Raw genomic sequence first — 117436 nt, 5'->3', positions numbered from 1 at the left:
TGGTCTGGCGGTGTCCGAAAACTGACCACATTGCCAACTGGCTTGTGGCGGCCAAGCTGTCATCGTGTCGTTGCTTTTGGATCCTTCGATGTCAGTCCTTCCTGTCATTGTTAAGCAGAATTCACCAAATGTACTTCTCCCTTGAATGGGCAACTTGGGTGAGGTTTTATCCCATCGTTGGAGACATTAGTTTTACCCCAGTGCACTGTATTTGGTCCTTGAAGTCTATGGAATAACGCATGGTGTGCCAGAGGGATACTGTAAATTTTGTGCCCTGTACTCTTTACGATAATTTGTATTGTATTGTATGTGGCGATGTCGCCACAGTATTGCTGACTGTACGCGGCTATATACTTACTCTATCTCCATATCTCCTGATGGCACCAGTCAAATAGATACTCTTCTTTTTTTTAGACTTCACACTATGGAATGGCAAAAAACGTCTTTGAGCTCAACCAGAAAGGAAAAAAAAAGAGATTTTAAGCATCGTTCGTCTCAGAGAGAAAAACATTTAAGCAAAAGTCATTTCTGAATCCTTCCAACTACCTGATGTCCCCTTGCTTTTCAACTTGTGTTTGTTAGTCTATCCTGACTGTTAGCAAAAATAGAATAGGTTATGATTTTATTTTTTAAGGTGGATATTCCAAAGTAATTTCAGCAATGCTCCCGAAGCCCAAGCTAACAAGCTAGCGCAAGGCCTCAGGTGTGTATCCGAGAGGGAAAAAAATGCCAATTAGCGAGGTTTAAACACAAGTAGTTTTTTCTTTTGTTTGTTTGCTTCAACAACTGAAATCGAAATGATTTTCATCATTTAACCCGAATTAAATATGCACGTCAACATTGCCGATTGTAAAATTTTGTGTCTATGATGTCAGTATCCAATTTTGTCCATTAATAACTGGCCGGCATTCTGATCACAAAGAAGGGAAAGTTCACAGAGTGTGTGGGAGAGGTCGGGTGTGTTTGTTTCTGTGCGCAAGAGAGAATGTGCAGAGATTTGCATGTCATTTTTTGGGGGATTTTTGCCGCTGGTTTCCTGCAATAAACTTAAGACATTATTTATTGCCGCAGAGCGGCGTGCCTCGCATTCTCGTTTGGTACACGTCGTCATGTGGGAGTAATGCAGCTCCACTGAAAAGCAATTATAACCACCCAGACTATTTTCAAATAGTATATAACCGCACAGCCCACACAATTATTCCACGTTTAATTTCTGAGAAACGATACTCAACTTTTTTTTTTTTCATCTCGCAGGTTGAAGGCTGTTATTTTAGTGGGTTAAGAGTTTTATGACGCCTTCTTAGAAGAAAGTCAATGAGAATAAATCAGAAGCATCTATTCCGCAGAAAACACACGTTCCTCTGTCATCTGTCATTCATTCCAGATCTCCTCTCTGGAAATCGTTTTCATCACTCCTTTCAGAACATTCGTTTTATATTACATTACGTTTATGTTTAAGCTTTGTCTACAATTGTCCTGGACAAATCTCGAGCTTACTTCAATAGGGTGAGGCCTCCTCCATCATCTACACTAACTCAATACCTCACATACGAAAAAGATTAGGCTAAGATAACTGTTAGCTTCGCAGGTAACGATGGTACCGTACAGTGCATTTGCAAATTGTTCTCCTTGTCATTTTGACTGCTTCTTCCAGTTTCCAGTTCTCCAAAAAGAGCAATCTCTGGGGATGCGATACCGAAGACATACAAAAGATGTGGCCTATTAAGTGCAGCAGTCGCCTCAAGATGGACTCCACACAAGTGATTCCCACTTATTGGGTTTTCACATGGGGAATTCTGTCCTTCCATCACCGGCTGAGGATACGTTGAAGGCAGAGAATCTGAAAGACACAGTGTCCAACATTCACCACGGTATAGAAGAGCAGAGATGACAATCACACAGTATACCACCATCCTGGTGTGAAAATAAAGGTTGGAATTGGTGAATAAGTGTCCAAAGTATGAAGCAGCAAGATTAATGCGATTGTTGGTATCGTCTCAGATTCGCCCATCTGTAGAAATCAAGAAGGTTTCACAATTCTTCAACTGTTCATTGCCAAGGTGGATTTGGGAGGATAGAGTACCGTTAAGAATAATGTCTTCAGTATCTTTTCTTCTTCAGATTGAAAGGAAGACCCAAACAGTTGCTTAATAGTTGTTCATTATGTCAACAATTGACTGGACTTGATGTTCACCAGCCCTTGGCAAAACGGATTGTCAGGACCACGGGTGAGCTGGAACTTATCCAGATGAGTCTGGAGAAAAAACAGTTTACACTTTGGACTGGTCAACAGTCGATTGCAGCCTTCATGTTGTCCTTGAGAGACAACAGAACTCACATTGATCCTTCATTGTTTCTTTGCTCAGAGAGGCGCGGCATTAGTTGTCTGAACAAGTGTTGACAATGACAAAACTATGCATCCTTACGACTTTTGGCCAGCGTTAACGCCAACACCTTGATTGGAAATCACATGAAGACAACGTATTGCTTTCCTAAAAGTTTACAACTTGTCCTCGAAGAGAACAGACAAGAACACTGTGCAGATGTAGCAATTTCAAGCCAGGTCATATTTTTGTATTTCGTCCCTTCTCGGGAATACCAATGACTCTGTTGATGGATCAAGGCAGACTGCCACACAATGTCAGTTTTATGTAGCTCGGTTGAAAGAAGTTCTCCTCAGCATTGCAGTCGAGGTAGGATTGTTTGCGTCAGCATGGACGGAGAAGATCTGGAAGTGGAAACTTCTACAATAATACACCGAAACCAGGATTGAAATACCGTAGAATCAAACAAGAAAATAACATATCATGTTCCTCAACCACAAAATTCAGTGGATTTTCTGCATGAGGAATTTGTAAAATCTAACAATTGTGTTGCTTCCTGACTGAACTTAAAAGCCATTTAACGACTTGGCCCGGGCATCTTTTTGCAAATGAATCACGCCGTCGGCGAGGAGACGCAAGACAAGTTTACGGGGTTTTGTTTTGACGCGAGCTGACAGATTTAATAGTGGTCACAGTGCAGTTTGAGACGCAGATTAACACGAGACTATGAGTCACTAATAAACGCACAACATTGTGCGTGTCGTTATAAATTATAATGATCGAGGAAAAAGAAAAAAAAAACGAGTCAGACGTGATTCCAGGCTGTGCACTTTCTATTGTTTTATTGCTCTCAACCTTGTGAGAATCATTTTGTGCCTAGAATGCTTTTATCAACTTTATTTGCAAATGCATCTTAAATCAGAACCACTTGGAACTTTGAAGATAAAAGAAAGCCGTTGCTTTATTTATTGCATTGTATTTTTGAAATGATGATGCGTGCCCGCCTCAGAGTTTAGTGAAGTTCGGGGTTTGGACTCTGGCCTTCCTGCTGTGGAGGTTGCAAGTTCTTTACGGCCTTGTGTGCATTTTCTCCTCCCACATTCCAAAAAGATGACTGTTATGTTTATTCAAATCTACATTATCCATAGATATGAATGTGGATATGAGTGATTATTTGTTTATTTGTACCCTGTGACTCCTTTGAGTCCTTTCACCCCAAGTTAGGTGCGATGGGCCGTTACACATCCACAACTCAAGCAACATATAAACTATGTATGGATGAATCCATTATTTTTTCTACCTTTGGTAAGAATAATTTTCTGCCCAGGGTTTTTTTTATATTTGTATTATTTGTCTTTATGAATAAATTTGTCTCACACTATAAGCAAGAAAGAAATGGACACATTTAAGTGGCTTATTGAGCCTGTGGCTTAATGATGCATTCATAAATGCTGAACAAGTACATGTTTCCTGAAAGACTACCAAATCCTGGTGCCCCATGGTGTGAGAGCCATTAAAGAGCTAGTAACAACCAGTAAAGCATTAAATCAGCTACTTGTCAAAAAAAAATGTGGAAAAATAAAGCAGAATTGCAGTGTTAGATTGCCATCCAGTGGTACATCTCCCAACGCACAGGACGACAGCGATGATGACGTCACAGTAGACGACTCATCGATTTGTTGTGGATTTGGAAGTACAGTACAGTACTGTATAGGCACATCCCTAGCGGAGTCTAGCGGAGTGTTTTTGCAACCATTAGTGAGCCACAGTACTTTACATTAGGCCAAATCAACAAAGACATAGTCCAAAAGTATAAATGTGTCGGTGAAAGGAATTTTGACACTAATAAGATTCATACGTGCTATGTCAGCACACTACACGCACACATGAATGGGAACTTTAGCATTGATGCAAAGTTACTAAAAAAGAAAAACAACAACTGAAGGTGTACTGGTAAGTCGAGCCTGCTCTTGCCTCATAGCACTACATGCAGTCATACTGCTTTGAAAATGCTTATGAACTATAGCACAAGTGAAATTTATTATTGTGGAAAATAGCGACCAAAAAAATTGGTTATCATTAGCGTTTTTTAATTTTTAGTTTTTTAGTATACGTTTCACTCTTAAGTACTCCCTGATATGGAGTACTGATAGAACAAGTACCTTAGATACATACAATTCAAATGAACACAGTAACATCCTTCCATCCAATCCATTTTCTGAGCCACTTATACTCACAAGGGTCACAGTTGTGCTAACATGTAATTGTAAATAAATTAAATAAACTATCAGCTGTTCTTTCATGCACTGGTAAAGCGTTGGCCTCACAGTTCTGAGGACCTGGGTTTGATCCCGTTCCGCCTGTGTGAAGTTTGCATGTTCTTCCCGTGCCTGCGTGGGTTTTCTCCGGGCACTCAGGTTTCCTCCCACATCCCAAAAACATGCAACATTAATTTGACACTAAATTGCCCCTTGGTGTGATTGTCTCCATGTGCCCTGCGATTGGCTGGCAACCAGTTCGGAGTGTACCCCGCCTCCTGCCCATTGACAGCAGGGATAGGCTCGAGCACTCCCCACGATCCACGTGAGGATAAGCGGCAAAGAAAATGGATGCATGGATGTTCTTTCGTTCTGACGCAGTTGATCTTTCCTTTTTGGTCCAAACCAGGGGTCATGAACCTTTTTGAGGCTGAGGACTACTCGAATTGATTGCACGAAGGGCTACATGACTTGTTTGCAGCAAACTTCAGTCATAGTTCATTATACATACAGAAAATATTTTCGTTTTAATTTTTCGTATGATGTGACATTATAGGTATTTTAAAAATGTAAATAACATAAGCAAGTCAGATTCAAAATCTAAAGCTGTGGTATTTTTAGAACATGCCTCATGGGCGCCTTAAATTGTCCTCGCGGGCTACCATGCGGCCGCGAGCACCGCGTTGATGACCCCTGGTCTCAACTATTGGTGGCTTGTACCAGCAAACTTCACAAATACCTGATACCTTGAAATAAGGCTGGGATTGGCTTGACCCCTGTAAGCACCCCTCCCTACTTACTTTATGGGACAACAGCAAAAAACAAAAATAATAATAATAATCATGATAATAATAGTAACACTTCGATGTTGCCGACACACACACATATACATAAATGCCCCGAGTAGATGTTGATACAAACGGAGGAGTTCAGTGAACTGTAAGACACTAATGGGATCTCTGACAATCCAATGAACTAATGAGGCTGATGGAAATGACAGCACTCCATCACCAGACACCCACCACACTCCCCTTCCCCAAATTGACCCCCCCGACCCTCCCAAGTTGATGCATTGCTCTCCCATCTGCTCCTGTTTGCCTCTATTTTTTGAGTCCTTATTGTGCACCTTCATTATTTTATGGATCACTTACAGCTCCTGTGTTTTGTTTCAACACTCATTAGCGCCAATAAGCTTTCATTTGGAAGTTGATGGGTTGCCATAGGAACTAATTGATTATTTGGATTATTTCTTTTGTGTATGGCCTCCATTTAGATTGTTGTCAGTTTTTAATGTTACCGTCTGATTGGCTGGTCAGCGCAAAACTTGTTCCAGCCAGCTTTGACAAGCAAAAGAACAGCAGACAGGGCAAACTAAGACATCCATGTAGTTTATTAACATTTTTCATATTTTTGTTCCATTAGATAAATATCTGGAGGAGCTCCAGATAATAAATATGAAAAACACATTATAGCCTTTTGACAGGTCATATTGGATGTTATTACATTTTGCATCTATCATGATGCTCTGTAAGCGTTTTTGCTCAATGGTCATATTTGATTATTTTTTTCATCGAACAAACAGATGATCAAGGTCATTTGTAGATGAGGTCAAAAAAAGGGGGTGGATTACAATGTTTGTATAAAAGATGATCCATTCTCCATTCTCATTTCAAAATAGTAATATTCACAATGGACTTCATTTTTAACTATTTAACCAATTATCAATCAAAGGAATCATTCTTCATGTCTCAATCTATGATTTAATCTTTTTTTTTTTTTTTTTACATGAATGATAACTTTAGCACAAGCTCCAACCTCTCACAATGTGATGTTTAGGGCAGGAGATTTTACCCAATATTATTTTCCTAGCATGAGTCAGCTGTGTGTGTTGCTTCCCAGTGTGAGGCTGACACCAGCTGGGCCATAAATCCTCGTGTGTGTGTGTGTGTGTGTGTGATGTGTGTGACTTGCTGCTTTTACCACCTGCCCGTTGTGATTACAACTTGCGCTCAGCGGGACGACACATTTGGCCTAAAGACGAGCCCGCTGTGAGGGCGTGCGTGCGCGAGGCGAAAACCTTCGGAGTCAAGTTAATTGAATTCTGATTAAATTTCACTCCTGTTCAGTTTAAAACAAAGAGTTCAAATTGGAAGCATTTGCATTCGTTCGTGTAGCTGCGCCTTGAACAATGCAAAGCACAGCGAGTGAGTTAACGGTTAACCTATGGTCATGGTTAATTTGCCAGTTAACGCTCGGGAGGTCACGAATGTGTGACGCTCAAGTGGCCAGCATGGCTGTGGCTCGTGGCGCAAACATCACGTACATTAATCGTAGTCGACTATCACCATCTTGACGGTCGTTGCTGATTTATGGCCGAGTCGTGAAAAAAAAGAAGTTCCCTTTCTGTGCCGAAATAAAAGCCTGGAATGTTGGACATAGGAAAATGCTAATCATTAAGCTATCTTGCTGCTCCCGTTACATTTTAATGAGTGTTCATAGTATATTATATGTATGCATAATATATATGTATATTACAGTGCATGAAACCAGGCAGAGCTCATTTCATTGTCTGCCACTTTGACTTTTCTATTCTTGCTTCCTCTCCCAAAAGCCTGCCCAAATGTTTTGACCTCTGACCCCGCCTCAGAACACGTTAGGGCTCTATTTAAACAATAGAGGGCAGTATTGTCAAGTGCAGCACAAAGCCACACGTGAACGCAATCTAGTGATAAAAAGTAGCAATTGTATTACGTACTCTTAATGCACTAATAACAAATTATTCTTATTCTTAGTCAATTATTATTATTATTATATTCAATTCATGTATGATAAAGAGGAGGGAGAGTAATAAGACTGACCGCTGCCATTTGGTAAGCGCCTATTTTGTATTTACCCTGATTGCGCAGTTTCCAGGGCTGCGAGGTGACCTAGTGGTGAGCATGTCTACCTCACAGTTCTGAGGGTTACAGAGTTCGAATCTTGGTTCAGACAGTCTTGCGGGGTGTTTGCATGTTGTCGTTGTGCTTGTGTGGGTTTCCTCTTTATACTCTGGCTTTCTCCCACATTCAAAATTTTCAAATACATTCATGTTAGTTTCATGTGGTGGTTGCTATGTTAATCGTCCAATTTTCAGCAAAAGAAATCATATATATATATATTTTTTTTAACTGTTTCTATGGGCTGACAGTAAACTATAATTGAAATGTTATTTTGAAAAATAACCCCTCTCTAGCCCCATCTGATGCCTCTAATTTAATTTTAATTATTATTTTATAACTGGACACGATGAGACAAGAATAGCCAGCCAGAGAATGTCGTGACAGAAGGCGTAACCGAGCGGTCAGTCTATTGCTCGTGAGCCTCATGGAGGAATACAGAAGCCTTGCGCAAAAAGAGACTGTTTTGATGTTTTGGGCTGATTATGTCAATCCAGTTGGCAACAAAAAATTATCAGAAGGAATTGTTGAGTTCTCTACTTCAAATCAGGGACATACGCAACGGCGGTGTGTGCTTGATACGCAGACGGCAGCGTGGCTGTGCTTGGAAATCCACCGCATACATTACGTCACCGTTCCTACCGAAGTTATCAGGTAAGTTTATCGCCTTTCATATTTTAATTGTCCATACATTCAAACAAATATTACTCAGTTTGGTCAAGCCTCGATTATGACATAAAATGCCCTGATATTGACTTGAAGCTTGGACGACACAAAGAGAGGAACAACTACAGTACTGTAGTTGTGTTGGCTGGTTGTGTAACATGTTTCACTCGTATGGGGGAATAGCTTCAGCAGGGATACCAAGACTTCCCTTTCCCCAGCCACTTCTTCCAGCTCTTTCGAAGGGATCCCGAGGCGTTCTCAAGCCAGCCGAGAGACTTAGTCTCTCCAGAGTGTCCTGGGTCGTCCTCATGGTTTCTTTCCGGGGGGGACATGCCCGGAACACCTCACCAGAGAGGCGTCCGGGAGGCATCCGGATCAGATGCCCCAGCCACCACATCTGGCTCCTCTCAATGCGGAGGAGTAGCGGCTCGACAGTGAGCCCCTCCTGGATTACCGAGCTTCTCACCCTATCTCTAAGGAAGAGCCCGGACACCCCGCGAAGGAAACTCATTTCGGCTGCTTGTATCCGGGATCTTGTTCCTTCGGTCACGACCCACAGCTCATGCCTATAGGTGAGGGTAGGAATGTGGATCTTGATTTTTTTCTTGATTATTTTTTGATCGTTTTCAACCATTTGGATACACTCTGGCACTATGCTGACCCTCACAGGTCAGCCTTGGTACTACATGAGACTTCTGCTTTGGGATGGAAACACCTGAATGTTGCCATGTCTCAGAAACCTATAAAATGAGTCCCGAATGAACGAATGAGCAAAATCCGGCATGAAGACCCACTGTTTGCCAAAATACTATTATGATGGAAATAAATAGCTGTCATTTTATTGTGCTATTATTAGCACTGTATGCCGTCGTGGAGGTTACAAATCTCAACTCGCGAATGATCTGATCTAAAAACGAAGATGCCAGTTCAGCCATACTTGATGCGTGCGACCGCCACATGTGAAATCCAATTAATCTCGAAACAGCAACTGAAAACGCATATTTATGAACATACTTAAAATTGTATCTGCTCTTTCTTCATGTCTCTTTGTTTCCTTCTGTAGAAAAAAAAAACAGACACTCAGTTGAGGAGTAGACATAGGTAACAGCGTAAAAACTTTACAGGAGATTGATTCCATCTGCCAAGGTTGTTTGTTTATTTGTTTGTTTGTGTGGTAAGAGGATGATGCTTGATTAAAAAAAATCCAAAATTTGTCCTATAATTTGATGAAGGGTGGGGCATGGGACTAAGAACACCATCTAAAATGTTCCTGCACTACTGCATCAACACATGACAAAACAAGCATTTGCAGGAGGTGGAAATTAATGCTGCACAATTTTGGTGCTGCTCCAAATTATGTTTTTTAAGCCATGGCGGAGGCCTGCATTTGACTGAGTACTGTTGTAGTCACTCTTGCCAAGTGCAAGAAGGTGTTGTTTTGATCACACTTTCTTAATTTAGTTGTGCCGTGATTTGTTGGTTTGCCATAATGGCCAAAAACAACCCAGCCGATTTATGCTGTGCTGAAATCTAGATCGAACAGTTGCTAGATAAATGATTGTGTTCTTTTTGCCACTGGTGTAATGAGGAAACTTTTCAGTTTATAGGGTTTTGCCTTTCTATTCCAAAGGTGAGAGATCATTGCTCATGTACTGGGAAGTACCCACATATTTGTGGACCAGATAATCCCCTGCCCAGTAATAATTCCAGTCTTGATGCGCCTCTTTTGTCAGCCTATATAAAGTTAGCTGCTCAACGTATAACTGGACAAAGTACATTTTGAGTCTCAGAAGCAGAGTGGACAATTGATTTGACCGTGATGAGGTGAGCGGTTCTCCTCTCTGAAGTTGGCATGTTCTCCTTCTTGCTTGCGTGGGTTTTCTTCAGGGACTCCAGCTTCCTCCCACACTCCAAACAAATGCTTCTTAGGTTAGATGGGATAGCGTAGCTCCATTTTACACTACCCACTGCACTGATGAGGATAAAGGTGAAAGAGAATGGAGAGATGGATGGTTTGAGAGTACAGTGGAACCTCAGCAGGGCCAACAAAAATGCAAATAGTTGAATTGCGTCTGTCTAGTCCTAACATAATGGCTCTATCTCCTTCAACCACAAAGTATAATCTGGTTGCCACAATTCCTATTCTTTAGTTAAAGGAATTTATTTTGTCTTCTTTGAGTCCCATTGGAGCAATTCCCCGACTCACAGAATGAAAATGCCAAGTCATCTTGGAGTAAAATCCCGTGTCATTCTCATTCTCTCAGAATAAAATAGCCTGCTACTAATTATACACACCACATGACTGAAGAGAAAAACAAAAACATGGGGTATTTTTATTTTTTTCAAGGAATTTATATATTCTTATAATGGAAGCTCCAAAATCAAAATAAGAAAATCGCCATTTTCTCACATTTTTAAAGGGGAAATCCAACGCTTTGCATGAACAGTATATCCAATAGCTCATGTAATATGTACCCCATTTTGACAATGTGATGTTAAATCCTCTCTCACTTAATAGTTTTTGAGAAGATTTTTATCAAGAATTATGGACGCCGAAGCTAGGCTAAAGGCCTCCCCGGACGTCGAAGGTTGGCTAAAGGCTTCCGCCACCGCCAAAGCTCGGCTAACGGCCTCCCCAGACGTCGAAGCTCGGCTCGCAGCCCACCGCCGGAGCTCGCAGCGGCAGAAGCCGTTAGCCGAGCTTCGGTGGCAGCAGAAGCCTTTAGCCGAGGTTCAGTGGTGGCGGAGGCCATTAGCATTGCTTCGGTGTCCGGGGCTAGTGTCCTCCGCCGCCTGGAAGCCTGGCTCGCGGCCCGCCGCCAGAGCTCGCTCATCAGACTCCGTGTCATTCCCGTCCGAAGAACCATCCGCAGCTGCCGGCCCGGAGCTCCCGGGGGCCTTTGTTTATTCCGTTCTGTCATGTAGGCCTCCAAGTAGTCAGACTCCATGTCATTCCGCCTGAAGAACCATCCGAATATTCAACATTAATTACAGCCAGAGGTTCAAATCTGTATGGAAGTATTCCTTCGTCTTAACCGATACTGCTATTTCTTCATCAGATGAGGATAAATACGAGAAATCGGCGCTGGCCATAAACGGTGTCCCATGTAATCGAGCCTTTGTTGCGGCACGGTGCACGTCACACCCCCGCACGTAGGTCATGTGACTCGTGAAAATGGCAGCGTCCCTGAAAATTCAGAATTGTCGATAAAAATCTTCTCAAAACACTATTAATTGAGAGAGGATTTCACATCACATTGTCCAAATAGGGTACATATTACATGACCTATTGGATTCACTGTTCACTGGATTTCCCTTTAAGTAGGAAAAAAAAGAACGCTTAGTCTATATATTGACTAATTAACAGGTTTCCAGCTCGTCATTGAATGCATCCTGGAGAGCCAGGAAGTTGAGAGAAACAGGAACTCTCTAATCGGCCTTGCTGGAAGACTCCAGTCTTTCTCCTTTCTGCACATGCCTTCCAGCTCTCAGCATGCTCAGCCCTCGCTGTGAATGTGCCGCTGTGGATTTATCTTTGGCTCCACGCCCGCCGGTGTCCGTGCTGCGCTCAAGCTCTTTATCAGGTGTCAGCTGCGGGTTCGGCGTCACCCGAGTGGTGTTTGTTTCCGTTCACACCTTGCTTTTTAAAGTGAGGCGGCACACAAATGGAAGCGTCCACAACACTTTCGAGTAAGCTCTGAGGGAGTGTGAAGAATAGTGTGTCATTACACCACGACTAACCAAATCATTCAGTTTTGCCCAATTTCTATCCCTCAGTTCGATCTCCACTTAGTACATACAGTGACAGATTATTGCAGTATTTTTGATGCACATCAATATTTCCATCAATATATTACCGTAATACTATTACAAATTTTACATTTTTAGAAGGCAGCAGCCGGCACAGTGGAGCAACTATAAAGCGTTGGCCTCACAGTTCTGAGGTGCTGGGTCCATTCCCGGCCCCGCCTGTGTGGAGTTTGCACGTACTCCCCGTGCCTGCGTGGGCACTGCCACTTCCTCCCACATCCCCAAATCATGCTACATTAATTTGAGACTCTAAATTGCTCCGAGTTTTGATTGTGAGTGCGAATGGTTGCTTGCCTCCATGTGCCCTGTGATTGGCTGGCAACCAGTTCAAGGTGCACCCTGCCTCCTGCCCGATGACAGCTGGGATTGGCTCCAGGACTCTCACAACCTCTTGAGGATAAGCGGCACAGAAAATGGTTGGATGGATAGAAGGCAGCACTTTATCTGGGATGAATTGCAGCCAACCTGTGACATTTTGAGGACATTATCGTCCCTTCTTTTACTTGGAACGTGTTAATATACTGTACATTTGTTCTCTGTTGGTAGTGGAGATAAGGATAAGTGGTGTAAAAAAAAGTCAGAGGATTTTCTAAAATCAGAAAACTACCTTCAAAATGTTTCTTTTTTTTTTAAGTCAAATATTACAAATGTTGGCTCCTGTCCAATAGTTTCCGGTCATTGGTCTGCAGCGTATATTCTCATTCTAAGGCTAAATGCTAGTGTATTTTAGTTAACAATGCACATATCTGAACTGTCTGCAGGGTTAGGAAAGTCCCACGGCTGGGCGTGGGAATAAAGGAACATAAAAGGATAAGTGAATGGACGGTTGAAATGCAATGTCGTCTCGTCCACGTTATTGCATTTAGCAGCTGATCAGTCAGCGGGAAAGGCAGCAGACGGTGTGGGAATGTCACAACAGCGCTCAGACACCACAGTCGTCTCACAGCTTCTGACTATGAATATGCTGAAGAGATATGAGAAGAGGTACAGACATCCCACAGCAGTCAGTCTGCGAAAGAGTCTTTGAACATGCTTGTTGCCCTGATTTGTGGGCACAAACGGGTGCTACAGTTCGAAAGCAGAGTTTATTTTAACACACAATATTTAATATGTCATTGTCAGTAATATTGCATTCTTGGATGAATAGAAAACAATCGAGGATGCAGATTATATATGGCTGGTGACTTACTTAGCAATGAGTGCACAGTCATTTGTATTTTATACCAAGGTGCTGTATATGATTGGACCACTTCTCAAATTCTCATTTTATGCATATCTTCCCTCCTTTGTTTAAAATAATCAAACACACACCAAAACCAAACAAAGTAAACATAAAATGCAGTTTTTAAAGGTTGATTGTATTTAATTAAGGAAAAAGCTATTTAGTCCAGGGCCTGAAGGAACCAAGCAGCCCCAAACCACTGCACTAACATATTTGACCATTGGTATGATTTTCTTTTTCTGAAATGCTTTGTTACATATAGATCCAGATATAATGAGACAAGTTGTGTCAGTCCATAGAATATTTTCCAAAAATCTAAAAATCTTTCAGATATTTTTTTTTTTTTTTTAAAGCAATGCAACCCTTTGGTTTGCAGTGGTTTTGGCCATTGAACACTGCAATGGATACCATTTTTTCCCAGTTTCGTTCTTATTGTTGAGTCACGAACTTCACGACCTTAACTGGAGCAAGGTAGGCTCACAGTTCTTTCGATGTTGTTCCTTTGTGACCTCCTGGATTAGTCATTGTTGTGCTCTGGGGGAATTTTTAGAGGCTGACGACCCCTGGGAAGGGTCCCCATTGTTCCATCTTTTCTCCATTTGAAGTAAATGGCTCTTACTGTGTTATGCTGGAATCCTAAAGCTTCAGAAATGGTTTTGTAACCCTTTCCAGGCAGATTAATGACAATGATTTTATGTCTTGTTTGTTCTTGAACGTCTTTGGATCGTGGTATTTTGTTGCAATATTGGTGACCTTTTGATCAACTTCATTTTGTCAACCGGGTTCTATTTCTTGATTGAACAGAAGGTAATCAGGCTTGGTTGTGGCCAGTGAAAATGAACAGAAAAAATTTTATTAGCCATAATGAATGAATGATTTGGAGTGCATTACTGTTTAACAGATGGCCAGCTTTGAATATTTTTTTTCCTTAACAAAGAAAAACATTTAAAAACTGCATTTTATACTTACTTGGGTTGTCCTTGTCTATTTACATTTGTTTGATGAACTTAAACATTCAAGTGGGAAACTGCTAAAATCTACGAATTTGAGACAGCAGTCAGTACTTTTTCATGGCACTGTATATGACTTACCAGTTTACTTAAAAAATAAAATAGTTGACTATTCAATACAACATCTCTGAACAATATACTTGTGCTAAACTTGGAGTAGGTGCTCTATAGTTACCATTGTGTCAATAATGGCAATTGTTCTGAGGCTGTTCTTTTAAGCTCACATTATTACGTGTTGGAAAGTCCCTTTCCAGTAAAGCAGAATCGCTAACACTGTACGGAGTATTGTCCAGTACCCCAAAGAGCATATTACAGTTTGTTGGAGAGAAATATATTGAACTTAATTTGCATCGAGATCCAGATTACATTTTGAACAACATATTTGAAGTAAACTGCACACATAGATCAGCTTCGTTCGGACTGGGAATCTTGATCTTGGGCTGGAATTTTGTCCCTCCCTTTGATGTTTCTCCAAGGGTAACTATTTTTACAGTAGAGTCACCACTTGTTGTCTGGAAAGTGCGAGCCTGTGTTGCTCTGTAGGCCCTCACTGTACACTCGCATATAAACACAGCTCGGCTCAGAATGCTGCCCTCTTATCAACAGGAACCTAAAGTTCCTCCAATGGAAATGTCTTTGTTCCCCCTCGACTGCCACACAATGAGCGCGACTCTCTGGAGTCGTCTGCAGGCAGAGCACCACAAGACTTCGCTCATTCCACACATAGCACAGTCAAGGCGCTGACCTTGGCGAGAAGCTATTAAGATTGTTTTCAACAGAACACAAACACATCTTCTTGGTGCACAACATCTATATATCAAAGCATGAAACATCTCTGGAATAAGATTGTTTGTAGTGATGGATCCATGATAATTTCTTATCGGAATGCTGGCAGGGAAAAAAGTATGAAGAGGGAAAGCAACAGCCCCTCATCCAGAGCATATCACATCATGTGTCAAAGAGAATAGAGGCAGTGTCACGGTGTGAGCATCTACGGCTACCATTGGAATGTGTTCCCTCGTAACCAGATGAGTAGTGAGGTGTATATCGTAGGAATTAATCTCTGCTCACATACAGCCCGATACTACAATGACTAACCCTAAACATATATTGATAGACAGTTAGAAGGCAAATAAGTTGCATGTTCTTTACTGGTCAAGTCAGTGGTCTGATCTCAACCCAATAGAGCACATTTCTTACTTATCGAAGACAAAAGTAAAGGAAGCCAGACCCACAAACAAGCAGCTAATGAAGGTGATTCCAGTGACTGCTCAGAACTTGGACATATCCATGGGCGGCAAGTTATTTTGAGTCATCCAAGTATTTTGAACCCCTGACCATGGAACCTGTTACATTCCAGTGGAAAGTCTTCTTTCAAGTCAATTGTATTGGTGTGTAAAGGCAAAATTCTGGAAACCAAATACCTTTGGACCTAACTTCATTATCATCCACGATGTCGACACACGAGACCCACATGCAAACATACAAGCATGGACTTCCCAATAATGACTGGCCTCATGGCAGCACTCATTCTGAGCTCCATGAAGGACAAAATGCTGTTACAGCTGCTTTTATCATGATGCCTTTAACTGCATTACATTCTCCCTCTCAAGTCCAGATCCAATTTCCCCTATCAGACGAGTCTGCTCTGTGACGAGGCCGGCTGCCTTAATGTCGTAAAAAGAAAGTGTTTTCTTCTCTCTGAATCTTCAGCCACTGGTCTCCAGCGGGTGGATGGGAACAGGAACTCAGTGAGACGGTTGAGTTTAGGAGGGGGTTGCCCTCCATCTAATCTTATCGACCTTTGTTTATTTTGTGGCTTTATGGGAAACGGTTTGGAAAGGTGTAACTGAACTGTAACACCAATGGTGAAAACAATTTTGGGGAAAAAAATTACATGATACCATCGGTGGGGTCATTTGAATAATTAATAGAGCATGACTGATTGTGATGATCGGCACCAAAAACACCAGTCCACGATATTTTGGTCTTACATTTTCATTCATAAACTAAACTTAAGGATCTTAATGGCATTAGTAATGTACATTAGGCAAGATGTGATGTGTCTTAGTGGAAGCTTATATGGATTGAATGTCAGTAGCTCTAGAAGTGTGCCTTGAGGACTCCCACTGTGCGAGGTACTGCTTGAAAGCAGAGTACAGTGCTGATGGAATTTGCAAAATTAAAAAAAAAAAAACAATGGATGCAATTGACTACAGTACGCTTATAATGAATAATTATGTGACTTGACTTTAAAACCCACATTACAACATCCCAATGAAACAGTTAAAGATAAAATTTACAAACTTGTCATACTCATAAATGAACATATGTATGCTGCCAATGACATTCACTGCTTTTTATCACACCCCCGTGCCGTAATAAAGACCTGATAAGGTCATAATGGGAGTAGTTATACGTTATATTCTAGATCCACTTCTGTATTCAAGTTTAACTGGCGTAGCAATAAAATACAGTGGGCCCAATCGGGTTTTTGCTAGCTTCTCTTTTTTTTTTAATATAGGAAGCAGGTAGACACTCCGCCAGGGCTGTGAGATGAAAAGCCATTTTTAATAATTATTTGAATAATAATTAATTAAATCAGCTGTCACATTTGGCCGTTTGCCAGGCAGAACATCTCACTGTCAACAGTGTCATTAGGCATCAGAACTGATCGGAATTGATGACCTGATTATAAGCATCCGGTGAGAACTTACATCAACTACAGTTGTACCACACAACTGTCATTTAGGGGTTCTGCAATAAATAATGAAAATATTAAATTGATACATGACAATATGAAAACAAATGGTTGAGAATCTGCTATTCTAGGTTAGAAAAAAAAAATGGCCAACCATTATACGTTGGTGTCTTTCCATTACCCTCTCATTTCATTTGTCGGAATGTGAATAGCGAGAGCACAGATGGCGTTGGTGGCCAATCACTTTTGGAAGGTCATTCCTGTCAAGTGTCAAATTTGGGCCAATTGATGAAAGGATGAAATGGGATTCTGATTGATTGATGCGTTCTCTCCTCCCCCACTCTGTGTCACCACCTTAAATATGGATTGGAGACATTGACAAAATGTTGTACTCACTACTTGATATTTATACATTTGCTGCGTTGGATTTTTGTGTTCTAATAAATTGGTAGAATGTTAAATTCAGTATGACAGCCAGTTAATTGTTGTTTAATTTGTAGATCCATGCAAAATATCTACTTTGTTATTAGTAGATTATCTATATACTATATAAGATTTTGATAAGCTTGATCATTACACCCTCCCAGGGCTGTTCATTTTTATTTTGGATTGCAGCTGCAAATGTGTCTTACAGTATATATTATATCTCGAATAGTATTTTAAGCCCCTTGATTACCAAATACAAAGTACCAAGTTTACGCGTTGAGGCTTACTGGCATTTATTAATTTTTTTTATAATTACTATGTGGCACACCGCTAAGCTATGAAATACAAATAAGTGCTGTCATTAACATAGTAAATGGAGTAATCACTAATTCTTAAACTGATGTGACAAAATTGATCTTAAATTGAGGGTAAAAGTGTTGCCGCAGGATATGACTTTCTCCCCCCCCCACACACACCCTTTTGAGCAATACAATCTCAGTAAGCCAGTAAAGCGCTTCTGAGCAATAGTGTGACTTATTTGGCGATTATGAGTTAAAGATATTGTAATCGCTCGCATCGCAGAGCATCTTTCTGTGACATGTCCCCACAAGTGCAGGAATGTGTGATGTTGCAAAATCATTCTTCTATTATTTCATAATTCACAATGAACGCAGTGAGTCAAAGCTTTCTTTAATGCGGGGGTGCGGTGAGCGTGCTTCAGCCAGACGTTGATGGAAAGGTATTTATTTATCGGCAGAAATAAAGCGGTAGACATATTTGGTGAAACATCGCTGCTGAGATGAAATGAAACTTAATTCATGATAAATTTAATGAATTTAATGAGAATAACATTTTCACTTTCAAAACAATTTCAGGAAATTGAAATTATACACACGGAGCGAGGAGCAAAGGTGGGGTGATGCCTACCGGCAACAATGCTTCCGTCAAGGGAGGACGGCATGCCGATGGAGTTTCTTGCCCTGTAGCCATAAAAATTGTGCCTGTTGCACAATTTACGTGTTGCTCTTCCAACGCTGCAAATACAAATGCATAAATGAGCCTAACTACTCATTAAATCTATCACGGTCGTCTTGACGCCATCGTGGTAGTCATAAAGGCACGCAGTAGTTGTGACACTCGCAAATTCATGCATTTGCTGTCTCGACACTGAGATGCATTTGTGTTATTTTTCATAGAAAAAGCATATCAAGCAATGGGAGAAACATCCTATATATTCCAAAAAAAAAAAAAATTTGGAAAACACATTATAAATCATGAAAGCTCATTTTGGACTCCTGACGGTAGAGACATTTTGGGATTAATCCCTTCATTTCTACCGCTTATCTGAGGTCGGGTTGCGGGGGGCATGACTGTTGTGCATAGGCATAAACAACTATCAGGACTCTTCCCCCCACCCGAAGGGGGAGGGAGATGACCCTCTCGTCCACAGGGGTGAACCCCCAATTTTCAGGCACTGGGCTGGGGGGTGGCAATAAGTATACTCACACCTGCTTGGGTCCTGTGACCATGTGACCAGAGTGGAAGAGGGTCCAAACCCTCTCCAGAGGACTCGTACCAGAGCCCAAGTGGTTTGTAGAGGCGAGTCTGACTATATCTCGTCAGAACTTCTCGACCTCCCGCACCAGCTTGGGTTACTTCCCCGCCAGAGAGGTTTACATTCCACGTCCCTCGAGCCAGCTTCTGGATCACCAAGGTCCCTGCCTTTGCCCACCGCCCAGCTCAAAACTGGACCAATCCCCTTGGGCTCCTCTCACAGGCAGTGAGCCCCTGGGAAGGGTGACCCACGTTACCCTTTTGGGCTGTGCCCGGCCAGGACCCATGGGTGCAGGCACTTGCCTTTGAGCCCCACCTCCAGGCCTGGCTTCAAAGGGGGGCCCTGGTGATCCACATCCTGCACAAGGGAAACCTAGATCCATTTTTTGTATTAGTCATAGGGGGTTATGGAGGCGTCCTTCTTCTGGTCCCTCATCTCAGACCTTTTGCTGTGGGTGACCCTAAGGGGCATGAAGCCCCAGACAACTTAGCTCTCAGAATCATTGGGACACACAAACCACTCCATTTTATGCTCTGTAATGCCAGTCAAGCTCGGGAGGTGCAAATTGACCTTGCAGATCACTGTACAGGGGATTGAGTTGCATGCACGCTGACATTTGAGTAAGCACAAACAGACATGCAGAGTACATAGCAACAAACGCTGTAAAGAGAAATGTGTGGGTGGCGGTGGTGGTGGGGGCGGGCGGGGGGGTTGCGCATGCGTGTATGTGTTTGAATTTCCAACTAAAATACATTATGTGATCTCCAGCCATGTTTTTTTTTCCCAGGCTAAATTCTCCCCACTCATTATTCAAGTGAACAACGCAAGGGCGCATGTGTTTGTGAAGATAGAAAATGGTTGCAAATTCACAATTTGTCTACATTGCTTTGCCCTTTGCCCTTTTTTTGCCGTCAGTGCGACAGCATCCGCACTCACAAAATGTGAGTATGAAATGACGCCTCTGGACAACATGTACAGTAAAGTACCACACGGCAACACACACAACAAACAGCAACAAGAATCCAAGTTATTAAACGTACACGCGCTGGACAGTTTATGAGGTACACTTGCACAATCTACATTTAGAGATCCAACACAAGAGTGATATCAAAAATCAGAGTATTTATTAAACAGAACTGTTTATTTTTGCATTTGAAGTTTGAATGGGGCAGCGCGGCGGATCAGCTGGTAAAGCTTTGGCCTCACAGTTCTGAGGACCCGCGTTTGATCCCGGCCCCGCCTGTGTGCAGTCTGCATGTTCTCCGCGTGCCTGCGTGGGTTTTCTTCGGGTACTCCGGTTTCCTCCCACATCCCAAAAACATGCAACATTAATTGGACACTCTAAATTGCCCCTAGGTGTGATTGTTATTGCGGCTGTTTGTCTCTATGTGCCTTGTAATTGGCTCGCAACCACTTCAGGGTGTACCCCGCGTCCTGCCTGTTGACAGCTGGGATAGGCTCCACCACTCTCCGCGACCCTTGTGAGGATGAGTGGTAAAGAAAATGGATGGATGGATAATGAACAGTATTGCTACTTACCAGGTGCGTGTACATGTAGAACCCAAATGGTGCTCAAACAGCTGCTCTTTTGACTGTATGAAAAAAAAGAGCTTTATTTTTTCATTCATTTTTTTCCCCTTCATTTATTAATATTCTAAAAATCAGCCTCTGTGAGAACTGTTGTATGAATAGTATCACAAATGTGTGGCAAACTATAGCCATGTTTTGCAAGTACTTTATAGCTATTGAATTAAGATATAATATAGACTCTTTTCACAGTGTGTGGTGACTCTCATTTAACATGCGTTTGAATATGATTGCTTGATTCAGAACACAGCCACACCCCCATTTTCAAGAGCGTGGATGTGCTTGTCTAATACCGTATCCTAATATGTGATCTCAGTTGTATATATGTTTACTTATCTCGAAAATATGGTATATTGTCAATTGAGTTGGACATGATATAGGTTAACTAATAGTGGGAAACAGGTGTCAAAATAACTTATCTTGGTCTAATTTTTCATGTATCACACAAACCTGCAATTTGAACAAGAGTGTGTAGACTTTTTGTATAAACTATAGGCTCCCTTCACTTCCTTTGTTAATAACTATTGACTGTGTTAACAGAAACAAATACATATACAACAGTTTTTTTTTCTTAATTTCATGAACAATTTTGGACATGGCAGTGCATCTTTGGGTTGGCTTGAGCCCCTGCCTCCAAAACTGCCTGTACACGTGCCTGCTCATCGCAAATTTCTTACATACACTGTACATGATGATGATGATGTCTGTGTGCATGTTTTCTGTGGTGAATAAAACAAACGTTTTGTTGTAGCGCTCCGTGTGTGCTCATTTTACAACTACAGTTTTACTAGCAAACGGACAGCGTGCAGTGAGTCCTTGGCTACCTCTCAAGCACGGTGTCAGTTTACTGACGCAGTCTGGGATCAGCGTGTAGTATTGATGTGCACAGGATGTACAGGAGTTGGGACTACTTTGTACCAGGAAATGACAGTAAATAAACATGCAATGGTTTTTGTTTAGATGTCAAGGGACTACACCTATTATTGTGAAGGTAATACTCCATCCACAATAATAAACAGTGTGAACAGCGTCAATAAAAACTGAAAGGATGTTGGAATCATTTTTTGTCATCTGCATACATACAGTAATATTTCCATAAACGTTATTCTCCTCGGCGAAAGTCGATCCGCCCTGCTCGGCTCCATAATATTACTCATGAAACATTCACGTCTTTCGTGCGACTAGGAACATCACGCCAGCCTTCCCATTGGCGGGGATGGGATGAGCCCAGAACAGGAGATGAAGTTCTATTGGTTTCCCAAAGAGCGCTGGAGAGGCTGCGGAGCAATTTCGGATCGATTGATTCAGCCCACACACACGTGGGCAAGGATGAATACAGAAGGGCAGTTCAACCGCTCTTCTTTTCATGGATGCACTATCAAATAAAAAGGCAAAAAAAAAAAAAAAAAAGAAAGAAAAGGCAGCATATTCCATTCGACTTGATATACACTAAGTGAGATTAAAACAATGTGTGAGGGCTTAAAGCAGGGGTGTCAAACTAATTTTTCTCATGGGCCACATTGTAGTTCTGGTTTCCCTCAGAGGGCCGTTATGACTGAAATAAAAATATTGAAACTTATCACATTTACATCATCACTTGATGAACTAGTTTTGGAATCGGAAATCAGGGGTAATGTTTTTTTTCCAACTATTATGATTGGTAACAGAATAACTTTACCATTTGGTTTACGCAATAATTTGAAATCTTGGTCCCGATTTTTACAAGAATCATGGAAATTGACGTAGATTTGGCTTCGCGGGCCACATAAAACCACGCAGCGGGCCGGATCTGGCCCCGGGCCCTGAGTTTGACACCCATATAAAGCACAGGTGTCAATTTCAATGCCCGGGGGCTAATAGAACCCGTGCACAGCATCACCTAATGAGTCCCACTCAAGTCTACTTCACGGGTCTTGCTAAATGGATTTATTATTTTCTTTTCATCAAAACTGGATCGAAATGAAACATTTTCTATTCTTTAAGATGAATAAATAAAAAAATAATAATACCCTGACCTCTGAAAGCTATACGTATTTTTAACATTGCTTAAAGAAACACATAGGTAAGTATTTAGCACCCGTTCTTGTGGTCCATAATATTGGTGGGCCGACAAGGACATATTCAATGGGCACATGTAAAAGGTTTGAACATGCCTTTATTTTTTTTGTTTTTAAGGTTAAACCTGAGATTTGTTTTCTGTTTAGAATTTTGTGTTCAATGTCAATAACTAATCGCAAAGCATCTACTCATCCATTTTCTTTGCCGTTAATCTTCACGAGGATCGCGGGATAATTGCAAAGCATTATTGCATAATTTACAATTATTCAGAGTTGTTTAGTTAGTTTTTGAAGACATATTTAAAGATTGCTATTGAAAATGAGGTCAAATGTAAAAGAGGCAAAAAGTTATTTTTCTGAAATTTGCTGTTGGTTTTCCATTTTAGGCTGTGCAGAAAATTGAGGGATGTAGGTATGGATGAAATATGCATACAGTGTTGGAACTTTGACACCAGCCCATAATGCAATTAGAACTCTTTATTTTAACGGTGTCCCATAACAAAGCATGATGGTCTTACATGACATGAAAAGTGAGTTCAACTTTGATTTGAGCCATTTTGGGACTGAATTGATAACTGAAACAAATACACTTGCAAGGTAACATTGCAAACATTGTTCCCTTCATTAAAGCCTTGAAACCAAACATCAAGAGAATGCGTTTTGTCCATATTTGACCAACTGCTACCCGCATTAATGACACTTAAGGAACAATGCGAATAGGTTATTTTCCGTTTTTCCTTTTTCAATTCGGTCACTAGCCAGAAATCTCAGTGAAAGCAGAGTGAGACAAAGCACTTGATGAAGGCCAGAAAAAAAAAAAAAAAAAAAAAAAAAAAAAACACTCCACGATACAACACGCAATGTTTCAAAGGGTTACCTTGTGAAGACAAAAAAACATAAAATGACGACAGCTGATTACACAATGTATTACTCAATACATTAAGGCACCTGAAACAAAAGGTTTATGACGGGCTTAGAAATGGTTCCTGCTGCACTCGTAAAACACTAAGGCTGCTATGTCGGGCCAAATCCTGAGCTTTAAAATAAATCAATATGTCCACTTTTTAATGGTGGGTTGGAATCACATTGGTGATTTGAGCAAGAAAAATATAACAAGATTGGTCGTTCCGAATTGACAAACTGCAATGAGTTGGCCTGATGTTCAACGTATCAATGTAGTAGCAAAGTACCACTGATTTGGTAAGTGTATTAAAAATCATAAAAAAAGGAAGGAAGGAAGAAAAAAAAAAAGTAAACAGTCGCAGGTTCCCTGCAACAAACCATTTTTAAACCCTTCAAAAAGACTTTCATGGGTGGTACCTCATTGTAAAGGTTCTTTACTGTGTGACTGTGGATACTGGACATTTTCATAAAACCTGCCGATTTTGACTGGCATAAATAAAAGGAATGGCATTGTACAAAAAAATAAAAAAATAATATTAATCATAATAATAATAAAAATGTGACTCGTCTTAAGTTACTTATTTCAAATATACACAGCGACTCCATCGTTTTTTTTTTGTATTTACACATATGTACAGAGTAATCACTTCTGTTTGGATCAAATACCTTGAATGGCGTTGCTGTGAAATGGAAATCTTTAAATGCGCACATTGACATTTGAGATTTGGAAACAAAGGAGATCAAACAGGGCAGCACGACTCGGACCCTCCAGCGGGCTCGTAGAAAGGCACTTGCTACCGACGCAAATACTGCAAAAGAAATCCTCAAACAGAGCTTTCAGCCAAGAAAAAAAAATCATGGACAGGACAAAGTCATTGAAGGCCACATAGTAGGCACTGGGGTTTCTGCCCCCCATTTTTACCCCCCCCCCCCCCACCCAAGCCGAGTGTTTTGGTAAGGCTGGCGCGTGACGGCCTCAGGCGGACTTGAGGGTGAAGCCGGGGGGTCTTCCCCGACCCGTCACGGACACCTGCTGACTTCTCAAAGTCATAACAGTCTATAGAACAAACTACTGTCAAATGATTCTTTGTTTCTTAAATGCTTTTTTTTTTTTGGTTTATTTTGTTTTATTTATATTTTTTAATTTTTTTTAACATTTTTTTTGCTTTTTAAACAAAAATTGCCGCGGGCATTTTGGTTGAAACAGAAGCCAGGAAAAAAAAAATGTTCACTGCACTGCCTGAAATCAAAAGACAACGTCAGGCGACGGTGACAAATATGACGATCACAAAGCAAATGATGGCTTATCGAAACAACAGCCTCGCGGCTTCTCGCTCACAACCTTGCGAGTCCATACTTGAAATGTCTCGTAGTCAATGGTCTTTGACGTCTTCCTGGCCCATCAGGACAGTGTTGACATTTTTCCAGCGGTTGTCTTTGGGGCTGTAGCCTGGCAACTGGTGCGGCGTTCTGAGGGGCAAACTAGAACTGTGCGTGGTGCAGATCAGCCCCCCGCCGGACGGGTCCGCAGTCGCAGAGTACTCATAAACTGGGTGCTTTCCCGCCTCCGCTCCACACATCTCTTCGTCCAGCTCTAGCTCGCCTTCCATCTCTTCCTCCTCCTCCTCCTCCGCCCCCTCACCACACATCCGATTGGAGGGCTCCATGAGCCTTTTGCGCTCCTGCTCGGCCTCCATGTTGCTCTCTTTCAGCAGCTGCTGTTGGTGCTGCTGCCGACCCACCACCAGCGGAAGTGGGTCCCACCGGTTGTTGACGTTGCTGTCATCCACCGGGAAGCGCACGTTCCTTTCGCGGTCTTTTCTCCGTTTGCGAGTCCACTGGACGCACACGACGATGCAGAAGAGGCCGAGCGAACCGAAGATGACGCAAAGGAGAGGCACCAGGTGGTCTGTTGAGACGTCACAGAGGGGGGGGGGGGGTGCTCAGTGAAGTTGCGTAACTGAGACATTATGAGAGTTTAATAAAGGCCTGTTGTTGTAATGATGTACACGGCACTCAAACTATAAATGGTTGCTCATAGATGACCAATACGGAACAGACTATGGAACTGTTTATGAGAGCCTTTAAAGGTCAAGTGTCATCCCTATAAACATCTAAAATACATATTGTAATGAAAAATACATAACATTATTTACTTTAATGTCTATATGATAAAATAAATACGAGCGGAGAGCGCGTCATCCATGCGCAAAGTTCCGGAAGTGTCATTCGACATCCAAGTGGTCGCCGTATTGGCTGCATCTCCTGTCCGTGACGTCACCCTGGACATTCGCTGTGCCCACTACTGTGGGAGACGAACACGCCCCTTCCGACACGGAAGCGCTCTTCGAAGAAGAGAACATTTCACAACTGAGTGAAGTTAAGTTGTTTTGAGCAATTTATAGATGATGTGCGGATCACGGCCAAACCCCCTCCCCGTCCGATCCACTTCGGCGGCGGAGATGAGCCGTTGCGGTGCCGAGGCGGCCCAGCCGACTCGGCCTTCTCTGCCGGGGTGTCTCATTTTCGGCGCCGAGGTGGCTTATCACAGCGCCGAACCGGGCTGCTTTATGGTGTCGTCGTCGCATGAAATGTTGTTCTTAGCCGCGGCCATCTGCGAGCCTGACGTGGCAGCCTTCGCCGTGACCGGCGGACGCGGTGCCTCATGGCTCATTTTCGGCACCGAGCCAAACTGCTTTACGACGTAGCTGAGTGCGCCATTGTTCATAGTCGCCGGTAGTGTTGTTCATAGTCGCCGCTGTCCGCGAGCCCGGGCGGCAGCCGTCCAACGCGCACAGACACATTTAGCACCCCTGTCATACTTACGCAAATCTTTTATGTTATGAGAGACGGATTAAGTGGATTACTATTATTTTTTTTAGTAGCTGTATACAGACCTAACTGTCATTTGGAACCTACAAAGCTCTCGTCCTTTGCACCCGTGCAATCCATTTTTCACGATGAACTGAGTCTCTTGGAAACGTATGAAGGGTAAATCCATCATCCCGAGTGTTCCAGCAATATCCAGCAATGCAACGAGCCGGCATTTTAGCTAACACGAAGGAACAGCCAGCGACCTTAAACTAATAGAAACAAACGAGTCCGCTAGAGGGCGCTCCTACCCCATATCCCACTTCCTGCTTCTTCTCGAAAACAAATCCCTCTAGAGGATTTTCATGGCGGGAGTTACAAAAAGCCATATATGTCAAAATCATGTTTTGTGGTGAAAAAACGGATGGCTCCATACTGGCTGCCAATTTTTTCATTGATTACATACGAAAAATCATCCAGTTCATGACACTTGACCTTTAAGTGGCATATCGAGTAAATTAAAATACCATTAAACTTGATAATTGGTTTCCATGGAGATCAGGCATTACCATTCCAGACTATCATTGCAAACTCAACGAAACCCCTTTGTGGAAAAGTGTCTGAACTCATTGATGTGGTTCAAAAGCTCATTAAGACCGGCTCGTTCAATACTGACCCCCTGAACGGGATGTGACCTGGGTTTCCACTTTGAGCTCGGTGACCGCCGACATGATGCTGCTGTTGTTGTGCGTCTTAGACAAGGTCCAAACGATGGTGTTGGCCGTCTCCTGTATCAGGCTGTTGTCTGCGAGATCTTCGGGATGGAAAGACTGGCAACCAAGGCAGAGAAGGATAGAGAAGTGGTGAGTCCCCCACTCCAAAAAAAGCCACTTAAAACATTTAACCCTTTGTCATTAGTTAAACGAAATGCTCAAGACAACTCAACTTACAATACAGTGCTAATTAAATCAATCCAATCATAATCATTTGGCAGTGCACTTTTTAAATATCTTAAACTCGGGAATTTGCTATGGAATCTAATGAAGGTAAGGAAAGGATTTGGCCTAGGAAACATGCTGCAAATTATATTTCTATGATACAGAACTGATTAACTTAATGAAAATTCGAGACAGTGGTACATCTCTTACAAAATTAATTTGTTCCAGATGTCGTTACGTCACGCAAGTTTTTCGTAAGTAGAAGCGCTTTTTACATGTAAATAGCCTAATCCGTGCCAAGCCCCTCCCCTAAAAAAACATAACGGAGTGACAGCCAAAAGGCATCGTGGGGAACGAAGGAGGAGGCAAACGTTTAACAACAGAGAAATCACATGTACGAATATACGCACACACAGCCCCTAATGGACCTTTCTGACTGGCGATCTTCAGCAGCAACAGTTGCCATCCCCCGCAATCTTCCAAAACGGCGACTGAACAGAACAGGTTTGAAGTGGATTCTCTATCGCATATTCCCAGTAACATTGCGGTATGTTTTTGCCAAGTGCGCCAGACTAGTCCAAGAGTGTTCGACAGAGAGGTCTCAACTATTTCACGCAAGGATACGTACACGGAATTAAGATTTTGGACCGAGTAGTACGCAATGTCAGTTAGTGAAACATTGGCAATTGATGCAAAAAAAGTTTGACGCCTCACAAACTTCATATTGAAATCCAACAGAATAAACTAGTAGAATCGTACTGCGCATGTAAAGCAGGGTAAGTACTTTTTACTTGGAAAGATCACGAGTAATATCATTGTACTCTTTATAAGTGAGTGTGTGTATTCATTTGACTTGGCTCGAAATTGAACACAGTCCTCTGTCTTAAAAGTCTGATGTGATACAAATAGGCATTTACGTATCACAAACCCGAGTTTTTGGCATAAAACATGACACACTTCATTCAGCAGGTCAGTGATACAAAGTGAAAGTTGTTCTCCTGCAATGTATAAAGCACTGATAATAATGAAATCAAACTCAGAGAAGCCATAGTCCATCGTAGACACTTCGTCAACTGTGTTTTAGGCTTTGGAAAAATGAATCAAGCGGGCCCCTTGTAACCTAGCAGGATATCTTTCATCAGAATTGCATGATTCCCAAGCGCAACTGAGGACCATTTTCTTCGTAACATTAACTTTTCCAAGCGCACGCTACTGGCAACCAGCATTGCTTGTGGGACAATACGGCGAGAGGGGCGTGTCAAGCCAGGGGTTTAGACATTGCGACTATCTGATTGGCAATTATTGTACGAGTAATTGAAATGTCGGAAAGGTCCATTTCACTGAAGTTTCTTGGGGCCAATGTTGAACAAAGATGAATAAACTTGAAAAAAAAAAAAAGTTGTACTTTACCAATGTGCACTCACATGTGACCAAGCACATGAAAGCACAAGCGTCTAAGGGAAACCAAAGGCATCATGGGTAATGATTGACGTCCCTCCTAGCCAATTGGGATGCCAGGAAGATGCTACGGCGACAGCCAATGGGAGAGCAGGTTTATCACGCCACTTTCAAACCAAGATACAGGATGTTTACATTCGGTGGGGTTTGGGCACTGTGAATCCAGTGCAGAGTTTTGCCTTTTATATCCCGAATTTTCCTATGTAACGTGATTACAATATTTTTCCCAAGAGGTGTCTGGTAACCTGAATTTTTCGCTACTAGAGATGTTCGTAAGTACCGATACCACTGTATACCCCCCCCCCCCAAAAAAAAAAAAAAAACTTATATGGAAGCGTTTTTTCAGCTTCATTGACTTACTATGGCCACTTCAACAGCGTCCTGCTTGGAATGAGAAAGGTCACACAGCAGGAGGAGCGTGTGGTCTTTTGCCAAAGTTCTGGTGTCGGGAAGATATCTCAGCTCAAAGCAGATGTTCTCCACTGTTGTTCCCTGAGAGGAAACAAATTATAGTAATTAGCAATTCTAATGAAGAGCCTTGACGCCACGGTGACCGACTGGTTTGAGAGTCTGCCTCAACCGGGGTTGCAATCCTGGCCCATGTTTTCCCAGTGCCTGTGTGTGGGTAATCTGCATGGTAGGGTGACTGAAGACGCTAAACCGCCCTTTGGTGTGGTTCTGAGTACGAATAGTTTTTTTGTTGACATGTGCCCTTGTGAGGATAAGCGTCTCAGAAAATGGATGGAGAAAGAAGAGCCTTTCCGGAAATGTACTAAAAGCAAATCTCAGAGCGTGAGAAGATGGGACTCACCAGTGGGACTTTGTTTTTGTTGAAAACCAGCGTGATGTGGCCACAGTTGTTGTCCAGGTGTCCACTGTTTGGCTGACACTTGGTGGTCGTTTGCGTGAGGGCTTGAGAGCAAACCCCCCACTGGTGACAAGGGGCCGAAAAGCACGTGAGGTATCTGTGTGCTTCACACTCGCGTCCAGCAGGGCACGGCTGAGCGGCATGCTCCTGGTCCGAGGATTGGAGGCGGCAGGGTCGGCGACCGCACTGAACCTGCGTTCGAATGCTCACGTCAATGTTTTGCTGAAGTATTCTGCATCTTATCATCAAACACTGTAGTACATCGTTAAAAATAAAAGTGAAATCTGATTTAAACCTACAGGAACTGAATTTAGAAGACAATATGGCAGCGCAACCCTCCTTGGTGGTCTTTGCTTAGAAGATGAAACCATTTGATGGAGGAAACCAACTGACTTGTGAACTGAGTATGTTATGTTACATAATGTATATGAAACAGATGAGCATAAATGCTACCTTTGTGCAGTCCACTTTTCCGTTGCCACAGTAGCAGCTGTTGCACTCCTCCTCCCAGCTGCTGCCGTGAGGAAACTTCAGCCCGGCGTAGTCGCATGACTTGCCGATACCTACGACTGGAAACACGCAAGACACGCTGAACATCCAGAATAATCCGCAATGACATGTCACCATAGATTCGATTATGTATCAGATGATAAAATTGGGGGCTAGTTAAGGGTGTAGCCCACTTTTCGCTCAATGTTAGTTGGGATAATCTCCGGCACACCCGCCACCCATGTGAGCATAACCGGGTTGGAAAATGGAAATGATAAAAGAAGAAATATTTACATTCTTGACACCGGCCTCCCGTTCTACCAAGCGGACAAATGCAGCGGAAACCATTGATCTCGTCCACACAGGTGGCGCCGTAGGCACAGGGTGAGGACTGGCACTCGTTGATGTCTGAGGGACAAAGAGGCGCACCAATGAGACAAAAGCATCTGGACACAACAGGGGTTTTTGCGTATGACGCAAAGCAAAATGACTTGTCGACACTTCTTGTTCAAAAGTAACAAACTGAAAATATAGAAGAATAGTCACAAGAGAAATGTGGTACGAGAACAACTAGTGCTGATATTAAATCTACTACTTTGGGATTTTTAGGTACACTTATCCTTACTACACCACTGTATGCTAATTTAGGTGGTTATGGTAAAGAGTGGAGAATTTTGTGACTTTGCATAAGACATTTGACAACCACTGGTCTAGAAATATCAATAGTGAAATAGATCTAAAGGCTCATCAAGATCCAAAACATCTTCTGAAGAAGGGAACGAAAATGTTCATCCTACGTACAATGAATATTTTATGTCTACACAACCCTGTGCAAATGCCAGATTTTGTATACACGCACTTATAAACAAGGGATGTGGCTGTGTTCAGAATTCAAACCAATATTAAATAGGAGGTGATACACCTGGCATCATTAAAGTGGTTTATTTTTACCATCTCTATAAGACTTTGTTGCTGTTGATTCGGACAGTATTCAGAGCACATTCATTGGCGGAAAAACTGTCAATGTTCAGCACATTTTGTTTATACTACAAAAACCTGGCTTGCGAACAGGGGTGTGTAGACTTTTTATATCCACTGCAGGCACAACAAATTAAAACCTAGTTTGATGAGATTTGGCAAAGTGATAAAAGTGTCTGAACATGTCAAATGTGCAGTCTGGATCAAATCCAGATGAAAATGATTTGACACTCGACACTACAAATGAGACAAGACTGGGCAGAAATGTGAGTCATGCGCATTTTTTTCGTCCATTATATAAAAGATAGTATGGATAATGGACAAAATGCAATGGGAACATCTTTCTCGGCGGAGGCAGAATCATGCCACAGTAAAAGTGTGTGAAATAACGTCTTATTCGCCGTTTTCGATTCGATTCACAGAGTCGGAATGAGAAAGCTCAAATTCAAGATGGACAGGAAAGGTGGACACTTTCTGGCTATAACAAAGGAGAGAAGAAGAAGAATTTCAGGGTCACTGGTTAATTTGTCTTATGCGGGCAATCGTGTGACTGCTTGAGTATAGAGGAGGGGTGACCTCTGACCCCTGGAGGGACAAAGAAAAAGCAGAGAGGGTGCCGTCCAGGGCTTGGATTTTGGTGTTGATGTGACCTACAATAGTTGTCTTCTCTTTTTTTTTTTTTTCCTTTTAAAACTCTGCTGCATAATTAGATAAACCTGATGTCGGTACTCACTGATTCTGCAGTCGGGCCCGGCAAACCCGGGGGCACACTCGCATCTGAACCAGTTGACTCCGTCCACACAGACGCCGCCATTGTAACTGAGAGAGGGCAGACATAAATGATCCTTAGATGAGGTAGTGTGTACAAGATCTACATCCTTTCCACTTGCAACAAAGCACATTGCGTGTGTGCGCGCGCAGTGTTGTGTGTGTGTGGGGGGGGGGGTCACAAAGCTCAATTCAACTCATCAATACAAGCTTCCACCTTTCAGATGCTAATAGGCGTGTCCAGTCCCTCCCCTCCTCTCCTCTCATCATGCCACTCTTCCATTCCTGCTCAAAGCCCAGCCCAGCATCCCCCCCTCCTCCTCCAGATCGCACAGAAAAGAAAAGGGACATATGCACCACCTCCTCTTCTGCTTCTCCACCCCCCACCCGCATTCACCACGGGGTGGTTGGTGTTACTCCACCTCTCCCTGTCCTATTGAATTCCCAAAGCGCACTGCTCTGTGAGACGGCCCTTTGAGGCTTGATTTAAGGACAACTTCCACTGATTTTAGGGAGTCCCCGCACCCCTTGCCGCCTGTGTGAAGTGCAGAGAAGAGGGAGGCTAAATGGAGGGGAGGATGGGTGGCGTAGCTTTGACGACACCGCAGGAGTGTGTGAGGCAGGAAACGATACGTACCATGGATGAGGGTTGCAGTCGTTTATATCTGTTGAAGAAGCACAAAAGACATTTAGTGGTAAGCTTGTGAGTGTTCTATGGCAGCACACAGGATTTATTTTTTTTTTTTATTGGCACAAAGTGTGCGTGTGTGTGTGTGTAGGGGGGGGGGTCCTACTTTGGCTGCAGGTGGGACCTTCCCAGCCTTCTTTACAGATGCAAGTAAATGTGTCCAATCCTCCCAGGCAGGTTCCACCGTTCAAGCAAGGACTGGACGTGCATGTGTTATTGTTGGCTGTCAAAATATTCAAAGACCAAAGATGGTTCATTAGAAAAAAAAAAAACGTGTGGATACATTTGTTAGACATTTGTGTCAGTAATTGTTTTTCAAAAAGAAAGTTCAACTCCATTAGGTACCAGTGTTAAATATTTATTTTTCTGTCACGAGACCACAGAACTAGAGTGAAAGGTGTTTTAATTAATGGCATACAATTAACTACATTTGGGTAAGCAGCATTAATTAAAAAAAAAAAAAAAAAAGCCATGTTGACAAAAAAAAAAAAAAATTTCAATGTTTACTGCTAATAGCCTTTCACTAACTGGCAATGTGTGCCCAACTTAAACAGAAGCTCAATCAACTTATTAGGCAGGGTTAATTAGCAAGACCGAAACGTACGCAGTTAACACTGGTGACCTTTAACGAAAACATACACTACCACTCAAAAGGTTGGACACTGTTTCCTCATTCAATAGCTCTGGAAAATGGGTCCAATCTTTATAATGTGTATTTTTAATTTGTTGCCAAGGCAAAGCCTTATTTTCCTAATCTCAGATGAAAAAAAATATATATTTCGGTGAAATCTGATGCAAGTTAAGGAGTCCCAAACTCATATTTGTTGCAGGGCCATATTCTAGTTACGGTTTCCATCAGAGGGCCGTTATGACTGACAAACCGTAAATATATTTAATCACCTCATCACATTTACACACAAAATTGATGGACGAGTTTTGGAATCGGTAATAAACAGTAATGTGTTTTTCAACTACTGTTTATCTGTGGTAACAAAAAAAATCTGGTAATAACATCATTTGAGACATAACGACTTGAATTTTTGGTACAGACTTCCACCAGAATCATGAGAGCTGACACAAGAGACCTGCCTTTGCGTGCCACATAAAATCATGTGGTGGGCCAGATCTGGCCCCATGGCCTTGAGTTTGACACAAGTGTGCTTGGTGGGGGGGAAAAAAAGCTTTCAAAGACTGTTTAGTATCAGGAATAATCAAGAAAATCCCAGGAGAGAAAGAGAAAAAAACCTAAATCATGTGGTGAAAAAAAATTAATAAAAATTGTGAATCTGATTTTGGTGAAAAACATTTTACATTCCAAAGGACTCACCTGTGTTACACGCTTTTCCTTCCCAACCAGGTGGGCAGGCACAGCGGAAGGTGTCCCCGTGATCGTAGCAGGTTCCTCCATTTTTGCAAGTGCTCGCATCACACTGGCTCTCACCTGTCCCCGGATCCCAAACACACACTCAGTGTATGTCGGACATCCACAACAGCAAATGGATACAAACTACCAAGAAGTGCGACGCGGTGGATTTGAGGCTGCTGACTGCAAAGTGAGAAAGACTCACTCATTACTCACGTAAATGGCAGGTCTTGCCCTTCCAGTTGTCGGCACACTCGCAGTAGAAGTCGTTCACGAGGTCGACGCAGTGGCCGGCGTTCTTACACGGGTCGTGTCGGCACTCGTTGACATCTGAGGGAGGCAACGAATAGGACTTTTACACCATTTGGACCTAAATAATCCACCAAAGGCCTGATTTGCATGTGCAAAAACAGGCGACAAGTTGATTGCGCACATAAACAGATCCATTCTGGGGTGATTATATGCAAACAGATTAATTTAGCATGCACAATGTGATTTATGAAACCCGAGACCAAGTCAGGTGTCAAAAACCTGCAATTTGGGATCCTACAACATGAGCCCCGAAGTGCTGGAGTGGCAGTGGATTTGTGAGAAGCAAAAAATGTCGGTGCGCGTGGGGAAACTCACTGAGGTCACAGAGTTGACCTTCCCACCCGTCAGGACAGATGCACTGAAACGTATTGACGCCATCAATGCAGGTCCCCCCATTTTTACAGGGGCTATTGAGGCAGTCATTGATGTCTGAAAGTGAAGAAGAGGCAGAGAAGGTTTGTTTGTGATCAGGATGAAACAAAAACGACAACTCAGTATGTAAAAACCAGGATCCTCCAAATGTTGTGGGAGGTTGGGTCAGGGGGCCAGTAAGAGCTTTTCATTTTGGTGCCGATCCAGGATTTTTATCTTCAACATTACCTAACATTGGACAGCTTTTTCCAACATTTTCCTTCGTTTTGAGGTGTCTGTTACTGACATTTAACAAAATTCAAGAGACTAGAATCTTGTACTTTGTGGTTGATCCAAATTGGTCCATATCATTGCTCATTTCTTAATTAAAAGCGCCCAAAAATGGATTTCCATCTTTATAAATCAACTCAGATCAAATCTGCATCATGGCTCTGCACTGTACTGCGTACTCGTCTAGTGTACGGCTAAAATTCTTTTCCTCTACGTACTCTCATGACAGTAGGTGCCGCTGAACCCCGGATCACAGACGCAGGTGAAGTTGCCGCTCAGCCCGGTCACACAGCGCCCTCGAGATCCGCAGACGAAGGAGGTGATGTGCTGCACTTCTGGCCGTTCCTTGGTCACTATGGCAATGGTGCAGCTGTCGAAAACTGCAAGCAAATAAAGAAATAAACGGCGCAGTCACTTCCTCAATTCGGATAAGGGAAGATAGTAAAATGGGGTTTGTGTCACACAGTGCCTGATTTTCACTGTGAGATTCTGGTCACCTTGGCAAGTGGTGGTTTGGCAGTCCTCCTTGCGTAGCTCGCAGGACTTTCCCTCAAAGCCCTCAGGACATTCACAGTAGAAGTCCTGGACCATCCTGTGGCACTTGGCTTCGTTCTTACATGGGTTTGGATTGCAAAAATCCGAAATGGACCAGAGCTGGTTCTTGAGGGAAATCAAAAGAGGGTGGAAGTCAAAATAAAGCCTACTGTAGGTTTGTGTGCATCAATCCTAAAAAAAAACAAAGAGTTGGAACTAGCCAAAATTATGACGCTTGCAGGACTGTTTGGCCCGTGAGCTGCTGGGCTTTGCTTGTGCCAGCCTCCCTTTATGAAGATAAACGTGCAAGAGTCGGCCCTTGGAAAGCTTCCCTAAGCTCATCAAGAAGATTCACGCATTTGTTTTAACGTCACTGGCACGCTAACTTAGCCCCGAGCAAAAGTTGAAAAAGGAAAAGATGAAGCGATTGGTAGCAGACACATTAAGGAATACTGTATATTGACACCGCCGGTGAACCAAGTCAGGATAAACTAGTAAAAGAACCACCCTGCTCATGACCGTAGCCACGTTTGGCCCCATTTTTTCTTTTAAACACACTTCAATGCAGGGGCTTGGAGGGAAAATCTCCAGGTTTTTGTAAACATCACTACTGTGCGTAAACGCCGGTCTGCACCCGCTGCCATTTAAGGTGCTGAGCAGGAGCGTTTGAGCGGGTCAGCAGAGCGGGTGAAGTCTGTGGTCACACGTAGTTTATTTTAACCCAAGTGTCATGCGCACATACCAATTTTCTTTACTATTTGGATGTGTGTGTGGTCAGAGCATGGAACACCAAATCATTACATTTCAGCGGTTTTCCTTGCATTGCCTTACATTGAGGGTGTCATTTTGGAGGGCATTATAGAATTCTTGATTTTTGTTTTCTTGAAATCATATCAGCTATCGGTATGACAATATCCTAATCACGACCATGCAAAAAATGTTTATTCAGCTATAAGCTTTATGCACCATGGTTTTTTTTTAATTGGCCATTTAGCACCACAAGCTAACTATTTTTCCGTTACTGAAGCAACCTATGTGATTTTTAACTTCATAGGCAAATTTATTACATACATGAATACAAAAACAAACAAAAAAAATGAATCTTAAAATCGTAATATTGTTTGCATTCTGTTAATGTTAGAATTTAAATCATGGTCAATATGACCTTCGCTATTCTTATTACAGCAGTAGTATTTTTATTAATATCATGATCATGTATCAAATAAGTAAGCACCTTGCTTATGAAGGCATATTTTTAACGAGCATGTAGACAGCACCATGGCAGACATGCGTGTTTTGTAGTAAGCGGGCAGCAACCCAGCGTAACCTCATTCAGCGAGGCTGGTGTACATAGTGGAGAAGCTAAATCAGGACTGGCTCCGGACCAGCAATGTCCTCCATTCAGGGCCCAAGAGAGGCAGAACAGAATCGGTTTCCTCACAGCTAACCTACATTGGCTTCACACACACGCACTAAATATAACAGATTACGGCGAAGCGACAGAGACATCATGTGATAGCCAGTACAACCGGGACAGGTGGCGTACTGAAGAGGACTCTTGTTTTGGACCCGGTCTATATCTATGTGCGGTGATTCGGGAAACTAATCTTGTCGACCCTTCTTTGTTTAAGCCTAAGATAAGCGCAGGTGGGTAGAGAAGCCAAATTTTCCACACAAGTAAGAGTACTGTTACTTGAGAATAATATGACCAGTAAAAAGTACTCATCCCTTATGAGTAAGAAAGTACTGTAAAGGAAATACCATTTGGTACATACATACGCCGCAGCTGTGTAAAATCCGCAAGTGCCCACATTGAAACGAGAAATATTTCCAAAGAAAGACAGTACACAGAGAGTTTAACGCTAACGCTACCGCTAGTGACTCACTAACAGGGCAGGTTTAAAAAAAAAAAAAAAAAAAAAAAAAAAAAAGGTAAAAATCACTGAGACAAGGCAGTTAACGATAGCGCAGCGTTAACAGGGCCGGACTGGTAAAAGTCACTTCCTCGGCACATATATTCCACCGGTCTCACTCCTTTTCCGCTAAGTGCCCCCCCGCGGCCATGAGAAAAAATGCACAAATTAGCCGCATCACCGCAGGGTTGAAAGCGTGTAAAAAAAAAAAAAAAAAAAAAAGCTGCGGCTTATCGGCCGGAAATTACTGTACTAAATGAAAAAAGTAAAACATGGCGAACGTAGCTAGCAGCATGTCGATCATTATAACAGCAAAAGTATCAATCCTTCTTTATAAAAACAGTACTTACTAAAAGTAAAAATATCAGTGCATTTGAAGTACTCCAACAAGTACAGTTTATTAAAAAAATATTACAGGACTAAATGTAATGGCGTAAATGTTACTACACGTGTCAGGATGTAAGTAAAAAGAAATAACCACAACTTATTGTACAAATATTGAATTAACTAAAATATGGCAGTGGTGCACTGCCGCAAACTACAAAAGTAAAATACTGTTAAATATCACAAAGTGTAATTCTATTAAGTTTGACTTCATAATGCAGCTAAATTTGTTGGTTCTTATTTGTGTATGTTCAATGTGGTGGATTTATAATGTATTAAACTCTAAGTGAGAGAAAAAATGAACATTTCACAGTAGCCTTTTTAAATGAATTTATAAAAAATTTGTCAATGACAGCCGGACGTCATGTCCCCGCCTAATTTGTACAACAAACAGGAGGATTGTTCAGGTTCAGACTCCAGAAATTTCAAGTGCGGTTGCAGAGTAAAAACAGCACAGCGCAGTATTTTACGCTTGTACGGCTGTGAGAATGTTCAAATACTTTTTGGCAAACATTGTAGATGATGGTGCAAGTTTGACCCGATTTGACTAATTAATTCAATGTCCATCATGTCCTACGGGAAGAGCAGTTTTGAACGCTAATAAAACTAATTTGAGACTGACCCAATTCCCAGCTCAGCTCTTGTCCAACTTCTTACTAAACTTGAGCTAAGTCAAAATTCTTGATAAAGTCTTGCCATCAATCTGAATTCAAATGTAAAGTGTACCTCACACAGTTCGCCCCCGAAGTTGACTGGGCACTGGCACACAAAGCTACCCAACACGGGGTGGCATTGGCCTCCATTCTGACAGGGTCTGCTGTCACACATATTCCTTTGCAGTTGACAGTGAAGACCCACAAAGCCCGGTCGGCACTGGCAGCGGTAACCGCGTGAGCCCTCCTAATAAAGACAAAAGGGGAAAAAAAAAAAAAGGGATTGGACCATCTAACCGAGTCAAGAAGCCATTAATTCAGATGAAGTTTTAGGAATAGAAAATGACAAACCTTGCAGGTTGCTCCATTCTGGCATTGACCGTGGCAGCTATTTATGTCTGACGAGCAAATCAAACAACAAACATTAGCATCGATTTTAAAGTTAAGACGCACATTTACAGACGAGGTCAAAGTTGCCAAAGAGGTAGACATTAGTAAAGCGTAGGATCCGTTCATGCACTGAATCCACGGTGGGCATGCAACTGGGTTTCGTGAGGGCACAGCTGGAGCGTTGATTTGGCAAGACAGGAAAGAAACAAGCTACCGCGTGTGAATGAATAAGACTAAACTACACTTATGTTGTGAGTCCAGAAGGTGAGTGAAGGAGTTTAAAAATATGTATATATATATATTTTTTTTTTTTTTTTTTTTTTTTGGGTAAGACCAGCAGCTCAAAGAGACCGCCAGTTGAGAGATTGGAGAAGCAAACATATACAGGAAGTGACTAAGACGTAGGAAAATACTAACTGATGTTACATTTTTGTCCGGACCATCCCCCAAAACAGTCGCAGTGATATCCACCAATCAAATTTTTGCACGATTTTGCGTTCACACACGGGTTTCTTGCGCACTCATTAGCATCTGTGAAAGCAGGAAGTAAAAGGACCCTACGTCCATAAATGGGGACACAGCAAGGTAAAGTACAAAGAAAATCAGTAGGAACCACAAAACCACTGCTTGGAATGATATTTTTTAATATTTTTAAATCCGTTGAATTAAAAAACAAAATCCTTGTCCGGAGATCAATTTCCACGGAGGATTGGGGTGGTGGTCCCCCATTGTAAGAAGGGTGGTTGCAGGGTATGTTCTAACTATAGGGGGAAATCACACTCCTCAGCGTCCCTGGTAAGGTCTATTGAGGGGTATTGGAGAGGAGGGTCCGTCAGGAAGTCAAATCTCAGATTCACGAGGAGCAATGTGGTTTTCGTCCTGGCCATGGAACAGTGGGCCCGCTCTACAGGCTGCTCGAGGGTGCATGGGAGTTCGGCCAACCAGTCTACATGTGTTTTGTGGACTTGGAGAAGGCCGTGTCCCTGTCCTGTCCTGTGCGGGGGGGTTCTTCAGGAGTATGGGGTACCGAACCCCCTGATATGAGCAATTTGGGCCCTGTACGACCATTGTTAGAGTTTGGTCTGCATTGCCGGCAATAAATTGGACTCGTTTCCGGTGAGAGTTGGACTCCGCCAAGGCTGCCCTTCGTCACCGATTTTATTCATAACTTATGGACCGAATTTCTAGGTGCAGCCGAGGCATAGAGAATGTCCAGTTTGGTGGCAACAGCATCGTATCTCTGCTCTTTGCAGATGATGTGGTTCTGTTCGCTTCATCAAGCCGTAATCTCCAACTCTTACTGGAGCGGATCACAGCAAAGTGTGAAGTGGCTGGGATTAGAATCACCACTTCCAAATCTAAGACCATGGTCCTCAGTCAGAAAAGGGTGGCCTGCCCTCTCTGCTTCGGGGATGAGATCCTGCCCCAAGTGAAGGACTTCAAGCGTCTTGGTGTCTTGTTCACGAGTGAGGGAAGAATGGAGCAGGAGACCGACAGACGGATTGGTGCAGTGTCGCAGACTTTGTATTGGTCCGTGGTGATAAAGAGGGAGCTAAGTCAAAGGCGAAGCTCTCAATTTACCAGTCGATCTACCCTCACCTATGGGCATGAGCTATGGGTCGTGACCGAAAGAACAAGATCCCGGATACAAGGGGCCGAAATGAGTTTCCTTCGCAAGGTGTCCGGGCTCTATATTAGAGATTGGGTGTGAAGCTCTGTCATCTGGGAGGGGCTCAGTGTCGAGCCGCTGCTCCTCCGCATTGAGAGGAGCCAGATGAGGTGGCTGGAGCATCTGATTCAGATGCCTCCCGGGTGAGGTGTTCCGGGCATGTCTCACCGGAAAGAGACCCCGGGGATGACCCAGGACACGTTGTCTCTTGGCTGGCTTGGGAGAGCCTCAGGAGCCCTCCGGAAGAGCTGGAAGAAGTGGCTGGGGAAAGGGAAGTCTGGGTATCCCTGCTGACTCTACTTCCCACTCGACCTGACCCGGAAAAGAGGTAGAAAACGGATGGATGGATGGTCGAAAATGGTCCCAGAGCTTCCATTCTTCTGAGGAAGACTTCCCTTAAGTCCAGAGTAGAGGAAAACCTTTGAAGTCATTATAGAGTTGTACTATTTGGAGTTCAACCAAAAACTTGGGGAGAAACAAGCTTCGAAAGTGACAACAATCAGCGATTAAGTCATCGGGTAACAATGATCCAGCAAGTATTCAGCAAGTCATGAGACTTCAACATATCTCCTGAAACTTCAGATCAGTAAGTATCTTCAGGATTAATTTTGTGATCCAAACAGGAAAAATGCGAAGATGACAGAACTGGAAATGAAACTTGTGATGTGGAAAAACACGTTCAATATCTCTATCCTGCCTGTGCCGAATAAGTGCGAAGGCGATAAAAATTCAACAGCACTAAACATGAGCTTCTCAGTTTACAAAGGAGTTCTGTTACTACAGAAGTGACATAACCTAAATTTTCACACTGGCATTTAATCTGCATGAGTCTTTAGAAAGAATAATCCATAAAAGTGTGTCATATAGATGAAAATGTACGTCAGATATAGGTCATTTAATATCGTGATAACTACGGTGTATATACTGTATTAACTATATTCGTCCTCAAAATTACATGCAATGAATTGCAGTTTTCTGTTAACTTTTCTCTGCTTATTTGTAATGTACACATTTTGTATTGACCACACAAAATATATATACAAAAATTACAGCATATTAGTCTTAGAATGAATTCTTAATTACTTCCTATTGAAAAATGTATTTTAAATCTGACTCGAGGTTGAACAGACAGAAATTTGCAGTAATTAATATTATTAACATTTGTCATCTTTAATTACTGCATTATTGAGCATCCATCGGTTAAGTATTAAAATGGAGTAACCCCAAGTTATCTTTTGTTGTTCTTTAAAAATATATATATATTTTTAGCCTTGTCGAGAATACAGAGATGGACAATATATTTTTGGATTAAATCCCGCTTCACAAAGTGTCCCCAAAACGCAAAAAACAAACAAAACGGTTGCTGGGGGAAAAAAAAAAAAAGGTTGAAATGGGATCCAAATAATGGACGCTCACCACCACCGCAGACATCTAAAGTGTTACAACAAAGCACTGCTGCCGCTGCTCAAATGTCTGAAGGCATGGTGAAGTGGGGGTGCGCAGTCCGCAGGGGGTACACACACACACACACACACACACACACACACACACACACACACACACACACACACCTGTCTTCTCTCTGAAACCCTACACTTAACACATATGCACACCCAGTCAACACCAGGTAAGACTGGAAGCTGATTGCTGCTTGTAAGCTGAGATCGAAGCTGGTAAAATGACACGGACTCTTGAGATCGTTTTTCCGGCCTTCACCTCGCCCCACCCCCTCAAAAAAAAAAAAAAAAAAAAAAAAAAAAACACATCGCCATCCGACTTTATTTACCAGTTGTAAATTTTCTGGCTTCGTGCCTGTCATCCGCTTTTGACAGGAGGCATACAGAAACAGCCGGATATGTAAACCCACTGTTGGCTCATAAAAATGTGAGGGGTAAAAAAAAAACAAACAAAAAAAAAAAACTGGGCAGCTGCCTTCTTACCAGAATATTGACAATGGAGTGGTGGTTGCATACTGAATTCCACCCCCCATCGGAAAATACAATTGTCCAGAACTGTGAGCAATTCTGTTGGCATCTCATTGGATTTTTCTTTAATTTCTTCAAACAGTACAAACAGGACGTGCCATACAAAAACAATTCTTAAGGAAATAAATTATCACGCAAAAGGGAAGACATTCTGATTCTTGGACTGATTTATGAAACTCACCAATCTGGCAGGTCTTTCCTGTCCATTCAGGTGGGCACAAGCACTCAAACCCATCATCCCGGTCGACGCAGGTTCCTCCCCAGGCGCATGGATTGGAAGCACAGTCTAAACCTAAGTACATACACAGAGGTTTTCATTTAACAATAGCCACTATTGTAGTTATAGTTTTCACTCGTGTAGAAGTTTCGGTTGTTGAATTCATCAAATCATGCTTGAACAAAAATAACAAAAATAGATCAAATCAGTTTGGTTGTGTTTCATGTGGTCTTTCTACAGTGTGGCTTTTTAGCTATTGCAGGTGGGTCTGGATCTTATCCCCTCTGGCAAACTGGGGTTCATTGTGCATCTGAACAATGAACAATTAAAATATAACAAAGCTCATAAAAAAAAGAAAAAACAAAGGAAAAATTGTCAACAGGTGAACAAAGAGGCAAATAGACGAGACAAGTGTGTAAGAACTCAGTTATTGGACAGGTCAGACCTTCCCAGCCTGGCAGACGCCGGCATTCAAAACCTGAGAGACCCCTCATGGCAAGTACCACCGTTTTCACAAGGACTTGAATCACACGAGTGCTTAGCTGATAGCAGCATCCAATAAATGAAATGTTACTCAAGGAAATATAAAATGCAGTTTTCAAATGGCAATTTGATTTATGAAGGCACAAAAACCCAAACCTTTTCTGTGAAAAGGTAACTACCCCCCCCCCCCCCCCACATCACAGTCATTCGGAAGAGGTGAGTCTTGAAAGGGTTACAAAGCCATTTCCAAGACTTTGGAGCTCCAGCAAACCAGAGCCATTATCCACAAATGGAGAAAACTGGGAACAGTGGCAAATCTACCCAGGAGTACACGACCTCTGCTGTCCTTTTCTTTTGACTTTTGGAGAAACATTCTGTGGACTGATAAGTCAAAAATTGAACTTTTTGGAAGGTGTGCGGCCCGTTACATATGGCATAAAAATGGCACAGCATTTGATCAAAAGAAAATTGTGGCAACAGTGAAGCATGGCGGTGACAGTGGGATGGTCTGGGGCTGCTTTTCTGCCGCAGGACCAGGACAAGGACAACTTGCTGTGATTGATGGAACAATGGATTCTGTTGTGTACCAGAAAATCCTGAAGGAGAACGTCTGGCCATCAATTTGTGCTCTTAAACTCAAGCGCTCTTGGCTCATGCAGCAGGACAGCAATCCGAAACACACCACAAAGTCCACCTCTGAATGCCTCAAAACAACCCCAAAAAAACAAACAGAATTAAGGTCTTGGAGTGGCTAAGTCAAAATCCAGATTTAAACTATACACATCTTGTGGCATGACCTTAAGTGGCCAGTCCATGCTGGTAAACCCCCAATATGGCGGAGTTGAAACACTTCTGAATAGAAGAGTGGGACAAAATTCCTCCACAGCAATGTGAAAGACTCATCACCATGTCCTGAACAGCTACCGGACTGACCCTGATGAGTGTTAAGTTAGTGTTAAGGACGGGAGGGTTGTTGTTGGTGTTTTGATGGATCTGGGATCTGTTTATTGGGGGCTGAGTAAGGGGTGTGGTCATTCTACTGCATCACAGGAGTCTGCTCCTGGAAGCAGCCTCCTCACCTGTGCCTTGTCTGTGTTCATCATGACATGCATAAAAGCCTCAGAAGTCTTGTTGTTCTTTGGCAGTTCTTGGTGTCTAGTTACCATGTTACAGCGTTACTTGTGCCACCTCCGCTTGTGCATGTTCCCACGGTACCTCATGTTCCCGTTTTGGCAGTGCTCGCCCAGGCATGGCCATATGCTCCGGTGAAGGCAGCGCTCCACCTACGTAGCCACCCACACCACTCCTTTCTGGCAGCCGCCACCATATACTCTAGTGGCCACCACCTCTCCCTCTGGTGCAGGTGCTCAACCAGTGGCCGCAACCTTGGTCCTGCTCCTACGCAGGCGCTCATCCAGCGGCCCCCATTTCCAGCTCCTGTCACAGCACTTGACCAGCGGCTGCCGCCTGTTCCTGTCGCCTGGCTCTTGCTTTACCTTTTGGGTCCGTCATCGCGGACATCCGCCTGAATGGCCTCATAAAGACTCTGATGCTTACCGTCCTGGCCAATCTCCTGAAATGAACTTCCCACCTCTCACCTGATGAGCAACTACACTGACGCTGATGGGTATCTTTGTCGCTGTGATGCCAAGGCAACCTCAAATAACATCCATGCGGAGGAAACTCATTTCGGCCGCTTGTATCCGGGATCTTGTTCTTTCGGTCACGACCCACAGCTCATGACCATAGGTGAGGGTAGGAACGTAGATCGACTGGTAAATTGAGAGCTTCGCCTTTCGACTTGGCTCCGAAATAACCCAAATAACATATATAAGTATATATATTTGACTCCCCAGGGTTATGCCACATTTTACATTTCAAATGCATGGATGAGTGCAGGACAAGAACGGAACAGGAAAAACAACAAAAGAAAAGAACTAATTTGTTGTTTTAATGAGCAAAACACCTTTTGGAGCGATTCAAGTGCGTAGGGAGGATGTACGTAACTAAAGACAGACATCTCCATGAACTTGAAGCAATATCAGCTTTCACCGCATCCTTAACTTCGCTAATTGGCTGCCAACATTCATCCGCGTGGTGCCAGGAGTTCCGGGGAAGCTTGTCGGAGTCTTCGCTTAGTATAGAGCACCAGCTGTCAGTTTGACGGGAAGTGTTTCCTCAGCCACTCTGCTGCTAAGCATCATGAGAGTGGGCTTACAATATTTAAATGATGGACTCAATGAGTTAGAAACTGGTATCTTTTTAAATTATTAATCAGCCACGGAATCCCGGTTATTTAAGAAAAGAGATATTGTAAGCGAAGCTCGTTTCTTTGTGCTTTTTCCACATACAAAACACTTCAACTCAACTCAATTGATCCTTGAGAACCAGTCTTAGCCTAAGGACAGGTCACACTAAAGGCTGCTAAATAAATGAAAAGGGATGAGTCTGCACTGGGGATCTTAGGACCCACTCTCATCCCCCAAAGTGCACTCAAGTGACCAAGAGGATGTGTGGGGATCAAGTGTCCTTGCTGGTGCTCAAATCACACGAGCAGTAAAACTATACAGCTGCTGTTTTCCAGTCAGAGAATAGGGAAACGCTGTTAAGACCGGATAAAGGTAATTTCTCATCCATATTGCACATGCAATTAAGGACATATGCTAGTGGATATACGCCATATACGACATACGCTTGCCATGGGAAATGGGACAATATATGAAGTTGGTCCCCTCTCATCAGCGATAATTTCTCTCACTATTTTGGAGAGACCCTCAACAAGTCTCAAAGGGGTAAGATGAGGTTGAGTTCCAGACAGGTTTTGGGTTTTTTTTTTTTTGCCTCAAACTAAACTCATCCCATAATACTTATGTGGACTTTGTTTTGAGCAATGGGACAAACCTATAACATTGAAGCATAGTGTTGTCCAAAATTTCCCTAAAATAAAGAATTACAAGTTAAGGAAGTGTGGCGCGAGATCAGGGGTGTCAAACCTAATTCTTGTCGCGGGAAAGGTTGTAGTTACGGTTTCCCTCATCGGGCCGTTATGATATTAAAATAAAATTGCTTAATTGCCTCATTATATATATATATACACACTTTTGAAATTTATGAACTAGTATTGCAATCAGAAATCAAGGGTAATGGGCTTTTCAACGATTGTTCATGTTTGGTAAATGCTTGCAATATCTCAATGTTATCATTTATGATCTCACAATTTGAAATTTTAGTACAAATTTTCACAAGAATTATGGAATTTGACACACTTGATCTGCCTTCGCGGGCCACATAAAATCATGAGGCGGTCCGGATGTGGCCCAAGGGCCTTGAGTTTGACACCTGTGCGCTTGATCAACAGACATGGTGATTATTTGAATGATTTAACATGACACAATAAGTTTATTACGTTTCAAGCTGATTTTTTGAATACTGTCCCAGACAAGTTTGTCTCAAAAGCCTCAAGCACCACAAAAAGAAAACTAATGGCAGTGAAGAATGATTGTACAAATACTCTGTTGATATATTGCTCCTTTAAACGAACAAACAGCTTGAGGGTACATGCGGGATCACAATTTTGCACGCGTGGGAGGGGATAAAAGTAAACTTTTGCATACCTTTATCGCACAACAGGCCACCCCAGTTCGTCTTGCAGTTGCACTGCCAGGGGATTTCGCAAGTGCCGTGGACGCATCCAGGGAACAATGAACATTCATCACACAAGGGACCCTTCCAGCCGTAGTTACAACTATGCACACACAAAAAAACAAAACAAAAAAAGACTGTCACAACATTCATCCACCAAAATCCTCACATTTTCTCAATTGAGTGAAGTGCCCACTTTGTAAATATTCTAAATTTACCAAAACCAGAAGACACCAGCAACCTCAGTTTCTCATCCAATTTTTTTTTTTTTTTAATTCAAAGAAGCAATGATATGCCAACTTTTTAATGTTTAAAGATGAAATCTTTCTTCCGACAAAAGCGAAAGAAGCTCAGCTTGCGCCCTGTCCCAATGTGGAAGTCAAGCATGACAAAATAAACTCCAGCTTAGTTGTGTTGAGAAATTCGAGCATGCCAGCACTTGTGAAAGTCAGATGAAAACACCTTTTCTTTAAGCTAGCCAAAGTTGAGCAGGGTGCAGACATATGATGTGGTGCCGTTCAGCAGTCTGGGCAACAGTGCGCCATTATCTAGCACGAGCATTTGCATGATGATGATATTCACTTCCCTTTTCGTTTATTATAAAAGGTTTTTCGGAAGTAAACTAGCAAGGGATGAATAATATATGCCCTCTTTTGGTTGCTACCAAGTGGGGTCATCAATTCACCTACCAATTACTTCAAGATGGTACAACTACGATGCAACTTTATTCACGAGTTTGAACAGCCACTGACAAATTGATATTTGAGACACAAAATGTGCATTGTGCCAGTTTTTATTTGTTCCATCATTTAAAAGGTTGTCAGCTATTGTGCTGATTGTCAACCAGGCAGACATTTTCATTCACACAATGGACAGCCGTTCTTCTGTAGCTCTCAAATTATAAGTGTTTATTTAATTTTGACCTTTGTGCAGTACTTTATGTACCCCAAGCTGAATCCCCAGCCCCCCATGAAAAATGTTTTAAAAACTAGTTCAGTGTAGCCGCGCCATTTGAAACAGAGACTGGGCCTGACTGTGAATAGCAAATCTCTCTAAATAATTGACACACTTACCTAAAAGTGATGATAATTGCCTGTAATAATGGTTTAAACCATAAATAGAACAAATTGTGATCTCAAAACAGTTAATTGGCCTTTTAAAAACCTACAAATGTTTTACTGTATCACATCTTAGGTTAACGCATCTCAAGGACCCCAACCCAACTAATCTTAGTGGTGGGTGACATTCCAGGGCAAGAGAGGTTAAGAATACATCCAGCAGGCTCTCGTCTGGACAGAGCTGGGGGAAGCGGGGTGGGCCGTCTGAAGGCCTACGATGACGACCGTGCGGCGTGTTCTGAGTGTCTGGGGGCGGCCGTGTGTTTACAGAGGCTGCGCACGCGCCTGCCGCTTCATGACAACACCCGGCTATTCCGAGGCTGTGGTGTCGTCGAGCCAGCTGTCTTGTCAATTGGTTCCTATTTTCAGCCAGCGCTCCTTCAGACGGCACCGCTGCCAACCCCAGAGACAAGGTCTTTGAGTGTCTCTTAGTTGGGGGCGGGGGGGGGGGGGGTGCTAAGAATACTTGCCATGCTTTGCACCACTCTATTTGATCACCTTCACGGGGTCCGACGGCATTGTTGTTATGGCTTTTTAAAGCCGTTTTAAACAGATACTACAAACACTGCGTACTTTCACACTGTGGCATTGCAGCCCAATACAAATACGGCGATACCTCGACTTACGAGTTCCCCGGATCATGCGTTTTTTCACGTTACAAGCAGTTGATTTTACGCTGTGAGACAAAATTTTACAAGCGAGCTTCTGTTGTGCCGCCACGAGGGAAGTGGTTAAAAAACGAGAGCGAATGAGAGTCAGTTGCCGATGCACTTTTAGCCTTTTCTTGAATGAGACAAACAGTGCCGTAAAAAGGATCTCAAATTCTTGTTTCTGCAGTTTTCAGCATAAACATCAGAAATATTACCTAAAGAAAGGCTTTTCTATGGTGATTTTATTCATTCAAGGAAAAAAATATATTAAAAGCTACCTGTGTGCGTGTGTGTGTGTTAAGGGGGGGGGCAATTGGTTAGGCTACCTTCAGGAGCAAGTCTGGTTTTAAGTCGGTGACTCCAAAGCCTTCATTAATTCATTTATTTATGATGATTATTTTAGGGCGGCACATTCGCTCAACTGGTAAAGCGTTGACCTCACAGTTCTGAGGACCCAGGTTCAATCCCGGCCACGCCTGTATGGAGTTTGCATGTTCTTTGTTTTCTCTGGGCACTCCGGTTTCCTCCCACATTCCAAAAACATGCAACATTAATTGGACACTCTAAATTGCCCCTAGGTGTGATTGTGAGTGTTTGTCTCTATGTGCCCTGCGATTGGCTGGCAACCAGTTCAGTGTGTACCCAGCCTCCTGCCCGTTGACAGCTGGGATAGGCTCCAGCACTCCCCGCGACCCTCGTGAGGATAAGCGGCAAAGAAAATGTATGGATGGATGATTTTAGTCATTCAGAAGTTGACTTGCTTGCCGATGTATTTTTGGAATGTTTTCCTGCAGTACAACCCAACTGGGTATCACGCTGAGGTCACAAACTGATGGCCCAACAATCCTTCAGAATTTTTTTTTTTTGCCTTAATACATTTTTTTTAAACACTGAATTTTGTTTTTGTTTACCTTTGTCTTAATATTCACATTTGCTTGATAATCTTAAAGCAAGCAGAGAAACAATGTTTGTTAAAAAGAATTGAATTTTGGAAGCTAGCAAATACCTTTTTCACAGCACTGTAGACGTGTGTGATGCACAATCTCGTGTGATGTATACATTAAATACTTTCTAGACAGCAACATTTTTTTTTTTTTTTTTTTCCATTGGAGCTGGGAATTTATTCAGGTGTTCCAGCTTTGAACCTTCCAGGGGTGGATAATTGCAAGATCGACTTAAGTCTGCCATTCTATACAGAACAGCTATACTAAATAAGCCATACAAAGGCCAGCTTTTACAGGGAGTGCTTATGGTTGTAGGTCTCAACAGGTTTCTGGGGATCAAGTCTTGGCCATTCTAGTGTCATTACTCATCTGCAAATAGGCGGTCGAATTCCAATGTCATGGCACTGGCACATGTCAAAGGTAGCCAGAGTGGGGTAATGCTGGCAAAACCATTTCACCACTTATCCTCAAGACGCAGCAAGCCCTTCCTAATATGTCAGAACAGGCCTAATGTGTACCGATCTAAAATCCTCAATACCACAGCCACACATGGCACACACACAAAAGCCTGTGGCAAAATGGGGCTGTGCAAAGCCCACAAAATTGATGAAATAAAGGGAATGAAAGGGCACCAGGAGATCATAAGGGATTTATTGCCTGCTTTCTGTGACCTGAGGCTTCATTAAATTCATGCCAGAGCAGGAAGAATCTTTACTGCAGCTCCTTCACTCATATCACTTTTCCCGTCTTCTGGGACCTGACATTTCAGGAGAAGAAGATGCCTCACCCCCCTCCCCTGCCTGATAACTGGAGTGAAGATAAAGTCAGGTCAGGACTCTTCCTCAATCATTTGATCTAAGAATAACGCAAAGCCTGTGTTGAGTTTGATGCACACGGTGCAGGGGCAGTAAGTTACATTTGTGCAGTTTTCGAGGAAACCAATCGGGCCGTTTTGCATTTTTTTGGCATTCATCTGTCTACCCCTTTCTCAAAAAGAAAAGCGCAGTGCAGAAGAAGAGGAGCTATGGCAATTCCCGGCACGTTTACAGTGCTCACACACTGGCAACACCCGTCTTGGCCCTGAGTGGTTAAAAAAATAAATAAACTGACGAGATGCTTGGTATTCTGCGTGGGCTTTGCACTGCCTAAAAATACGTCAGGCAAAGCATTGCCTGTGCTGAACTGAAATGCCTGCATGGGGTGGGGGTGGGGGGGATTAAAAAAAAAGGCAAGACTGAGGGTAACTGTTTAGAATTAGCACTTGAGGATTTTTTTGCAGTAGCTTTGGCGATAAAGGTGATGGTTTTGTTTTCATGTTTTACTGCAGCCCAACTTCATAAGCTGAGCAGTTGTGGATCATCCACAATTTCGGTAGGACTCCAAAAATTGGTTTCAGATACCCTAACCTGCTAATAATGATCGACAAAAGCTTGATGGATGTTGTGAGGGACGACATGACGACAGTGGGTGTCAGGGAAGAGGATGCACGAGATAGGTTTAGATGGAAAAAGATGACACGCCGTGGCGACCCCTAACGGGACAAGCCGAAAGGAAAAGAAGCAGATACATTGATGTAATATGAAAGATTTATAACCACAAAATGCTTGGACAATATTCCAATCTGAAGGTTATCGTTAGTATCAGGAAAGCCGCTCGTTTTACCTGCATTCCCCTGGAATGGTGCAACCGCCGTGTAGCGGATGACAACCTTGCTTGCAGATCGCTAAAAGGACAAAAAGGCAAAACCAACAAAAGTTAAAAGGGTGCTCATATGCATTAGAATGATATTATGAAAAGAGAAAGTAATAAACTACAGAGGGATTAATTCGCAAAGGTAGAAGCTTGTTAGTTGAAACAAGGGCTTCGTGATTAATGGTTCGCTGAGGAGAGTTGGCGGCTAAGGGGGCGCAACTTTGTACTGTGCGTGTACAACAATAACTCAGCTGGAAAACAAACCGAGCCATTTCCGTTCACAAACACGCCGTTCATTACAAGGGGACAATGCTAATAATGTCAAACGCATGTACAATTGCTTACTCGTTAATGTGTAATTCAATAATATAATCTGAGGTCAAACTAAGATTTTTCAAAAATCATTAGCATGTTTATAATAAATAACCAACGTTTCATCCATCAGTTAGAAAAACCAATTCAAGTTTCATAATGTTTAGCACAATTTCACATTGACCGTACGCCCATAACCTTTCGATCACCCCTCGTATATTCTTTGTTTTACACCGGACTGGACTGCCACAGTAAATCATCATCATGGTTTTCATAGTCGTTGACGAAGAGCTCCAGGTGCTATATATTGCTTAGTTTTAAGCAATATTTCACTGTACTGTATTGTAAAGGTACTCCAATGTTTGAAGACGTCTGTAAGCATTTGATTTGGTGTACGACGGGAATTCCGTTCCTCCAGCGGCGAAATTTGTTGGTAAGTCAATTCTCCAGTACGAAAAACACTCGTAGTAGTACTGTAGTCACGCTTACTGGTTGGTAGCTCACCTGTCTTACACTCTGGACCCTTCCAACCAGCCAGGCAAACCTGAGTGCCTGACCGGTCACAGTGATAGTGTCCAAAGTAGTCATCACGAGGAACGCAGAGTTTATTGCACTTGTGGCCGTAGTAGTTTTTGTTACAGCGGACCAAGGTACGGTAGATGAAGCGAGCCACAGGCCCATCATACTGGACGGTCTTCCAGGGGTCACCGGGTTCCGCCATTCCAGTTTGAGCACTGCGGTCGATTAGGTGCTCGTCCTCATCTGAAATGAGTTATTACAAAAATGGGAATTTGGTTTAAAAAAAAAAAATGCACTACGTCAAAATAATGTTTAACTAAAAAGGTTTTAGTCTGACCAAGTTTTGCTTAGCCAAGTGCAAAAATGAAAAAGGGGGCATTGTGTTTTCGCGAGTGTTTGTATGCAGACTCATTACCCTTGTGCAGGTATATTTTATTCCAGTGGAACTCACACAAATCTTCCATCTTTAATTGGGTTTCCCGTCCGAAAATGGAAGTGAAGTTATTTTAGCAGCGATATAATGTATAGAAGATACTAGCTACTAACCATGGGAAACTTCGTCTGACTGCGGGTTCCACGGTAGCTCACAGAGTCAATTAATCAGAGCGGCACTGTAACTGGTCAACAATCTCTCTGGAAGTGGAGGCTCTGTGATTTCCTTTCCTGCGTAGCTTTGACTTGCACGGCACTGCAGCCACTTCTGAAGCGAGCCAGCGCTAACACACACTTAACACACAAACGTGGACATGCACGCGCATTTTCCTCCACCGCGTCTGACACAATGTCAGACAGAATTAAGCAACAATAACAAATATAAACCCCGGCAGTTGCCAGATAGAGAACAATGGGCTCCGGGCCCAAGCGGGCTCAGCTACTTCGGTGTCTAAACACCGAGCCCAGCCGCCCAGTCCGCTCCACTTCCTGCTCGATAAACACAAGGAAAACAGCCGACTGCCTTTCCTGAGGACACAGGAGGCGCGGGGGGGTTGTTATGGAAGAGAGGCAAGCGGGAGGGAGGATGTGATGCTGGAAGAGAGGAATCTTACTGACATACTGGCGGGCTCTTACGTAGGACAAGACGGGAGGCGGATGCTGACTCAGGTCAGGATTCTACTCCGATGTCTCACAGATTGAGAATATGTCCACACATGCATGATACAAAACTACTTTCTAATCAAATTGAGATTGTTCCAAACCGTTAAGATTCCTTTAAAAATAAAAAAAATGACTACGATGCAAATCAACAGGTGGCACTATAACACAAACGCAAGAAAAAAAAGGGGGGTTATTCGGCAGGGTATCTTAGAGAAGTTTAAGTCAAATATATCAGACAAATGAATTCAAAACAGAGCATACAGCCTACATGCCTCCTGTTTGGTTTTCTGAGTTCACAAAAACAATTTCAAACCGCTCCGAACTCAGATTTTACCAGCAGTAAGTAGGATGCTCCGATGGTTAAGTTTGATTTCGGTTCAAATCACAAAAGTATGGGAAATGTGGATTTGTCTGTCCATTAAGTCATTGCAAAGAGTAGTTTTCAAAGAGGCTCCACGACGACTGAGACTACAGTATTCCACCACAAGAGGTTGTGATGTGTTGACTCCAGAAGGAAAAGACGTTTGTTGTAGACATCCCCGTTCTTCAACCCATGACATCGGGATTGAAGTCAGCTGATGTGTGTGATATAGGGCACGCGACTGCATAAGCTCAGAACCAACAGTCAGGGCTATCACTTGCCGTGACTAGAAAGAAGTCCCTTGGGTTGAGATTATATTTCTTTTTCAATTTGAGACAGAAACAATGAATATTCACAATATAATTTTGTACAGTTTGTGTACATTCACATACAGTTTGTTGTGATGCTTTTATTTTGCTTTGTTTTACTCTTGCTGTCTGGAGCCTGGCCAGGATTGGAAAACATTTTTTTTCCTCAATTGCATAACCTGTAAAAGTCAAAGATTAACTAAAGACGCTATATACTAATATATATATATATATATATATATATATATATGTTTTAGGATATTTTTAAGGGTATTTTGGCAAATAAAATGACTCAAATATGATCACCCCAGACCGGTAATTGGTGATAGCGGCTTTCACGCCGCACCTGTTTTACCCAGCGTTCATCGCGTGGATGGCGGCCCGGCTCAAGCTTGCCATATTTGTCGCTAGTTGCTAAGAAACCAAACAGGAAGAGGCCCGGTGCTTTTTCCTGTTTGGAGCCAAAGAAGGCTGCAGCTCTGCAATATGCGGTTGTCATTTTTACAACGAAAAGCCGTGGCCTTGGTTTTACTGAGGAGGAAGGGAGAAGAGATGATGAGTGGCAGCAGGAAAATGGAACCGATTCATCCAGTTAAGAAGGCACGGCAGGATCTTAAGGGTTTCAGGATCCTCTGTGAGGTACAACTAATTGGAGACCAAGAAGCTTCTCTATGCTTTATTTCAATCTGAAACCACCCCACCACCATCTCTCGAATTGGATTCATCATCTGAAATCACTGCGGGACGACACCCACACACGACATTTTTCAAACCAGCACAAAACCCGGCTGCGATGAGACCCCGCCCTCCACGCAGCCAAACGGCGACAAAGAGCATCCTGTTGGTGCGATGGCGCACCCACCGTGGATGGCATCATAGACGGCGCACAACATTTAAAAAAATGGATGCACACAACCATCTGGAGTGAGCAGGCGTAATATCAAACGATACTCGACGTATAATTGCCTACTTCAAACATCTTTTACATTCAAATGGTTGCGTTTTCATTGTCCAAATGGAATCACTGTTACAGGTCATGTTCCCCCCCACCCCACACACATACATATACCTGTGTGTTTGTAATGAGGCAGAAAAAAAATATTTGTTGGGTTCTCAGGATCTCTTTTTTGATCTCTGTTCCAAAATTTCAAAGAGAAATTTGGGTAATTTGGGTATTCTACACCAACAGCCTAGAATTTGATGCCGAACGGCTTCAAGAGCATGTGTCCTTAAATGTTTTTAAATGGAGGTAGTTTCACTAGAACCCTGGTGTCAAACGCATGGCCCAGGGGCCAGATCTGGCCCGCCTCATGATTTTATGTGGCCTGCGAAGGCAAATCAAATGTGTAACACATTTGTACCAAAATTTCAAATTGTGAGATCATGATAACATTGAGATACTGGAAGCATTTACCAAACATGAACAACAGTTGAAAAACCCATTACCCTTCATTTCTGATTCTAAAACTACTTCATAAATTTCATGTGTATACGTGACGAGGTGATTTAACAATTATGGTTTCACAAGTCATAACGGCACTCTACGGGAAAACGTAACTGGCCCTTGTACTGTGCATTTCCTTGTATGTCGAACTACTTCTGCTGTCTTTTTGCTGCTGCCTGTCTTAGGATATTTTTAATTTTAACAAAAATGTGTTGAATCTATAAACAGCCCCAGAATCACTGCCATTTCCGCACGCATTCGCTGGTGGCCTCCTCCAGCGAAACCGGAGACTACAAAGGGCAACGAGCTAATCAGAGCTATGATGTCAAATTCTATTTCTTCTCCATTGTCTGCATTCATGAGTGTGTTTGATGTCATGGACTAAACAGGATGCGCTGGCAAAATATGGCCGACAAGTGGACAAAAGAGGACGGCGCGGTATGGAAATGCATCCATACACATTTTCACGCATATTTGAGACTCTTAAAAAAAAAATGCCAAGGGGTCAAGGGGGTGCGCAACATTTACACTCCTCAGACGATTCCTCCCAGACCGGGCTACTGCTACGACGGGGAAAAGGGGGATCTACAGGAATCGAGTCAACGGACATTTCCGAATGAAAACAGGATACAGCTGGTCAAGCACTGACCGTCGACATAGCTGGTTGCATTGTATACAGGGTGTCTTGGGAGGCCAATATATTCAGCGTAACATATTTTCCACTGAAAAAAATGTGTCAAACAATAAGAATCCAAGAAAATAAAAACTTCAGGTTATCTTGGCAAAACACCTGTTTGACCTCTTTGTTGAAGACTTGCTCGCCAATCATGCGGGCAATTGGACCGAGATACGTCTTGGGTTCACTTACTGTTCTGGGTGGTGTTGTCCCAGTCCCAGGCCTCCACGATTAACGTGTACGTCCGCTGAAAAAAAGAAGACAAAAAATATATATAAAAGATGTCAATGAAGTCATTTGACACTGCTGTTTTGAAGGTCAAATAATTATAGTGCTGGGATGCCAAAATTTGCATTTTCTAATTGGGGAGCGACTGAATTTTCCAGAAATAGACTTCAATCTTTTGATCACAACCACAGACTTTAATTTCTCTCACATCCTGTTACAATCTTGAGATTACGTATGGTGGTCATATGACGGCATACAGTAGATCTCGTGTCTTCCTTTGTGTATAAAGAGGAAGCAACCCCTCCACCCCACGCCCAGGTTCCCAATAATTATAAAATATATTACCAGTGTTGATGGCCATTGGACTAAATGATAAGTGGGAATGATTTTTGTTGCTGTCAGTTTTTAGGTTAATTTATCACTATTTTTTTTTTTTTAAACCGAACAGGACAATATCTCTCGGAAAAAAGTTAACTTGTTACATGTTGATGTTTATATTTAGCAGAATAAGTGTTACATCACTGGCCTAATGGATGTAAAGAAATGTAGCTTTCAATAGATGATGGGCTGTTTGTTGCTCAAAATGGGATGGCAACCTAGAGACATGTGAGAAATGAAAAGATTATGAATGTGTGGGATCATTTCCGACTGAGTGGAAAGGCAAACGCTGGCGTTGACTCAAGGCAAGACATTGGCTACATTTTGAGTCAAGTACCATCTTGTAGAGAGAAAATCAAAGATTCTGACTTCTGAAGTTTGTCAAAATATATATTAGGTTCATACTTGTTTCATGTAAAGGTGTCTGAATTTTTAATATAGATGTGCTAGTCTGGTCTAAGATCTTAAACGCAGCCACGCAACCTATGTTGTCACATCCTAGCTGCTCAAGTGGGGTTCAACAAAAGGCTCCCAGTGCCCATTTTTTCAAAAATAATTGATTGCATATTGGCGGCACGGTGGAGCAGCTGGTAAAGCGTTGGCCTCACAGTTCTGAGGTCCTGGGTTCAATCCTGGACCCCCCTGTGTGGAGTTTGCATGTTCTCCCCGTGCCTGAGTGGGTTTTCTCGAGGCACTCTGGTTTCCTCCCACATCCCAAAAAACATGCAACATTAATTGGACACTCTAAATTGCCCCTAGGTCTGATTGTGAGTGCAGCTGTTTGTCTCCATGTGCCCTGCGATTGGATGGCAACCAGTTCAGGGTGTACCCTGCCTCCTGCCCGTTGACAGCTGGGATAGGCTCCAGTAATCCCGCGACCCTCATGAGGATAAGTGGCTAAGAAAATGGATGGATGGATGAATGCTTGTATATTTTATACTCTCAAAAAGACTAAGAAAAAAAATTTTAAAGTAAAATTAGTTTTACATTTTGTTTGAAATTGTCTCACCGAATATAGTTTTAGACAGGAACATACAGTTTGCATGCTCAATGTGAATTTAAGAAATTAAACAGACGTCAAAAAAGAAAAATAATTGGACATTCATTTTTTAAGTGAAATGGCTTCTTTCCCCCCGCCCCTTGTGTATTCATAATTGCTCTTTGACTCAGCAAAAATAGAATTCATCCCAACAGCCGATTATTCTCCGCCATCTAGACAAATGATCCATCGGTAGACTTGAACAGTTATTCCTACTTTGCCTTTCGTTATGCATCAGCACGTTTTGAAACGTGTTGCAATAAGAAAGACCCTAACCATATATGTCTCAAGGGTAAAGGAACCGTCACCAAATATGAAGTCCATTTCAAAGGTGACTTTGCCAATATTAGCTTTAGTATGAGAGGCGAATTCAGACTGGCTTTGTCCTTGGTTGTCAGACACTGAGGTACAGTAAATAAGCAGCTAATGGGATTATCTTGTTTCAGTTATGCTTTACTCTGAACACATCATGCAATGGATTAATAAACACTCGGCATATTTGTACCTTAATGTAATACGCAGTTAAATAGATGAAAAGGAGTACACGCGCAGTGAAGTCATTGTAAAGCTCAACTATTACTCTTCTACGCAGGTTTCCGAGGTTTGAACAAATGTCCTTAATAGGTTATAACAATATAATACGAGATACAATTTAAAAAGTTGTTAGAAACACAAAAACTTGTATAGTAAGGACTACATTTTTTTAAATTCATTTTACAAGTCATTAATAAAATATTTCACCAGCAAAAATGTCTGCTTCAAAGACTCCAAGCAGATCCTTTTCAGATTCAAATGCACAAACAAACTGTACCAAAAACAATTAACTTTAACTGAATGATTTTTGAGAATTGCAGCATAACAATGCCAACAGAGCCAACGGGAAAAAGGAAAAAGAAAAATCATCATCATGCACTTGAGGATTAAGGGTTAGTAGTTTGAGCATACAATGGGGGGGGGGGGGGGGGGGGCACCATTGACCTCGGTTGGCAAGCTTAGCGTGAGATGTCAGGAGGAAGTATATGGAAAAATCAAGAAATTGACAAACACATTTGACACCACTTATGCTCATTATGGTTGCGGGTGAGCTGGAGCCTATGCCAGCTGATTTTGGGTGAGAAGCAGGGTGCACCCAAGGCTGGAAGTCACAAAGCACGAATATGTACCGCTGACTGCATAACTTTCCTTTTTCAGTTGGCAGAGTGGTAAATATACCTGGTTCTTGTTTGTTAAAGGAGCAGCAATGTTACAACAGATTCCAGCATATTTCCATCTGTGTGAAACAGAGAAACCTCTGATGTGTGTGTGTGTTTTTTTTTTTTTTTTCCAAGTCCTTGGGTTGCGCCATATACTTTTAACTGGTCAACTTTTGGTCCAAATTTTAACAATGCCAGAATGAATTGAAGTGAAGCAAGGCCAAAATGTGTGGTGCACAAAAGCACCGTATATCATTTTCTGCTTTGGTCTGGACCAGGAAAACAAATCATATTATGCGAACACACCCTTAGATGTTGGTAAACTCTGGTCTGGTGTGGAAATCAACACTGAAAAACACTTCACTTGCACTGAGGCCGATTAAGTTGACAGCTAATTTTTCCCAATCCATATGAATAGGGCCATAACTTTCATACATTTGCAGAGGGTATTTTATCATACCCAGAAGAGTTGCTTATTGTGTTACTTTCAGTTCAATGTTTGACATTAGGCGGTTGCTAAGAGTCTAGGATGTTTGTAGTGACAGAGCAGAATCCAGAAAATTCTGCCTGCTGTCAATGATGCGCACTCGCACGGGCACACGCACACTCCATAGGAGTAATCAAGCTGGTGTGCTGCAGGGCACACAGCTAGGCAACTAGCTGACCTAAATAGCACTCATTACGTCACCATCAGAGACAGTTGTAGTAGCCACAATGTGACCTCTACTGTAATGTCTCTGGTGGGATATTAGACCCAAGAGGAGTTTGGCTGTGGGCCATATCAGCAGTTTGAGAACTTGGGCCTACTCAAATGAAGCGGGAAAGAGAAATTGCGGGTTAGGAGGCGGGCGAGCTGTCAAATGTTGTGTGTGTGTGTGTGTGTGTGTGTGTGTGTGTGTGTTGTTGATCTGGGGGACCAACAAGCTGGTAGGCTGGTGGCTGCAGGATTAAGTTGGCTTGTCTGGCAATGGCTGGTGGCGGGAGGAAGGGGAGGGGAGTGTTATTGTGGAGGCACTAGCGTGAACGGAAGATGAAGGTACAGAGGGCTTCATTTGAGGTGCCCCAGTTTTTGATGTTGTATCAGGTGGATTGAACGCTTGGTAGAACTGAAGACAAACAAGACTATGGTAAGGAGCAAATTTGGGGGTTTTGGCAAATAGTCTCTCCACCAACCCCAGTCCAGTATCAACCAGTCCTAGCACAGACGCACGACAGATGCAGCTTCAGTGACGGATTATTTGACATGAACGTGGATCATCCCACGACATGGAGCTCGGCTTCTGACCTTTCCACCCCCCAAACTCCCTCCCCCACTTCAACAGTAGTCTGAGCATGTGGGTGGGTGTGTGCATATGCCAATACACTGCAGAAGTGCTGTGACTGGCAAAGTGTGAACTAGCGACTCACTGAGCGGGAAACCCTTAAATCCTTGAAATGATTCAGAATCAATGACTGATATACAGGTGTGCAAGCGATACCCACGCACCTTCTGGAAGCCAGACTTCGTTACATGCCTGCTGCATGTTGTAAATGCCTAGATAAACAGTAGGCACAGTCTGTGTGTGTTGGGCTTGAGCAAAGCCACGGACTTGTCTGGTTTCCCACAGACCATCCCAGTCTGTGATTAGCTGGATTAAGTGACAGCTGCCCAAATGGTCGGAACAAGATAGATGAAGGGGAGGCGGCGTGGGGGAGAAGAGGCGCTACTGAACAAAGACCCTTGTCCATACACCGTAACTCACCCCCATCCCAATCAAAACCATTGTCCAAGATGAGAGACAGTCAGCTGGAGGACAATTAGCAATCAGCATTTGCACCAGCAAGATGGACCAGATTAGCAGGATGGGATCAAAAAGATAACAACTGCTTGTAGTTTAGGCACACATAGCGATCATCTGTCCAACGGAATACAAAATAAATGTAATATACCAATAGACCATTTTCCTCCTCTTTGAATCTTCAAGCAGCTGCGTAAAATACTTGGTCTGAGAGTATCAAGAAGCTGCCGTCAGTCAAAGCTCCCAAAACCCTCCCCTGCCCTACCCCTAATGGATTAGAGGATTTACAAGGAGAAATCCTAGTTTTCAAAGTGAAGAACAAAAAAAAAAAAAAGGCGTTTCTGTCTCGTGTACGAGGTGAATGCTTGTGCAAGGTTTTAACACTTGCAAATCTAGGCCCAAAAACTGACTAACCTGAAATGTTCTTAGGGGTGGGTGATTATGGCAAAAATACGTAATAACCAGAATCATGTTGACTGATATTGGAATTAGCAATTTATTCACTGATTCCAAAACTTGGTATTTGTTCAAATACCAAAATGCAACTTTAAATATAACTTGGATGAACAACCACAACATACATTAGTGCCAAGTAAAATATTAGAATAACAAATGGAAAAAAAATAAAAACATAGCTCAGCCTCTTAGGGGCAGTGTGGTGGATGGATGGCGGTGCATTATGAAGAATTTATCTTTTTAAAGTCAAGACACAATGTAACTGACAGATTTGGAAGAATCTACGCCTGAGAGTGTTGCTATATCACCTGTTGGTTATGCTTTATTATAGTGCCAATATTCATTATTTGAAGGTTAAATCCCTCCAGCACCTTCTAATGCTAATTTTATGCTAGTCCGTTAATTGGGTTTTCCATTGAGTATTACCATTAAGCCTGCAATGTTGTGTATGCTGATTCATAACCAGGCCTAGTTCTTGTTAGATATTACAAATGGTTCTATACCTCTGGAAAGTGATGTTAAAAATATTGATACAGGAAGCCAGAGGTGTAGATTTCCTCACCAGATGCGTAAAGGGGGTGGGTTGGTGGGTGGGAACCTTTACCGCTGCTGCTCTAAAGTCATTTTGTGCCCTAAATTTAAAAAAAAAAAAAAAAAAAAAAAAAAGGCCAGGAACTCAAGGCAGCAGTGGGAAGTGGAAGCTTGGGCGTGGGGGGGGGGGGGGGGGGGGGGCACTAAGCATGGGGATCTGCACGCTTCTTTTTCTAAAGAAGGGTCAGCGCTCTGCACGTGGGGCGATCTGCGTGTTTGCATTCGAAGAATACTAAGAATGCGAGATCCAGGCCTGGCGCGTAATCCCACACAAAATCCTAGTCGGCCAACAGTCCGCTATCAGTGGGAGCGTCTGCGACGAGGATCAGCGGAATGATTGACTCATTTCTGCCTCCCGGGGAAATTTTGCATCTCGGATTTTGCTTTCGGGATCACACTGTCAATGCATCCCTTACAACTTCCATAATCGGCGAAGACAAAAATAAGAGCCTGAAAAACGTGATTCAATTCAGCATGTCGCATTGCAAGCTGACGCCAACAGCCAATGCTCTTCCTTCTCCTCCACGTAAAGTGTCGCTAGCGTCTCCTGATTTATTGCCTTCTGATGGGACATGAGGTCATCACAATTCATCCCGTGGCCAGTAATCGCTGCATGTAATCTTCATTAATCTGTGATGTCAATCCCGGCTTTTAGTTTTACTAGGGCTGAGTCTACGCTATCCCAGCGAGGGCAACGTGCCACGCCGACTTTTTCGTGAGACCCCTTCAGCACATCTCTAGGGAGTGCTCAGATAAATAGGTGCAGTTCTCATGCAGAAAAGATAATAGCCTCATCGCATTACGCTAATGGGTTCTGGTACATCTTTAGTTTCTAATTAGTCATTAACTTGGCATTATTAACTTGGAATGATAAAGATGGCTAAAAAAAAAGGAAGCAACTTGGTGCCAGGTGGGTGTACCCGATCATAAATTTATCTATTCCCTCAATCCATTCAGAGGCAAGGATGAAAGACCTCCAGTGGTTAAATCCATGCAAATGGAAAAAAGGATGTTGGCAGTCCATTATTTAGAATTTATTGTGCCTGTTTTGGGCACTTGCTAACATCAGTACAGAACAGGCCTTAAATCATCTTGTTGTTTTTTGGGTTTACTTTTCAAATGAGTCACCCGTCTGTGTAAAAGAAATTTCAAGTGTTGGGAATGGTCTGTCACTGGACTCGTTGTTAATGCCTTTTCAACAAACCAGTATGGTTCAATCACCTTGGCAAAATGAATATTTTAATGATTTGTTATTTTAAATATTTTTAAAGACATTGTAAAATGTTCCGAATGACCATTTCTATGCCAATGTATTGAACTGAAGATCAAAGGTGAAAACCTGGCATATGGTGCTTCAAATTTCAGCTCTGTTTAATTATGGGCATCTAAAAATGGTGTAAAAAGAGAATCATTGAGAAAATGAAGATAACTTTGCTAATGTCACCTGTAATGGCATAACTGAGGATAAATCGGGGAAATTAAAATAAAAGTAGCAAAAAGGCCGCTAAATAAAACCAAAAACGGGAGTAGTAATAGTTAGGAATTCCCTTTCTTCACATAATTGTAAAAACTGAGTAGCATTTGTAGTCACAGGTTGTTTGCAAGAGTGCCAAGAGAGGTTACAGCAAGGGCAAGGCATTTGGCTGACAAGTGCACACCGGCTGTGCTTGTGTGTGTGTGTACACACACACACACACACACACACACACCACACACACACACACTATAAAGCACAGGGATGCATGGCCCATTGAGCAAGTTGCTATGATGCCAACAGGGTCATTAGCCATGCAATTCCAATTCAACACACTCATGCTAATTAACCAGCATGATCCAGGGCGATTCAAAGTGCAAAACAAACAGCACAAAATGCATATTTGCAGGGAGAACAACGAGATGGCTTGACATGTACGTTCTACGATGACCACCTCAAACCTTAACACGAGTCTGTAGTCTCTTCAAATCTAAATCTGAAGAGATCCAGTCTAAGGTCAAACTAAAGCAGTGGCGGGGGAAAAAAGAGAAGTCTGAACTGGAATATTGTTACACATTTACATAAGTGTAAAACAACCTGGCTGGGGACTTGACTAATATTTGTAACAGGAAGTAAACAAAGCAAAAGTAAACGAAAAAGCATATAGTTCTTAAACCTAATTTGAATGCCCCCTCCAGCCATAATTTTCCTGAAAACCGCTAATTACATGCCTGTTGTAACATGTGGTCACGTTGGCTTTTAAAGCATCATGAGTGTTCCTTGCTATTGGTCCCTTAAACCCCCCCCAAAGGTGGCTGCCTCATTTGCCTAAAACCATTGAAGAGTTGCCATAGCAAGGGAATTGTTCCGCAAACATTAACAGGCTAATTTCTCAGCCAAAGTAACAGGGGGTCCGAACGCTATGCAGCGCCACCTCCACTCGAAGCCCATTATCATTTCAAACAGGTTCAACGGTGCACTGACGAGTTAACTGCCCGTGTAATCGCATGCGTTAATTACCTCGACAAGCAGCCCGTGGCACCTGCGCGCCAGTTAAAAGGAAGTGGCTGCTCGTGCCACGGCAACGCATATGGCGCGTTTAAACAAATTAATCGCGGCAACGCTGAAATGCACCAAACTGATTTACAGGCGGATCAGTGCAACGCGGACACTCAGACGCCTGCGCCGGGCTGAAGTTGGCGCTGATAAAGCAGTGACGAATGCCGCATTGTCGCAAACCTTGCAGCATCCTTACCCAGTGTCGTCACAATCCCACTTTAATAGCGCTACAAAGGCAGCCGGCGGCCTCGCAAAAAGCACACTGTAGACTTGCCCTGACCTGGCAAGCCCCGCCCGCCCAGCTTCGGAAGTTTATTTCTGTTGTACAAGTTTCCATGACAGCTCATAACCACTTTGAATGGTGGTTTACACATTCAAAACAAGGCCGACTCGAGTGGCGCTCTGGCATCGAACTGGCCAGGTTGAATTTCCATACGACGACGACGGCCGGATATTTCACAACCATTTTATTTTGGAGCGGCCGCTTGATCGCATGCAGATACAGGGAGTGAACTTCCATGAATTGAGTCATAATTAGACGCTGACATTTAATGAATAGCCTCAGCTGGTGATGGATGGGATAGCCACAATTGGCAATTGTGTGCACGATATCAATTTAAATCAATGTCCAAAATGAAAGGAAGTTTGAAATGTTGCAATAAAAAATAGAGGGAAATATTCAGTTATTTGAGTTGTACTTGTGAACATAAATTAAAAATAAGCGTAAATTTTAATTTGTTCTGTGACCAAGCTCAATTGACTTGTATAGTGGGGCAAAATCTTGAATAGCAAAAGTCAGCGTCTGAAGTCCATTATAATTATATTGAAAAAATTTATTCATTCATTCCTTTATCATTTATAAGGCCAAACACAAAATATATGAAAAAAAAAAAAACAAGCAGAGATAATCTTCCAATAAGTGTTTTCAGGGAAGCATGGTGGAACAACTGGTAACAGCATTGGTTTCACAGTTCTGAAGGCTGGTGTTCAAATCCCGGCCCCGCCTGTGAGGAGTTTGCATGTTCTCTCTGTGCCTGCGTGGGTTTTCTCCGGGGCCCTCCGGTTTCCTCCCACATAACTAAAAACGTGCATTAATTGGACACCCTAAATTGTGAGTGCGACAGTTGTCTGTCTCCATGTGCCCTGCAATTGGCTGGCAACCAGTTCGGGGTGTACCCCGCCTCCTGCCTGATGAAAGCCGGGATAGGCTTTGACACTCCCGTGAGGATAGGCAGCTCTGAGAACGGATGGATGGAAGTGTTTTCAGGATTCAAGTGCTCTGCTCTCATCAACAGCCACAGGGCTTTCCCCAACAAATGCACACTCAAAGGGAGACATATCTGAAATTATGCTTGCAACTCAAATTTTGTCTCCAGTCACAACAAGGCCAAACAATCGACCAAGCAATGACTTAAATCTCAGGTAAAAAAAAAAAAAAAAAAAAAAACTTGTAGGAAGGAGCATGAGTACAGTACCACAGTAATTTCATCAGAACGCTAGAAATCACATCCGTGAATCTAAACGACAACCATCAGCAATTTTCTTAAGACGCTTCGTGGGGAAACAAGCTGTCGCACACACCTAGGAAAATTATAAAGAATTCCAAACATCATTAGAATTCACAGTGTATGTCACCTTCCCATCAAGTGGTCTTGATTAGTTTGAATCAGAATAATTATTTTAGGGTCATGGTTCCAACAGGTTTTGTGAGAAGGATGATAGAAGTGAAGTCACGTGGCCCAAAAAAACCCTCTCTGCGTGAAGCTAGTGCTTACAAATGTCCGTTTTGCCAAATAGTGTGTCATCAAATCAATGGTCCAGTCACCCATAATGGAATACTTTAACTGGAAAGTTTGCAGAAAACAGACCTTTAAAATGCAAACGCAGAAAAATGAATTTAGTGTCAAACTACTACTACGATAAATTGAATCCATGAAGCCAATGCATTGTGAGGATCAGCAAGTGAGAGGTTTTGGCCCACACTACTTTCAATCACGCAGCTGTTCTTCTGACAGTCGAATACAACACTGCAGCTTTGCTGATGAGCGAGGTGACAACATACATTAGATGTCAGTCTGAGTGGTAAACTCTCACGACGACAGCCGACAGACAAAACAACATGTGCAGTCTCTCCCTGAATATTCTACGACTTTAATTTCTTTAGGACTGTTTCTCAACCGGAGTTTCCGTGAGAGATCAACAGGCGTGTCGTGGGAAACGATCCAATTTGACTTAATTGGTGCAAAGACAATATAATACAATCTTTTTTTCAAGTGTCTATGCCAGTCACACAGGCAAAACAATTAAATGTTCCCTAGACTCAACGATTGAGGAAAAACTGTTCTTGGACCAGGCATGAACATGAGCATCAACTGGAACAATATCCCTTAAATGTGGTGTTAGACTAGATTATTTCAATGTTCAAATGATACTGTGGCAAGGGTGGAACTTGAAAAGAGGTAAACACACTGTAGGCTGCGACACAAACACCCTGAAAGCGCCAATTTTGACGCCGCTTTAATCACGAACCCGTGGGAGTCCTGGCCGACACGGTAAATTACAGGATCGAGGCTAAAACAGGTGAGTTGAGTGGCTTTGCACATCCCCGGGGCAGCCCTCCGACCAAAAAGAGGAAGAATTGGGGGGAGGGGGAGGCAGTGCAGGAAGCACAGATAATTGTTTACCATAGGCCTATGGAGCCGTCTCCTAGCAACAGCTTTTGACAAGCTCCGTATCAGGTGTGGCTGAACTATGGGAGCCTTCGTGCAGCCTCAGATGGCGTGTTCATCTTGTGTGGATGAACGCCCGCCCACAACAATTTGATCATTATTATTTCCATAAAGTATTGCCCTTTTCACAGTGCTGATTATTCACACTGAGGATGGGTATGATAATCCATTATTAAATTCAGTAATCTTCAAGCGTTTTGTCATTTGCGTGGGATTGATTAATTTTGAACCAGCACGAACAACAAACAAAAGTGCAATTTTATTACAGATTTGATTTTGTTTCAACTAGTTTGGGATTTAAATGCCAATGACATCAGCTATAGAATCTGAAGGCACATCTAAACAAATTTATGCTACAGCACAAATCCTGTAGGTAGCATTAATTTGCTGAATTATATATGATAACCTATTCACCATCTATCCGATTCAAAGTAAGATTCTACAAGTCATCTCCATGATGCTCTGTTGAAAATGTCATCCAAATGTTCTCTCTTGTCTGTGCCAAGTTAAAAAAAAAAAAAAAAAAATTCCCCCAATTACGAAACCAATGAGTGACTTGCAGGCACCCTGTGTTCAGTCCCCACCCAGCGATGATGTCAAATGCGCGCGTGAATGAGCGTCTGTCTGTCTGTAATTGTGCCCTGCGTTTGGCGAGCGACCTCCTCTGCGTGTAGTCTGCCTTTTGCCGGAAGTCAGCTGGGACAGGCTCCAGCTCCCTGGCTGCAAACCTCGACATGATAAGTGGTATAGGGGGAAAGAAAAAAAAAAAAAGAAAAAAAAAACAATGAATGGCGGGATGAATGGATGACACTGATTACAACTGAGGGACAGTACTCTATGTTCATACAGTATTTCAGAACATCCAAATGCTATGAAATATTTTCATCTGCGGGATATGGTGTTGGCTTCATTACGGCTGAGGTTTGAGCTTCTTTTAGTTTTCTTTTGAATGGCGTGTTCTTTGCAAGAGACTGTACAACTTAATTGTGCTCACCCTATAAAGAAAAATTCCAATGAGGGGAGCAGGTACAGTGTTCCCACGATACTTCGCTGCATTGTGGATGTTTTTTCATATTCATACTGTGCACAATTTGCAGGATTTGAAGTGAAAGCATAATTTGTATGTGGTAAAAGAAAATGGCTGGCCTAAAACATTAAAAACTGTTAAAAAAAAAAAATCAGATACACATGTTAAAGGAAAAAAAATGACCCCGCCTCCTGCCCGTTGACAGCTGGGATAGGCTACAGCACTCTCACGACCCTTGTGAGGATAAACGGTTAAAACGGATGGATGGATGGATATCGCTAGCACATTCATGCTAATTGCAAATACACCAGGTACCTACATATGCAATTTACGGATGGAAATCCAGCCATCATAAATGATAAAATGCATGTTCGTTGGAAAAATAAATATATTGGGAGTGGGGTGCTGGCAGTGAATACTGGAGTATGCAACAAAATATGTATAGGATAAATGATTTTAAAAATATTAAATTGGGAAACCCCCTAGTTGCTACTTCACATATTTCACCTCTTGCAGAGGTGGTCCAGTACCTAACCCTTGCAAAAGACTGTGGGATTATTGTACAGTGCGTCTGCATCCAATCTTTGGGTTTGGATTAATGAATCAATCACTCGGCCCGGCACGACGAAAGAGTTTTCCATGACAAAACAACTTTAGAGCTCAAAGTGAACATGAGCATTTGTGTACACAAACATGGGCTTCTTGCAAGAATGTTGACAGCTGCATTTCAGCAAGAAGTCAAAAGTTGACCCCACTTTAAAAACCACACGCATGGCTGCCCGCACTTGACTGCATCTGCTCGAAAGCACAGGCCGCGTGCATTTGACGGACACGTGGCTCGAGGATGCAGCCAAACCCATCCAAATAGTTTGGGTCCTCTCCAGTAAAGGCAGTCTCGCACAGGTCTGTACAGATTAGCACATGGTTTGAATTCAAGTCAGGGCTTCCTCTTTTGATACGGTCACGTTCGTGAATCAAAACCGTTTAGCGGTGATAAAACGCAAGATCCAGCTCACACTCGATACAGGCAGCTCGATTTGCGTCCTTAAAGTCCCCCTGGCCGGCTGCTTGTTTCCTATTCATCTACGCAGAAGTGCAAAATCCATAATATGCCAAATAGCTTTAATTGAGTTTCTCTGTGTACTCCTTTCCAAACGTACGTTGAATAATAAGTCAAGGTGATGGAAAGCCTTAAGTGACTGTGAGTCATTTAATCGTGCAAGAATTAGCAGTACTTCTATTGGTCAGTACATCATTTGTCAGCAGAGCAGCCAAAGTGATCCAGAAAACGGACACTCGACATATAGCATAGTGGTTTCAATTAAATTAAATCAAGCTACCTGTGTGGAAAATGTCAAATCGCTACCTTTCTTCAAACATAAAGGGAAGCGATATGTGGCTTGTATTGCAAACAGCCACTAGAGGCCTTCAAATTTGTGGCTTGATTTTCATAGTTTGAAGGCTACATACTACAAACCTGTTGAATGTCTATTTAAGGAAGGAAAACTGAAACACGTGTCCATGTTTCTCCCCTACGCACCCCCAAAAAAATTTAATAACTCTTTGAAATAGCAAAAAAAGCGGTTCTTGTATACATTGCCCTTGTCAATATATTTATAGTTTTGCTAAAATAACCACTATAAAAAAAAAAACATTGGGTGTCCCCATCAGAATAACTCAACAACTCATGAAAATGTAGCAGAATAGTAAAACTCTCGTCTTATTATAAGCGCCCAAACATTTGCACACACTGCAGTACAATAAGTGTTTTTGTGAAGTCGTTTTGATCGTGTTTATTGTATTTTCATAATGATGTAGAACAGTAGGAACACATCCCTGAAATTGATCTCACATTTTGTTGGATACTCATACATTTGTCTGCTTGCGGTTAATCTACCGTATTTTCTGCACTATAAGGCACACCTAAGAGCCTTTAATTTTCTCAAAAGCTGACAGTGCGCCTTATAATCAGGTGCGCTTTATATATGGGTCAATATTGAGGCTTTATCGCAGCCCATCTAATGGATGCATAATATAACCCCAACCTCTACTGTAGCATCTATTCTATGCGCCTTAGAATGCAGTGTACCTTATATATGAAAAAAGTTTTCAAATAGGCCATTCATTGAAGGTGCGACTTATAATGCGGAAATTACGGTACATATTTTTAGATGTTTTTTTTTTTTTTTCCCCAAGTGTATGAGCTTGACAAGTATGCATTTCTAACACCATCTATTAAACAACAAATAAGAGGTTAAATCGAAACTCTGAACTTTTTGGGGTGAAACTGCGACATCTCCAAGGCACTTTCTGCTGATATTGATTCAAAAAGAATGCATGGAAGAAGGATAAAAAGCACTAGCTGTTGTGTTTCAACAGTATCCCAACTACAAAATCGTCAGCTAAATAAACACCATAGTATTAGTGACCAGTTTCTCTTCAAACAACAATTTACTAGATAACACAAAAGTATGCATTTTTTTATCTGCTTTGACTTTGTGCAATTGGCTGGTGAGCAGTTCAGGGTGTGGCCTAACCCTAAATTCAGATAGCATAAGCCTAGTCAGTCGTCCGCGACCTTCAGTGGGCAAGTGGTACGTAAAATGGATGTATGGAATACATTTTAGCACCTTAGTGTCCTGGTCAGACATTGGTTGTCGACTTGTTGCTAGGCAGAATTGAGAGGAGTCAATCATGCACATCGCAAAAGATCATTAGTATAAACAACACCCATTAGGCTAATTGAGTGGCAAACTAGGGAAGAAGACAAACAAAAAAAATAACAGGATGAGACAAACTGCATGAAAAAAATATAATAAATAAATCACAAATTAACCACTTCTCTGTATTAAATATAAAACCTCAAGGAACTTTTTTTTCAACAAATTCCAGAGCACAAACTAATGAAGCATCAGTCACTTCTCTTTACTGGCAATAAAATAATAATAATAAAAAAAAAAAGGCAGAACTGGAGAAGTGCAGGAGAACATCACATTTTGTGTTCCGAGTCAAGTCAGAAAATTTCATGCTCGTCACTACTCGGAATTGCAGCAAAGATCTCTCGTCACGGAACAGAAAAGCTCTTACCAGAAATGCAAGATGAGACAAACTACTGCAGGCTGACGCTAGCAGATATTTACTGAGGTCAGCAACGTGTTGTTCTAGGGTCCAAAAGGTAACGAATTATTTTACCACCTTTAAAGGGGACAAAATGATTTTCTAAAAGCGTATATAAACAATTGGTTCCCACCCATCGAGTATGAACTCAACCAAAGTTACGGGAACGTCTGAAAATGTATGCGAGCAAGATGTTCTGATTTTTACTCATCTGCGATGTCACGATACAACAATACTTTACTCAACAGTGTGAGTTTTTTTTTTTTTTTTTTGGCGTGGGAGGGGGTTGTTAAGAATTGTTATACAGCAGCTGACATGAGTGAAGAGCTTCTGCAGCTTGGTGATGTCAGAGGGGAGAAGCCTCGTGTCGAATGTGTAAAACGGGCCGCTAGCCAGATGACACAGCCAAATACTACACTGCATCTTTGTTTCCTCTGTGTGCAAAGTGACAACATCACACAGCAAGTGAACCCCACCCCCCACCCCGTACCTCCCCCCCAACAGGCTTGTTGTGACATTGGCAACTGGAATACTGCAGCGATATCAGGGCCCATTTGGCAGACCTCACCAACAATAAATCTCTTCACCTCTGAAGAAGTGTCAGACACTTCCTCAAATTAACAGAACCTTTGGAGTTTGTTTGTCAACTGTAAAATACAATCACTTGGCACGTTGGCATCTTTAGGTTGGAAATTGCCTTGAAATCATTCTTTCCATATTTCAGTCAAGAACTGCGCAAGATTGCTTGATTAATCACAAGAAAAATTGATTGAGTTGCACTGCAGATAGTCTATAAATTTAATCAATATATTTCAACCAAATCTAGTGTGCAAAATGCTTGTACTTTCCAACAAAAGCAGATTTACTGTGAAGAAAAAAACTGACCTTGCCGATGTTCTCTCGCTCTCTTTCAAATATGAAACTTAAAATACTTCTTGAAGCAAATCAGATATCACACTGTATTGCATTTAATTTGGTGCACTATTTAACCACAAACAAACACAAAACTGCCATCAAAAGCTAATTAAAAGTCATTGTATACACTCAAAGCCATAAATAGATTTGTGCAGCCTCCCATTGTCGCTACAAAAAGTGGTCAAGTCTACTGAACAAATTAAAGCATGGGCACCTAATTCACCCTCCCAAATCATCATCTATCAACCTTCTACACTGGGACAAGCGTAATTGCCCTGGAGGGACCACCTGGCACCCACAGCAGGGGGGGAAGCAGTAGGATGTAAGAGGGGGTGGATGGACACTCCAATCCAAGGCCCGCTCACAACAAATTATCTCGAGTGAAATGACTCCAGCAAGAAGTCCACAGACACCAAGTAACAGTCACATGACAGCAGCTATCCTCTTAATTGTTTTTGAATTACTACAACAAATCAATCTTTAGAGTTATGGTTGTAAAGTTGCAACGAAAATAGCCAATCAACACACAACCGTCTTTTTGAGTAGAAAAAGCAACCCGGCTCCACTTCAGGGTCTGCATCCTAAAGCGTTGCCCCCTGTCCAATTAGCACACGGTGGCCCCGCCAGGTGCTTGGCGTAGTGCGCTGGGACAAAGCCTAAACCTCATACATCGGGGCCACTCTCAAAGACAATCCAGGTGACATTACCGAGCACTGCGACTGCAACGGGATTGCGGGAAGGCGCGCAATCTTTTCTTTTTGCTCAATCTGGAGCAGGTTACACACACAAAGATTAGAGGGGCCTAATTAGAATATGTTTACTCTTTTCTGATCTCCCAAGTCATTCACTACAATAAAAATGACCACTGTTAGCATATGGAGTTACCAGATAAGCTAACAGTTAACCAAGATTCAACAATTTTTTTATTCTGCTATTTACACGTCACTATTTGACAGACCAAGTTTAAGGGTGGAGACTCAAATGTCAGTGGGCATATCGTTATGCGTGGTGTGCCGTGTCGGCTCAAACGGAACAAAAACCGATCCCTTACCGGCCATGCGAATTGGAAGGGGATCACAACCTTGGCGGCGTCGTCGATTTTGTTGTTTGCGTTCTGAAAATTCAACATATTTCCACCAAGAACTTGCGTAGATCCAGCTCCGTAGATGCAGTTCCCCCCAGTGGTGATGGTGTACTGAAACTCCTTGAGGCACACCTTGAAGTAAGTGTCACACTGGTCCTCCGAGCAGGACGGATCCTCCCGGGAGCTCCCGGCGCCATCGCAGCATTCCCCATTCGCCAACTTCCCGTTCGCATTCTCAACGGAGATCAGCTGCACCTCGAAATAGCCTGTTGACTGGGACGCCTGGAAACAACGTTTTGCAAATTACACAAGAGTTGATGCAACATAATCTGCCTTTCAAATACACAACGCTCAATTTTGACTGCCACTGTCAATTTTTATTTTTACTACTATTACCATTATTTTAAGATGGCTTTGCACTGCATGGGGTCAAGTGACAACAGTTTTTTTTTTTTTTTTTAATGATCTCTGGTGGCACAATTCAGATACGAGCCTAGGAAGTATAAATAGAAAAACAACATTTGAAACCCTTCTGGCCTATTCCAAATGTGGCTCAGAATCAGATAGGATTCGGATGTATGCCAATACTAGTACAGTATACACACGCAGATCAGATTGAGCCTGTCAATGCAAGCCTGACGTCATCGAAATACACTAATCAGTGACTTACACACAGTAGATGAAAAATAGCAAAAAATATAGATAGTACTGTTTATGCTGACAATTAAATATGGTAGAATAAAGGTGTATCGTTACCCACATTCATATGAATGGATAAGATAACATTATTATCGTCACTGCCTGGAATTGGAGATTTACTAGTTATTTATGTGCAATTTGGGCATCTCATGCCAGTTGTTTAATGTCTTTTATTAGTATAAAGGGCGCCAAGTTGAATGTGTCACTTGAAATGTGTTATATAAGGAAATACAGTGAAGAAAACAAAAAATATATATTTAAAAAAAAAAATCACTGTAAATAGACATTAAGTCAGAAGGGGGCACTTAGACCTCCGATGCTGGCGCTTGGTATGATAGAGTCCCATTATACAATATCACAGTTTCGAAACACACACGAAAAAAATAAATCAAAATTGAGCAGCGTTTTTATTTTAAGACAACATTTTAATAGGCAGCTTGAGTATTGGGTCATGTTGCAAGTTGCATTGCAGGTGAGACATAATGTTAACACTTAGACTTCGAACGGTGTCAGTCAAAACGTTACCATGCAGTCACATCCACAAACACTATACTTCTCCTAGAACAACATTTTGCATGACAAGCAAAGAACTCTATCTTAAAACAAATGCAAAAATGTATTAAATCAACGTAGAGGCGCGAGACCAACGTCAACTTCTAAAGCAACGTTCAATGTGGTGGATGCACGCGGGAATTTTCCCCGCATCAAGAGAGGACTCTTCCATGTTGCCCTGTCACAAATATTTAGAAAGCGTATCTTCTGGAAGGGGTCGGAATGTTGCGTCGGTGGTTAAATGATGCTTTAAGAAAAAGTGTTGGATCATGACTGGCGAGCATGAGGCTGCAAGGTTCAGTCACTCCGCGTTGCTGATAGGCCCGCTGCACGGGTCCCACGTGCACATGTGAATCTCTAGTGTTAATTGTGAGCAAAAAGAAGAAAAAAAAGGCGGGGTGGGGGGGGGGACATCGCCGAGGGGTTAAGGAGAATAGTCTTTAAGAATGGCGATGATGTGCGTAGCGTGAATGTGTCGGGAACGCATGCACCGCTGTGGTCGACGTAACTGAATTTTCGATTGGTGTGGCGCAAGTAAGGTGCAAGCAAGGTGCAGCAGAAGAAAAAAAAAGAAAAGAAAAAAAAAAGGTGCCAATCTTCCGGTCCGCCAACTTTCAGATCGCCGTAATTCGACGCGGCCAATTGATATGTGCGCGGGGATGCGAAAATTGAGCTTTTATTGTTCGAATGGAAGCAAATGGAGCGTCTTACCTTGGCCCATAACGTCAACAACAGGCAGACTATTAGGAAGCAATGTCTAATCCTGGTGTGAGTCCACATGCCTCCGGTTAATTAGAGTCCCATAAGAGGAGGCCGAGGGGGGCACGGTGCGTGGAGAAAAACAGCCGCAGAGCCGGCGAACAGCACCTTCGAGCCGCCTGACATACAACAACAGTAACAAAAACAACCCCCTGTTAGAATTTTTTTTTTTAAAGGCAAATAAACCACCGCCCCCCCTCCCCAAAAAAATAAATCACACGCGTGTCTCAGTCACACCGCGTCGGCCAGAAGACGCGTGCGCAAGGAGCGGTCAGGCTGCGGCGCGCTGCTGGTGATCTACGCACAACGTTCACGCCAGCAGGCTCCGATTTCCACCGTCCGAGTTCTCTCCACACCGCGAACTGACTGAGACGTCTCCTGCAGCCACAAGCCAGACGAGAGGACGTCGGACTTGATTGACACCTCCCGCAACCTATGAGCGCTTGGCCAAGGGAATGCGGACAGCCAACCAGATTAAGGGGGCGGACATTACAGTGGCGGGGAATAACCCCCACCCCCCACGAAGCACCACACCAACTCCTCCCGCCTCCGGACGCCACACATCTTCCTCCCCCTAAAACTTGAATTTTTAAGGGATATTGCTCCCCGAGTACTGAAGCATATTTCATTCACTTGGATAAAAAAAAAAGAAAAAATATTTGTACAATCCCGATGATGACTAATAAAGATACTAGTAAGGATAATTTTAATCTTCTATTAGTTTTTTTTTTTCAATAAATCAATCGGATTTTTTTAAAACTATTTTTCATTTAAATTAATTTAAATTAAAAGCATGATTTCAAGCACAAAGTACTACTACTACTATTAATAATAATAATAATATAATCTGGTCCATAAAATGCAAAAAATAAATACAAATAGGCAAAAGGGGACGTAGGTTCTTGTTTTCAAAATTAAAAGCATGTCCATATCAGCTTTTCAAATGTAGATCTTTTAAACATTTATAAATGGATGATGATTGTTTAACTTTTGCATGCTGGAAGTCGTTTCCTGAGTGGAGTCGTTCCAAATATTTAGTATGCATAATCGTGCTTATGCTGTTTTTCTTTACCGCTGATTGAACAGGCGCACAAGTCTGCAGGAACTTGTGTACTCAATGTGATGGGAAGACAAGTACTGTACTCAGGAGGGTTTTGTGCACCTCATGAAACCTCTCTGTAAAGGGACAAAAGAATTATTTTTCAAAATGTTTTCATTTGGCTGTATTTTTTTGTCACCCCAAAAAAGCGATTTGGGGGATTTTTATTGCTATCTATTTGGACTGGAACTGTATGCATTTTTTTAAAGGCATTATTATAGCAATTAAGGTGTCAAAACAGTCAATTAGATTTGGACCTGACAGTTTTATGGGCTAGACCACAGGTGTCCAAAGTCTGGTCCGGGGGCCATTTGTGGCCCACCTTGCATTTTTTATTGGTCAACCACCACTGCCATCAAAAGGATGATCAAAAAAATACATTTAAAATATTAGGAGATAGCACGAGATTTTTTTAAAATTAAAAACAACAAATAAACAAAGGTTCGGGTGAAAAAAGTTGAATTTTATAACATTTCGCATATTTTATTTTGTGATTTTTTTTGTAAATCTAAAGTTTATTAAATATTTGTGACTTTAAAATGTGCAATGTAAATAACTCACACTATATTAAAAATATTATTACATGATTGTTAAGGGATATTGCATAATTAGATTTTTTTGTATATCAAACGAATCTTAACGTTTAGCGTCATCACTAATAACACCAAATTGTTTTTTTCTTAAATATGTTTAACATCTTAACTAAAAGTTGACAGCATACTGAATTGGTTTAAGTAAGTCAGTATGCCCCCCCCCACACACACACACACACTTCCATTTTTTTCCCAATCTTTGGTTAGATCTTGGGATATTCAAGTCTGAAATTTTTTTACTGCTTTGCCCTAATCCCCACAATAATTTTTAAACTGTAAATGCACTTTGACAACCCATTGTTGCAACTGTCAATGTCTTTAAAAAAATATGTAAGGTTTTCCCCCCATACTAGATTGATTTATTTTACAAGAGTGGTGTCAGTTCATTGTTTGGCCTTATTCTTGTTTTTTTTTTTTTTTGCGGGGGTGGGGGGGGGTCTTGTTCTCAAAGGTAAAGCAGCCTTTTTTTGACTTCTCAGATAAAGCCTCAATTGTCTCAGTTTAGAGCGACCTCTACTGGTTGCAGTTAACCGGATTTCAACTGAACTGAACCTGAAGTAGCACCGCACGCTCTGGTCACATGATGCCTGATGTGCGAAAACTAACCTCATTCTTTTATATTATTATTATTATTATTGTTATATGCAGTAAATGTCAAAGTACATCAGAAGCAAGTAGTGTTAAAATGTTTACCAGCTTTCCCTCTCCAACAAGAGCACGTGTCGGGAAAATGGGGAACATCAACACACTGTATTCATATCCATTTTGTAAATACACAAAGGTTAGTCATTTTTTAACAGACATTTGCATTTTCTGACGGAATTGTATGCGGGATGGAAAATGGATGGGTGGATGGATGGATGGATGGATGGATGCATGGATGGGGACACTCCCTAACTCTTCCTGCTCTTAATTTCATTGCCCCTATATCAGTAGACAGCGCTGCCTGGCATGTTACAGTACAACATGGTACTACACTGAAGGTGTGCAACTAAATTTGGACTCGCCTGTATGCTAAACAATTAAAAAAAAAAAAAAATCACTTAAAAAAAAAGACGAATGGCAAATGATGAACCGCGATATAGAGCGGGCGGACGCTTTTACCACAAGGCTCAGAATTTGTTTTGATGATAATTTCAGGGTGGCCTATATTAGGCGGAAAAGCTATTGATTAAAATGTATCCTGTCTATGCCCCCCCCACCCCCCCGTCCCCTCCAAGCCACCACGTCGATGGCTCCCCCTCATTGGGCGGCTGCCAGGCGGTCAGATAGGCCTTAAAGGAGGGGGCCGATAGGCCGAGCTGCCGCAGCCGCTTCGACTGGAACGTTTCACACGCAGCCACAAGTGCACACAAGTGAGTGCCTCAAGTTGTGTCACACCTGGCGTTGAGTGCTGAAGGAACAATGTGGGTGCGCCTTTCGCGGCTCCCACGGAAATATGTCGGGGACGGATCCGTTTTCATTCATTTGCTACGCAGCCATTCACCCACTGTCGAAAGGTCAAGGCCCGCGACTCAACCAGCCTAAACACTTTACAAGCTCAATTCTACAACAGTATTTCTTCCCTTAATGTATACCCTAACATTTATTCTCTCTTTTTTTTTTGTCTTGGCCCCGTAGCTTGTCGTGTAAGCGTACGTTTGATTTTTTTTTTCCCCATCCAAACAAGATTCTAGCCTCTCTGTGTGTTTGCAATGGCAAACTTCCCAGGACTTGCAGAAACATAGCGCAGGCTGATGTAACTTCAACTATACGACATTAGCAATGTTAGCAAGGTTCCCCCCACCCAATTACACTTCCGATTCATCTTCACAGGGCCAGAGAGCTGACCCTCCATAGCAGCATGAGTCCGTCGTCTGATTGGCTGGTCAGAGCAAATACTTGTTACAGCCAAATTTGACGAGCAAACCGCACACATTAATAAATTGGATAAAAAGTAGATTTATTTCCGATGACACATTTTATTCAAAATGCCCTCTTTTGGTAACATTGTGTTGTTTTCATGTCATTTTGAAACAGTAAAAAGTAGCTCACCCACAGATAGAAAGTAAAAGATACAGAATGGATTTTCATTGAACTTTGGAAAGGCATGGCACATTGTCAAAAGATTTTCTTTTTTTTTTTTTTTTTTTTTTTACCATTTGATTGACTTTGGCATGACTGGTGTCGTCCACCCCCGCAGGATCGCAATGCCACGTCCCATCTGCCCGACATTCCCAATGAACCAGGAAGTAGTCTGCTACCGAACAAACTGGTAGTAATGAAAACAATGCAAACACGAAAATCACTTTTGTTAAATGAACAGGCAGAGGTGGCAAAACTATTCACAGTCTATCTTAACAAGAAAATTGATTAAAAACTGTCGAGTGATGGAGCTGCTATTTTCCCAATGCTGTAAAATAATCTGGAGAAAAGTTGTTTCTTTTAACACCTAACAGCCTCCGTGTGAATGCTTAACTCACAGGATTCACAAAAGTGGGCTAAATTCAAATGTGCTAAAGGAGATTCAAAAATGCACGCCGCGAATGTGTGACGGTACAATCGACCAAAAGAGCGCTACGTGTGTGCCTATAGTTTTTCCTCCCGTTTCCACATCATGTGTGTGTGTGCAGTAGGAGAAAGGATGATGAGTGGGAGCGCTGTGGGGGGTTTGCCAGCCTCTAAGGGGGAGGTGAAGTGGATTTCTTCTCTCATCCATTTTTCATGGCTTTCCTCTTTTCAGATCCCCGTGAGCGTACGTATACGAGTGAAGGGGGCCCAATTCTCTTTTATCTATCTTTTGGGGACTCGCCCGTGTGTGTGTGAGTGTACACGTACGTACGTACGTGTGTGTCTGGTGGAGGGCTGTTGGTGGCAACATGGCTTCTTTTGTTAGAACCAAGCTCAAATTCATGCAAATACTCGCTTGTCTTCACAGTGTAATTGGGCTTAGAATTTATGGGAATAACTTTTGGTTGATGATTTTAGTGGAGTAATGTAAGAAAATCACTAGTTGGACAATAAAAGAGTTTATTTCCCTGTGGGTTAATGCAACTTTGAATAATAAATGGCCTTGAGTAGTGACCTCAGGGTTGTAGGTTTCAGCATCATTGATATATGTTTCCTGGCCAACACCACCCTTCCCTTCTTTAGGACAATAGCATGTACTGCAAAATTGTGGTGTGAAAGAATGAAATAATGGAGTGGCTTTGTTTTGTAATTTGATGTTTCCCCCCTCCCCCCCCTTAGCCCCCCTCTTTTCCTTCCGCTTGACTATATTGTTATATTGTTTGTTCTAAACTTTTTAGTTTGTAAGGCGATTGCCACTTTACAATAATGGGACTCTAATAAGGGTTGAAAGTGTCAAGTCATGGGTGGGATTGTAAAATATTTGAAAATCGGTAAAATAAACAGAATTACGAGCAAGGCGGCACGGTGGGTTAACTGGTTAGAGCGTCTGCCTCACACTTCTGAGGATCGGCGATCAAATCCCAGATTTGATTGTGAGTGCAAATGGTTGTTGTTGGGTTTTTTTGTATTCTTTGGGTGGGATGGGGTGGGGTGGGGGCAATTGTGCCCTGCAATTGGCTGGCAACCAACTCCGGGTGTACCCCGCCTCTTCAGCAAAGATAGCTGGGATGGGCTCCAGCAATCCCGCGACCCTTGTGAGGATAAGTGGCTCAGATAATAGATGGAATTTCAAGCAACTGACACTACATTGTCCAGTTCTGACACAATGACATCATTTTTTACTTTTTCTGAAATTAATGCACATGCCTTTATTCATGCTTTGTTCGAACGTATTTCTTTTAGAATCATAATACCTTAATTGAATTGGAAAACGCAGGATCATATGTACTGTAATTTAGGTATTCCACTAGTGCGAAGATTAGGTTCTCTAAACTTTCACCTTCAGTGGTTTATGTTCTTGAAACACATTGGTAAAATAATTAGGTTACAAGAGAATATGAAGCATATCTTTTCCACTTAGCTTTGGTATGCCACAAGTGTGACCTTTAGGTCCCTGTAGTTTTCCTAGATACAAATGTTTTCTACTGGCTTGGATATGTATTCCATCCATCCAACCATTTTCTTAGCCGCTTATCCTCACAAGGGTGCTGGACCTAATCCCAGATGTCAACGGGCAGGAGGCGGGGAACACCCTGAACAGGTTGCCAGCCAATCGCAGGGCACATGGAGACAAACAGCCGCACTCCACACAGGCGGGTCCGGGATCGAACCCGTGACCTCAGAACTGTGAGGCCAACGCTTTACCAGCTGATCCACCGTGCCGCCGTGGATATGTATTGTTATGTCATAATTGTAGCACTGAAATATCACATTTTGTAGTATTTTGTCTGCCTTTTTTTGTAGTGGAAGACTTTTGGGAAATTAAACTTGATCATTGTCATCCATCGCTGTGCAAAAACAACTAAGAATGTGATTATCTTCCTCTCCACTACTGCTCTAAATTTTCAGGTTCCTCAGGATTCTACATTGCTATTGAAATTCCCTTATTATGGGCTACAAGAAACGTTCTTCTTTAGCTTTATGTCCTTGTCTGCCTCACTTCAATCTGGACAATGTTTTAAACAAGCTGCCCACATCATTATTTAATGTCTTTGTTGCTCGTGTATTCAACCCATCGTTGTCGCAAACGGCAACGCCGCTGTGTCGTTGACTGCGTTTACTGCCCTTTTCTTCTGGTTCCCATGGTTGACTGAGCTATCAAGTGTGTGGAAATGGCAGTTCCGCCGAGATAAGAGAAGACATGTAGTCACCATTGACACACGGAGGTATCTTTTTCATACCCTTATGTTCTGCTCTGCTGGTGGTACTGTATGCATTTGTTTGCCGTCATGCGGAAAGCTCACGTTTCATTCGGTGTGCACTGCTAGGCAGGCTGTGTGAAAGGGTGCCGTTCAAAAGCGGAAGACTTTCTCAAACAAACGGGAAATGCATATTTGCGTGCTATTAACGTTGCAGCCCTACCCAAACATGTTAGCCAGTTCAGCAAGGAGATAGATGACAATAATGCCATGCAAAATATCTTCGTGCATGATTTATTGGAATGGATTTCTCACACGGGATGCGGAATGACAGCAGGTAGCCTTTTCGCCCAATCAGAAATTTGGAACACGTGTTGAATGTATGACATACAATGCATGAAATGTATTTTTAAAAAATTGCCTTTACAAGGAAAATAATGCTTGGTTTCAAAAGAGGAAATGTAACGTTTAGCTGAACTTTCCTGACGATCTAATCCTAAGACCATCTCCTTCCAGATGTGGAGGCATTCAAACTGGCATCCCCTAAACCCCACAGCACCCACGCCTTTAGGAAAAGCTTGGGGTGCTCATAAATATGCCAATAAAGCAAAGCACAACTCACCCGCTTGCAGAAAATGGAGCAGAACCTCAATCGGCAGGTCAGCTGTGGTAGTTTTCAGAGCAGGAACAGGTTGTCAACATTCACCTCGGTTCTTATCTGCAACTGGACCGGTCCCCCTCACTCGCTGCTCTTCCTCAAAGAATGATGTTAATCCATAAGGTCATGACCTCGACTGCAAAACAGAAGGACAGCGTTTGTACTTTTAAGCGGATGAGAGATGAATACATTTTGTGAGTACAATACATCATATTTTCTGCCTCAGTGTACTTTGGAACAGGAAATGTTACCTTGAGCTTGTTTGGAAATTACAGATGTTGCTCCTGAAACTGTTGAACGTCCTTGTGAAAGGATGCCCGAATGTAGTTTGGACATGGCCCCTTTCCTGTTCAAACATGACAAGCAAAGCCCATAAAGATAAGGATGCGAGAGTTTGATGTGGAAGAACTTGAGTGGCCCGAACAGAGTTGCGACCTCAACCCAATCGAACAACTTTAGGATGAATTAGAGTGGAGACTGAGAGCCATCAGCATGTGACCTCGTAAATGGATTTCTGGAAGAAAATTGCAAAAACCACACCATGTGGAAAGCCTTTGTAGATGATTTGAAGCTATTATAGCTTGCAAAGGCTGCGCTGACGTCACATCAAACTCAGAATAATACTGGGATGTCACTTGAGTTCATATGCGAGTCAATTGAAAACGTTTGGCCATAAAGTGTATAGACAGACAAGCATTTCCACAGTCTTCAATTAAAGTAGGATGTATGTTTTTGGAATGTGAGGAAGCCGGCGTATGCAGGCACGTGGAGAACATGCAAACTCCAACTTAACTTTAATTATAGGGCACTTAGAAAAAAAAAAAAGACTGCAACTGTCACACAGTGCTATGCATGAGAACGACAAAAAACAATAAAATTAACAGTATGTATAATACATGAAATATTTTCTCCTTAAAAAGGACAAAACACATTGGCATTTGGCATAAAAAGGGTCAAGTTTTCCTCCCTTCGTCATCCAGTCAAATATGTAGTGGTGTGTCATGGTAGTATAGTTTTGGCATATCAACAAACAAAAGAATACAAAATGCAAAATGAGTTAAATTAAGTTCAATCCTTTCCCACAACTGTAATTGTGGGCCTGCGCACATACACAAAAACGGACATTACATTCTTGGGAGAAGTAATAGCACTTGGGATATTTTCTACATTGAACACTATTGCAATGTAGAGCCAATATCTACAACCACCTCCAACCCCCCCCCCCCCCCAAAAAGACCAGTTTTATAGGAATACAATGTATCTCTGTGTGTGATGAACAACAAAAATGTGAAAAACACACTCCCCCTCCCCCCCCATCCGAGGGCTCATTAGCATACAGATGGGAATTGTGGCAGAATCGTGTGAGCTTTTAACTTTGGAGGTGGATCTCTCCTTCCTTTCAATAGGCAGCTCTTAATTCCCACCTGTGAATGGGTCACAATGACACAGGTAATCCATCTGCCGTGGTAGGAAACATTCAGGTGGTCTCTGGAGAGCAGAGTCATCCCGTGCGTCCTGTTACAACATGAAAGCAGCAGGCACGCAATGGAAATGATCACCCATGGACGCGACCGTCCAGGAGGTTGCTGAATTGCCCGTTTGGTAGATGCAGAGGAACGTAACTAATGGCCAAGGCAATTATGTTGGTTGGGTTAATGAATCAGCAGCGATCGAAACAACAATTGCCAATTTTCACGGTCAAGAAGGGAAGTTGATTTGGTTATTATTGTGGTTGCAGGTGTGTAGGCAACTAAAGGTTTCCTGTGAACAGCCATTTGCACCCTCCCCTTTGCAAAACTATTTGGTTCATTCAGCAATATTCTTGAGACGTCTGGTATGAATCACTCTCGAGGTCATGGGACAGTCGTTGCCATCTGTTATTGAGGGAACACTAAATCTAGCGCAGTGTATTTGCGATTTCAGTAAAAGATGGCAATCTTAATAGGTCACAAATAGATCTACCAACAGCGTGTGCAATATATTAGAGCGAACAATTGACAAGTAAATCAGATCCTTAAACTGATAATGGCGGGCAGGAAAGTGAAACAAATAAAATGCCACACAAGAGTAAGCAGTCACAAATCTCTAACAGTGTCAATCTTTGGAAAGGCTTTTCTTTCTTTTTTTTTTATTATTATTTTTTTTTAATCAGAAGTCATTAAACTGCATGTATCAGGTGACTTGTGGTTACTGAGAGCTCAAACACAAAAGCATGCCGGCAAGATCATACTTTGTATAAGATGAAGATGAAGAAGCTCAAGTTTATGAAGATGTGCAGCATTCCATGACAGCTTTCAGCAGGGCCGGTTAGTAGCTAAGCCAAGCAAATTAATTTATACAACGCATTTCATACAGAGGGTAACTCCAATCTGCTTTACATTTCTCTTGACAGTTTTGTCTCATGGTTTTAATGTTGTTATAAAGAAAGAGGTGCACTCCAGCCGCTTCATTCGGTACACCTGTAATTTGAGATCCGATTACAAGAGCCTCGATATTAGTCTAGTGATTGGGTTTAATTAAATAAAGCCTTATGTTGAGCTTGCACTTTTTACAGCTCCTCGGAATGTGGTCTTCTTGTTTCCCACTAAATTTCCTCTTCACGCAGCTACTGATAAAAATCATAGGACAACAGCGAATGGGTAAATGTGAAAGAAACCATTCATTCGTTTCTTGGAAAAGGAGCTTGATGCCCATCAACAGCAAGTCTTCATAAGACAACACATCACATTGACTTGTCTGCCTGGAGTGATTCTTTGGAAAAAAAAATGTGTCATGTCATTTTGTGATCCACATCTAGTTTGTTGGATGCATCTTCGTGCACTGATGCATGCATATTGTTGTAAATTGTCATGCAGCAGAACAGGAAGTGGTGTGGATAGTTCTTTCCACAATTCTCATACACCCACTGTGAGAAACGTTCGTATTAATCCAATTCAGCTCCCGTAAGGATTCTTTGTGTGAAAACCCAATCATCTGCCAATTCATTTGTGACATTTATTCTGTTTTCGTTTTTTGTCGTGGTTGGAGTTTGAAATGTAGATCTGGTATCTTTTTAATATTTGGTTCAACCAGAGGAGGAAAACGATACTTTAGCAGCACATGGGAAATGATCAGAGGCACTTAATCTTGTCCAAATAAAATTATCTTTGATTGTCCCACAATAGCCAATAACAAATTCACAACTGGGCTTCACACACAGTTGAAGGGGTCATTAAACACAATACCATATTTTCCGCAATATAAGGTGCACCTAAAAGCCTTTAATTTTCTCAAAGCCGACGGTGGGCCTTATAATCCGGTGCGTTTTACATATGGATCAATATTGAGCCTTTAGTCCAGTTCCATCTAATGGATGCATAACATAATCCCAACCTCTACTCTAGCCTCTATTCTATGTGGTTTATAATCTGGTGCGCCTTACAGCGAAAAAATTTGGTACTCAACATACAGTACCAAGATAATGACAGCAAAACATGTCATGAGTACATCAAACACGACTACCACTACGAAGAGGGGGACAATAACAATCATTCATACCATGTGTTTATAAATTTGCCTTCATAGTATATGTATGGGGAGACAAGCAAAAGGTGAGGTTGTCAGCCAGCAGTTCTTGTTTTGCTTGTGATGGCTGAGGGGACGTTTGTAATAAGCAATGACTTGCTGTCTTTGTTCTCCTTCTTTGGACATCACTCCCCCAATGTCACTGGCGTCAGTATCCACTATTAAGGGACGCTCAGCGTTAGTTAGTGTTGGTCAACACTGGAGACTCCACCGGTGCCAAATGGAACTGGGAAAAAGTCAAGTCACAATCCTCAATCCATTTGAATGTCTGCCTTTTTGTGTCTACGTAGAGGGCTGGTGACCATTTTCCAAGCCGCTTATCCTTACAAGGGTTGCGGGAATTCCGCAGCCTATCATAGCTAAGTTCCAGTGAAAGGCGGCCAACACCCTGAACTGGTCGCCAGTCAGTTGCTTTAGCTATCCACCGGTATAATGACACCAGGCCACGCATGGCGCCAGATACACGATTCTTTTCCAGGTTGGTGGCCACCGCCAATTCGTTGATCAAGTGCTCCAACCTACCTACCTCCAACATTTCTTGCTCCTTTTGCTCTACTGTGGCAATCTTAGTGAAGGGTAGGCCACTCGGCTTGAGGCAGATGGGGAGAACCGCCTGAGTGTTGATCTCATGTTGGACCAAGTCAGTGTGCAAACACGCATTTCTGAGAACAGACTGGGCAGTTTCCATAGTGGTCTGCACCCAAGGCCTCACAGCTCCAGGTGGTACAGTTCGGCGAGGGCTTGCTTGGTCTCGGTGGAAGGTGGCTATGGTGTAGGCTTGTTTAACGACTGTAATTGCCGGTGATTCAACAATTTACTGGTCTCATCTCTCCGAGACATCCTTGGTGGCGAGGGTTCCTTATCCCCTCAGTGGTGTGCACCCAGAAGTAAGAACCGTTCACCCAACTGGTCGTCTCCACATGGCACCCTTAGTGGCATGTCGTCTCCCATTTGCAATCCTACTTCAGACACCAATGCGCCTCAAGAGTCTTGACTTGCGCAGGATACGGTCGGAGGCACTTCATTTTGCTTGAGTAAGACAATCTGTATTTAAACAAGCATTGCCAATAACTCACAAATAAAATTTGCATGCAGTGGAAACTGACAAGTGTCACTCACAGTACGATAAAGGTAATATTTACAAAATGCTGCTTCACATGTTTGGAAGTCCAGTGTTAGCTCTCTCTGATGGTCCAATAAAAATGCCTTTTTGTGTAAACTTGTGTAATGCTATGCAAATTACAACCACAACAATAAACACACTGTTAAAGTACTTCTCTGACAGAGTCAATTAAAACGCAGCATTATTATCTTCTATCTGATTTTTTTAGACTTATCATTGTACAAGTGTCGTCTACAGATGTGTAAAAGAATGACATTTTCAGGCAAAATTATTTTGGGAGATCAAACCCATTTTATTTAAAGTCAATGCAGTCTAATCCATCACAGTTAGTGCACATGCAAAGTATCATATCTAAACTTATTCCATTTGTTGGTAATAAGAGTTGTGTTTTAAAAGTATCACACATTAACATTTAGGTAATTAACTCAATAGAATTGCAAAATTACAGAAAAACAACGTCCACAAAGATCAAACTCTTCATAAAGCGCAAAACACATATGCATGTCTTTGAGAAAATACTTAAAAAGAAAAAAAAAAAAAGCAATATGCAACACCAGAAAGAAACACCAAAAAGATAAAAACTTGTGTTGACTTTGTGATTAAACAAAAATAGCTTGTAGTTCTGGTAACAAACATCGCACTCCAAGAAGTTTTATAGCGGAATATCACCTTGTTGCATGTGTAAATCCAGCTACGAGTCTGCTAAAAAAAAAAAAAAAAAAAGTATAGCTGTGCTGTCTTAATGAAAATGTGGGAAATTGCTTTCATAATGCTGCTCAGAGTTATCATACTATGAACTGCAACACCCACATATCAACTCTTAATTTAACAGTATGACACCTGCCTCACTTTGAGAACACTACACATAGCACCTTATTCACAAATAATATGTAATAACATAGTGACGTGGAAAGAAAATGTGCACAGATAAAAAAATAAAACAAAAAGTTCAAGAAATTACTACAGCGTAGTCCTGGGGGACAAACAAAAATCAGGTATCACTGATTGCAATATGCAATTTTGGAAATTTGAGACATAATGCTGAAAGTTGGATATGTCAAGCGCCTTGTAAAAAGCAAACAGGCACAAAATAGTTGCATTGCATGCCTGAGTGAAAGAGGTAGACGTGGCGTAACACTGAGCTCATGGTCCCGTTCGCCATGTGCAACAATGAATTAGACAACCACCTACCTCATATATATCATGTACCTTTAAAAAGAGTGTACATATGGCTTTTACAGGGAAAGTCACTTTGAATTGTGAAAACTGCATGGCGCTAATGTTTTCAAGGTTTTAATGCAGCTAAATGTATTGCATTTAATCAGTTTCCTTATATGAAAAACATGAGAGCTGCTGAGCAAGTTCAGGTCACTCACAGATACATACATTTGTTAGGTAGGGTGGGGGTGTGGATAAAACATCAAAGCAGACAAAAAAAAACATCTTACAGGCACATAGAAAATAGAATGATATTTAAAACAATACTCCACATTACATTTGACAGCAAACAAAAAAAAAATGATTCAATGTCAAGCCAATCCTACTTTTCTGTTCATTCATCCATTTAAGAAATCTAATAGTCTAAAATGTGTTTTGAAGACAACACATTTTTGCATGACTGTAGCACAGTTTTGAGACCAAATGTCCATAATTACAGGAAATATATTGCACAATAATCTCAATCCAAAACCATCATTTTACACAGTTTGTGAGTCTGTGCGTGTTTGAGATTGAGTGACTGTAGGAAATAAGAATGTACCTGGAAACACAGTTACATAAGACTGAATACCTTATCAGATATTTATAATATGGCTATAAAGAGTATATAGTGTTTATGTATTCTAACCTACACTTGTGTCTTTTTGAAAGGAGAGTAGAAATACTTTAGGGAAATCTACTGGATTCTGACCAAAATAACCTCAAAACTTTTCATTTGTCAACTTTGCCCAGGTGTTGTTGCCATACAATTTCTCATGCAGCTTTTATACCAGTGAAGATTGGGTCACCGTATCATAAAACAACAAAATTGTGGAAAACCAGAAGCACTGAGAATCTTGCCGAGAAAGACACGGGTCATCGTGTTGGAAAGGCTTCGTCCACATTTTTTCACATCATGTTGTTCAACAAGCCTCTAAATCATTAAAATGTCCATTATGGTTCATTTTTGAAATTGTGTGAATCCTGGGTAATACCGATAGTGCCAAAAAGACAGCACAGAATATCAAATCTCCAAGTTCGCAGATGCCAAGTGCCTTTGTCCTCCAGGGACAGTGAGAAAAAAAAAGAATAACATCAGCGCAATCTGATTGGACATTCTTTTCAACTGCATGGTCCCCATTGGATTCGACATGGCCGCACTCACCATGCGTGGAAGTTTTACAACGGCGACATGAGGTATAGTGTTCCTCCGCTCCTTGCCGTTCATTCGTCCCATTTGTTTCCTCTTTGTATGTGTTGCTGCTCTGTGCGTGAGATACCACCACGTTCATTCACATTTATGGACCTTGACTTGACAAATTTTGATAATTTTTCATGTTGTGTGTCCCAGTGTTTCAATTGACGAACACTGAATGGACAGCTTTGATACTCTCTTGTTTTGTTTTTGGGTATTATCGGTTCATTAATCCCTGTGATGTTCCGAGTGTTAGACGGACAGTTTTATCATTTTGTCTCACTGCCATGATCTACTTTAGGAGGTGTCGATCACTTTCCTTCTGATCCGCGTATTGTTTTATTTGTTACCTGCTCTCTGGTCCGGCACAATTCCGAGTTAACTGCTAGACAGTTGTAGTGCTGCATGTTCTTGTCTGTTAGTTTTGATTCCTGCACTGGTTGTTTGTCATTTATCTTTTTCTTGTCCCTCTAAGTTATGGTAGGTGCCAGTGTTTCTACAGCTGCAGCCAGAAACGGGCACACTTCTGCAGATAACACCACTGCACTGCTGGTCACCAGAGCATAGATTTAGCTGGTGGAAGAACACCTGTGAGTGATGGTGAGAACAGGTGCCAAGGAATACTTTAACCTTCTGGTGCTTGGCGGTCACTAAGGCCTTGATTTTCACGCATCACAGGGTTAAAAGGTTTTGTCAAGAAGCCAACATGGATCCGAACTGTACAGTGGAAAAGCTTGTTAGAATATTTCTGGCAATGTAACATCACTACATCATTGCTTTTTTGAAGACTTCACTTCTTCTTATCAGAAAAACTCCAACGGCCCATCAACACAGCCCTTCAACCCCCGTGCAAAACGGTGGGCATCGTGATCCAACTAGGGGTAACTAAAATGTTTGCCGAGCAGCATATTTTGGTGGACAAGAACACCAGTGTGAGTGCTTAAGCCACTCAGAAACCTGAATATTGAGCCTTAGATCAAAGTATGGCGATGACAAGAGTACCCGAAAATGTGGGTACAGTTCAGGTTAGGTTAGAACAATGCATCTAGACCTCAAACGTTACCAAATTATTGCACGAAGACGTGAAACAATCCTATTGCTTGTAGGATTTTTTTTTTTTTTTTTTAAATTGTGACATACCTTATAGTTCATGTGTATTGATTGTCATAAAGAGATCTGTCACAGTTGTTCTTTTTCACAACGTCCTAAAACTATTAATTCTGACTTTTACACTCAAATGGTATCTACTGTATAGCATAGACCATTTCCAAAATCAACTCCTACATGGTTTCACAGTTCCCCCCCCCAACTTTCAGTCATTGTCAGTTAGCAATAATCAGTAATAATGTATTTATGATGTTATCTGGATCTGAACCACCAACACTCTACAATGTAGTGAACAATTCTGTGCCCCTCACACACAGTGCAAAATAATGTGGTACCAGCCCTTTTTCCCCCAGATCGTGAGAAGATTGAAACTTTGCTGCAAGTGAATTTGAAATGTGATGTTAAATATTGGTCACCGTTCCAGACCGTCATCATCCGTCAACAGGAATAAGCATTTTCATATTTGGAGCTGAGCTTTTAGCAAACTGCTGCTTTGATTCGTTAAGAACGATTCTGTTTTTGTGTGAACATCCCAACTATATTTCATTACGTTATACCGAAAGACAATTTGAGAGTTGACATCCCTCCCAAACCAACTTATATGATTACAATCCAAGCTAAGTGAGATATTTTGTAAATAGACATTTAATTAAAAGGTAGGCTCTGCGAAAGGTGTAAATGTATTACTGTAATGTATCAGTGTTTGGTATTCACAAAAAACACAAGTGTGCTTTAAAGAGACATATTTTGCATAACACCCCCCCCCAATTGAAAACAGTTAAGAGTTTTAATAACATATCAGTGAAACAATAATCAAAATACCCAAAGGACAAAGACTTAAGGCTTCTTTATACATGCATGTTCGTCAAGGTTAATATAATTTCACGCTTGATGCATGATTTCTACAGAGCCCCAGACATGAAAAAAAAATATGAGTTCGTGTGCATGAATTAGTAGCTAATTTAATGGTAGACCAGTAAATATAGCAAAATTAAAGAATGCATTTTCAGTAAAATTTCTGCTTGAATGCTGAGTATTAGTCACCAAACTGAAATAGTGCACTGTAGAAATAATTATTTTTGTAATATAGAATCTGAAACTGTAAGTTGACTTCAAGTTTCAAGCGATGGTTCAAATCGGTGAAGAAATGTGTACACAGGAAGTAAATAGAGTATTTAATATATCTCACTAACAAGAAAACTGTTTCCACACTGTCCTTACGCAGTTGAATGATCGTGTGTTGTATCACTCAGAGATCTGATGTAATTGCAGACAAGCACAAAATCTAAAAGTACTTGATTATCAAATTCTACATCAGGTATCTAATTTCAGGCTGAAAATCTTTTTTTCCCCTGAAGGCATTGACAAAGAAACACAAGGCTTACACACTATTGAACTCACATTGAGAGTTCACAGATGCATCTTGACATGTCAATACAGTAGAGGAGCTGTACTGCCAAAGCAAGGTCCAATTTCTGAGACTTTATCTGTGTACCAAAAAGAAGACAGAACAGCAACCCTCAGCAGGAAAGGAGACAGATCACACACTAACCCAGCCCAATAAAAATGCACAGAATTAGGAAATTGAGGATCTGCTGGTGGAAAACAAAAATTTAGATTCAGCAAACTGCCATGGAATTGTTGATGGCGCTTCCTGTCATGTTCCCAGTTTTGGTTGGGTTGGGTTTGTTTTGTTTTTCTTCTGTTCCATGTTTAGTGTGCTGACTGTGTTGGTTGTCCCAACCTGATCTTGTTTGCTCTCCACCCTTGTGTTGACCAATCATGAGCCCGCCACCTCCTTCTTATGTTCCAGCGACGCACGACCTGTGGCTGCCATCTCAAGCTGGCAGCACTCCACCAGTGGCCGCAATCTTCAGCTCCTGTGGCAGTTGCACTCCACCAGCGGGAGTCACCTTCGGCTTCTGGTCCGGCCGACAAGCGGCTCCCACCTTTTTCCTTTGTTCAATGTCTTGTGTGCTCATTTTGTCAGTTCTGTCCACCTGATCTTGATGGCCCTCCTCCATTGTGTTGACCAATCAGTTTCTTCAAGCCACTAGTGTCCTGGTCAGGGAGTTTCTCGTCTCGTTAGTCTGTATTTAACTCAGTTTTCTTTCAGTTATTGCTGGTTCGTTGTCCCTGTCATGGGTTGCGTGCTGCTTCGTTGTTCATTGTGTCTTAGAAAGTCATGTCACCTTTCTATTTTATCAGAAATAGCATCAGAAACCCTTGATGAATACACTATACAGTTTAAATGTCTAAGATTTTTTTAGAGTTGATAGTCAAGTTTTGGGGTTTCCTGCTGCGATCATAATGGTACTTACTACTACTACATAACATTATTTTTGCCTGATTGCCAGAAAGCACAATTGTGACAAGGATTTGTCAACGAAATCCCAAGTGACGAATCCTTCATCCTTTAGTTCTTCAAGAAGAGTGATCCACGGTTCGATTCTTTATTTTCTCATCATTCCCAACCAGCTCTCAATTCTCTGGTTTGCGGTACTTGCCCCTGCAATATAACTTCTCTTCGCTGCTCTATCATCAATGTCATTTCTGCGTAATGTCTCTGACCACGACGTTCTCTGTGCCTACGTCACTTCGAACAAGCCTGGAGAATACGCCACAGCATTCCGCTGCTTCCACAAAGTACCCACGATAACTTTTGAGTCGCTGGTAGGGAGAACAGCCTGCAGTCAAATGACATTGCGAGAAAACCCGTCGATACAGCCATTAACGCATATCCCAATTTGTCGTATGAATATGTGCCACAAAATGTTAGGTCAAGTCTGCAAAATATTGCCTGCTACTTAGTCATCAGGTCCACCAAGCTTGGGATCCGATGGGGTCCAGCTGAGAGAGGATGACTTGAATTTCTTCTTTACATATTGTAATATTATTCTGTTTACATCTCATATACATCCACTGGTAACCATTATCCTTTCCAGAGCTTCGCAGTTGATGAACAACAAAATAGAGCCTAGCGTCCAAGTCATACCTTCGAGAGTCTATTTAAATGCGTTTTGGTAATAATGATTCCTTCCAATGCCAAACGTTTCAGGTTGCCTTTGTAGGTGGTCCCCAGCCTAAAATAAAATTCGATCACGGTATCCCTTTCCATCATGTAGTCTACAACATTTAGCCTTGCCTGAACATTCACCTTAGAAAGAAGGTACGCTCAATTTCTTAACACTTGTCCCATATAGAGCTGCCGCTACTTCGCGCACACCCTATAACTATTTTGTGAGCACATACTAGTACTTTGTGCACACGAAATCGTTTTGTGCACATAAAGTAGTAGTTCATGTACACACAGCACTAGTTCTTGCGCACAAAGTAGTAGTTTGTCCGCAAAAAGTAGTAATTTGTGCTCACGAAATCATGTCTGGGGTTCCGTAGGTTTCTATACAAGCAAGACATGTTTCCATAATGGGGCATATTTAAGCTAACTGTGCTGAGCAACAGTATGCTAAAAGCAAAAATTGGTTTAGGGTTTTTCGATTGAGCCATTATGTCAGCAAATGTCATTTCGATTGATTGCTAGTTTGGTAGACTTTGTTAATTGTTGGAAAATTATTTGAGTCTTTGTTAACAACATGATAAAACAATTACCATGACAAGCAATGTTCATAAAGGAGGGCGGAACTGTTGTTCACTGCATCTGGAGTAATAATGGCATTCAAAGGGCACATTTTGCTTTCCAATATGGAATGAAACCAACCAGGTGCACAATGTTGCTGAAAAGAAACTCTCCATTCAAAGGATGACTCGACAGTATAAAAATGAGACCAGCAAATGTATGAGGTGTCTGAATGATGGCTCTGGAATAGCAGGTGAAGATTTCTCACAAAAGCAGCAGAGCATTCATTTACTCTAGGGGCAGCATATAAAATCAGTGATATGCTGCCACCTTGATTAATGGTGACATACATTTAAAGAAAAAAAAAACAAAGAGAAAAGTGCAAGAGACAGCCGACTGAGGCAGTTTGCTTTGAGGAAAAATATGGACATCACATACATGTTTAAGAGGGCAAAATGTAAAAATACACGATGGTAGACGTCCACCTGTCTGGCATTTATAAAAAAAAAAAAAAAAAGTGAGGGGCATGAGGAGATGAGTAGCTGTGCTGGGCCAGTATTTGACATAAAAGTTAATAGTGATTACACATTGGTGGAGATCTTATACTTCGGAGACATGTTGTTATGGAACCAAATGAAGCTAAATATGACGCCCATGGTCTTGGGAATGCGCTCGTTGTAGGCAAAGGTCATGGCTTCGTGCAATGGGACTTTGACCACCTCAATGAGCTCGCCCTCCTGCGGCTCACCTCCGCCTGCACTCACGCAATTGTCATCAGATACCTCTGCGTAAAACATCGTCTGCTTGGAACCCGTGACTCCCACGCCAGACCTGGACACAAAACAAGCCAAAATTAACTTGGGCTCTTGTATTACACTGGTACCCATATGGCAGCTCAGTCTTTAGTCCTGTATCCAAACAAGCGTTACACTTTGCTCAAGTTTAGCATGTGAATTTGTTGATACAAACATGGTTTACCATTCTATATTATTGTATGCAATTTATATATTCTATTTTATTTTTGTAATTTTTCATGAAATGCGATGTAAAATAAAACCTCAAATTTATGTAATCTAACCATTGTAATAAGCAAAATGATTTTGATTCATGTACAGATTATCTTTTTTAGATATGAATCACAAGTGCATCATATATCTATATGTTACATTAAATGTTGTATACAAATTTAATTCCAAAATTAATACAAAAATAAGGATGACAATGTGATGTTTTTCTATTCTTAAATTATCTGTTTACGATACAAACCATTAAAATAATTTTTGACCTATTTAAGATTATAGTCATATGAACAGACTTCATTATCTTTGTTCATGATACTGATAGGGTAGACCTAGACGCAATTATGTTTTTTTCGACATTTTCTTTCTTTAAAAACAGAAAAAATTTGTTTCTATTCACAAGAATCACAGTATCTGTTAACAATTGATATTGATGCAGGTACCAACCTTGGTTAAAGAACAGCGATCAGTGGAGTTATTATCATGTAACAGTTGTTACCTCTAATAACATCCTTCCTGTCCAATTTGAGATGTGTTTTCACTCTTTCAATATTTATACACAACAAAGCCCATTCCCCCACAACACTAAATTATCATCGTGTATCACAACAAGCTGTGACCTGACCATTCATCTTTACCACACAGTGCACTTCCGCCATAAGCACCCTCATAAGGGTCATGAGGGTTAAGGTGATACCCATCTATTAAATGGAAAGGGCCCACACGTAATATCAACCATAGACTACACCAACAAAGCTGGAGGCGGCCTCAGAGTCAAATCAAAAGAAGAGTTATGAGAGGCGTCAGTCATGGCTGTGCAGGTGCGGCTTCCTAATGTGGGATTGTTTTTCTCCTCCGTTTCGAGTGCTGCGGTCTGGCTGCAGATTTCTAGTAATATGTTTAAAAAGACGGATGGCTCACCTGATGCTTCCTTCCACCTCGCTTACATGACCTAAGAATATCTAGCTTCCATCCATCATCACTGGTGAACAAAAAAACTGTTTCATTTATCACAATGTGCTTTATTCTGGCAGCCAGAAACCACCCCAAAAATTTTCTGCACTCTTACAGTAATTTCCGGGTACTCCGGCTTCCTCCCACATTCCAAAAATATGCACGTTAGTTTAACTCGAGACTGAACTGTCCATAGCTGTAAATGGTTGTTTGTGTGCCTTGTGAATGGCTGGAGACCAGTCAGAGTGTACACAGTAAACTCCTGCCTAAATTCGGCTGGAATATGGTCCGGCTCTCACGAGACATTCATCAAAACAAGCAATATTTAAAACCAAAAATGTACGCTTGGATGAAATTTTCTGCACCAGGTACAAACATATAAATACAAGATGACAACACCACATTGTCACAAGGTAAATTTGGGGAAATGTCTCTATTGATCTAGTTCAACAAAAGAAAGATAAAACCAATATTTATCAATATTTACGAAACTGAAGCCTATAGGGCTAAAGTCCAGAACACACACAGACTGGGACTGAACCATAATTTGACATATTTCAATCAGTGTTTACTAATGTATATAAAATCAGGGGGGGCTATAACATTAGGAATCTTCCCAACGTTTCCCTACCCGAGGCTATAGTTTTCGTTGAAGGTTTGGGATAGATTTTATGAATGGAAGCACTTCCTGATTCCAACCCTCCCTCCATCAGGGCTTGCAAGCGGCATCAAGTTAGGCTGGAAGGTGTTGCATTACTTCAAGGTTTAATTGATTTGACTGATATAATATGTATAAGTACATTGTAGAATGTGGCCCAAATCAGTTTATATAGAGTACTGTAAACTCACCTGTAAGAAGTAATCCGCTTCAATTTGGAAGCTGGCACATCGTAGCCACACTCCTCCAACACTTCCTGTCTGGCGATCTCTTCCAAGGAGAGGTTAGGCTTGTCTACCAGCCCGGCGCAAAGCTCGTATGTGATTCCTGTGGCAGCCGGCGGCCACGCGAATGAGCTCTCCCCTTCTCTTTCCACCTGGCCTTCCTGACTCTCAGAGCCTGATGCTAGTGCTTCGGTGGCCCCCTCTTCTGATTTTTCAGGGGCCTGACATTGTTGCGTCTTGATCCTTTCAGACTCACACATGTATACAGCTGGAGAATCAACACTAATATTAGTCAGCTACACTTTTTTTGTATGCCATACTCACCTAATTAAGCAATTTTAAAAATATTCTTGTGGACACAAGTTTATATGTATGAGGGCCCAGGTTGTTAGATCAAGTTTCAGATGAAGGGTACATTATTATTATTTCGTCCAAAGAGCGGAAAATGACATAAAAACCCAGACTTCCTTGAATTTTAAACAATGCAGTGTGAAACTGCCCCTGGCATTCTGTAATAAAGGAGGTGGGTTTTCTTGTGGTGCATTTAAGCACTGTGGATCCAATCCACATAAATAAACAGGATTTGTAAATGCACTGCATTATTAGTGAACATGCATAATAAAAATCTATGGTAAAGGGTGGAAAATAAATAAGCCACACCCCAGGGTACATTACACAAGAAAATAAATAAGCCACACCCCAGGGTACATTAGACAATGTCTGTGCTACAAAGCTGGTGGGCAGATAAAACGTACGTACCTGGACGGAACTGCTTCACAAGAATAAAACAGTGGGAGGTGGTGTTGAATATCAGCACGGACACGCTGAGGATAAATGGGGAAATATAAAGCTTTTAGGAAAATGCATATAAGCAATACGCGTATGTTAAAGTTGTATATATTTTTTTTGCTTCCGTTAGTCCCTCTGGTTAGTACAAAGCAACAGTGATGAATGCAAGTACCTCACCGGGTGTTTAATATGCATAACCTAGAAATAAAATTGTCAACTCAATTAGCACTGACAGCAACATAATAGAAGCTGTGTCCACCAATATTATACTCGAACCAATTAGTGATGCACTGAAATGAAAATTTTTGACCAAAATCAAAACCCGAAACTAGGGAGCCAAAGGCCCAAAAAAACGAAAAGCCCATAATAAATTATGGATTAATCAAACTTTATTTGTCAGAGCGCTTGATTAAAAAAAAAATGCAACACAAAATACTTTATATAAATGAAAATATAAAAATAAATCCAAACCACCAATTAGTAGTTATAAAATTAGGCCACTTACTGGGAAATTTGCATTTATGGTTATGACTGCTAACCTGGCACCGAAAGAAATTCACTTCCACAACAATTTGAATTTCAATAGTTTTCAAATTATGCCAAGAACATAATAGGATAGTGTTTGCAGTATATCATGTAATACAGTAGGGTGAATTTTTTTCTGCATACTGTTCAATTTCTCAACACAATCATTACTCTATAATTGTGAAATCATGGCTTCAATATTTGTTATTTATTTGTTTATAAAGTAATATGGGGGGATCAATGTTGTTGACACATTTGCATTATTATTATTTCTGCAGCAATGAGACGATTCCCCCATTAAGGGAGTGGTAAATGTTATCAAAAAGATTTACTACACTGACATACTTTTAAATCATAGGTCCATTTTGTCAAGTGACATAGCAGAGTTGATGTACTAATTTGTTTCTGGTCCTTCTTATGACTGTCTAGCTCAAGCATCATATATGAAAATATTATATATAAGATCTTTGTTATTAATGTGTGTTTATTACAAGTGCTTTGTTGAATGCATGTGTTAACATTTATTCTTATTTCATTCACATTTATGGTTGACTTATGGCAGTATGTAATTATCAAACCATGAGCGTAGGGTGTGTGTAATAAACTGTAATAAATTGAAAGCTGGAAAAAAAGAGTGAAAGCAGTAAAAAGCATTGCTTGTTGATAGTAAATTATTCTTAAGTGTGGGGTATACGAACCTATTGTAGTTTTATTTTGGTGAAAAAAGTCTCGCATTCCAAAACAAAAATAATGCACTTTTGGGCAATTTTCAGCCCAAACATTTCTTTGGCCGTAAATTCGGTGCATCCCTACCACCAATGTTAGATATAAAATCTTTTAATTTTACTGATATTATAATCAGATTTCAAGAGTTACAACGACATATAAATGTACTTATCTGTGTCTTAATGAGGCCTCACTACTGCTACATTGAATCAGTGTGATTTGCCATTTGGCTTCAGGTGTTTCACACACATTGCTGCATGTGGATGTGATAGACGGCCACTGCCAGGGGAAACTGCAGCCTTTGTTGAGAAAGCGGATGTGTCTGAGGCCAGAGGAAACTATTCCCTGCCCTTCCCACAATGAAAGGACCTTACACAATTTGCTTAGAATCAACTACTTCTGGTCCATCTTTTTGCCCAATGAATTCAGACTGAAAACATTCTTTTTTTTTTTTTTTTTTTCTTTCTTTGTTCAGGCGCATTGTTGCAATTAAATCCAAGATCCTTCCAACATATAATCACCTACATTTGCCAGAAGGCAACCCTAATACTTGACATTAAACATGGCCTAGTTCCCAAAACCTGTTGCTATTAGTTTATTTTGCCACAATTTTTCCAGCTCTTTTTGCAAATAAAAAAAAGTTGAGCAATTTAAGTCGAATGAATAGCTTGAAATAGTAGAAACGTAAGTGGGGAACAGCCAGAAAAAATACCTTAGAGTTGAAGATAAAAGTTTACAAACACTGTGCAAAAACACTTAATTTTTTGTCTCACTGTTTGAAACCATATCAGACAAAACCTCTCTTGTTTCAGCCAAGTCAGGATCACCAAAAGTCTGTTAAATGCTACGATAATGAGAGAGGGAATTTCTTCTAGAATTTTATATTAATTTCTTTGAGGCTGAAAGTTTACATGTTTCCTTAGTATCGAGTAGCATTTCCTTTAAACTGCATGATTTGGGTCAAACATTCTGCCAGTATTCTCCTGGAATCGTGGCCCATTCCTCAAGACACATCTGGTGTGACTAAGTCAGGTTCGTCGGTTGCCTTGCTCCCAAACACATGCCTTTTCAGATCTGAACACAAATTTTCGATGGGATTCTTATCAGGGCTTTGTAATGGCCACGCCAAGACACTGACTATTTTATGAAGAGCTCCAGTTCCTGCAGCAGCAAAACAGATCTTTGTCTTAAGTGTCTTTTTGCAAAATCTATTCTGTGTTTTTATGTTTCTTTAGGAGTAATGGCTTGATTCTTTGTGAGTGGGCCTTCAGCCCATGTCAGTGCAGGACTCATTTCACTGGAGATAATGACACTTTCTTGCCAGCTTCTTCCACCATCTTCACAAGGTCTTTAGCTTTTGTTCTGGGGTTGATTTGCACATTTCATACCAAAACACATACCCTTCCTTAGTGGTGCGATAGTTGGACACCCATGATGTTTACACCTGCGTATAATTGTTTGACAGATGTACGTGGCCCCTTTAAGCATCTGGAAATTGCACCTAAGGATGAGCTAAACTTGTGGAGCTTCACGATTCTTTTTCTGATTTCCTGGCCATTTTTTTTCCCCCATGATTTGAAACAATGAAGAGGTGTTTGAGGTGTGGCCCTAAATACATCCCCAGGTGCGCCGTCAATTAATACACCTTCTCAGTGAACCTATCAGGAGCTTCCAAATCAATTACCTCATCATCTGGGATTCCCGATTTTCCTTCAAGACATAGTACTTTTTGCGTACATAAACCTTTGACCTCAAAGAAAATATAAAATCCTATAAGAAATCCTCTCTCATTATTGTAGCATTTAAGAAATCATTCTGCAGCAATAGAAGTTGATCAAGCCTTGAAAGTTGTTTTTTGCAATTCCTACGGGTGTCCCAATTTGTGTTGATTACTTACAACACCCCTGTCTCCATAAAAAAGAAAGTAGTACTGGAACAGGAACCGACATGCCACCTTGATGTTCAACCAATAAGATTGCATGTATAAGTGACCGCCACATCCCCTCTCATGTAATTGCCTTTGACAAAATACTTGTTCACCGTTGTCAACATTTATTCACAAACTAATCTTTAAAACTTTAGAGCATGATTCAACAGAACGTCGGCATGTTTATATACAGATGTTAATGCTAGCACTAGCTTTCTAGGGTACATAGCATTTTGTTGCCTGATTGTGAACTGTATCGTAATCAAATTTGTGACCATACCTCAAGTCGTTGTTAAATCGACAGCCAAAAGCGTCCTCTCGAGTCCATTGTTTTCCTCTTTTTGTTTGTTTTTTTCCCCAACATTCCCATGGCGAAGCATTGTTTGACAACAACTTGGTGTTGGCATGGTAACATATCCGTTTGCACTAACAGGTGGCACGTTTTTTGGTCATGCCTTCCCAACAGTGTTTGATATGACAAGCTAAAGCCCAGTGATCGTAAAACATGAGATATAGTGTTATTGGACTACACAAAGTATACTGTAGTGTTGCCTGTCTGACTGAGATACGGCAAAATTTTATGGCAGTTGTCTGATGTAGTACAACGTTGAACAACCAAATTTGTCTTGTAGTCTGATCCAGGCATAAGAAACTAGATGTGCAAATACAAAAAAGGAATCAAGGTGAATCATCCCAACCATACACCTTGTAATTCTGAACAGGTCAACTATACAAATAGAACACAGTTGGCAATACAGTAAGATTCAGTGATGTTAGGGTTAGTCATCTTCAAAATGCTAATCCTTTCCTTTGCTGAAACATCAATTTGTCTTCCTCCCAGTCCAACACATTTTACATTAGTAAATCATAGATTTCATAATGGTAGATAACTCTACTTAACCATCAAATCATTCAGTTTTCACCACAATTGTTTTCTAGTCACTAGCTTTACCGCCACAACATCCATATGGTGTCACAAAGATTCAAGCAATTAAAACTATTGCAGACGCTCACAGCTGGCCACAAGGATACAAAATATAACCGCGACAGAACTGTGGCATAAGAACAATTATGCAGCAACAGATTGAGGCAAAAAAGTGAGACATGCAGGCCTGAGGCATGGAAGTTGTCCCTTGAGACAACTCCGGGTCTTTTAAAAGTGTTCGACGTCATTACAACTCTTCTGCAGCTTCCCAGACAAAATGCTCTAATGGTTACACCAAGACAACTGGGACATTCCACGCATCATTAAATGTTCTATCTTCTCAAGGGGGCTTTAAATTAGACAGTAGGATATGAGTGGGACATGTGAACAGCAGGTCTTCGATGAATACTGGTAATGGTGTTATCAAAACAGTGACTGTATCTAGCTTCTTCTAATGATAATTATAGTAATAAGAAAACAATAAGAGATGCCTTTAGATTTGATACCAGGATCGGCAAAATGTTATTCTACACACTGTGGTGATTCAGTTCTCAAAACTACGTAGTTTCTTGGAAAGCATCATTTGTCCACTGCTAACACAAAGGTGTCAAAAAAACAACACAATGGGAGTCTGCCCACCAAGCGCACACACGTTTTTGTGGCACTAGTGGATGTTTATCATAGCGTCCCTCAGAACATTCTGTGGTCATTGCAGTCATGGTAATTAAGGTGGGTGTTTTTCCTTTTCCCTAAAATGGTCTCAAAGCTGAAGTTAGCGAGAACTGTACGACTCTCTTAATTTTGGCCTTATATCATATTTCATGAAAAGTATCATTTGAGTAATTTAGTGTGACAGAAGTGAGGAGAATTTAAAGAGAGATAGTCAGTTGTTCGGAACTGGATGAAAATCAATGTCTTTGACTCAATAAGTGCCACATTTAAGTCTTCAGCAACCGCTTGAGATCACATCTCACTTCCTCAGTCTTTTCACACAAACTTGTCCCAGAATGAGTCCTAATAGATTATGTGAACAAATCTGTCCCAAGTGAGAACTTTAGTATTGGACATGGGTCAGTGTCCTAGCCACAGATCATGAGGTGCTAATGCTTTATACCATGATTAGGGGTAATATGCAAACTCTGATTATTTTGCGAGATTAACATTTCTCTTTATTCTTGATATTATTTGACATGACAAAATATTTGTGGATGAAAAATCAATTCAATCATTTTTTATACAAAAATACAGTGTGACAGTTAAATAAAAATAGTTTACTGTTGTTGCGTGTAAGGGAATCAGGTATAAAAAAAAAAAAAAAATTATGGTAACCAAATGAGATTTGAAGGGAAGAAGGCAAAGGGGAAAACAGCAATATTTATATTCTTACAGCTACGACTTTAATTCTCTGTCCAGTCTTTCCCTCAAAAAGAGATGTTTATTTGGTGTCAGGATTATGAGCAAGTCCTTGGATTGCAAGAAGTCTCCAGCTGGAGCCAAAGTTTCAGAATTCCAATTCTCAACAGTCAAATATTAATGGTTAAAAAGCACTTGTGAAGTTTTCACAAGAAAACTCTTTTAGGAATAGTGTTAATAATACATAGGGAACTAAATAAATGAACAAACCTGCTCTTGAAACAGTAGGTGAGACTGTCGCTGACTCTCCTCTTTTGTGCCACAAATGCGTCTCTATTGTGTTAGCAGCTAGGGAGCTAATCGAAGCTACTGATCTTGAACATCGTCAAAGTGCCCCGAGAGTGCAAACTATCAATCAATCCATTACCTGAGCCACTGATCCTCAGAAGGTTTGTGGGAGTGCTGGAGCCTATCGCAGCTATCTTCAGGAATGAGGAAAGGTATGCCCTTAACTGGTTACCAGGCGATCGCAGGGCACAGAGGGAGTGCATGCATCCTAATTGATAATTTCTTGGTGGTCGGCTTCTCATCTACCACTCACCAGACAGACCTATGTCTTAAACGTCATGACAACTTTCTTATGGCTTGTCCCGGCGTGGATCACCAAAGATGAGCTTTTTAAAAACAACACACGCATATTTACTGTGGTATCTCATCCAACCATTAGGGGCACTACAAAATGGAGTGACTATATATGGGGTGTAAAATGGGACACGAGGAATAAGAATGTAGCTATGTGATATCTGATGTTTACTACTGTAATTGAAAAATAAAGCAAACTAAAAGGAACTACCAGCGTGTTTCTTGGAAACACAACACATATACACCACCATATAAAGTCTACCCAGCGTGAATCCAATGCGTTGTTCTGTGGTATTGATATAATTGATTGGCAGCACAGTGGATCAGCTGGTAAAGTGTTGACATCACAGTTCTGAGGTACCAGGTTCAATCCCAGACCCGCCCTGTGTGGAGTTTGCATGTTCTCCCCGTGCCTGCGTGGATTTTCTCTGGGCACTCCGGTTTCCTCCCACATCCCCAAAACACGCAACATTAATTGGATACTCTAAATTGCCCCTAGGTGTGATTGTGAGTGTGGCTGTTTTGTCTCGATGTACCCTGCGATTAGCTGGCAACCAGTTCAGTGTGTACGCCGCCTCCTGCCCGTTGACAGCTGGGATAGGCTCCAGCACTGCCCGCGACCCTTATGAGGATAAGCAGCTAAGAAAACGGATGGATATAATTGATTGTTTACCTTTTAAAATGATTTAAACGGATATATTTTTTTACGGAAGGTTAACTTGCCGAGCGCCAATCGATTCAGTTGGATCGTAGGAATGGAAATTGATAAATTTATAAAATTAATGAATCATAACACCACAAATTATGTACCATAACATTGATCTATTTTACAGAATCATACCAACATGTCTGTCTTTCACATTATTTGCTTACACATCTAAAGTATAGACATAATTGCTGTGGTTAAACTGTAACGGCCACTTTGAAAAAAAATGCAAAACAAATCTTGGTTCATTCATTCCATCTCAAAATGGGAAATAATATCTTGGCGGTTTACACCTCGCAAAAAGTTGGCTATTTTGCCTTGGAAAAACAGGTTTAAGGCTGCCTTAGTCCCAGCGGTATTATTTGTCATACGGACCTTTGTTTGGGGTCAGTAGCAGAGGAAAGAGGGCTTAAATGACCCGAGACGTATCCCCTAGCAAAAGTGTACCCTAGGCAAAACAGAGTTATAACTAGTACTTTGACACAAAAGTGTTACATTTCCCTTACAGGTCACCCTGTGAAGCTTAGACATTTATAACATTCAAAAACAAAAAAAAAACTGCTATAAACGCTATTCTATATCACTTGCATGAGTTGGTTTATGAACGTGTGCATGTGCAGAATTGGTGAAACAGGTTTGCTGTGATAAGTGTTTTTACCTGTCATGGGTTCGCATGAAGTCCCAGGACTTTTTTGTGCCGTTCTGCAAAGAATTCAGATGGAAACAGAAAGCGTGAGTAAATGCAATAAAAGTAAGACTATCTAAATGTTTGAACGCTCCGGTCAGGCATGGTTACCCACACCAACAATGGTCCCTTTGCTGCATGATCCCTTGAAGTCAGGATGTCAAATCATTTTTCATTTATTCAATCTGGATGCTGCGAAAGCAGTCAGATCCTTTGAAACTATTGCGCAGTTGTAAAACTATACGAGTCTGACATGCATCTTGAACCCTGGCTACTTGTACCCTCTTGGACCAAACACACATCTGTGACTCTTGTAAGAAATAGTTCCCTATTAATTGAATGTCCATTGTTCTTCGTTCTTGTTAGTTTGTTTTTTCTTCTTCTAGGTACTCAACATGAATGTCGTACAAGGGCGGCACCGACTGCTGGAGACAAACTTCTTGTGTGTTGTTATATAATTCACAATTAAAACTGATTCTGAAAACAGGTGAATAGCCAATATTTGAAACTTTTAGAGCACTGAAAAATGTATACGATATGTTTTATGACGGTAAAAACTATTTTTGTGCTTGGTTTGTTGGAAGACATTCTCTAAAAATTTGGAGATGATTGGTTAAAATTGTGCTCAGCAGAGCTCCATTACATACTACCTTTCTACCGATATGAACCTTGACCTTATTTTCCTAAACCATCTTGTGTCAAAGATTATTCAAATTCAATAAGAGATTTAAGATTCAATAAGAGAGAGGAGACATATGACAATAAGTCTTAAGAAGCATTGACAAATAATAAATAAGGTCAGAAAGTCATCATCAACTGAAAGGAGACAATGTGTAACCTGTAACAAAATAAGTTAATGACTTTAAAAGATTGGCTACAAAAAAGAAAAGATGGGCGTACACAAACTGGATTAAATTTCAGGGAGGGAATCCTGGTGACTAAATGCTCAAACACGTCCCATTGTCATTCAGCTTCGATGGCAAGAGGTTGAAAATAGCTGTTTACGTGCCCTGCGGTCTTGTTGTCACATCAACAGGATGTGCAGCATTACAAACCATCAGATGTGCAATTAAAGAGCGGCAGAAAAAAGATCAAGTGTTCAGTGTGCGGAAAGTGCCTAAAATTGTCTCACGTGTTTCTCATCACTTAAATCTGTGAAGGAATTTACTTAGCATCATGATTTATGAGTGCATTTTGAAGTAATATTGATTCAATGTAGTTTATATAGTAGGTTGGACAACAACATCGGGGGCATTCTAAAAAACACAAAAACTATTCACTTAATTTCACTTTCTGTGTACAATCAAAACACCTCAGCGTCATCTACTCGTGTCTGAATGCTATCAACCGTTTCTCAGACAGAGACGAGGTTGAAATGAGACATGCCGCTCTCTTATTTTAGTACATTCGATTATAACCGTGGTGAGGGCAACTCTGTCGAGCCCAGAAAGCAGGAGAAACTGGCGGGGCAGTTTTGCAGCCTAAGTAGTGGTCACAATGAGGATGCCTTGGAGGATTGCAAAATGATAAGCACTTGGTTAGGTTTGTGCAAATTGCAAATGTCATCATTGTAAGACATGTTTTCATCAACATGCTGCCTCCGAATATGACTGCTCAGATAAGTATGCCGCAACTCAAAATCCCAACAATGCGTTTTGCATTGTTGGCTGCATAATATTTTGATGGTCAGAAAATAAGTCAGTTCATCAGCTACTTCTTTGTTTGACACCGTGTAATCATTGAGTAAATGACAAAAATATTGCTACAGTTTGAAAACAGAATACATTGACAATGAAACGTTATTAAACATTGTCTTGTTTGGTTTTAACTTGAAATCAGAGAACCTGGATGAATGCATATGATGATAAAAAGATTTCCTCTCCATTACACGGAAAACCTTTTTTTTTCTCTGAGTTTCCCTAGTTTTTGTTTTGTTTTTTAAGTCCCATCCTTGGCCACCAAAGGCATCACATGCTTCAACAACAAAAAAACGTTGCCCCCCCCCATATCCTTGTTTATGGAAAAGGAAGACTCACAAAACAGTAAAAAAAAAAAAAGGATTACCGTAATTGCTTTATTGTCTTAATTCGCCGAGCCAATCAAAGAGGTCATTGATCAACTTCCCAAAAGACATTTACTCCGTGTCGCAATCATGCCCAGTATAGTTGAATGCAAAAGTGAGTTTATTTTCAGCCTTCTCGCATGTCTTTTAACGTAGAACTGTAAATTAAAAACTGTAAACACTATGCCACACTGGCATAACTAGATGAATAAAGATACATTTATTAAAAATATATATTTATTGAAACATTAAGTACACAAGTATATCCAGTAAATGAACAGGTCATTTAAGTACACTCATCGGATTGGTGATCAGTTTCACTTGTTCTCCCCCCCCCCCAAAAAAAAAAAAATCAGTGATCAGTCCCAAAATAGCTGATCGTGTAAAGCCCAGTACTAACAGTTGTCAAACATGTTATAATTCCTTACTGAGGCCAAGCCTGCCGCACCCCACCTGCTTGCAAAACAAGCAGATGTGAAATCATCCAAAAGCCTGTTGAGTCCTGCAAACTTACCACCCACACAGAAAGACCTACATTTTTTTAACCAGCGGGCCACGAAAATCTCCCTATTCAATCATTCGCAACAAAAAGTAAGGTTATCTGTGTAAAACACATGGAGAATGCATTTTATGAACTCACATTGACATCACTGGGGCTATTTTCTCTGTAGTTTGCCAGTGTAGTGGGACGCAACCCGCAAGGGCTGTTTTGAAATTGTCCTGCAGTTAGTTCTCCTCCAAGTCGAGGGAGTCGCTTCGGCTGGTACTGGCCAAGATGCCACAGAGTGGAGTTACCGCTGCATTTTATGGCCATTTCTGGTAATTTAATTTTCACTGTCTGATGTCAAATTAGACTAAACGTCTCCTGTTTCAGGTCAATCAGGATCACCAAAATTATTTAATTTTGCTAAATCCCACAATAATGAGAGAGCGAATTTCTTATAGCTTTTTATACTATTTTCTTAAAGGTGAAAAGTTTAGATCCACAAAAAGGACTATGTCCAGAAAGAACATGGGGAAGCCCACATGTTGAGGTCATAGCTTTGGAAGGTCCTGATTGGTTAAGTGTCTACATGTGAGTTGATACACGGCACTTCTAGGGATGTATTTATGGCCATGCATCAAACACTCTGCTTCCTTGTTTGAAATCACAGGAAAATTAAATAAATCAAATCAAATAAAGAATCGTGAGCTCCACAAGTTTGACTCAATCCTTGGGTGCAATTCTGAGATGCTTGAAAGTGCCACCTTCATTTGTTCAAACAATTAGACAAGTATAAATGTCATGGGATCCCATCACAGAGCTCAGGAAGGAGATTGGTTCTGTGTCCCAGAGATGAATTTGTTTTAGTCTGAAATTTGCAAATCAACCCCAGAATGAAAGCTAAAGACCTCAGAAAGATGCTTGCTGAAGCTGGTAAGAAAGTATCATTATCCACAATGAAACAAGTCTTGCATGGGCTGTAAGGCCCCTCACTGAGAATGAAGCCATTACTCTTATGGAAAAATAAAATGACATTAGTTAGTATTCAATTAACTAACCTCACGAATGTCAAACTTAAACAAGGTTATAGATTCATTTTGATCTTTGTTAACCATAAAACAGGGGAAAAAGGATTTAAAATGGTTGGAAAAGAAGTAGAGACCAATACAGATTCGGATGCTGTCATTACCAGTAAACAATGACCAATCTTTCAACAATCTAGCACCACCTTCCTGAGGTGGAAGGCCACAATTGCTCTGGCAAAAAGTGTGTGGTGAAATCTTTTGTTGTTTTAACAACTATACAACAATGCAATAGATATTTAAAAAAAAAAATTATACAATACAGAACAAAAAGCAAAATGGACTGCTTGTTAGAAAAGTGGATTCACCTTAAAAAAGGAGGTGCAAACATTGATCAGACAGCATATATAAACACTCTTTAGAAAGAAAGGTCATCAACCAGTTTAAATTTAGCACAATCATACCAGACAATCTCAATGGATTTGACCACAATACGCGATACTCAAATGCAACAGACAAATGCATGCATTCTCTCTGTAGGATCCTGTCACCACTCCCAGATGGTGGGGTTCCCTTCATTACTAGGCCCTCTTCCTGAGAGGAAGGGTTGGGGGCAGGGGTGGGCAGGTGCCATGGCGCAGGAAAGCTGCAGAATTATGTTCAATGTGGATTACGACAGTGATTAGCCAATGCGGAATGAGTGGGAGACGGATAAGTGGGATGAGAGAAGCCAGAGGAGGTTCCACGGGACCTTGAAATTAATGTGGTCCCACTGGCATTGGGCATCAAACATGACAGGCTCCTGTTTCAATGGCCATTGTAGAGAGGGGTGTACCATCTTGATCTTTTAGGTGCTTAACGTGTGATGACCAGCAGATACACACCTACTGTGCTCACCCCACTCAACACTACAAAGCTGGCAGCTGTTGCAGAGAGTGGATGAGAAAAAATAAATAAAATAAAAAAAAAAAAAAAAAAAATCACCCGAGTCCTCCAATTGCACTCTTTGATTCCTAACATATGCTTTCCCATTTTTTTACAATTGAACTTCACTTGTGATCTCCGCAGCAATCCTCTCATACGCATTATAGATTCTCCACTAATGATCAGCAACAGTGAAAGGACGAAAAGAACCACACGTTGTGACAGATAACCTGTCAGGAGTATTCACGGGCTTTACACAATCATCAAATGATGATTCATTCGGGATTTAAAAAAAAAAAAAAAAACAGCATGTGCTTTCTTAAACATTTATGCCACCACATCATCCTTTTAAATCAACACCAAATATTTAAACAGCAGAACCCATAATTTGATTATAAAGTGTCATAAGAGATGCCAAAACAAAAAAATAATACAATGCAATAAAAAGGAACAGGACATCGTGTCCTGATATTGATTAAATGGAAGATTGGCTCATTCATAATTTGGAAGCTACTGTATGTTACTTTGCACAGTTCATCAAAAAAAAAAAAAAAAAAAAAATTCAAGAAAAAAATTCCCTGGGGGAAAAAAGCACTTATTTCTGTCAAGCTTTGTGAGTACTACTATATTTTGTGGAGTCTTGTGAAAAACCATGTGTGATGATGACCACACTCCCCACAGAACTGGAAAAGAAAACGTCACTGTCCTCAGAGGTAAGTGTGAGTACACAATTTTTCCAAGTTTTTAAGGTTTATTATATAGCAGTCAACTTAAGTATAGACTCCTACACTTTAGCAGGATTCCCTCTCCACTTCCTTAAAAGGCTATGCCTACGTCAAACACCAAAGGGTGAGATCTGTTTTATTTTTATATGGCGGTAGGTCATACAGTTTATATTTTTTTAAAGTGCAAAAAAAACATGAGAATCACAAATACATTATTTCAATTGTCTTATTGAGTAAAAATTATTTTACTTGTGCAGTTTGAGTTGAACAATGCGTTCTAAGATCATAATGGGTACATTCGGTGAAGGACTGGGAGGCCACAGGCTGTACGCTACCCAGAATGAATAATTCAAATCATTATCATGAATAAATGAAGGTAATTAGCCTGCATGAAGTAGCAACTTGTGATTCAACACTCACGTAAGGCAACAATGAGGAGTGTCTTTTCCTAGAGTCACCAGTGGACTTTCACCTACTTTGATGTGTATATACAGTATGAGTCTAAACATCGATAAACATAAATGATGAAAAGAGCCACTTATGAGGCAATGAATATTAGTCGGATTGTGAAAAACATGAACGTAAGATTGCAGATGTGCTTTGCAGCATAAAAGATTTTTGAGGAAGATGTGTGGCTGAAAAGCCTTTGTAGGGGACTCACTGAACAGCCCATCCTGATCTGGCCAAGAGTTGGCCAGGATAAAAGAGAGTGAAGAAGAGAGAGGTAGTCACCATTATCATCTCTTTTGTTCCCCATCTGCCATATTAGCTGTTCCATCATTCTCTTGATAAGCTTGAACCCCCCCCCCCTCCTGTTCCAGGTGAGAGTCCCAAATGGAGGGAAAAAAAAAAAAAATTGCCTAAAAATCTAAGCACCATGGTAACGGCGCTTGAAGGAACGGCTACACAAGAGCTGCTTCAAGAGATGTGTGAACCAAGTACAGTTTTTGCGACTTAAGAACATAAACTGCTAAAACAGAGGCTATGGAATGTTAACACACTGCTGTTAGGATAGCAGCATTTTTATGGAGGGGGGGGGTGACATTCAGTCACAATAAATCCATCTACCTATCCATTTTCTTTACCGAAGACCCAGTACGAAAAATGCCTTCGATGGATCAAACTTTGTGGAAGACCGCATCATCAACTAAATCCATCTAATATCAACCGGAACACATATGTTTGCACGAAGGTATGCCCGATATTTGATTTTCAATACACGTCTCGTATAAATGAATTTGAAGTTCTTCGCTAGCATGACACTGCTGCGTGTGAACGATTGACACACTTATTCTTTGTTGAGCGATATTTAGCGATGATCGGACTGCACAAACGTATTGATTTCTTGCTTGCTCGCGGCCAGAAGCTTAACCAGACTGTGTTTGCACGAAGATATGCCCTAAATTTGATTTTTAATATATGCCTCGTATAAATGAATTCGAAGTTCTTCGCTAGCATAACACTGCTGCGTGTGAACGATTGACACACTTATTCTTTGTTGAGCGATATTTAGCGATGATCGGACTGCACAAACGTATTGATTTCTTGCTGGCTCGCGGCCGAAGCTTAACCAGACTGTTTCCACGAAGATATGCCCTAAATTTGATTTTTAATACACGTCTCGTATAAATGAATGAGACGTTCTCCGCTAGCATAACACCGCTACGTGTGAACGATTGACACACTTATTCTTTGTTGAGCGATATTTAGCGATGATTGGACTGCACAAACGTATTGATTTCTTGCTGGCTCGCGGCCGAAGCTTAACCAGACTGTGTTTGCACGAAGATATGCCCTAAATTTGATTTTTAATACACGTCTCGTATAAGTGAATGAGACGTTCTCCGCTAGCATAACATTGCTACGTGTGAATGATTGAATGAAATCAGAAGCATGGCGTCTCTCTCAGTTAAGAATGTATTGTATTTAGAATCTATAATATATCGTTGATTTGAATGAAATCAGAAGCATGGAGTCTGTCTCAGTACAGAATGTATTGTATTGTATTTGCCATTTTTACTGTTTGTCTTACGTGAGCGCACGTGGCGTGACGTCACTTCAGGAGGCGTGGTTAAGTGCCCTGTACGGAGGGGTCAATTGCAGGGCACATTGAGACAAACATGCCACACTCACAATCACACCTAGGGGCAATTTAGAGTGTCCAATTAATGTTTTGTGTTTTTGGAATGTGGGAGGAAACCGGAGTGCCTGGAGAAAACCCATACAGGCCCGGAGAGAACATGCAAACTCCACACAGGCGGGTCCAGGATTGAACCCGGGACCTCAGAACTGTGAGGCCAACGCTTTACCAGCTGATCCACCATGCCACCGCTGCAATAAATCATTTCATAAAAACTAAAATGATGTCATATACAACCTAAAAGTAATAGTGTGTGAGAGAGGAAGCCATTTTCAATACTTTAATTAGTTTTAACAATTTTGTAAAATTGTTGGTGGCCATCGTGTCTGGCATGCAATTGTCACAATATCAACGATGTGTGTTTGCTATCTGTGAGCTATAAAAACCGAGACATCCAAGTACACAACTTTAAGTAACAGTGGGCGTCACACGCAGTGCAAACAAAGACTTGAGGATGTACCACCACTGTCCACACATATTGAGATTGTTAAAAAAGTCTTATGTAAAGAATGGAACAGGGTTGTGTGCCCCGCAAGGTAAACCGTTCAACCATGCGCAAAAATGTAAAAAACATTCCCAAGTCAAGGTACTGGATAAGAAACATATGATCTCTTGAGCAGTTATTTCGTCAAAGTGGCATTAACTACACTGCAAAGAATTTGACATTCCCTCTCTAGTGTTTTAAAAGGCTCACAGGCCAATATCCACTCACAAGTCAAGCTCGCCGCCACAATAACTGCTCATGCAATGAATTATGTTAATAGGCTGGCAATGTGTGAAAAACAAACACTGAAAGGTATTTTAATTTTAGACACTTATACTCAATGTTACACCTATCTGGTCGGCTTGATTGGTATCAGCCAATAATTCGAGTTTTATGCTGATCAGCTTTCATCTGATAATTTCTGACCCGGCTCTGCCATATTTACTTTGCTTCTAGTCTATTTTTTGCCTTTTCACATGTCTTTTGACATAGTACTATAAATATCTGACCATCAATAAAGGTTTTTTTTTTGTAAAACATGTCACCGGCGTGTAACAGACCACATACCAAGCTAGTTTATTTTTAGCCTTTTCACAGCTCTTGTGGCATAGTACTGTAACTATATGACAGCCAATAAAGATGTTTCAATGTTGTTGGCAAAACAAAAAGAAAAGTAGTCGTGTGTGACGATTTTCTCAGACAAGTTATTTTCAGTCTATGCACAAGGTAAGCATGTAGTGTGGAACGTCATCTAAATGCTTCAACACAACAAAATGGGTACCAGAAGAATGTACGTGAGGAGGAGGATGCCTTGTCCAAGCAACCATGGGAAAAAAAAAATAAGTACAGGAAACCCCAAATGGACGCAAACTCTGGACAACACTCGCCCATGTAGTCAGGAGTGTGAGAAAGTTAGAGTAAGCATGTCATTAACAATATTTGTTAAAGTAATTTAATTGCAATATAGTGATTTCATTACACTAAGTTAGCACCCATTATTTTTGTCATATAGTAATGCTGATTTGACCTAAACTTGGGTCAAGGGACAATCCTTGAATGCCCTCTAGAGGTCAATGATGTTTTAATTTTTGTGGTCTAAAATGCAGCATAACTTTTTAGATACAGTACTCAGTACAGACTACAAAGTAAATACAATTAGTGAACGAGTCATGTACATAGACACATTGGTTCATCTTGTGATCGGATCGGTTATCTGCTATTTACACTTGATGATAACGCTTCAAAATCCCAATTTTGTAAAGCCTAATTTTCACACACCTTTTATCATGTAAAGTTTCAGAGGATGGCTTTGCGATAAAACTGGACACTTGAGCTTTCTGTGCTGTTCTCAAAATGAACAAGTCTCAACTGGGCTGCTCTTCATCAACCTGATGTCAAGCAATTCAAATGGTGTTTGATTTGCCAATTTCCGATCATTTCAAAGACATGCTCGACCTTTTGGAACATCTGTAGCATGCTAACGTTAGCGTGCTAGCTTCCGGCTGTACATTAGCTCTCAGGTTGCACAACAAAAGAGAGCAAAGTTAAACTATCGTCTTCTTGAAGCTAAAAGACACAATGGAGAAATACCTCGGTGGATAAATTAGACAATGACTATTAATAGTTGCTGTCAGCGACTGTGTTTCAGGTCAACGTAGTCTTCATGTTGTGCTAGCTTCTAAAGTGAATTAAGGGGGAGTTGGGCTAACCCGCAGCCACCAACTGCATCTTAACAGCTTACCTGGTTGTAGTGCACCCTAAACGGCTTTAGGTAGTCGGACTCTGTGCAGGGAACGACTTCAATGTTGTTAATCTCGTCCATAGTTTGCTGTGCGGCGATGCTGCTCTGTCACCGCAAAACAGACAGTGAAGGAATCCTACGGAAGCCTGGAGAAGGCGAGACACCCACTCACGGCTACCATCCAGGTACATGCGCGATCCATCCCTGCGAGGACTTTTGGGTTACATTGATTGTCATTTTATTTCAGTCCATAGTAATGTCAGTTAATAGTGATTTAAATGTGTAATTTTCCTTGGGATTCTCAATTGTTTTCAATTTGAAATCACCTACACAGAGGGACCAAAAATACTGTAGTCTACTTGAATAGAAGTACAGATACTTCATTCGGGACAAGAATGGTAAAAGGAGAAAGAGTGTTTAAGTCGTACAATTAAAGAAGTGGCTGAAGTGAATTTTGTGACTGAGCAAGATTTTTCACTTTTGACTAATTAACCAAAGAAATGATTTGACTCAGTAAATAACGTAAATGATCCTTTCATTCAAACAAGAGGCCGTGGAAGCCCTTTTATGACCCTAACCCTGCATTTGTGGGTGTGATAGGATGATGTCACCCCCTCATATTAAAAAAGAAGGAGCTGCATAATGGAAAACCATCTGTAGATATTCAATCTCAACAGAAAGAACTTCCTACATCAAATGAGCCTCCCACTACACAAGGGCAGGACGTAACACATTTGTGAGCTGATTTACATCAAAATAAATATAAGCCCAGCCGAAACAATGAGTGGACCCATAAGAGGAACACGGCGTCTCTCCTGTGGGCAAGTCCAATTTATACTGCCTGATCCGGCCAAGCTGCTGGGCACGATAAGAAGGGAGGGCCTGTTGAGTGAAGGTATTGTGCTAAAGTCAACCTGCACTGGCACCCTCAGAACTACTGGAGCAGTGATGTGATTGACTGCCGTGAAGTGCAAAGTAGAACAAAAGCACAAAGAAGGAGGAAACTGACGAATGGACATGACTCCAAATGTATAGGCTTTACGTCACCTCCCCTCCTCAATTAAGGTCATGCGTGTTTAAAGGGGTGCAAGTATTTGCCTCCAATAAAGTGACGCAGTCCTACATTTTCAGACAGTATTTTGAATATAACTAGAAAAAAATGAAAAAAACTTGATAGTTGTCAAGTTTGTTCGTTTACGAAAACCCCAAGCACAGACATTGTTTTAAATCTAAAGCTGGCCTGCTCTGCCCCGGTGTCTGTCCTCTCTTGGGCCTCACTGGAACATCACCCACAAAAAAAGATTCCAAATATCTTATCAGTTACTCCTGGGGCACCCATAATGTGTTAATCCCAGCCTTCCATGAACATGTGGGTGCCAGGCCCTGGAAGTCATGAGCAATTAGAGTTTGCAGGCACCTGACAGAGGCCAGGCTGCATCGCGTTCAGGACAATGAAAAATCTGGAGCCTTCCCATGTCTGTCTGCTCTTCTGATGTCTGCTTTAAAACTCTTGCCATCTGAATTCTGTTCTGTTGCATATATTTGAATGTTTTTTTTCACCCCCAAATAACTCATGATTCTTCTTCTTCTTTTCCTTTCGGCTTGTCCCGTTAGGGGTCGCCACAGCGTGTCATCTTTTGCCATCTTAGCCTATCTCCTACATCTTCCTCTCTAACCCCAACTGCCCTCATGTCTTCCCTCACCACATCCATAAACCTTCTCTTTGGTCTTCCTCTCGCTCTTTTGCCTGGGAGCGCCATCCTCAGCATCCTTCTACCAATATATTCACTCTCTCGCCTCTGAACATGTCCAAACCATCGAAGTCTGCTCTCTCGAATCTTGTCTCCAAAACATCCAGCTTTGGCCGTCCCTCGAATGAGCTCATTTCTAATCCTATCCAACCTGGTCACTCCGAGCGAGAACCTCAACATCTTCATTTCTGCCACCTCCAGTTCAGCTTCCTGTTGTTTCTTCAGTGCCACCGTCTCTAATCCGTACATCATGGCCGGCCTCACCACTGTTTTGTAAACTTTGCCCTTCATCCTAGCAGACACTCTTCTGTCACATAACACACCAGACACCTTTCGCCAGCTGTTCCAACCTGCTTGGACCCGTTTCTTCACTTCCTGACCACACTCTCCATTGCTCTGTATTGTTGACCCCAAGTATTTGAAGTCGTCCACCCTCGCTATCTCTTCTCCCTGTAGCCTCACTCTTCCCCCTCTACTTTTCTCATTCACGCACATATATTGTTTTACTTCGGCTAATCTTCATTCCTCTCCTTTCCAGTGCATGTCTCCATCTTTCCAATTGTTCCTCTGCATGCTCCCTGCTTTCACTGCATATGACAATATCATCTGCGAACATCATGGTCCAAGGGGATTCCAGTCAAACCTCATCTGTCAGCCTATCCATTACCACTGCAAACAGGAAGGGGCTCAGAGCTGATCCCTGATGCAGTCCCACCTCCACCTTAAATTCCTCTGTCACACCTAAGGCACACCTCACCATTGTTCTGGTACCATCATACATGTCCTGTACTATTTTAACATACTTCTCTGCCACACCAGACTTACACATGCAGTACCACAGTTCCTCTCTTGGTACTCTGTCATAGGCTTTCTCTAGATCCACAAAGACACAATGTAGCTCCTTCTGACCTTCTCTGTACTTTTCCACGAGCATCCTCAAGGCAAATAATGCATCTGTGGTACTCTTTCTAGGCATGAAACCATACTGTTGCTCGCAGATACTTACTTCTGTCCTGAGTCTAGCCTCCACTACTCTTTCCCATAACTTCATTGTGTGGCTCATCAACTTTATTCGTCTATAGTTCCCACAGCTCTGAACATCCCCTTTGTTCTTAAAAATGGGAACTAGAACACTTTTCCTCCATTCTTCAGCCATCTTTTTGCCCGCTAAAACTCAAAACTCCACAGCCATCTCTCCAAATTGCTTCCATACCTCTACCGGTATGTCATCAGGACCAACTGCCTTTCCATTTTTCATCCTTTGTAGTGCCT

General features: G+C 41.6%; 2 protein-coding genes across 6 annotated transcripts; both read right to left on the bottom strand.

Annotated features, from left to right (window-relative positions):
* Positions 1-23014: 23014 nt before the first annotated feature.
* Positions 23015-75254, bottom strand: jag2b (jagged canonical Notch ligand 2b). Of its 5 annotated transcripts, XM_061811865.1 has the most exons (26): positions 75075-75240; positions 74790-74956; positions 72795-73109; positions 55952-56006; positions 51861-52118; positions 51015-51075; positions 46613-46743; positions 42480-42590; positions 39062-39175; positions 38606-38652; positions 38328-38501; positions 35268-35430; positions 34989-35150; positions 34444-34557; positions 34033-34146; positions 33781-33894; positions 32668-32676; positions 32560-32613; positions 32403-32430; positions 31731-31816; positions 30314-30427; positions 29984-30099; positions 29474-29722; positions 29023-29154; positions 26943-27096; positions 23015-25364 (listed from the first exon to the last, which is right to left on the bottom strand). In XM_061811865.1, exons 2-26 carry the CDS (start codon positions 74856-74858, stop codon positions 24829-24831), a joined length of 3480 nt encoding a protein of 1159 aa, XP_061667849.1. In that variant the 5' UTR covers positions 74859-74956; positions 75075-75240; the 3' UTR covers positions 23015-24828. The 5 variants fall into 5 exon arrangements, with proteins under 5 accessions (XP_061667849.1, XP_061667848.1, XP_061667846.1 ...); XM_061811864.1 differs by having other exon boundaries at positions 32560-32676; positions 75143-75254; XM_061811862.1 differs by having other exon boundaries at positions 32560-32676.
* Positions 75255-87904: 12650 nt separating this feature from the next.
* On the bottom strand, positions 87905-114632 carry nudt14 (nudix (nucleoside diphosphate linked moiety X)-type motif 14). Its single transcript, XM_061812501.1, has 5 exons — positions 114414-114632; positions 104805-104848; positions 97313-97377; positions 96521-96821; positions 87905-94529 (listed from the first exon to the last, which is right to left on the bottom strand). Exons 1-5 carry the CDS (start codon positions 114492-114494, stop codon positions 94280-94282), a joined length of 741 nt encoding a protein of 246 aa, XP_061668485.1. The 5' UTR covers positions 114495-114632; the 3' UTR covers positions 87905-94279.
* Between the last annotated feature and the right edge of the window lie 2804 nt (positions 114633-117436).

The sequence above is a fragment of the Syngnathoides biaculeatus genome, chromosome 23 (assembly GCF_019802595.1).
Source record: "Syngnathoides biaculeatus isolate LvHL_M chromosome 23, ASM1980259v1, whole genome shotgun sequence".
Taxonomy (NCBI): Eukaryota; Metazoa; Chordata; class Actinopteri; order Syngnathiformes; family Syngnathidae; genus Syngnathoides; species Syngnathoides biaculeatus.
This window is presented reverse-complemented; position numbering and strand designations above follow the sequence as displayed.

Coding starts and splice junctions, on each gene's coding strand:
- jag2b (XM_061811864.1), bottom strand. CDS start 74,858: ATGTGGACTCACACCAGGATTAGACATTGCTTCCTAATAGTCTGCCTG. Junction 52,119..55,951: donor GGACAACACCACCCAGAACA/GTAAGTGAACCC, acceptor AACTCATTTCAG/ATGAGGACGAGCACCTAATC. Junction 34,558..34,988: donor CGGCACCTACTGTCATGAGA/GTACGTAGAGGA, acceptor CTTCACTTTCAG/ACATCAATGACTGCCTCAAT.
- nudt14 (XM_061812501.1), bottom strand. CDS start 114,494: ATGGACGAGATTAACAACATTGAAGTCGTTCCCTGCACAGAGTCCGAC. Junction 104,849..114,413: donor TTAGGGTGCACTACAACCAG/GTAAGCTGTTAA, acceptor AATTCTTTGCAG/AACGGCACAAAAAAGTCCTG. Junction 94,530..96,520: donor AAGCGGATTACTTCTTACAG/GTGAGTTTACAG, acceptor TTTTGTGTCCAG/GTCTGGCGTGGGAGTCACGG.